A 144,179-nucleotide genomic window follows, 5' to 3' on the forward strand; every position below is an offset into this window, starting at 1 on the left:
TGCAGTGGATTATGGGACTTGCAAGTATTTACTTACTACATTTATACCCCACCCTTCTCCACAGTGGGGACTTATATCATCCTCCTCTCCTCCATTTTTTTCCTCACAACAACCCTGTGAGGTAGAAAAGAGTCCAGTAGCACCTTAGAAGAAGTGTTGGTTTTTATATGCCTATTTTCTCTGTCTTTAAGGAGTCTCAAACCAGCTTACAATCACCTTCCTTTCCTCTCCCCACAACAGACACCTTATGAGGTAGGTGGGGCTGAGAGAGTTCGGAGAGAACTGTGACTAGCCCAAGGTCACCCAGCAGGCTTAGTATGGAGGAGTGGGGAAACCAAACCGATTCACCAGACTAGAGTCCACCGCTCATGTGGAAGAGTGGGGAATAGAACCTGGTTCTCCAGATTAGAGTCCACAGCTCTTAACTTTGGCTCTCAAGTATGGAAGTAAAAAATGTATATCTTATTGTCTCATTGTCAAGCGGCCGTTGCCTTTCTCTGGCAGCAACTTCACATTTCTTGTTCTCTTTGCTGTAGCTGGGTGGTGTGTTTGCAATGACTCAAACTCTGGACTTTTTGGGTCTCTGAGTCCTACAGCCCCTGCCAATGTGTTTTCCTCATGAAGCACCACAATTATACATCTCTTTCCAGGCTTGTCCAAGCCTGTCAAATTTCTGGTTTCAGGCTAGTACAAATGGTTTCTCTCTGGCTTAGTTAGTTTCAGGCCTCCCCCAGTTTAACAACTGCAACAAACACAAAGGACAGAGGGAGAACTCTGTTGTGAGACCGGGAACACACCCTGAATCTAGAAGCTCTGCAAGTGGTAAAATATGTGACAGTGGAATTTTTTTATCTTTTTGCATGAATAATAGAAAGAGCTATGGGCAGGATTGGAAGTGGGGTGTGAAAGCTGTTGATTAAGTGCATTATTTCTTTTTATAATATATGGGATCCCACTTGCCAATGTACTCCACACACAACAGTAGGGCTGTTATCAGTAGTCTGTATCCTGCTAAAGTTCTGGATATACATAAAAAGTGATAGTCCTTGATGTGGATTTGAACCCAATAGGATATGCCAGTTCAACAGGACTTGTATTGTAATAGGGCTTGTACTGCAATAAGTATTTCCATGTGCATCCAGATATAAGAACGTAAGAAAAGCCCTGCTGGATCAGACCAAGGCCCATCAAGTCCAGCAGTCTGTTCACACAGATAGCCGTATCCTCCAGGTGGTAATTCTTTACACAGATCAGCCAATCAGAAAAAAAAACTGTTCCTCCACGCCTTCTCTCTCTCTCTCTCTCTCTCTCTCTCTGTCTCTCTGTCTGCAGAAAATGGGCTGGTTTAAATAAATCCTAGCTTGAACTGTCAGTCATGGGGCATGGTACTGCCTCTGATGCAGAGTTCAGCAAATCAGCAGAGCACGTGTTCTGCTTTCTTGAGATTAAGAGAGCCTTGTCCCTAACCTCCATGTGAAAGCTCAGCATTCTGTAAGTCTCACTCTGCACGTTGCTTGGGGTGAAACCCGCCTTGCAAGGTTGGTTGTTGCTGAAAGGGTTAAAAAACACATTTCCCAATACAGGGGCACAGTTCTAGGGGCCAAAAGTGGTACTGCAGGTCCTCACTGATATAATCTTTGGGACTCCATTCTACATTCTGTAGACTACAAATGGCCTACAAACCTGTCAAAATGAGATAGTGAGTATGTGATGAAATCTATATACACTACGCCTAAGACAGAAGAAGAAGAAGAGTTGGTTTTTACGTGCTGACTTTCTCTACCACTTAAGGAAGAATCAAACCGGCTTACAATCACCTTCCTTTTCCCTCCCCACAACAGACACCCTGTGAGGTAGGTGAGGATGAGAGAGTGTGACTAGGCCAAGGTCACCCAGCTGGCTTCATGTGTAGGAATGGGGAAACAAATCCAGTTCACCCACTCCCTGCCCCCAACCTCCATGTATTAATTAGCTCTGAGAACATACAGTTCTTGCAGATATATATGTACTATATGCACAGTTCTCCATGGTTTAAATTAATTAAAAAAGACCATGTCAGAACCAAATATCTAGTTGATATCTTAACCAAAAGCTCAGAATGGCTTTCACATCTCTATGCTTTCAAACAATGCAAACTGCAATATTGGATGTCCTAAATGCCCCTCGATGTGTTGCTGGCGTTACTCTTCGTTCCGAATTTGGCCAAATGTCACTTGAAGCTAGGGCGTGGTTGGCTGCCTTTAAACTACACCTTAAACTGTGCTTTAGCACTGAGGGGTTCCTAGCTTCTCTGAAGCATGACCCTTTTAAATCCTCATGGCAAAAAATCTTAGATGAGAAACTGGCGTTGTTGGGCTTCTCGCAGGATATGTTATCAGATCTTGGGAAATCTGAAGCTTTTGCCAAAATTAAAAAGCGCATTAAAGAGCTCGATTATAACAGCACTACTTTTCGTGCTCATCGTGTCTGTTCATCCCAGTTCTTCGGAATACCCCCTCCACGTGGTCTGCCTGCCTATACATATTATCTAACAACTCCTCGTCTCTGTAGAGCTTTTTGCTTGGCTAGATTGAATGCAAACCCTTCTATGGTAATGCAGGGCAGAATTCTGAATATACCATACTCAGACAGGATCTGCCCTTGCTCTTCTGGCTCTATTGACTTATTAGCCCATGCCCTTTTGGAATGCCGCTTTTACAAGGAACTTCGATCGCACTATATTTCCCCGCTTTTAATATACAAATCCAATGCCTCTGTGACTGACACAATGCCTTTTTTACTAAGTGATAGGGACCCCAAGGCTACATTGTCAGTGGCAAGATTTGTTTCAGTCCTTATATCCCTCCAACACTAGATATATGCTGCTCAAGATCAATTGATCAAGGAGCTTCTAAGGGATAAAAGGAAAGGCAATATTGGATGGACGATATAATAATGTGCCACTAACATAATGCATTTGTGTTTGTGGTTCTGCTTTAGAGGATTTATCCCATTATATTTTAGCTTACCCTCTTTACGTAATACCTAGGGGAAAATTCCTTTGTATTACTTTTCACTCAAGCAGCTAGAAAGATAAGAGCTAAACTGGGCCCCATAACTCATGACCCCCTACCCCAATCGTCACAAAACATGGGGGTTCTTGCAAGAAGGGTCCCCTCAAGCTACACTGACATTTTGGGACCTCTACCTCCAAAAATGCCCCCCAGAGCTGCGGAAAGGCGCGAATATGTTTTTAATGGCTTTATTCGGCCGAATTTTTCCCCGAACTCCGAACTTAGTGCCGAATTCCACGGATCTGAATCGGGGGAGTTCGGACTTTGGCATTTACTGAATCAAAACTGGCTGAATTTTGCCAAATCCGAATTGTACCAAATTTGTTTTTTCAGCAGCCCTAGTAACGAGCCAGAACTGATGGCCAGCTAGGATATATTTTAATTATATTGTATTTTATCATAATTTATAAGGCATTTTGTATTTTATCTTTATTGTATAATTTTCTTGTTTTATAGTTTTATATACCTTGTAATGGCCTTGGGCTATCTACAAATAAAATATTTATTTACTTACTATATGCACAGTTAATTAAGCAATCATGATCAGGGCAGAGAAAGGGAGTTCCGTCGCCCTCTCCCTCTAAACATGTTATTTGAAAGTCCAGAAAGAGTCCAGGCCATTCTTTCTTGCCTTTTCCTACCATATACATGGCCATCTTGAAATTTGCTTTTTTGCACATCTGTTTAGTTAGGACATTCTTTGTTTCTGCCACATGAATGCCTGAAGCTGCCTTATCCTGACTCAGTCCATTGGTCTACCAAGGCCAGTAGTGTCTACTCAGATGGGCAGTGGTTCTCCAGGTAGACTTGCAACTTGCCTGTCCATGGTGAGTAAGCGCCCTGTCCATGACTAGACAAATTAAGGAGCAGGACCAGAAAATAGCCCCCATAGTGATGCTCTAGGAATTTTTCCATGTCTGTTGGGCCTTTACCTTAGCGATTAGGGGAAATTCCTAAAGTGTCACCCGGAAGTGATGTCATATCATCCCAAAATTTCATCCTCCTCAGGCACTGCCTTGCATTTGCCAAAGTAGTAGAGACAACTTGTCTTCAAGGTCCTCGACAGAGGTCTTTCGTGTCACCTACTGCCTGATCTTTTTAACTTGAGATTTTGGGAATTGAAACTGGGACTGTCTGCATGCAAAGCAGATTCTCCAGTACTGAGCCACAAGCACTCCCCAAAATACTACTTCCTTGATCAAGAACTGAACCTGGGCTGTAGCAATAAGTGTGCCAAATCCACTATACTACTAGGGACAGGGATGTGCACTTTCATTTTTAAAAATCCTAACCTATTTATTTACGGTGATATTATAGATGTACACATCTTAGGGTTGCCAAGCTCCAGGTGGTGCTGGAGATCTCTTGGAATTCATAGAATAGAATCATAGAATCATAGAGTTGGAAGGAACCACCAGGGTAATCTAGTCCAACCCCCTGCACAACCCCCTGCACAACCCCCCCACTCCCCCAGTGACCTCTACATGCCCAGAATATGCCCAAGATGCCCTCCCTTTCATGATCTGCCTAAGGTCATAAAATCAGCATTGTTGACAACTAATTACTACTAATCTCCTGACTTCAGAGGTCAGTTCCTCAGGAGAAAATGGCTGCTTTGGAGGATGGACTGTATGGCATTATACCCTGCTGAGAGACCTCCTCTCCCCAAACTTTCCCCTCCCTAGGCTCCACCCCCCAAATCTGCAGGAATTTTCCAACCCAGAGTTGGCATCCTTAACAAATCTGCACCTTTTAGCTTCTTTTCATTTCCTTAAGTTTTTGGTGAAGTGTTTGCACTTCACCTGTTTTCATTGCTAACTAGGGTTGCCAGCTCAGGGCTGGGAAATACCTAGATATTTTGGGGGTGGAGACTGAAATGGATGGGGTTTGGGGAGGGGAGGGACTTCAGTGGGCCATAGACTCCACCTTCCAAAGCAGCCAATTTCTCCAGGTGAACTGATCTCTGTCACCTGGAGATCAGGTGTAATAGTGAGAGATCTCCAGCCACCCCAACAGTTTGCATCATTGATGACATGTATACATTGTACATGACACTGAACATTGGGTACATTTTTCCTAACAGGAAAGTAATTAACAGAAAGAAGCAGAAACTGGCCTGAAAAGAAAGATTGGTTAGCTTTTTCACAGTGAATGAATGGAAACACAATGGGGATTTTCAAGCTGAAACTGCATGGCTGCAAAATTGGGTAGCGTGCCTAGGAGAAAGAAGGGAAATTACCATCCTACAGTTGCTCAGAAAGAAGCAGCCCTGCTTCTAGGCTCCAGTTCTCCAATCCATGAGGTCAAAGATTCTGGAATGACTGACAAACAGCTGGGAGTTACAATTTATTCTTGAATTTTATTAAAACGAATGACATGAATGACATGTTGAATGACATGAATTTCAAGCACATTAGAATACTGGTATTTCAATTTTTGCTCTTTTGCACAGAGTTATGAATCCCTTCCTTCAGTATATCCTTTGACCGTCTCCCTCACCTGCAAACGTTTGGGCTGCCAGCTCGAATACATGCCGTCTCAGGTAGTGGGCCACATGTGTGAGACCTCAGTGAAAATCAATTTCCATTGACTACAGAACTTATCTCTGTAGTCTGGATAGGATTGCCAGCTCCGGGTTGGGAAATACCTGGAGATTTTGGGGGTGGAGCCTGAGGAGGGTGGGGTTTGGAGAGGGGAGGGAATTCAATGTCATATATATATTGGTTCAAAGGAAAGTAGATAGCTAGAGAGAGAGAGGGGGAGAGAGAGAGAAATATAGAAGTGCCTACTGCTAGATCAAAAGCAATGAAGCCTGCACTATCCTCTGTGAAATAAAATTGACCTCTATTGAACTCCACAGTTTTCTTTCCTGAGGTATTTCACTAACTTCCACAAAACCAGATATTCAGACTTGGAGGCGCAGCACATTTTTCTTGCCTGAAACTGCATAAGGCACCAGAGTGTAGGGTTGCCCACTATGGGTTGTGAAATTTCTAGAGATTTTGGAGTTGGAGTCTTGGAAAAGGCAGGGTTAGCGGAGGGGAGGAACCTGACTGAGGTACAATGCCATACAGTCCATCCTCCAAAGCAGCCATTTTCTCCAGGGGAACTTATCTCTGTAGTCTGGATAGGATTGCCAGCTCCGGGTTGGGAAATATCTGGAGATTTTGGGAGTGGAGCCTGAGGAGGGTGGGGTTTGGAGAGGGGAGGGACTTCAATGCCATAGATTCCAATTGCCAAAGCTGCCATTTTCTCCAGGGGAACTGGTTTCTGTCACCTGGAGCTCAGTTGTAATAGCGGGAGATCTCCGGCCACCACCTGGAGGTTGGTAACCCTAACTCTGGAGATCGGTTGTGATTCCGAGCGACCCCAAACCCCACCTGGAGGTTGACTATCCTGTGTGCGTATAAAGTGCTGTCAAGTTGCAGCCACATTGTGGTGACCCCACAGGGTCTTCAAGAAGGGCTTTCGATTCAGTTCCATCCGACATGAAAAACAGCCGAATTTTCCACAATTCGGCTGTTTCCAGTTCAGATGGAACCGAACTGAAAAAAGGTGGGGAAATAACTCGCTGAATTGGGCGAACACCAAATTTATTTGGATAAATTTGGCATTCCCGAATCACCATTTTCCCGCCTTTCTAAACAAAAACAAAAAAAAGAGCTCAGCAGGAAGTCCCAGGAGGAGGCCGGGGTGGACCTTTAAAAAGATCCGTGCTGCTAAGCCAGGCAGCGCGGGTCGTTTTGAAGATCCACCCAGCTGCCTCCCTCCTCCCCCACCCCCCCAATCTCCCGAGCGATCCTGGCGCCGCGGGGGCCAGGATCACCTTCCCTTCCCCCCCAATCTCTCCCCCCAATCTCCCGGGCGATCCTGGTGCCGGTGGGGGCCAGGATTGCTTTCCCTTCCCCCCGATCTCCCCCCCAATCTCCCGGGCGATCCTGGTACCGGCGGGGGCCAGGATCGCCTTTCCTTCCCCCTAATCTCCCCCCAATCTCCCGGGCGATCCTGGTGCCGGCGGGGGTCAGGATTGCCTTCCCTTCCCCCCAATCTCCACCCAATCTCCCAGGCTATCCTAGTGCCGTGGGGGCCAGGATCGCCTTCCCTTCCTTCCATTCTCCCCACCAATCTACCAGGTGATCCTGGCGCCTGTGGGGGCCAGGATCTTCTTCCCTTCCCCCCCAATCTCCCCCCCAATCTCCCGGGCGATCCTGGCGTCGGCAGGGGCCAGGATCTTCTTCCCTTCCCCCCAATCTCCCCACCAATCTCCTGAGCGATCCTGGAAGCCCCCAAACAAGACTGCAGCAGCACTATCCTGTCTGTGTTTCACAGCACCTAATATAATGGGCATGCTCCTCTGATCCAGGAGAGAATAGCTATGCATCATGACTAATATTCATTTTAACTACCAGCCATGGATAGCCCTGTCCTCCATAAGAACATAAGGAAAGCCGTGCTGGATCAGACCAAGGCCCATCAAGTCCAGCAGTCTGTTCACACAGAGGCCAACCAGGTGCCTCTAGGAAGTCTGCAAACAAGACGACTGCAGCAGCATTATCCTGCCTGTTTTCCACAGCACCTAATATATTCAACATGCTCCTCTGATCCTGGAGAGAGTAGGTATGCATCATGACTTGTATCCATTTTTACTAGTAGACATGAATATTCCTTTCCTCCATGAACATGTCCACTCCCCTCTTAAAGCCTTCCAAGTTGGCAGCCATCACCACATCCTGGGGCAGGGAGTTCCACAATTTAACTGTGCATTGCGGGAAGAAATACTTCATTTTATCAGTTTTGAATCTTTCAGTCTCCAGCTTCAACAGATGACCCCATGTACTAGTTATTATGAGAGAGGGAGAAAAGCTTCTCCCTGTCCACTCTCCCTGCACCATGCACAATTTTATAGGCCTCTATCCAGCTGCTGCTGGCTGCTGTGAGTGCTCCTCTTGGGATCCTGAGCTGACCTGCCTGCTGGAATTGGATCTATCTAACTGGATTATAATTCCCTGCCTGTGCCTGCCTGCTTCCTGGTGGTCCCTGGATGTGGAAGAGAAGAGAAGACATCCACAGCTGACTTCTATTCATCTCTATGGGAGGATGGGGGGACCCCTTCCAGACCCCATAACTCCGGACCCCCTGACTCAATCATCACCAAACTTGGGGGTTCTTGCAAGGAGTGTCCCCCCATGCTACCCTGAAAGGTTGGGACCCCTGCCTCAAAAAATGCCCCCCCAGAGCCACGGAAATCCCCAAAAGGGCTTTAAATGGCTGAATTTGTCCGGGCATGCCGAATTTCCTGCTGAAATCGGCATGCCCAAACAGGGGGGTTTCGGAATTCGGCCGAATCCAACCCAAATTGGGGCAGATTCAGCCGAATCCGAACCAAGCTGAATTTCCCCCCCCCAACAGCCCTATCTTCAAGGCAAGTGAGAAGCAGAAGCGCTTGGCCATTATCTTCCTCTGAAAAGTCTTCCTTGGTGGCCTAGCATCCAAGTACTGATCCTACTTAGCTTCTGGGATCTGACGAGATCAGGCTATACTATACCATTCCACATCCCTTGACTACCCTACCAGGGTCCTACCAAATTCAAGAGCATTCCTTTAAAAAAATATATTTTTATTAATTAACAAGAGGGGGAAAAAGAAAAATTACAAAGACAAACTAGAATACATACATACTCATACATAGAACCATACATAGTATATTAAACCTTCTAAGAAGTGCCATATGTTAACTACTTTCTATAACAGCTAGGTTATTTGAAATATCCAAATTGGAAGACCCTATCATAAAAAACCCTATCATATTTCCCTTAGTTGAAATATTGTATACTACCTAATGGTTTTTAAAATTATTCCTGCTTATTTGGCTCCTCCTCAACACCGATCTACAATTTTCTTTCGGTAACCAACTATTGCTTTAAACTATGTGTTTAACATGACTACATGCCAAATCTTATATTTGTACTGTACTGTATACTGTACTGTATAACCATTTGACATAAACATAAAGCTAATCAAATTATGTGTTACTGATTCCTGCTTCCAATAAAACGCCAGTAAATTCTACACTTTATTGTTCTTAGCTATTCTATTGATGATTATTACTTATTTAGTCTAGTTATTCTGATACAAAGTAAGAAAATTACAGTTGTGCATAATCGTAATAGAATTTCCATTTCTTCTGTAGTTCCCCAACAGGTCTTCTGTTCAACAAGTGTTCAGGTCTTCTGTTCAGCTTTGCCATCACTGCATATTCAGCCATTTTCTCTCTCCATCTTTTTAACTTAGGGATTTCTTCTTGCTTCCACGTTGCTGCCAAAACAACTCTGGCTGCCATTATCATGTAGTTAAAGAGTCTATATATAGTCTATATATGTTGCCCAATGACAGCCCGCCCCCCTTCAGCGGGCTCCGCTGGAGAGGCGCGGGCTGCCCTTTAAACTGACCTGCGCCTCCCAGCTGGGAGGCTCAGATCAGTTTAAAGGGCAGCCCGAGCCTCTCCAGCGGAGCCCGCTGAAGGGGGGCGGGCTGCCCTTTAAACTGATCTGCGCCTCCCAGCTGGGAGGCTCAGATCAGTTTAAAGGGCCCCCGCGCGCCTTCAGGGAATCCCTCTGAAGGCGCACTGGGGCCGAATTTCCCCCCGAACTCCGGATCCCCCCGAATTACCGGGGATCCGAAGCGGGGGAGTTCGGACTTCGGCACGTACCAAACCCACAAGGGTCAAATTCGGCCGAATCCGAACTGTACCGAATTTTTTTTTTTTTGACAGCCCTACTGCTGGACACTGCTTGGAAGTACTGCTGGCTTTCTTTTTTTTTTTTTTTAATTATTTTTATTATTTTCTACAATTCAACTAAAATAAACATATCTCAACAATATATTCAGTTGTAACTGCTTGTAACAAAAAAAGTTCATTGCTATTACTGAGAATATGTTATCTATAATATTCTATGCTATCTACTATATGTGACTTCCCCGCATCTTCTTCAGTCACTAATTCTACTGGTTAACACTTTTGCATTTCAAATTAATTTCTAATCCTTATTTTCTCTCATACAGACTTGCTTTAAGCTATCTATACTACTTCTATAAGCAATTTCAAGTCCTACCTAGTTATAATATTATCATCATTGTCTCTATATAACATTCTATTATTCTAAATTAAAGGGATTAGATCAATACATAAACAAATTTTCCCATTAAAAATTCATCAAAGTAAATCCACCGTGGCTCCCTTACACCCCAAAAATAAGCATCATTTTAGCCATTATCTTGTTTTGGGAGGGGATCTGCCAGTCCTTTTTTATTTCCCAATCCCCACCCCCCGTTTTTCAATATAGTAGCTGCAATTCTGGCCTCTGAAGATGTAAAAGAAGATCCCGGTGATTGTATCCATTGGCTTCTTGTTAAAATTTCCAGCATCTTCTTGGTAAAATCCTTCGTCATGTCTCCCTCCATCGCTGGCTGCCAGGAAGTGTTTTCTTGGGATAATAATGCTCCTCCTGTCAGCAGTAACTCAGACAAGTAAATTGTAGAGGTATTGAGTTCTCTCATGTTGCTCTCTCTCATTGCCAGCTGGTCACTTGCAGCTACCTCTTTAAAATCTTGGGTCTTCATATTGTGGATCTCCTCAATAATTGTGTCCAGTTTTCCATTAATTGATTTAAATAGGATATTCATCACCTCAGCTAGTTGAAATACTTGATGTGAGAGCGCTTGTTGTTTTTCAAAGACTAAATCTTGTTGCACTGCAAACATGTCCATTTGTTTGAGTAACATCTCTTCCATCCTCTTGTTTGACATATCTGCTTGTATTCTTATATAGAAGCAGGCTTTGTAATTTTCAAGATATCCTCAATTATGCTTCAAAGCAGCACAGATAAAGAAAAGAAAATAGACAGGAAACTGCAGTATCATAGACCCTGCGTCGTCTCCTCTCGGTGGTTAAGTAGTAGGAACGATTTGATGGTTACACCAGGGAGATTCACTTCAAGTCTTCCAATCTGCCCTGTCTTTTCGATGGTAACAAAGCCCTTCTTGTTATCTTCCGGTCTTAAGAGGCGACGTGGCTGGACATTGAATCAAAGAGAGCCGGAAGTGGGGGGGGGGAGGTTTTCGTCTCCCTCCCTCCCCTCAAAGCATTTAATTGGTAGTTGTAAAGTCATTCAAAAGTCCCTTTTATTGCGTCTACTCACTGATCAAGTTGATAAGGTCTTAGTTCATTTAATGGCATTTGTTTATTTTAAAAGTCTCGTTACGCTGGGCAGGGAGTCGCCGGTTTTCGTAGGTGTTTTTATCGTCATTCAGGTCTTCTCAATCAAGATAAAGGCAAAAAGTGTCTTTTTACTCACTCTGACTTCCAAAGGTGAGGCTTCTTGTTCTTTTCATAGATTATTTGATGTTAATGTATAGAGGAGGTCAAAGCCTATAATCCAAAGAGTCGTCTGTGGCAATGGTAGCCCCTATGCCGGCGGGGACAACTTCCAACTCTACGGGAGGCTTAAAAAAGCTCTCTCAGAGAATATGGGAGTCCAAACCGCTCTTGAAGGCTGCAGGGGAATTTCCTGCTTCCCGATCCACTATTTAGGACCGAGTTGGAGTGCTTTTTGCACTCCAAATCTAAACGACTCTTGGTGTTTCCTGGGAGCCCCCAGGAAACAATGGCGCTCGGACCAAACACTCTACAGGAAGTCCGGAAGTACTGCTGGCTTTCTAAGGATCACCTTAGAAAGCCAGGTGGCTGGGGTGATCTGGAGTGCTTTTGCCCAGCTTTGGCTGGTGTGGCAGCTGTGTTTGTTCCTGGTTAGGTCAGATCTAGCCACAGTGATAAGTCAGTGGTAAGTCAGTGGTAACTCAGATCTAGCCGAAGTCTTGGTTACATCTAGACTATTGCAATACAATGTACTTGGGGCTACCCTTGAAGTGTGTTCAAAAGTTGCAGCTAGTGCAGAACACATCTGCTAAACCAGTGGTTCCCAAAGTGGGCAGTACCACCCCCTGGGGGGCGGTGGGATTACCTGGGGGCACTAAGAGGCAAGGGGGCACCAGGGGGCGCTAGAGGTGGGCCCTTTCAACTGTGTCGTTCACTAATTTACAATAGATCAAGCATCATGCTGGCATATCTGGTGGAAACTATCAGAATTTTTTCCCAGGCTTTGAAGAGATGGTACCACTGGATCAAGTTCATCAGTTTTGTTGAATAAATTTCAACTAAAATGTTTTAATTTGATTTTGAATAGATGTGCAATTAATTGTTACTGTTTTGAAATTTTATTGTTCTTATCTTCTTTAGTGTGTCATGCAAACCCCTGTTTTGAATATTGCTTTTTAAAGGGTAGGGTAGGGGGTGCTGGGGTTGAGTTTGTAGAACCAAGGGGGCGGTGGCCTGAAAGGTTTGGGGACCACTGGGCTAGACTGCTGGTTGGGGCCAGCTATCAGGAGCATGTGACCCCGATATTACAACAATTACACTGGCTACTGATCTGCTCCTGAGTCCAATTCAAGGTGTTGGTTTTGAACTTTAAAGCCCTACATGGCTCAAGGACAGGGTATCTGAAGGACAGTCTTCTCCCATATGTACCTGCCTGGAAATTAAGAACACAGGGAGAGGCCCTCTTGACTGTCCCATCAATCAAAGAAGCTTGCTTGGTGGGTACATGAGAGAGGGCCTTTTCAGTGGCAGCCCCACAATTATGGAACAACCTCCCTTCAATCTCTAGGAGGCAGCTGAACACTGTTTTACTTAGGACTGCATTTAATTAAAGCAATCCTACATTGTGATTAAAAATTTTGCATTTATGTTTTAAAATATTAAATAAATATGTATTTTATCAATATTGTAAGCTGCCTTGAACTCCATAGGAAGAAAGGCAGCTAATAAATATTTTAAATACATAAATTAAATAAATATATTGGTTTCTTTTAATTGCTCTTAGGTCGTTTTGCCAATACTGCTTAAATTTCATTCTGCGGCAATTCTGGAATGAGGTTTGATATCTGCATTGTGTTTTGATTTTTGACCCCTACAAGAACCTTTGGGCTGAGAGGGAGGATAGATTTAAAAACAACCACAGGTAAATTAATAAAATGCTTCCCTAAGGCTTTTTAATAGTCTAAAATCCTGGCTGCTCACTTCAAACCAGCTGGAACCACATCCTATCTTAATGAGTCATTACCTTCCTCCTGGACCCATCTGGTTCATCATTAGATGTTATCAATGGGGAAGTGCACGGGCCAAGCATACGGGTGGTAGTGCATACATCCTTTTTTTAATGTTTATTACCTTTTATAACATAACATAAAGCAAAAACAAAAAACAAATACAATAAAAATAATATAAAAAAGAAAATTAACATAAGAAAAATACAAAAGAGTATCCATATATGTTAATTAATACATTCGTAGTTACAAATATCATAACCAGAGATACCCCCTCACCCCTCCACCCACCTTAAAACTGACCCATCACTCGACTTCCGAAGAAGTGTCTTAACAGTTTTAAAAACATCTATTAACAGTTAAATATGAAAATATTAAAACTAGTTTCTATAACTCACTAATAAAAGTTGTAAAATCCATTTTTGCCAGTTTATCCCAATATGTGGCTGCCTTTGCCCAAGTTTTTTTTATATTCATCCATATCTTTTCCATGTAGGAATTCGGTTAATTTGGCCATCCTCATACACATCCATAATTTCTCTCTCCAGACATGAATTGAAGGTTTATTCACTTGCTTCCAAACATTAGCTATTACAATCCTTGCAGCAGCAAAACTATATTGACAAATAACCCTATCATTAGACATATTTTTTTTTGTGAAATTCCCAATAAACAGAATGCAGGTTTTCTTTTTACTCTACCATTGATCAAATTATTAGTTTCCCTAATTACTTTTTTCCAAAAACTTTTATTTTTTTTACATATCCACCATACATGCATAAAAGTACTTCTTTCCACATTTCCAACATAAATCCACATCTCCTTTTCTCATTTTAGATATCATCACAGGTGTTATGTACCATCTATAAAACATTTTATATAAGTTTTCTCTAATTTCATTAGTTATTGTAAATTTAAATTCTCTCTTCCATAAAGTTTCCCATATTTGCAAATCAATATTAAATCCTAACTCCTTCATCCATTTCACCATTACTGGCTTATTTCTTTCTTGTCCTAAATTCGTTTCAATTAATAATTTATAAATTCTTCCTATCAATCCTTTGTTTCCCTTTATTGATATTTTTTCCAGTTTGGATTTATTTTTATTAAATCCAACCTGATTATCTTTATTGAATATATCTTTTAATTTATAATACAAAAACCAGTCCTTAATAAGTTCTTCTCTACTTTTTAAAACCCATTCTCCCTCCTTACATTTAATAATTTCTCTATATACATCAATTTCCCTGTCTTCATATAAGCTTCTACTGGATTGATCCATCCTGGGGTCTTATTTTCCAATATCCTTCTATATTTTTTCCAAATTTGAAATAATCCAAATCTAATAATGTGCATATTAAAATCTTTATTTACCTTCTCCTTATCATACCATAAGTATGCATGCCATCCAAAACATAAGTTAAAGCCTTCTAATTCTAACAATTTAATATTCTCTAACAAAATCCAGGTCTTTAACCAAGCAAAACAGGATGCCTCATAATACATTCTTAAATCTGGTAATCCTAAACCTCCTGTTTCCTTTAATTCAATTAAATTATTATATGCTATTCTGTGTCTTTCCTTTCCCCATAGGAAATTTAAAATATCTCTTTTCCACATTTTAAATATTTTAACCCCTTTTATAATTGGTAGATTTTGGAATAAAAAAAGCATTTTTGGTAAAACCATCATTTTAATTACCAAAATTCCACCCCATAATGATAGAGGATTTTTCAAATCTATAATAATTTGCTGCCAAATCTTAATATAATTATTTTTGAATAAATTTAGATTATTTGAGGTTAACCAAATATTTTATTTTATGTTCAATAGAGACGCCTGAACATTGTGATAGTTCTTGCTGCTGCAATAAAGTCTTATTCTTAACCAATATTTTAGTTTTATTTTTATTTATTTTAAAACCAGCAAGCTTTCCATTAACCTTAACCGTTTTGTTCCATTCTCCGATTTGACTAATCGGATTAGTTAAAAAACATACTGAATCATCAACATAAGCTTTAACCTTAAAATGATTTCTCCCAATTTGACAACCTATCATATCTGTATTATTTCTAATTTTCCTCAATAAAATTTCTAAAGTTAAAATAAACAATAAAGGTGAGAGCGGACAACCTTGTCTTGTACATCCTGTGCATACATCCACAAGCTTCAGCTCGTGCCTCTGGCAAGCCGAAGCCTTGGAATTTAAATGCTCACAGCCCCCACCTCTCACACACAAGCTCCAATCACAACAACCCCATTTAACAAGGTAACAATCAAGCTTTCAGGCAGCAATCAACCTTAATCACCCACTGGCACAACAATCACAACCCTCTCCCAGCAAACCTCAATTAAATTCTCAGTTTAGTTAGGCTTCCCAGTGTTTTAAGAAAGGCAAAGTTTAAACTCACCCCTGTCTGTAGTCCCCAGCTCAGCTCAGCTGAATCAAATTGCCATATCAGTGCTATTGCTTAACAGAATCGACACCACTGTCCCAACCCAACATACAATCTAATGAAAAGTAATAAATCATAACTCACACATCAAAGATCAAATATATACCTAATTTCTATAACCCATTACATACCTTTCAATAGAGATGCTGACTAGCAACCTTCCTTTGGCCACAAAGTAAGCCCGTCTCATTAAGGATCTATACAGTGAAAGTGGCATTTAAAGCTACATCTGTAGCTTCAGGTGTTCCTTATCATATCCAAAGCCTACTTAAAGTTACAGAGTTACAAAAAGCATGTTAAATCCATTGTAGAATTCAAACCATTTGGTGCAATGGTATTAAAGAGAAAAATGAACTTAGCTTCCTGTTGATGTAAAATCTTTTTGATGTTTTTTTTGTGTACGGTTTTTCTTGAAAACACCATATGAAGAAGAACTGTAAATCCATATCTGAATGTTTAAGGTGCCTATAATGTTGTACTAGGGGAGATTTGAGTATCCTGTTCCTAATTCTCGATCTGTGTTCCCCAATCCTATATTTGATAGGACGAGTGGTTTTTCCTACATATAACAAATTAAGTTCTTAATATTGCAATTGCTGAATTGCTGCAGTTTAAAATTAAAGCCAGTATTAACACATTTGAACTCTTTGACGGGGAGGGAGAAAGAGCAGAATTGACAGCTGCCACACTTTATGATGACCTTTGAGTTTATTAGATGGAGTAACCTGGACCACATCTGCATTGGCCAATCTATCACGTAACGAAGCTGTCCTTCTGAACCTAAACTTGGGTTGGTGACTGCATCCTGGTATAGAATTAACTGGGTGCCATAGAGTTTTTGGAGGAATATGCTAGATTATCCCCTCACTTTTGGGTTTACCATGGAAGTTGTGCCAATCCCCCCCATAGCCCCACATCAATGAAGCTCCCACCGGTGGCAAGGGGGGGACCTGGCAACCCTTCTTTGAACTGTGACAATGCCCAAATTAGGGTTGCCAGATCCCTCTTCGCCACCAGTGGGAGGTTTTTTTGGTGGAGCCTGAGGAGGACAGGGTTTGGGGAGAGGAGGGACTTCAGTGCCATAGAGTCCAATTGCCAAATCGGCCATTTTCTCCTGGTGAACTGATCTCTATCGGCTGGAGATCAGCTGTAATAGCAGGAGATTTCCAGCTAGTACCTGGAGGTTGGCAACCCTAGCTCAAATGCATTCCTATGTCACATAATATGTGTCTGTGTATTTATTAAGCGTGTGTGTGGGTTCCCAAATGGAATCTTTTTCCAGGGACCCACAGGCCCCTCCAGGTAAATGCCTGATCATGCAGAGACCCCGGTTCATGTAATTTTGCCCTCTCAATGAAAGAGAGGCATTTCTTTTCATCCATGAACTAGGGCTCCTTGTGATTGAGCACTCACGTAGTGGGTCTAGATTGCACTGGAGGCTATGCATATGTAGGAGGAGGGCTTGTGCACCTCCTCCGCCATGGTATTTCAACCGCAGCTTGGCGGAAAATATGAATCGGCCTCTGCACTTGAAGGAATATTTAATAACATCCATGTGTATTTCCTCTACAAAATGAATGTAGTGGGGTGGATCCTACCACTCTACTGAACAACATTTGAAACCTTCCGCCAACCTAAGGAGTCTTCCTCCAACTTAAGTAGGTCTTTTGCTGGTGGAAGAGCCCCTTAAGTTAGAGGAAGTCCCTTTGGAGGATGGTTTGATCCACCTTGGTATGATCAGTATAATAGGAAACCACTTACAAGAAACCTTACAAGAAATTTTTACTAGCAGATGCACTTCCTTCTGTTACTTTTCAAATTGCTACTTTTATGTTTTTGTCTGCTCAAACTAGGAAGAAGTACATATCCTCTATTTAATAAGGTTTTTATTTAAACTGTAGCCTAAATTTTTAAGCTGTGTTGAGTACTGGGCATATTTAAAATAGTGATTGGTTGGGATTTATAGTTTATTCTTGTATTTGATATGTTTTAATGTTATTTACTTATGGTGTGTTCTTGTCTGTGTGTGTGTCTCTGATGTTCATGTTATGTTATGTTGTGTTGTGTTATGGTTACAATATTAAATTTGCTGCACACTGAACATTTATAAACTTCCGCCAATCTAAAGAACCTTCCTCCAACTTAAGTAGGCCTTCCGTTGGTGGAAGAGCCACTTAAGTTGGAGGAATTCTCCTTGGCGGATGGTTTTAGCCACCTCAGTATGATCGGTACAGTAAGAAACCACTTACAAGAAACCTTTTCCAAGAGCCAATTCCTCCCCCCACTTTCCTTGGCACCAGCATCTGACTTATGTACCAATGTTCATTTAATTATCTTTAACAGCACTATCTGAGGCAGGAACAGGTTTGCATTTGAAGTTTACAGCCAGTGGTACCCTTTAATATTTGGCAGGACATGCTGGTCCTATATTCCTCAGCTTGGTTGGAAGTGTAGCTTAATTGCAACATAAATGTTATTTATTGAGAAATATCCAAGTGAGTGCATTTTTGGACTGAAAATTTCCTGAAACGTCCTCACTGCTTACCAAAGTTCAGGGACAGAAACCTCAATCCTGTCTTTATGGGAAATTTGGCATTAGTTCCTAATTATTCGTAATTTTATTAAATACAGGAGGGGAAGCAGAAACACTCGTAATGGGGGGGGGGAGCCCCAGTGAGGTTCATAACATAATTAACAAATCACTAATGTCATATTGAGGAGGTTGAAAATATAGTTCATAGCCAAGACGCTTTTAGACTCTACTGCACAGAGAACTAATTGGCTAAGCAGCTTTTCCGTCCAACATCCGTCCAGAAAGCATATTTATGAGCTGGGTTTATTTTGAATCAAACAAATGTTAATGTTCGTACCTCAAATTAATCTTTTCCAGCAGTTGCAATAAGCATTATGCATCTTTAATGGCTATATGTGCAATATATCCCACATCAGGAACTGCTTTCATAACTTGGGTAGAGAAATTATTTACTAGATTTATCTAGGTATTTCACTCGTTTGCTGTAAAGCTGTCTGAAGCCCTTTCAGGGATTTGATTCAGTGTATTTTTGAGTTTTAGTACAATATAACGGTGAAGTCTTGAAATGATCATCCAGTATTTTTGGAGACAAACAAAATTTTCCAGGGGCATAAGCATTTGTGAGTCAAAGCTCATTTAGTCAAAACTAGTATATGACAAAGTGAGCTTTGGCTAATGAAAACTTATACCCTGGAAATTGTTGTTGGTCTCTACTGCACAATAATCCCCCGACCCAGATGGCCCAGGTTAGCTCAGTCTCATCATATTTTGGAAGCTGAGCAGAGTCAGCCCTGGTTAGTACTTGGATGGCAGACCACCAAGAAAGTCCAGGGTTGCTATGCAGAGGAAGGCAATGGCAGACCACCTCTACTTATCTCTTGCCCTGACCTGGATGGCCCAGGCTATCCTAATCTCATCACATCTAGGAAGTTAAGCAGGTTCAGCCATGGTTATTATTTGGATGGGAGACCATCAAGGAAGGCTGGGGTTGCTATGCAGAAGAAGGCTGTGGCAAACCACTTGTGCCCATCTCTTGCCCATGGGGTCATCATACATCAGCTGTGATATGATGGGACTTTACACCACTACCACTGCAGACTAACATGGCTACCCACCTGAAACTATTCGGAATATTTTTTTCCGGTAGGAAGCTAGATGCCTATACAATTGCATTGGAGTCCATAGCAATCCTGCAAAAAGCCTCCAATCATGCAATGGCGTGCCACTGACTCCCTTTTTTCAGGCAGATGGAGACAGCACACTGGCTGATGCAGGCTTCACATATTGACCCATGACATTGGACAATGCCAGCCACACACCGAGGGAGGGAACAGATACGCTTCACTGACAGGAGAACTATGTGTGACTAGAGTTGCCAGCTCTGGGTTGGAAAATACCTGGAGATTTTGGGGGTGGAGCCTGAGGAGGGTGGGGTTTAGAGAAGGGAGGGACTTCAATGCCATAGAGTCCACCTTCCAAAGCTGCCATTTTCTCCAGGTGATGTCTGTTGCCTGGAGATCACTTGTAATTCTAGGAGATCTCCAGGCATCACTTGGAAACAGGCAACCTTGGGTGTGACTGAGAGGAGCTCCAGAGTGAATATACTTTGGGCAGTTTGGCAGACGTGAATCCCTTCCTGCAACCAAATTCCCTTTTGCCAGTGCACATGCTCTGTAGCTCACATAACAGAGGCAATGCCAATAGGACTTGCATGACCTGTCTAGAACAAGGGTAGAACATACACATGAACACATTAAGCTGCCTTATACTTGCAACCCTTTTTTGTTGTAAAAGGGCCAAGTTAGTGACCACCGGATTTGTAGATGCCCCCATTCAAAACTTGAAACACTTGAACATTTAAACAAGTAACATTTATTTAAAGGGGAGGGGAACAATTAAGTCAGACTGGGAGTGTAAAACTAAACACTGTGAATAACAATTATATTAATCAGTCCCAAATTCAGTGGGGAAAGAGAAGGGAGTCTCTTTTCTCTCTGGGTTCTGACTCTCAAGGTGCAGACAGGTTCCATTCTCCTCACAGTCACTGAGAGAAACCACCACTTTTCCTCACAGTTGCAGTCACAGCAGAAAGTCCCAGTAACACTCAGAACTGAAGGCTCAGTCCAGAAGATGGCCGCTCTTCTGCCAGCTGCCCCTCTCTATGTTCCCGGCTGTTTCTTCCCTGGAGATTCTTCTTAAGTTCCCCACATCAGGAGGAAAAAAACCCCCTCAGCTTCTCCTCTAGCGAAGTCCCCCTCTTAGAGTCCTTCCTGTTGCCAGGCAAAAAGCCTTTATCCTGCCTCCCCTGTAATGAGCACCTCCCTCTTCTTCCACTGCCTGTTGCCAGGCAAAGAAACTCACCCTGTAATAAGCACCTCCCTTCTTTCACTATGCCAGTGAAAGATGTCAATACACTTTTCAACATACGTAATTTTTTCACAAGGCTTACATACTGAAGTAAACCATTGGTCTACTCAGACTGGCATTGGCTCTTTAGGGTCTCAGGCTGAGGTCTTTCACATCCTTTCAGTCAGCAGACTTTCAAGATGAGGTTGAGCCTAATCAAGATAGGGTTAATCCAGTCCTTCAGTCAGCACCTCAAGATACATTACCATCATTGTCATCTCAAAATGCACCATCTACAGTAGTCGTTGAGAAAAGAGATTTAAGCATTAGACCAGGCTTGTCCAAACTGTGGCCCCCAGGCCGCATGCGCCCCAGGATGGCTATGAATGGGGCCCAACACAAAATCGTAAACTTACTTAAAACATTATGAATCAACTATCGTTAGTGTTAGTGTATTTCATGCATGGCCCAAGTTAGTGTTAGTGTATTTTATGTGTGGCTCAAGACAATTCTTCTTCCAATGTGGCACAGGGAAGCCAAAAGATTGGACACCCCTGCATTACCTGTTTGGACTATGGACTATGTTATGTAACAGCGTGTGGTAAATTTATTGCAATTGTTGATTTTGGGGGGGGGTACTTGTATAAGTAAAATGTGTATCTTGTAGAGATATGTAGTGGGTTAAGAGAGGAGGAAATGTGATGTTTAGGTATGTTGCTTGATGAGAATGTGTTGCTGAGAAAGGAGGCAAATATAAATATGTAAGAAGTGGTGATAGCATGCAAAGATAGGGAAATGTTGTTTAAGATGTTTTATCTTGGAGTGTTTTAATAAATAGATCCTTAAACTTGGAATGGAGGCATTGAGTAAGATATAACACCTACTACCTGACCTTTTTAGCTGGAGAGGCTGAGGATTGAAACTGTGACCTTCTGCATGTTAGGCAGGTGCTCTACCACAGAGCCACAGCCCCTCCCAAGGTTGACGTCTTGGGGCAGGGGGAACATCAGACTTGCCAGGAAAGGGGAATGCAAACACTGGGACAGCAATAAGTCACAACAACTTCATGAAAGGCAACCATGTCACCTCTCCCATCGGTCATTGGGGAAAGTCACCCATGTGTCAAACTGAGGCCATGGGTTTGGATCCTACTAAGGGGGAGGTGGACCAGAAGGGAAAGCTCATCTTTTGTCCAGTATAAGCAAAACACTGGACTGGAACACACAACTCACACAATTGGGAGCAGTCCTCTAACCACACACCCAACTGGGCACATGGGAGCACTACATCACAGAGGGTATCAGGAATTGCCCTAGATGCCTTGGCATTAATACCAGCCATAGGTCCCAGGGCAGGGAGTATGGCAGAGAAAGGCATTGTGCAGTGAGGACGCCCTGGCACAGCAATCAGGGATGCCAGCCACCAGGTGGGACCGAGGGATCACCCAGAATTATGGCTCATCTCCAGACTATGGACATCCATTTCCCTGGAGAAAATGGATGCTTGGAGGGTGGACTCTATGGCATTGTATCCCACTGTCCTCCCCAAGGTCCATCTCCAAATCTCCAGGAATTTCCCACCCTGGATCTGGCAACCCTACCCCCCATCCCCTGTTAGTGGTCAGAGGGGACTTGGCAACCCTTCACTGCATCCCCGCTGTATCTGGGAAATCAAGAGGCAGCCCAATGAGTTTTAAACAGATGCAGACTTTAATAGAGGTTCCTTCTCTGCCTAAAGTTACAGCAACAACCAACCTCACAACTTTTGGAACGTTGGTTTTTTGTCCTTCTGATAATTTAGTTGCTTGTAAGTAGAACAGAAAAGAGCCCTATGGCGCAGAGTCCTAAGTTGCAGTACTGCAGTCCAAGCTCTGCTTATGACCTGAATTAGATCCCGACAAAAGTTGGTTTCAGGTAGCAGGCTCAAGGTTGACTCAGCCTTCCAAGGTCGGTAAAATGAGGGAAGATGACTGGGAAAGGCACTGGCAAACCATCCCGTAAACATAGTCTGCCTAGAAAATGCCATGATATGACGTCACCCCATGGGTCAGGAATGACCCGGCGCTTGCACAGGGGACCTTTACCTTTTTAAGTAGAACAGGCGAAATAGTAGCTCTAAACATAGATATGTCACTGGCTTGATTGTGGAAAGTTTACCCTGTTTGATGCTGCAGGGACATTTTCCATAAAGTGTCTTTTGGAGGAAGGTCTGGGGAAAATAACTGTGGAGAGAACATTTTGTACAGCCTTTGACATCTGGCTGGTCAAATCCTCCTCTGATTGTGTAATGTTGATTACACAATCGCAAATGGTACCTGGAAAAATGCTATTCTGCAGGCTGGCTTAGTTCCTCTCCTCCTTAGGGGAAAAAGATTACATTGCCTTGATGGTATGACAGTCAATCAACATTGTGACTTCAAGGCTGGAAGTCATTGTTCCAACTGTCACACGTTCCCCTTTAAGATGTGCAACAATATGCATGCATGTCACATCACACTTCTGTCAATCAAAAAAGTTTTCAAAGGGTGAAATCCATTGAGTTTGGCAGTGCAGACAGAGAGGGATCTGCAAGGCAAATCCCCTCCAAACTCCACAAGGGAATGGGCTCTATGGGAAGGATCACGGAGGAAAAAATAATGTTCTCTGCCACAACAAATCTCTCTGTAGACTCCTCTAGGCTAATCTTCATTAGCAGACATCTGCTCCAGTCCACAAGGGCTATCTGCACACATGGATTAGATCTAGACATAGGAAACAGTTTCATAGAGAGTTTAACCCACCTGCATTCAGAACCCAAATGGGACCTTCAAGTAGGAATAGTCTGAGAGGAACCAATCAAGCTGTGTGTGATCTCATAACAGAACCTCAGGATCTCTTATACTGTTGTAAAGGATTCTGGGGGCACAGCTTTTGAGTGGTGCTTCCCTTTCCTGCCCCTCCCCTTTCAGATCAGGCAGTGCAGATGATGGGGAAGGCAAAATATCTTGGACCAAGTCCAGCACTGAGGATAACAGAAAGTCTACGCACCTTCAACATCTAAATTCTTCCCCTGGAAAATTAAAAATGAAGATGTGAGCATAATCAGAGTGCCACTAATCCCAGACAACCAGGTATGGGCTATCAAACTAGCATTGTGCATATCGATAAACCCAAACCGAAAATAAACCCGAAATTTGCCATTCGAGTCCAGTAGCACCTGATAGAACCTTTTTCCTGCCCAGGGCCATTTGCATATTCATATATTCAGGGGCCATACCAGGTGTAGATCTCATGGTGGGGGGGAGAGGCTAGGGTTGCCAGGTCTCCAGCCACCACCTGGAGGTTGACTAGAAAAAATGCACCGATGCTGTAAGATAAGAGACGTAGGAAAAAACAGCAAGGAACCCAAGGTCTCCCCCGGCATTTCGCTGTGGTCTGCCCACATTTTCAGGGACCTGTTTTATCTTAAATTTGACAACACAGGCAAAATGTGGGGAAAAACAGAGGGAGAGCGAGGCGACCTCTGACATGATTCCACTCCCCTTTTCTTGAATTGAAGGCAAACTATGCTGCTGCCGAATTTTTTTAAAAAAAGAAAGAAAAGCAAAAAAAGATAAAAACAATCTCTGATAGGAAAAAAAGGTTAATTTTTTTTCTGTAGTCATTAGCAGGGCAGATTGAGGGGGGTGATAACAGCTACCCAGTGACTAAAACCTTTCAGAGGAGGAAATCGCTCTGGAACCGCAGAATTATAAAAGAATCAAGCTGGAATTGACCTTTTCCCCATCGCTTTCTCTTGAAAGTAGAGCCATAACTGCCCACTTAAATTTGCTTTTCTTGCGACTGGGCTCCTGGAAGGCACAGGTGCTATTTAGGTTAATCTAACTTGACATGGTTTTGATGTGCCAGTCAGAGGTGCTGAACAACAACCTTCTGGCTAACAAGATTCCAGGGGCTCTAGCCAACATCTTGGAAAAGTGACCAAAATAGCAAGAAAGCAACCATAAGGAAAGGGGTTCCTAACAACTGTAATCAGATCCTATGGAAACAAAACAGGAGAATAATAGGATTGGTGACACCAAACAATAGACTTGGATGGCAAGAAACTTTGCTAATCACGAATACATATTGATGGATTCATGCAAAGTAAAAAGATAAAAGAACTCTTCAATGTTATTACTAAGGATGCTTGTATAAGGCAAAGAAGCTCTTGAACAATCAAGATCCATCAGTCCAGTGCAAAAGCATATCTCTGGAGAGGAGGCATGCACATTCTTTAAATACATTTTCTGAATAAAAGATAACTTTATTCCTGGCACTGAGTGTGTGTGTGTGTGTGTGTGGGGGGGTTGAGTCGGGGGGGTTGGAGGACATGTATGTTAACAGGGGTAATTAAATCATTGACTGGTGTATGCAAATGGGACAGAAACTAAATAGTTAATGCTGGCATGGGTACTGGAGTGGAAGAATATGTAGAATTAGAGGACAAGCAGTGTGGTGTAGTGGTTAATATGTTACATGTTAATATGCTAGTATAGGACTAGGGACTAGACTGATCTAATTAGAGCTCGGAAGCTAAGCAGGGTTGGTACTTGGATGGGAGACCACCAAGAAAGGCTGGAGCTGCTATGCAAAGGAAGGCAATGGCAAACCACATCTGCTCATCTCTTGCCTTGAAAACACACATGAACACACACATGAAACTGCCCAACACTTAATCAGACCATCAGTTCATCAAGGTCAATATTCTCTATTCAAACTGGCAGTGGGTCTCAGGGTCTCAGGTAGAGGTCTTTCACATCACTTACTACCTGGTCTTTTTAACTGGATATGCTGCGGACTGAACCTGGGACCTTCTGCATGCCAAACAGATGCTCTTCCACTGAGCTACAGCCCTTCTCCATGAGGTGGACTTTGGTTCAAATCCACTATTGCCCTGAAACTCGCTGGGTGACTTTGGACCTGTCATTGTGTCTCAGTCTAACCAACCACAGAAGGGTGTTGTGAGGATTTTAAAAAAATATTTAGTTATTTATGTCCCTCATTTCTCCCCAACAGGGATACAAAGTGACTTACAACATTGTTCTCCACTCCTCCATTTTATCCTTTCAGCAACCCCGTAAAGTAGGTTAGGGTAAGAGAGTCTGATTGGCCCAAGGTCAACCAGTGAGCTTCATGTCAGAGTAGGGATCTGAACCCGGGTCTCCTACATACTAATCTGACACTCTAATCACTACAGCATGAAGACAAATCAGAGGAGGAGGAAGAAGGTTTTTATATGCTGACTTTCTCTACCACTTAAGGAAGAATCAAACCATCTTACAATCACCTTCCCTTCCCCTCCCCACAACAGACACCCTGTGAGGTAGGTGGGGCTGAGAGAGAGAGTGACTGTGACTAGCCCAAGAGAGCTGTGACTAGCCCAAGATCACCCAGCTGGCTTCATGTGTAGGAGTGGGGAGACCAACCCAGTTCACCAGATTAGTATCTGCTGCTCATATGGAGGAGTGGGGAATCAAGCCCAGACTAGAAATCCGGATTAGAGTCTACCGCTCTTAACCACTATACTATGCTGGAGAGAAGCAGGTACCCCATCCTGAGCTGCTCAGTGGAAGGGACTCAAAATCAGTGTAACCCTCCCCTTTATCTTCTTCCCTTTTGCCACTGCGGAAATCTTTTTAAAAAGTGATCTCAGTTGGTAATATGGGAATGATGCAATTATGGAAAAGCTCTTTCTTTTCACAGAATTTCACACGTGGGCTTTCCATTTCCTGCAGCGAGCAGTTTGTGGGACTCCCCTGCTGTGTCTCTTCCCTTCGCTGACATCAACCCCATCCCCACCCCGCAAGACAGGGTGGAAGGTATGCTTCTGAAATCTGACAGCTCTTCGTGCTTTTATGTGCTTACAGCTGCCCTTACAGCGAGTGCTTCATCCCAGCTGCTCAGCGGTTTCTCTGTCTGAGCACACTGGACACATTGAACCTGCTTTGAAAAAGAGACCTCTTTCTTATCCATCTCCCCGTTGTCTGTGTTGTGTCTCATACGAGATGTGTTTTGCAGAAAAGCCTCCGCACCAATGAAGACCTCTGCCTGACCTCCGTGACCATTCCATTCAAGTCTAGGTAATGAACATCTCTGTTGCTCCCGGAGACCACAGGTAGCCTTAGAAACAGCAGATTCAGGGAACGGCAAAACTGTCTTGCAAATAATGTTTGCCATTAGAAAGCGAGAGGGTTGTGTTCATGGTTCTGTGCATCCTGGGCTTATAATCAAAATTTATACCCAATGCAACCCAAATTCTATATCATAAAAAGCGGAATTCGACAATGCGTGTGTACGAATTATGCAAATAGGATTCATTGCTCTTAATATGAACAATTTTCCTACCTGATTTCTGTTGTGGGGGAAAAGGAAAATAACCCAGTGACTTCTTTAGGAGTAATATCCCAGCACTGACCAGGTGCAGAATATTCCACCTTTTTAACAGCAGAGTCCCTAAACAGCTAATTCTATGAATGTGGAGGAATTTTGAATAGCACACATATCAAATGTTCAAGAAAAACTGTTTTAATAAATATTTATAAAGTAATTCAAAACAAACATCATTTTTCTTAAGAGGCTTTTGTAACTTTTACCTCATCATAACTAAAACAGTGTAACATCTTGGGAGAGTGAAGCAGAGAGTAGTTAGTAACAACTGTCAAGGGAGGGGCTGATTCCAGAGGAGGAAAGAACCATCTGTCACTCAAATAAGGCTCCAGAGATTTCCCAACAATTTCTACCAATGTTGTATAATCCAGAATGGGGTAGTGTGGGGTAATGGTTAGTGTATTGGACTGAGACCTGGGTTTGAGTCACCACTCAGTCATGAAACTTGATTCTTGCCAGTTACTTGGCATAATCTGCTTCACTGGACTGTTGTGAGGGCAAAGTGTGGGAGAAGGAAGTGGCGGATCTGCCTGGCACGGATCTGAGTTTGTGGTCCCACCGGAGGTGGGGAAGAGGGGGGGCGCTGGGCCCGGCTTACCAGCGGCCGCGGCAGGTCCTCAGGGCAGCGTCCGGTGGCTTGGGCGGATTGGGGGGCCCCCAGATGGACCTGAGGGGGAGGGGGAGACCAGGCCCCTGGGCCGACATGTGTGGGCTGGGGGAAGCAATGGCGGCTACCTGCTCCCAGCCACCCCCACGGCTATCTTCCAGCTCGCTGGCGAGCCTATCCTGGCCCGGCTGGAGGGTCACGTGGCCGGGCCAGATCCAATGGGGTCAGTGCTGGCCGACAGAGGGGGGGATAAATTGGGACCCCTCCCCCATCTCGGTCACTCTTGGTGCTGTTTGCCCCACCCACCCTCCTCTTTTTGCTATGGGAATGTTGGGATTGTTATCTGTCAAAACTGACGGTTGGCGGTTTGGGCATGGGGCCGGGTCCAGCTTGGGGAAAAGACGGCCAGCTTGCCCCCCCTTTCCACTCTGGGGACCCCAATAAGGGGTTTTGGGGGGAGGCTCGGATTAATTAAGCCCAGTTCGGGGGCTGCAGTTTGGCCTCCTCCCAAGTAGCAGTGGACCACGCAGTTGGCTTCCATTCACGTGGGGCCCACCATACTGCCATCTCATGCTGCACCCAGCAGACCGGTTGGGTGCAGGGTGTCATCAGCTGGCAGATGGGCCAGCTGATCCCTGGATCCCGCCCCTCATACATGCCAATGCCTAATTACAATGCTGTAATCAATAAAGTTGTGGCCTTTTCACTCCAGCTACGGTGTACTTGTCATTTTTGGGTATGTGGGTCATTCAATTGGAGTCTGGGATCTCCTGGGGGACATGGCGGGCGCCCACCTTCCCCCCTTTGGGCTGGGGCAGCAAGAGGACTGTGCATGTTGTTCTGATCTCCTGGAAGGACAGGTAAGATAAAAATGTGATAGAGTAACCAGTTAAACTAGGGCCCCTAAACACCATTGTCTACTGGATGCAATATTCATGAAGTCCCTTGGTTTCTGAGGTTTAGGTGGGCAATGAAATGGAAGTACATCTAAAGCATTCAAAAGGACAAGAAACTAGGGTTGTGCATATCGATAAACCCGAACTGAAAATAAACCCAAAATTAGCCATTTCAGTAATTTCCAGGCTTCAGTTTTACCGAATGCCAAAACCTGGGGGGGTCTCCCTGAAGCCGAAAAGGTGATTCCCTGTCAATCGGCTTTTCCCAACAGTCCTCAGCAATGCTGAACTTCTGAACCTGAAAACCAATGGACAGCTCGGCTCACAAATGTCTGGAGGATGGGGTCAACCCCTTTGCTGGCTCAAAAAATTCGACCCCCTGTCCCAAGGTTCACCAAACTTCGGTGGTATCTAAGGAGAGTCCCTTACAGCCACATTGCAAATTTGGATACTCTACCTCCAAAAATGCCCCCCACTGGAGCTTTGAAAAAAAATCCCTATAGACTATAATGGGCCCAAATATTTTGATAAACCCAGTAATAAGATGAATGCTGATATTTACTGGTATTGGTATTTGGCTTATTCCAGATTTGCAAAAAAAAAATTGGGCCCAATAAACCCAAAATTTATTGTTGTTGTTTTTTGCACAACCCTACTAGAAACATTTTAAAACACAAAAACAAGATACTGTGCCCTTGAAATCATAACTTACTCAGAGACCTGGGGATAGTTTAAATAACCAACCTTGTTTATAAACCTTGTTTATAGTGAACTGCATGGTTTTGCCAGTTGGGGGTGAAAAAGGGTCAGGCATGGCCTTTTCAGTAGGGGGGGGAATGCCTCTGTCTCTTTCTGCCCCAGCCATTCTCCCCTTTAAAAAGAGAAGCAAGCAGCTGCATTTGGAAAAGGAAAAGCCCATCTTTTCCCCAAGCTCCACCCCCAAGTATCCAGGAATTTCCCAACCCGGAGCTGGCAACTCTTTCTCTCCTATCCCAGATTCCCAGCCCTGTCCCTATGCCTGTTTTTAATGTCAAAAATCCCACTGGAAGACACAGGAACTCATTTGCATTACATTTAGTTCCATAAACATTTTAAAAGATGGGCTTTTGCTTTTCCAAATGCAGCTGCTTGCTTCTCTTTTTAAAGGGGAGAATGGCTGGGGCAGAAAGAGACAGAGGCATCCCCCCCACTGAAAAGGCCATGCCTGACCCTTTTTCACCCCCATATATATTTATTAAAAATAATTAATACTAACAAAAATATTAATAAATTTCATTAATAGTAAATAGATTAGAACACTAGGTAACATTTATTACCTCCTTTAAAAGTCAATTTGTAAACCCTCCATGTCTCCCAATCACCCATAACTGCAAATTATCTTTCTAGTATATTGAGATAATAGATTGTTCCATTTTCACCAAAACTGAGCCTTTTAACCAGTTCCATTTTTGTTCCAAAAAATCTAAACTCTTTTAACCAGTCCCTTTGTCCGGAATTTCCAGTGTCTTTAACACTAAACGTTGAAAAGCATCCTTGGAGATTGTTGGTAAAATTCCCTCTGCAGACATAGGGTTCTCATAGTAAATCTGCATTGTATTTTCTTCCATCCCAAAGTTGTAGAGAGAGATCCCAGTAACTCCAGCCTTTCCACCCTTCAAGTCCTTCAAGCCAGCATTGAAGAGTTCCTCAGGCAGATTGCAAAGACAGAAATCAAAGTCTCTCACATTCAGATCTATTATGGCCAGCTGATCTATTGCAGTCTCTTCTTGAAGGTATACAGCCTCGGGTTGTTTATCATGGCTTTCCAATTCCTTTATAGGATTTTTTTCTGTTCTTCAGCAGTCTTCTCAGTTAAAAAGTCCACTGCTCCCACATCTGGCTTCATTGTAGTAGCTTGGTTATTTATATCTTTAAGTTCGTCTAAGATGATGTCCAATTTTTGGTTGATAGATTGATGTTGAGAGTTTATCATAGCAAATAGTTGATCCAGCTGATTGATCGCACATTCCATGGTTGCTACTTTTAAAAATTCTGTTAAGGCTTAGTTGGTAAAGTCCAGACAGATACACACACACACACAAAAAAAAGAGTTTGTAAATAGTTGGCAGGGTTCTTGTATTGTGGGTAGTACTTTAATATTGAAATACCATCAAGTTGAAGACACTCTAGCACGGAGATACTGCAGGAAACAGGATACACACAGTAAGTTGCAAGATTGTGGAACTTCCGTTACCTCCTCTTGATATCCAGGAACTTGGGAGATATTTGCCAGTTGCACAAGGGAGACACACTTCCGGTCCCACGATCGATGATACTGCAATGGTATTAGATGCCTTAAAGAGCAGCGAGTTTCTTACTGTCTTCCGGTTCTCCAAGATAAGTTGCTTCCAGGGAAAACGTGGCTGGAGGACCTACTTATGTCGGAAAGACATCACCACTGGGGTGGGGGGGAATCTCCTCCTCCCTCCCCTTTCTGCATTGTAGTGGCTGATTGGTAGTTGCAGCGTCGTTCAAAAGATCCTGTTTGTTATGTCTACCCAACGATCAAATTGATAAGGTTCCTGCCGGTTTATCAGATATTTTCTTGTCTTCAAAGAGTCATTTATACATTAGGTGGTGAGACGCAGATTTAATAGATGTATTTAACAATCCTTCAGAGCTTCCAAATCCAGGTAAAACTAAAGAGTTTTTGTAACTTACTCAGATTTTAGAAGAGTAGGTATTCTTGCTTCCATGTAAGATGGTAATAGATACCATGTTAGATGGTAATAGATAGAGGAGATCTGAGCCTGATGCCAAGGAAACGTTCGCGGCGTTGTATTTCCCCTCAATGCCGGCGGGACCGCATCCAATGTTTCCGAGAGTCTTCCTGAAGTTCTCTCAGAAGAAATGGGGGTCAAACTGCTCTTCAAGGCTGCAGGGGTATTCCTGCTTCCCAGTCCACTGCTTAGGAACCTGGAGGGGTGCAAGGTTGCGCCCCAAATTCGGATGTTTCTGGGGTCCCTCGGGAGCTCCCGAGGAAAGTGGCACTCAGATCAGCATCTCTACCGGAAGTCAATACTGTTAGACCTTTCACCAGCATTTCATGTAGTTGACCACTCCAACCCACCAGTAGGTGTCAAGGAAGAAGCCCTTGGGTGATTTCAGTCTTTTCTATCTGATCCGATACAAAGAGTTTCCACCAGAGAATCAACTGGGGGGATTTGTCCTGTGGAGTGCTGCAGGATTCTATTCTCTCATCCATGCCACTGAATGAGATTGTCTGGAGCTTTGGGTTTGGGTGTCATCAATATGCAGTGCTATATTTCATTACCCAAGCCTCTAGATGCATCTGTTTTGGTTCTGAACCAGTGCCTTGAGGGTGTAGTGAGGTAGCTAAGGCAGAACAAGCTGAAGCGAATCTAGACAAGACAGAGGTAGTGCTGGTCTAGAGGGACTGGATCCCCTTGTCCTGTATAGAGTAGAGTTGGCTTTTTCGAAGGAGGCTTGTGGATTCTCATGGATGCTGTTTGAAGAAGGTTGGTGCAGTGGCCAAGGGTGACTTCTATCAGCTGAATCTGGTTCTCCAAGTTTCTCCTTTCTTATAGTGGTGTGCATTCAGCTAAAGCCTAACCGAGAAAACCCGAAAAATACCTTTTTGGTATTTGTTACAGGTTATTTTTTTAATGGTGGAGATAAAAGGAGATGAAAAAGTGGATCCCGAATAATGCTGATTTTTTGGGTGTCATTCAGGCTGCTTTGGTCCTGCCACCACATGGTACTCTGTGGCAAGCGGCGTGAATTGGAACACTGTGTATTTTTCTGGTTCAGGTTTAATATACTCATTTATTTATTTATTTTTTATTTTTTAAGCCGGATCAATTATATTTGGCATTTTGGATTTTTCAAAAATCTTTGGGTTTATTAAACCTGAACCCGAAAAATACCAGGAAAAAGGTGCACAGCTCTATTTTCTTAGCATCAACTGATCTGGCTGATCCATGCTTCTGTAACTTCATGGTTGCATTACTGTAACATGTTGTATGTTGGGCTGCCTCTGAAGACAACACAAAAACTGCAGCTGCTGGAGAATGTGGCAGCTTAACTACTACCAGGAACTAGCTGACATTTTGCCCATTACAAAACATTTGCTGCCAGTTTGTTTCTGAGTTCAATCCAAGGTCTCACCTTTAAACTGTTTCATGGCCTGGGGCTCACATATCTGAAGGACCATCTCCTCCCATGTGTTCCCATGTGCCAACTACAGACTTCAGGCTGTCACCCTCTGGCTTTTCTTCTACTCAGGGTGGTCAGCCTGGCCTTGAACAGAGCCTGAACCTTTTCCACCATGGTTCGTATTCTGTGGAATGGGCTCCCTGAAAAGGCGAGGGGAGCCTGCTCACTGGAGATCTTCAAAAAGTGCTGCAAGGTGTTTTCCACCTTATATAGCATGGTATAGCCTGATCTCAGAAGCTAAGTAGGGTCAGTACTTGGAAGGAAGATCTCCAAGGAAAACTCTGGAGAGGAAGGAAATGGCAAACCATCTCTGCTTCTCACTTGCCTTGAAAGCCCCTTGCTGGGGTTGCCATGTCAGCTGTGACTTGACAGCACTTTACACACACACACACACACACACACACACACACACACACACACAGAGAGAGAGAGAGAGAGAGAGAGAGAGAGAGAGAGAGAGAGAGAGAGAGAGAGAGAGAGAGAGAGAGAGAGAGAGAGAGAGAGAGAGAGAGAGAGAGAGAGAGAGAGAGAGAGAGAGAGAGAGAGAGAGAGAGAGAGAGAGAGAGAGAGAGAGAGAGAGAGAACTGCAGAATCTCCCTTGCCTTAGAACAGAATGTGGACTGCTCAGAGCACTGTCCTGCTAATACATGTCATGTCTGTGTTTTCCTTCTATCTAACACCTCATGTGCCAGGGGTTCCACAGCTTCTGGCTTAGCCATTTGAATCTGAAATATTTGTAGAAACAGCTGGGTTAAGAAACAGCAGGAGCTGTGGTGGTTGTCCCCTTTGTAAAAGACCGTTCAGTGGTTAGCATTTTCTGTTCCCCAGCCCCAGAGATCCTCCTTTGCTTAATTTGAAACATTAAAACGGGTTGCACCAAGAGCTGTTTCATTCTTCAGCATGCAATTTATATTCTTAACCCTTATTACATCTAAATAGATGACAGCCCATGCAGGAGGAATTCTGTTTCTCCGATGCCTGGCTCAATTACTGTGAACTGTGGCAAGGGAACAGCCATGTAACTCACTGCCATTCTCCCAGACCACAACCCCAAATTCATTCTGACTCGTCCTTTCACATATTAATCACTCAGCAAGGGGGCAGTTCTCTGTTCGACACAAGCTCTCCCCTTTGCTTGATGATAGAATTTCATTGTGCTTTTTCACTGCCGGTCCAGCTTGCCTCTACTGCAATTTCTTCCAAGGCAAAACAGAGCCATTAGTCTGTAAAGCACAGGGAAGAGAGGGAAGGGTAATCAGCAGGAAACAACAGCATCAGAGTCTTATTGCATTTGTACACAAAGAAGGAAGCAGCAAATTTCCCCACAAATGTGTTCAGCGGCCGAACTTACCACAATTGGCTGTGATGATTGGACATGAGCCAGTCACCCAGGCTGTTTGGTTTGGCATCAAACAATTCAGTCCCCCCCCAAACATGTGCAACCAATCCAAATAGTCACTAAAGATGACTAAGATGAATCCCAAATGGTAGGCATTTTTTTTTAAAAAAACAGTATACATTTATGACTGACTTGTATGGTTTGGACTAACTTGACTGTCTGATTAAGGAATTGGTGCACCAAAGATGGAAGGGTGAGTAGAACTCCACTGGGCTGGATGAGAACCTGCATGCAAGAAAAGCTGGTCATGCTGTACTGCATTGTTAGGAAGGTGTAGAGCAATGCAACCTGCCGAACAGCTCCAGCTGATGAAAAGACAAGTAGCCCATTGAAAAACCAGCTCCCTGTTTTCAACTGGCAAACAGGACGATGAACCAAACTGGCACATCTTCAAGCATTCCTAGATGCAAAAAGGAAGGCAGACTTACAGCAAAATATACACTACCTTCCAAGAAAACTGGCCCTGGATCACAGACAGAAAGGAGGAATAAAAATGTTTCAATAAATAAATAAAGTATATTGACAACCCACTAGGATGCCTTCTCTGTCAGTATGTATTTTATCATCTGTGCATGTACATGCACACAAACACACACACTGGATTCTCTCTCTCTGTGTGTTTGCAAGACATTCATTAGGCTCCATTCCAGCAAGGCAAATAATGACTTCTTCAACCCACAGAGAATTTGGCTGAAATCACGAAATGATGAAAGGACTCCCTATGTGCCGTAATCATGCCTGGCTTACGTACCCATTGATTTAGCCTTTGGATGCTGTACCAAGAGGTGACTGGCTAGCTTTACCTTTAGGTAGCTTCAGGCTAGACTTTGGTTCATAATTAGAGAAAAATCTTGGGAGGCAAGGGGAAATCTTCCTGCAGGTAACTGAAACTTATCTCTTGTGTAACAAAGGAAAAGGCAATTACAATTTATCCTGGAGTAAATTATATAATCTGTGGATTCCTTTTGATCCCACTGACAGAAGAGCAGTGTCTAAGACTCAGCCTCGCCAATTCCCTTTATTGCTTACGCTGCTTCTTTGTCTGAGAAGCGGCAATTAGTATGCAGATGTAGACTGGTTTTACTCCAGTCTATTTTACCCATTCGCGTGACATTTTATTCATATTACTAATTTTACAAAATAGCAGATTGTCAATAGTGTATAGGAAGAAGGATGGTGGTCAAATGGCAAGTGTTTTTTGTGAAGTTGCTTGCTGTGTTGTCAAATAACTGGTTGTTGTGTCACTTGAGGGGCCCAGTTCATGTGTGAAAGAGAAAACTCAAGACACTGACAGCCTTAAGGATGAGTGCCAATTTCTCATTCCTGCTGCTCTGACTTAAAAGTCCTCTCCTGTTTGTGAAATTAAATGTGCAACTCTATTTTTTAGTGCTGGGATCCTCCTGTTTTAAAATCTTTTGCTATGTTATTTCTGTATCAATAGGTCAGCATTATATAGTATACATAGGGTTCCCACCTCCGGAGATTTTACCTAAGGTATTATCAGACCATAATGCGGTAACAGTAAAAATTACCATAGGACATAGAAGACAGAAAACTTGGATAATAAATGAAGTTCTTCTAAAAAATACTAAAATAGTGGATAAATTGAAGGCGGATGTACAGAATTATTTTAATGAAAATATAGATAAAGGTATTCGGGAGGATATAGTTTGGGATGCCGGCAAGGCGGTGATTAGAGGCGTATTAATTCAACAGAATACAAGATGGTTCAAGGAAAGGGAGGCAAAGAAAAAAACATATTTTGGATGAAATAAGACAAGGGGAACGACAGCTTAGAAAATCTCAAGATAAAATATCTAATCAGGAACAGCTTGACAAGATTAGAACATGGAAACATCAGTATGAATTTTTATTAGCGGATGAAATTGAACAGAAAATCATCATTAATAAACAAAGATTCTTTGAACATGCTAATAAGCTGGGTAAAATGTTAGCTTGGCAACTCAAGCATAAAGAGAAAAAAGTACCAATAATCCAAATTAAAAGGAAGGGTAAGATAACACGAGATAAAGGTGAGATAATAGAAACTTTTGTGGAATATCATACAAATCTGTATAGAAAGAATCCAGTTTTAGAGAAAGATATGGAATCATATCTCACTAAATTTGATTGGGAAAAAATAACCCAAGAAAATAAAAAATTACTGGATTCTCCAATAAGTAGAGCAGAACTAGAAGAGGTAATAAGTAAAAGTAAACTAAACAAATCACCAGGACCAGATGGATTTACCGCATTTTACTATAAAGTATTTAAAGACCAGCTAATCCCTTATCTATTAGATGTGATGAATTTATGTTTGATAAACGGCATTATTCCTCAAACATGGAAACAAGCAAATATAAAATTAATACCTAAGGTGAACTCGGATATATCGGAAGTCAAAAATTACAGACCGATTTCATTATTAAATAATGATTACAAATTATTTGTCGCAATTTTAGCTATGAGATTGAAAAGGGTATTAAATCATTAAGAATAATACATGAAGATCAATCAGGGTTTTTGCCAGGGAGATTAATCAGTCAGAATGTAAGGGTGGCAATAGATCTTTTAGAATACGTGGAACAAGATACAACCCCAATAGCTATGATATTTTTAGATGCGGAAAAAGCATTTGACAAAGTGAATTGGCAGTTTATGATTAAAATATTAGAATTTATGGATTTTGGTGAGAATTTTAGGACTGCCATTAAAAGTATATATACTCATGAAACCGCTAATTTGCTGATAAATGGAATGCTATCACCGAAGATTGAGATTCAAAGGGGAACAAGACAAGGATGTCCTCTTTCCTGTTTGCTGTTCATTTTGGTATTAGAATTGTTATTGAAAAATTTAAGACAAAACGATGAAGTTGTTGGAGTAAGAATTGGGAGAAATCAATATAAAGTTAAAGCATATGCAGACGACTTAGTATGTTTTTTGATTGATCTGATTGAGCAAATCGATAGTTGGAATAAAATTTTGGAGGTTTATGGACAGCTTTCAGGTTTTAAAGTTAATAAAAACAAAACTAAGATATTGGTTAAAAATATGACTCTTTCACAACAGCAATTACTGACTAAAAAGACAGGATTTAGCATTGAACATAAAGTTAAATATTTAGGTATATGGATATCAAATAATAATCTTAATTTATTTCAAAATAATTATGTAACTCAATGGCAACAGCAAAAGATTTAAAAAGTTGGGAAAAAATACCATTATCATTGTGGGGATGAATTTCAGTAATTAAAATGATGTTATTACCTAAAATGCTTTTTTTGTTTCAAAACCTACCAATAGTGAAAGGCGCATAGATATTTAAAAACTGGAAGAAAGATATTTTAAGTTTTCTCTGGGGTAAAGAAAGACATAGGATAGCGTATAATAATTTAGTGGAATTGAAAGAGACAGGAGGGTTGGGATTACCAGATTTGAGAATGTACTATCAAGCAGCTTGCTTCACCTGGATAAAAAATTGGATTCTATTAGAGAATCCGAAATTATTGGAATTAGAGGGATTTAATTTACGATTTTATATTTATGGTATGAAAAGGAGAAAGCAAATAAAGATTTTAATTCCCATATTATTAGGAAAAGTTTATTGCAAACATGAAACAAATATAAAGGTTTCCTGGAAAACAAAACACCCGGTTGGATTAATCCCATAGAAGCCTATATGAGAAGGGGTGTACATCTAAATCTGGATAGCACTATATGGAGAGAATTGATAGAACGTAGAGAGGGGATATGGAAGTTGAAAACCAGAGAAGAGCTTCAAATTAAAGATTGGTTTATGTATTATATATTAAGGGATATATTCAACAAAGATAATAAGATGGGCTTTAATCCAAATTTGAGATTATATTAACTAAGGGAAATAAAGGATTGATAGGACGGATTTATAAACTATTGATAGAAATAAATCTAGAACAGGAAAGGATTAAACCAGTGATGGTGAAATGGATGAGGGAACTAGGTTATAATATAGATTTGGATATATGGGAAAATTTGTGGAAGAAGGAATTTAAATTTACTATTACTAACGAAATAAGAGAAAATTTATATAAAACGTTTTACAGATGGTATATAACTCCAGTACTATTAAGTAAAATAAAAAAAGAGGAGGAGGTTTTTTGTTGGAAGTGCGGAACTGAGATAGGTACATTTATGAGGGGGTCTCTTTTGTCTTTTGCTGATCGTAGCATTTGTTGTATTTTCTTGGTGGGTTTAAACACTGTTTGTAGGTTATGTTTTTTCAAAAGTTTCTCCATCCTATCAGTGACTCCTTTAATAAATGGCAAGAATACCTTTCCTATGGGAGACAGTTTTTCCTGAGTTTTCTGATTTTTGTTTGGTTTAATGGCCCTTCTGATTTCATTCTTGGAATAGCCGTTTGCTAGCAGTGCGTGATTTAGATGATTAGTTTCTTCCTTGAGAAACTACGATCAGCAAAAGACAAAAGAGACCCCCTCACCTCTGCAGGAGTATATCGTATACCTTGTAGCTGTGGACAAGTTTACATCGGGACAACAAAACGCAGCATACAAACAAGGATAAAAGAACATGAAAGATACTGCAGACTGGGCCAACCTGAGAAATCAGCAGTGGCTGAACATGGACTGACACAAACAGGACACAGGGTCATATTCCAAGATACGGAAATACTGGACAATTCTACCAATTATTTTGTCAGATTGCACAGAGAAGCCATTGAAATTCATAAACATCAGCACAACTTTAACAGAAAAGAAGAGAGTTTAAGAATGAATAAGGCTTGGCTTCCTGTCTTGAAAACCTCCAGACTAACAAAGACTACAGTCAACAATAGCCATGCAGATTAGCTTTGGATTTCACACATTAACAGATCACTTCAGGATACAATGGTTCCATATTAACATACCACACCCTCATTAGCACATTATCTTGATACTTATAGGACAATGGTTAGCACATTACCTTTGTTACTTTTTGCAGGACAATGATTCAGCTCAAACCCAACCCCTTTCTGACTATATATTACTCTTCCTACACACTTGACACTGAGAGACACTGTCCTTCAGTGTTACTCCTCTGAAGATGCCGGCCACAGCTGCTGGCGAAACATCAGGAAAGCAAATACCAAGACCACGGTTACACAGCTTGGATAACTTACAAGAACCAATGAACTCTGACCGTGAAAGCCTTCGACAATAAATCAAGAGATTTTGGTGATTAGTTTTAAAAGAAACTAACAATTTGATTAAGTCAAATATAAAAAAAGATCCTGCCTTTTGCTTATTGGGTAAGAATATAGATTATGCTGATAGAGTCATATGCCAATATAGTTTTGCCATGGCTAGGATTACAATTGCTAAGAAATGAAAGCAAATAAATAAACCTGCAATCAAAGAGTGGAGAGAAAAGCTTTGGATGTATATGCAGATGGCCAAAATTACAGACTCTTTACGTGGTAAAGATATGGATGAATTTAAACAAATATGGTCAAAGGCCACTGCATATTTGGATAAATTGGCAAAAATTGATTTTAAAGGTATAGTTAATGAATTATAGATTTATGTGCTTTTTTAAACAATGATTATAAAAATAAGTTTTTATATACTGTCATAACACCTCTCCGGAAGTCCAAAGGTGGAGGGCACTGAGGTGGGTGGTAGAGGTTTGGGCACTATATACTTTTTAAAAAGATAGTAAACAATGTATTAGTAATAGATGTAACAGTGCTCTATATATATTTTTGTATGTTATATGTTTTATTTTGTATTTTTCTTTTTTTGTTTAATTTTGTGTTTAATTATAAAATCAATAAAAAAATTTTTTTTTTAAAAAAAATAGGTCAACATTATATAGTATACATAGGGTTCCCACCTCTGGGTTGGCAAATACCTGGAGATTTTGGGGGTGGAGTCTGGGGGGGGGGGTTGGAGAAGGGATGGATCTCAATGTCCAATTGCCAAAATGGCCATTTTCTCCAGGGAAAATTATTTCTATCGCCTGGATCAGTTGTAATAGTGGGAGTTCTCCAACCACCACCTGGACGTTGGCAACACTAAGTGTACATGTCTATGATATCTAAATGGCATAGTGTGTATGTATAACAGATTATAAATTGGGTTAGATTCTGTGGCTCTATTCCAACAGACAACAGATCTCCAGCCACCACCTGGACGTTGGCAAAACTAAGTATACATGTCTATGATATCTAAATGGCATAGTGTGTATGTATAACAGATTATAAATTGGGTTGGATTCTGTGGATCTATTCCAACAGACAAGCATTTTCTTCCCAGGGAAGGAAGACACAATAGGGTTGCCAACCTCCAGGTGGTGGCTGTGGCGAAATGGCCCATAGCCCCACAAACGAGACACTCACCCCTCTGGAATCGTTTGGCTCGGTCTTTCACGGGAGCAATCGGTCTCCGTGGAGGCGGAGCGGGTACTTTGGAGGCAGGTCGGTCTTGCCCCATCTCTTTCACCCTGCACCTGGAAAGGGAGAGGAGTTGCTGGCAATTCTCCACTTACTCCGCAAGCAATATCCAGTCTTCGAGGTTAGGCGGGTCTCTTTGTATGAACGCCAAATACAGAATCTCGAGGTTCAGTCCCTCACGGAAGTATTGTATTCGTGAAGCCTCGCTCCAATCTACAATCTTACTGGCAAGTTGTTGGAACTCACTTGCATATTCTCTGACAGACTTAGTGCCTTGGTGCAGTTGAAGAATGGCAGTCTTAGCCTTCTCGCTCCGGAATGGGTCCTCGAAGCGCCTTCGTAGCACTCGCAGTCATAATCCTAGGAGATCTCCAGCCACCATCGAGAGGTTGGCAAGCTTAACTGGTTAGGGCTGTTAAAAATTTTTTTTGGTAAAATTCAGATTCGTCAAAATTTGGCCCATTTTTATTCGGGAAATGCCAAAGTCCGAACTCCCCCAATTCGGATCCATGGAATTCGGCACTAAGTTCGGAGTTTGCAAATAAATTCGGCCATTTAAAGCAATTAAAAACACATTCGCGGATTTCCACGGCTCCAAGCGGGCATTTGTGGAGGTAGAGATCCCAAACTTTCAGTGTAGCTTGAGGGGACCCTTCTTGCAAGAACCCCCAGGTTTTGTAAAGATTGGGTCAGGGGATCTCGAGATATGGGGCCCGGAAGGGGTCCCCCCATAATCACCAATTGGAATAAAGGCATTAAAAACACATTCACAACTTCTTGCAAGAACCCCCAAGTTTTGTAATTATTGGATCAGGGGGTCCCGAGATATGGGGCCCGGAAGAGGTCCCTCCACATCGCCAATTGGAATAAAGCCATTAAAAACACATTCACGGCTTTCCACAGCTCCAGGGGGTCATTTTTGGAGGTAGAGGTCCCAAACTTTCTGTGTAGCTTTAAACAGACATCTACCTCCAAAAATGCCCCCCGGAGCCGTGGAAAGCCGCAAATGTATTTTTAATGCCTTTATTCCAATTGGGGGGGACCGCATAATTTGGGGTGCCCTGACCCAATCTTTAGAAAACCTGGGGGTTCTTGCAAGTAGGGTCCCTCCAAGCTACCCCAAAAGTTTGGGACCTCTACCTCCAAAAATGCCCCCCCCCCTGGAGCCATGGAAAGTCATGAATGTGTTTTTAATGGCTTTATTCCAATTGGTGATTTTGGGGGGGACCCCTTCAGGGTCCCATATCTCGGGACCCCCTGATCCAATCTTTACAAAACTTGGGGGTTCTTGCAAGAAGGGTCCTCTCAAGCTACACTGAACGTTTGGGACCTCTACCTCCAAAAATGTCCCCCGGAGCCGTGGAAAGCCGCGAATGTGTTTTTAATGACTTTTTTCCAATTGGCGACTTTGGGGTAGGGACCCCTTCCTGGCCCCATATCTCGGGACCCCCTGACCCAATGTTTACAAAACTTGGGGGTTCTTGCAAGAAGGGTCTCCTCCAGCTACACTGAAATTTTGGGACCTCTACCTCCAAAAATGCCCCCCCCCGGAGCTGCGGAAAGCTGCAAATGTGCACACGCACCCCCCACCCACATGGATCTCTCTCACACAGAGACACTCTCCCCGGGCCGCACAGCAGCTGGGCTCCTCACTCATCCACAACTGATTGGCCAGAAGAAAACCCAGCTTGGCCACCAATTGGCCGCAGGAGAATGCTGCTTTGGGGGCGCCTAACTTGTATGAATTTATCCGATGTCTGCCCGAACTCACCGAGTTCGGTTTGTCATTTTCTTGTCTTTTTTTAGTTCGGTTCTATCCGAAGTCGAAACCGCCGAATCAGGGAAAATTGGGCTGTTTTTCTTGTCAGATGGAAGCGAATCGACAGCCCTACTGGGCGTGACACAACCCATAAAGATCACATGCTACCTCAGATAGTCTAAAGAAGAACCATTTGTGGTATGGTTCCACCCTCCCTAATTAGGGGTTGCCAACCTCCAGGTACTAGCTGGAGATCTCCTGCTATTACAACTGATCTCCAGTGATAGAGATCAATTCACCTGGAGAAAATGGCCACTTTTTCAACTGGACTCTCTGGCATTGAAGTCCCTCCCCTCCCCAAACCCTGCCCTCCTTTGGTTCCACCCCAAAAACCTCCCACCAGTTGCAAAGAGGGACCTGGCAACCCTATCCCTAAGGGTGCCGTTGGTCTGGCAACTGTATTTGGGGCACGTTCTACTATTTTGGATTATGGTAAATTGATAGCTGTGACCTCATATCATCCACAATTGATATTTCATAAAGCTCAGGACTGAGACTTGGAACTAAAACATCATTCTGAGGCTAAAAGCCCTCATCAAGATACACAGAAGAGTAGAATTTGCAGTATAGGAGATTTTTCCAGAGAATAGTCAATATGTTCCTTGTTCTAGGGAGCTCAGCTTTGACACAGATTTATGTGTTAAACTAAATGTCAGAAGCTTGGTGAATGTGTAGCTAGTTTAGCATAATAAGCAAATTCACTAAACAAATGTTCACAACCTCAAGAGATGCTTTTCAAAGCACTTTCCACACCCTCAATAAAGAAACAAAATTAATTAAAATAAATTATTTTTTAATAAACAGCTCTTATACAGCTTGAGATACAAGCAGTAGATACTACTGCTAAAAGGTACTAAAGACAATCATTACCGATATTAAGAAGTTAATAGGCATTAATTTACAGTGCCATAAACGGGGCTAGAATTGGTGGGGTCCTCTGGGTGGTTTATTGCTGTTCTTGGTGAGACATTTTCTAAATGATTGCATAATTAATTATCTATTGAATAAGGATGGTGTTTGTAATGTCAGAACTGTGGATTAATGTATAGATAATCTCCTTGAAAGGGGGAGAAGGGAGGGGTTTGTCTGACATGATTAGGGATGAGACAAAAAAATGAATCCAAGACTGGCACGCTCTGAGTTTTTGAATGTAAACAATTTAAAAAAAAATAACATTGGCAAGAAAGACTTCAAAAATTCTCAAAGCTTTGGGAAGGGAGACTGGTGATCATTTCAGAGGTTAATTAGTGCAGAGGGAAGAATAGGGCTGTTGAAAAAAAATTCGGTACAGTTCAGCTTCAGCAAAATTCAGCCCTTTTAAATTCGGGCCGTGCCGAAGTCCGAACTGCCCCGCTTCGGATCCCTGAAATTCGGGTGACATCTGGAGTTCGGGGGAAAATTCTCCCCCCCCATGGGCCTTTAGGGGGCTTCAGGAAGGTGCACGGGGGGCCCTTTAAACAGATCTGCACCTCCCAGATGGGAGGCGCAGATTTGTTTAAAGGGCCCCCCGCGCCTTCAGGGAAGCCCCCTGAAGGCTGCAGGGGGGTGGTGGAACAGATCCGGCCGGGAGGCACAGATCTATTTAAAGGGCCCCCCGCACGCCTTCAGGGAAGCCCCCTGAAGGAGCGGGGGGCCCCCCTTTAAACAGATCTGTGCCTAACAGCTATTAGGCGCAGATCTGTTCCCCCCTGCGCGCCTTCAGGCAAGCCCCCTGAAGGCATGTGTGGGGGGGTGGAACAGATCTGTGCCTCCCGGCCGGGAGGCACAGATCTGTTTAAAGGGCCCCCCGCGCTCCTTCAGGGAAGCCTCCTGAAGGCACATGGGGGCCCTTTAAACAGATCTGCACCTAACAGTTTTTGGGGTGCAGGGAGCAGGGGAGCAGTGCAGGCCATCCCACCCCCTGATGGACGCCGCTTGCACTGGGAGGTCGTGGCCTCGAGCTTCCCTGCACCAAAGGTCACCTCCAGCTCCATACAAACGTCCACAAGGATGGCTGGGAGCTGCCAGCCAACCCATGCCCTCTGCAGCTTCTCCTGGGCTCGCCAACCACTGTTGGAGCTGCCCAGGCACTGAACCTCAGCCTCCTTGGAGATCCCTTTGCAGGTGCTTTCCAATGTGCAGTCACCGCCAGAGGACCCCCGTTCATGGCTGCAGCCAGCATTAAGGTGCAGTTCTGCATGGACAGAGTGTTGTGGTGGCCCCCAGCCCTCCCACCACTCCCCTGCCAACAAGGCACCACCGAGAAGATGCGGTCAGACAGAAAAGCTTGTGGATTGGGAGGACTAGGGCCTTTGGGGGACTGGATGCTCACACAGTGAGGGGCATGCCAAGACAGTGGAAGAAGCCACGGGGTGCATGGTGGTTCGATAAGGGCTGTCAGCCACCATGACCTCAGGGCCAACATCCCACTTCTGATGATGCAAAACACCGACCCATGGACCCTCAGCCACTCCGCTCCCCATGGGGAGTCTGCTGGCCCCCTCATGCATGACCACGTGGGGATGGGCTGCGGTGGGGAGTAAGTGGCCATGGGCTCTCAGTGGAAGCACTTTCGGCTCCAAAGCTCAGGAATGTGCGGTTTGTGTGTTCATACTTCTTTCTATTAATATGCCACATATGTGGACTTTTTGGTAGCATGCAAATGTATTTGAAAGGCACAAGATTACTTAGGTAACTATTCTTTAAACATGCTGTGCATATGATTCTACTGTCTGGAAGTTCACTTAATGTAGCTGATAAAGTGGCCTGGAACAAGGGTTACCAACAGGTCTGGAGAAAAATGTCTTGTCCCTTTAATAAAGGAAATAGGCATGAAGAGCTTAATGGCATGGAGTTAAATTACATCCCCAGCAGATATTTCTACAATTTTTAGGAATACCCCTGTTTGCAGAAAAATCTGACAAGTGGGATTTAAAATGGGGGTTGTGCATGTGAGGTTAAAGTGCTGTCAAGTCACAGCCAACTTATGGGGATCCCAGTTAGGAGCTCAGAGCAAGTGAGAAGCAGAGGTGGTTTGCCATTGCCTTCCTCTGCAAAGTCTTTCTTGGTGGTCTGTCATCCAAATACCAACCCTCCTTAGCTTCTGATGAGATCAAATGTCATCTTCCCTCCCAAAAATGGAGGTTACAATCCATCCAAATTAGCCATCAGCGTTTCCACTGTCTGAAATGTTGGGTTGCCTAGCACCTGAAGATCCCCTTGCAAAGGTAAGGATGACCTAAGAGAGGGCTATGGAAAGGACAGGCAAGGAAGGGGAAAACAATACAGGATTTAGTGGGAGTGACAGGCAACAGGGTCTTCTGTGGTGGGTCAGGGCTGAAAGTGCCTCTGAGCATGGTTCCAGTGCCAAGCCCCCCCCCCGCAACTGTCCAGTGGTAGCTTGGGGCTTAAGGCATGGCAACCTAATGATGGTCAACTGACTGGAGGCTACACAGTGCAGAGCCAGGGGTTCTGTGGAAGGGGCGAATGGGAATTTCCCCTCCCCAAGAGTTTTTGCAGGTCCCCCACTTGCACATCAGTCAATTTGTTAAACTTCCAGAAGACCAAGTGCACTATTTAACCAGCTAACAATAAAAAAGAGATGTCATATTAATGTATATAAACAACTGAACAACTGAAACTGCTTTAAGCATTGCTCTCCACAGCCAGTCATGAACACATGAAGCTGCCTTATACTGAATCAGACCCTTGGTCCATCAAAGTCAGTACTGTCTACTCAGACTGGCAGTGGCTCTCCAGGGTCTCAGGCAGAAGTCTCTCACATCACCTACTTGCCTTTAACTGGAGATGCCGGGGATTGAATCTGGGACCTTCTGCATGCCAAGCAGATGCTCTACCACTGAGCTACGGCCCTTCCTCTACTCAGACTGGCAGTAGTTGTCCCAGGTTTTCTAACACAGATATTCTTTAATCCAGCTTGCAGCAATTCTTCTTGAACTGGACATGCCAAAGGTTGAACCTTCTGTAGTATCTTGAACCGAGGGTGCAAGAGGAGGTCCGGCCTACTCATCAGCAAGCCGGTTCCTCTTTGGGTCAAAAGTCACCAAATGTTTTCCTAAGAAAACCCAAAACACCAGTTCCAAAAGGTTTAGCCTTAACAGGGAGGAGCTGAGAACAACTCTTCCCCAGCTAGTTCCCAAAAGACCAAAAAGACCGCGCCAGCCCTGCAGAGTAGAGATTCTGTCAGGGGAGGGTAGCTGTCAGCAAACGTTACAAAAGGTAGGTGGTTTCCACACAGACACACTTAGGCACTTAGATTTAGCCCTGAGGCCCAAAAAGGTTTCACAGACTCCAAAGTAAAGTCAAAGGTTTATTCTAAAGAAATGTGCTCATTACAGAAAGTAAAATATTCGTGGAAGCAAAATAGCATGAAAAACAAGAAAGTCTAACAATTGCTAACTACACATTAATTCTTAAGCAATAGGCGAGGCTTTGCAAGAGGTTCCAACGACAAAAGGATTTGCTTCAAAGTTATTACCAGATTTCCAAACGCAAGGCTTGTTTCCATCTTGCAGAGTATCAGTCCCACAGGGAGTCCCCCTGGGGCAAAGTGATGCAGAATGAGGACACGCCAGTACGTCCCCAAAACTCCATCGTTCTATATCAGAAGAGGTTCATTCTTATACCTTCCGAATTCATCAGCTGGTGATCAGTCAGCCAATGTAGTCGTCAGGAAAACAATAAACCACATTAATATTGGCCATGTCACCGCTAGCTCTTTGAAGACATGAGGTCATCTGCATCCCTGCAGTGAATGCAAATCACCAAGAGTTTCTTAGAGTTAGAGACAACTAAGGTGTGACAGATGTGTCACCTTGGAAACAAATGGGCGGTTATGGCCTACAATCAGTGAGGAAGCTTCAGAGGAAAGGTAGCTGTGAATGAGCTCCTTCCCCCGCTCTCACAGTCTTCAAACAGAAACCAACTTCACTTTGAAATGCATTGCTGGGGGCTGGCCTTTGTCCCTAGCCCTCAAAGGATTGAAATTAAATTCTGCTAGCTAGGCCGAAGCCTGAGCCAATGTTTTTGAGAGCCAGTGTTGTGTAGTATTGCAGTAAAAGGAAACGCAGGCCGCTTTTCCTTTACAGAGGGATTGTAGCCCCTTCTGTAGGGCCACCTAGAATATACTATCTTAATTCAGGCAATGGGTGAGAATGAACGTGAGTGCAATAATAAAGGATGTGCCTTGTGGATGGAAGTGAATAAAAACAGTAATGTAACTGCTGTCTTTGAGTTGGTTAGAAAGCTGCATGAAGCTTTGGTATTTGAAGAGGGATTTGACAAAAGGGACAGCAGGTGCCCAGAGAGATGAATTTGTACGTCTCCTGGGATTTCCCCTGCTTGTCTCTAATTTTTTCCAAATCTGCTTGGCCGCAAATTTGTGAGAAAGATCTCAGCAAACCCTGGGTGGCTGTAATGTGAGTAGAATTTTGCCAGGCCATCCCACACAACAGCCATCTTACCTTCCCCTGTCCCCGGAAGCAGTAGTTCACTCCCTCTGGCACCATGACTCTTTTTATCAGCACATGGACATCGTTATACCAGTCTTATGTTATAACAATGTATCTAGCTGATTCTCTGAAGTTCGAGCTTTCATTTTTAACAAGTAAGTCTCTAGCCCATTTCATTGCAGAGATATAATTGGAAAACATATTTGCAACAAAGGTAGCTAGACACTTTTAAAAAAAGACATCTGGGAATTTGGAGAATCAGAGAGACACACTGTCATATCATAATGATATATTCAACTGCTATTTTAAAAATGAAAGATAAACGTTCTGGGGGCATTTTGGCACAGAAAAAGTTAATAAATGCATACTATTTCTGAGTATTAATTTCAAAATATTGTTCTGGAGGCCTTTCAACACATCCCACGGTTTTTTGTGGTCGTGTTATTTGTTTAAATGTCCGTTCCGGGCAGTTCTGGAGGCATTTTGGCCTGGAAAGGGTTAATGAATGTGGGCTCTCTCCGCATTTTGATTTCTAAAATATTTTTCTGGAGCCCCTGCAAGGCATGCCACTGTTTTTTGCTGTGGTATTATTTGTTTAATGCCCGTTCTGGGCCGTTCTGGGCTGTTTCGGAGGCATTTTGGCCTGGAAAGGGTTAATAAATGCATGTTCTCTCTCTGTTTTGTTTAATGCCCGTTCCGGATCATTCTGGGCCATTCCAGAGGCATTTTGGCCTGGAAAGGGTTAATGAATGCAGACTCTCTCCGTGTTTTGATTTCTAAAATATTCTGGAGCCACTGTTTTTTTCTGTGGTATTAATTGTTTAATGCCTGTTCCGGGCCGTTCTGTCCCGTTCCGGCTTTTACCCTGTCCCAGAAAAATCAATAGTTCCTCCCTAGTGCCTGCTTGCTCTCTCTTTTCAGAGTCTCCTTCTAACTTCCTGTTTCCTGTTAGCTGCCCCTCCCCTGTTCCAATCTCTTAATTAAGATTGCATTTTAATACAGGCGGTGGGCTCTCCTTCTTTAGAGGTTTTTAATTAGAGGTTAGAGGACGATCAGACAGCATTGCTGATACTGTGAACTTAGGCAGGTCATGAGAGGGAAGGCAGGTAGGATTGCATCAGTGCTTGGCTCTTGTGGCTCTTTCTTACATGCTCAGGGTAATGCCAGTCACCACTTTGGGGTCAGGAAGCAATTTCCCTCCAGGCCAGATTGGCCAGGGATCCTGGAGGTTTTTCTTTCCAACTTCTGGGCATGGAGCAGAAGTCACTGGAGGGATGGGGGGAGGTAGTTGTGAATTTCCTGCATTGTGCAGGGGGTTGGACTAGATTACTCTGAAGGTCCCTTCCAACTCTATGTTTCTATGTTCTACATGTAATCTTGCCTTGAAAACCCTATGATATCACCATGAGTTGGCTGCAACTTGACTGGACTTTGCAACACCAATACATATGAATGTGAAATAATACCAATAAAAACACTAGTAATCCATAGCAATACAAAAAAAACAGGACTTTTAGAATTTTCAAAAAAGGACAAAAACCAAAACCAGATATCTCCCCCCTCCTTTCCTCTGGATGCTTACAGAGGAAAGGATTATAGTGGGGGTGTAGATGCAGAGCGAATTCCTGAAGTGAGTTCCGTGCTGGAGGGGGGGGGGAACTCATCGCAACACTGGGCATGAGCAGAGGCTAGAGAGCCCATGTTGCCATACCTATAAAGAAAACACAAATTCCTGAGTAAAAAAAAGAAAGACTCAGAGTGTGTGGGCACACTCTACCAATTTGCACCAGAGTGCATGGACATGGATATAAATAACTGGCAGGATAACTCTTTTCGTTGCTGCATTTGGTTCGATGTGGTCCAACCAGCACGTAGTCTCCACTCTGAGACCGCTTCATTGCATACAATTCAAACCTTCCACCGACCTTCGTATAAAACACAACCTTTCCGGGCTTTTGTTATGGGCTGCAGTCCCAAACATCAGCCATTCCTTCAATTACCACTTTCCAAAAATCCCTTTTTCTCCATACACCACGTCTACATACTGTATCCTTCAATTTCCACCAGAATACAGGCAAAGGATTGGGGGGGGAGTGGAGAGCAGAGCCCATGGATCACTTCCCCGCCCCTTTTGAAGTTCAAAACGGAGAGAGGTGGTGAGGGCCATCACAAATACAATTTATAACACACAATCAACAGTTTTCAAGATACACTAAGAGGAAGCAAACGGAGTAGACATATTACTTTGCAGTAATACACACAAAAAAGTAAATCAATAGCAGAACTTTTATCCTATGCTTAAACCATAATTCAAATAAAACAAAAGACTTTTCTGCCCTCCCAATACCTTGGGGGGTTAGCACACGCCCGCAAGTCTGAAATCCAAGCAGAAATTAACATGAGAGCATGCCCTTGTACTGCTTCAATTTGTTTTCTTCTTGCCAATTGCACGCAAACTGTGTTTTACCTTTTGGAAAACGGAAGGGGGGTTGATTCTGTGAGATTGGCCAGATCAGCACAAAAGCAAGCCCCCTAGACATGTCTGATTAAGATTTGTAAGGGCATGATGACACACACACAAAAGCACTACTTCCTATAAAAGAAACATGTTATACCACGATTCTCAAATAACAACAACGTTAAATCAAAGGTGATCACCACAGGGTACCTGACTATAAGAAATATATCTGCAGATTGCTAGCAACAATGTAAAATAGATAAATGGGTCAAGATGACACAGTCACACTTCCACTCATTCAAGAAAGAAACACAATATGAGAGAAACAAGGTTGCTTGTTTAGAACAGCTCTATAAATCTTGTTTGCTGCAAAATAGTCTTAAAAACATTTTAACCATCAACAATAACTTAGAATAAATTTAAAACTTTAGCCTTAAAGTAAAAGGATAGAAGCAAAATATAACACATGAGATATGAACTTTTTCATCATATCTATATAAGGACAATAAAATCATGACACAAGAACTGTATTCTTAATGAGGTGGCACCTCTGTGCATATACAGAGTTCCTTTTAGAAGACAGGCAGAGGAGCCTGTGTATATCCAAGTGAATTCTGTAAAGCAAGGGTTAAGCAAAATACCAATGCAAGACATTGCCATGTTGGTGGTGGCTTCTCCCACCAGGGCTGTGGCCCTTCCCATATTTTGAGTGAGTCCAGTAAGTAAAAAGGTGTGTTTTGGAAATGTGCTCCCCAGTCTTTCTTTCATACAAGGGGTGAATAGCTCTCCCAGATATGCTGCTTCTGGCTCGGGGGACTCTCAGGCATAATTTTTGCACCAGTCCATGAAGGTTCCGAGTTGCATCTTCTCCCATTCAGATTTGTGAGGTTGGGGAGAGGCGAGGAAGATTGACTTTGGTCAGAATTCTGGTCTGACTGGAACGCTAGGGCTGTCGGGAAAAAAAATTCGGTACAGTTCGGATTCGGCCGAATTTGGCCCTTGTGGGTTCGGTACGTGCCGAAGTCCGAACTCCCCCACTTCGGATCCGTTCAATTCGGCGGGAATTCAAAGTTCGGGGAAAAAATTCGGCCGAATAAAGCCATTAAAAACACAATCGCGCCTTTCCGCGGCTCTGGGGGGGCATTTTTGGGGTTAGAGGTCCCAAACTTTCAGCAGAGCTTCAAAGGACGTTTATTGAAAGACTCCCCAAGTTTTGTAAAGATTGGGTCAGGGGGGGGCTGAGATATGGGCCCTGAAAGGGGTCCCCCCCACCCTTAATGTGCATCTCTCAGCAGAGCTTGCCGCCCACCACAAAGCTCCCAGCCCCGACAACAGCTGAGAAATTTGCAAAACAACTGCAAAACAACACAACCTTGTTAAACAACACCTTTGCAACACACAACTGAAACCTCCCCCCTCAAACCAGGGAGCGAGAGACTCGAGGGGGAACACACACCCCAGGCAGAACCGACGAAAGCCCCCTTTGGCTTCCCCCCCACCCACAGAAACTGCTCCCTCCCCACACACACACAGACTCTGCTTTCCCACACACAGACACACATACACAGGAGAAAAATTATAGATTAAAGCCCCCAAAGGGGTCTTACTGTGGCTGTCTTCTGTTCCATCAAGAGGGGCTGAAGAAGACTTGTAATCCAAGATGATTCCAATTAGGCACGGAACATTTTGCTCTGGAGATGCACAGGATCGGCTGATCCATTCATCCCAATAGGGAAAAGGGGAAAGGGGAAAGGGGAAAGGGGAAAGCCCATATCTCGGGACCCCCTGACCCAATGTTCACAAAACTTGGGGGGTATCTTAAGAACACTGGTCTGAAACTCCGCTCAAAGTTTGGGATCTGCACCCCCAAAAATGCGCCCCCTGCAGCCATGGAAAGAGAAAAGGGGGGAGGCGATATTTCTGCCCCCACTGAACCCATCTTTACAAAACTTGGGTAGTATCTTAAGAATAATTGACTGAAGCTATGCTAAAAGTTTGGAGGCTATATCCCCCAAAAAGCGCCCCCTGCAGCCACATAAATGGAAAAAGGGGGGGCGGGAAAAGGGGGAGCGCCCATATCTCGAGACCCCCTGACCCAATGTTTACAAAACTTGGGGGGTATCTTAAGAACACTGGTCTGAAACTCTGCTCAAAGTTTGGGATCTGTACCCCCAAAAATGCACCCCCTGCAGCCATGGAAAGAAAAAGGGGGGAGCCCATATCTCGGGACCCCCTGACCCAATGTTTACAAAACTTGGGGGGTATCTTAAGAAGCTTCATCTGAAGCTCCAGTGAAAGTTTTGTGTCTGTACTCCAAAAAATACGCCCCCTGCAGCCACAGAAAGGAGCAAATGTGCACAAGCACCCCCCCCCACACACACACACGAGGATTTTGCTCTCTCTCTCTCTCTCTCTCCCTGGCCGGGCCGCACATCAACTGATTCCTCCAGTACTCAATCCTGACTGATTGGCCAGAAGAAGACCCAGCTTGCCCACCGATTGGCCGGGGGAGGAGAATGCTGCTTACTGACCGTTATGCTGCTTACTGACGGCCGAATTTGCTGAATTTATTCGCGAACTCCCGAACTTGCTGAATTCGGCCCCCCCGGTTGCCCGCCAGTTTTGAGTTCGGTTCCTCCCGAACTAAAAACCACTGAATCAGGGGGAATTCGGCTGATTTTCAGTTTGGGCCAAACCGAATTGACAGCCCTATGGAAGGCTGGTTTGGGCTGAGCTTTTTTTCCCAATGCAATTGGGGACAGAGAGCCTGCCTGAGATTTGCCAGGTGGTCCTGTTTCTTTCATGACTACCCCTGCCACTGGAAATCCTGTCTGTACTTTGCAACCTTGTAACATCCTTGGCTCCATGTTTAGGTAGGATTCCTCTAGAGTTAATCTGGCTTCTGTGTTTCTATGATACTCCGGAACACTTTGCAGTTGTGCTTTTAAACTGTCATTGTCCACTCTGTTCCTTTCTAGTTGGATATTCATTTTGCCAATGGCAGTCTGGATTGGCTCTGTGTCTTTAAGAGCATCTGATCCCTGATTTTTCTTGGTGAGACTCTTAGTCTCCAACCCTTGTTCTTTGTTAAATTTTGTTAATTCCTGGATTTTATTTTCCCTATTGGCTAGTTCCAATTTCAGTGCCTTGTTTGCATCCATTAAAGTTTTTATCTGGTTCTGGGTTTGAATAAGTCTTAGGATCCTCCCATTCCCTTAAGGAGGATATCTTTAGTGGCGGGGGCAATGGTTGGAGCAGGGTTCTCTAGGTCTGTGAGAGCGCAGAGTGAGACCACTGTGGGTAGCATGTGGAAACCATGTTTGCCTCTCTGCTTCGCAAGCAACCCCATGTCATTAATTGAAGGGGGTCCTGACCTGCAGTGGAAAAGGACTTATATACATATGGGAATTCTGCTTTGTGCCCTGCCTCTGCAGGTAAGGAGGGGGCGCTTGGAAGGGAGTTGGCTTGGCAAGAGTTGCCCGTGGGGCAGGGTTTCCGAAAACGGAAAGAAGGCTGTGAGTGTTTGAAATGACAGCCTCTCTCTCCCCAGCCTCAGCTTGCCCCTTTCCCTTGATCTCGGTTCCAGCCTCTCCTTTGTGAACCCTGCAGAGCCTGATCTGGGCTGAATCGAGAGTGGGTGCTGTTATTGGAATATATGGTGGCCTGGATAGGTTCTGGAGGGTGCCCTCCTTCCTTGGTGGTTTGGGCTTGTTTCATTCTTTGAAGCCCGGCCGCGCCCCTAATTTTCCATTCTAATCCTTCCCAGGTCACATCACCCACAGATGATGGGTGGTTTCCAGCCATGATTCTGGTGTCGGGGTCCAAATTGTCCACTAATGGCACTGTGAAGTTTTTATCATTGTAGTCGGGCTCCCAATGTTGATCGTTAATGACTATTTTAGCTAAGCGTGCCAGCAGCTGTTTGCATATTACATATGCTTCGGGGTCCTCTCCTGGGGCTTGGCGCCCATACCAAAAGAGGGCTGGGAGTGGTTCTCCGGGTTCCATGAATTCTAGCACCTCCTTCATCCAGTCCAGCGCTGGGTTATTGCGCAACCCATGGAAGTCCATGAATGAGCAGAGCTCATTGAGGGGTGTGCATTGTAGGGCTAACACAGCTAAGTCAGCCCCGTCAGCCTTGGAGTAGGAGGCGGAAACTGTCGCGAGCCAGGAGACTGCTGTGTCACGGTTGAAGGGGCCCACGTAGGAGGCTATGGTTTCCAGCTCCTCCACAGTCCAACGTCTAGTTTCCTTAACTTGCTTTTGGACGGGGGCTTCCTTTCCTGCAGTAACTTGTATCTTTTGGGACTGGACTGGATTAACAGGGAGGGGACCCTCTATGGCGGCTCCCTTTGGGGGGTGCGATAGATTTTCCTGTGTCCCTGCCTCATGGAGGATCGAGTGCATGGGGAGAGCCTCCACTATTTGGGGTTGCATCGTGTTAATCAGAGCTTGGAGGAGACTCAGTTGTTGCTTCAGAGTCTCATTTTCTCACTAGCACGCTATATGGGAGGCTGCCTCATATTTTTGCTGGGTTCCTTGCTGGCTGCGAGGAAGTTGGCAGCTTTGGTTGCTTCATCTGACTTGGATTGGGCGCTCTCGAGTTGCTGGGAGAGCTGTTTGACCTGGAGAGCTAGAGCGTCCTTTTCCTGTCCCATTTCAATAAGGGACGAGATCAGCCTTTGCTCTCTGAGCTCTAAACTCCCGTTCTCAGCATTTACCTGCTGGACCCGATCTGAGAGTTGCTCTGCTTCATCAAATGCACCTTTTACCTCTTGTAGCATGGCAGCACAATCTTGGAATGCGGTGAAAACTCCCCAAGCTATGTATCTGTCCTTTTTGGAAGAGGACGGCTTGTAAGCCTTCAAGGTGGCTATAGGATCGAGGCCCTGGAAGGTTCCTGCTTTCCATGGGCATTCGTCTTTCTTGGCAAGCCATTTCTCTAGTTTGCCAGGTTCTGGGGCATGTTTAAACAGGGTGCTCATTTTTAGTGCGAACGGGTTTTAAACTCTCTAAAAGGTCTCAGCAGAGGGATGAGCACTTGTACCTGACAAGATCACTAACTTGTGCTGCTGTCTCAGTGGACACACAGGAAAGTTCACCTCCCTGGTAAGACTTATTCTCTCTGGGGGAGCCTCACCAAGACCGCTAGGATTGTTTTACCTGCGATCTGGCAAGACTGTTTTAGTCTGCAAAGTCTCAGCAAAAGCGGGGAATTTTTCCTCCACTTTGGAAAAGACAGGCCACTCTGGCACTTTAAAGCCTCGGCAGGGCTTGGGTTAGTTACTTTGCCCAGTCCTGAAAAGACTATACTCACACTCTCTGGAAAGTCTTGCCACCCACCAGGATTCCTACCTGTGTTGGGCAAGGCTATTTTAATCTGGGGGGGGGCATAAGCTATATCTGCAAAGTCTCTGCAAGGGGGATCTGAGTCATATCCTTGGCTCAGCCCTAGAGACTATTTCCTTGGCACTTGGCCAGCACAAAACAGAACAACTACTCAGGCTTTCTGGCCATTTGAAATGGACTCCTGCTTTATTTTACTAAGCAGGCTTCCACTGGGCAAGTTCTGCACTATTTAGAACCTTGGCTCTCCTGGCTGCTTAAAAGAAACTGGGGGCGGGTATTTTAACCCTAGCAAAATGGGGGGGAAGAGTTTCCTATGAAGGGGGATTTTATATATGCCTATGAGTAGGTGCAAGATGTCTACATGCGGTCCCTACACTGCAGAACCCAACCATACAGTTTGGAATAGGGAGTCCCGTTTCCGAGAGTTGATTCCCAGGGCTTCACTGAAACGACCCACTTGCGATGTCAGAGAGATCTCTGACGGGTGTCTTGATCATCCAGTTGAAGGTGGTGAAACGGGAAAAGCCACCCACAAAGATTGTGCTCGCTAGAGCCACTCACACAGAAACACACACACACACACACGCTCCCTCGCCAAATTTAAAGGTCACAGACTTTCTCCTACGTCTGCACTCCTGAAATGCCCGTGTGTCAACTAGCATTGCATTCAGACTTGCAGGGTTCTCCACCAATCTGTTAGCCAAAATGCCTGGTTACGAATTATTATATGGGGGAATTAGCATTCAATAACCGGCACTGGACATAACTTAAGCAGGATGCAACCTTTGTCTACCAGAGTCCATACCATGACCAGAAAATGAGGCAGAAGCAATGGAATTAGGTTTAAAAGAATTTTACTCAAACTATATGTTCACACACACACATACAAAATTACACATACACATCACACAACATACAGAGTCTAGGAATCAAAGGTGTTAGAGTAGGGACATTTGCCAATGTGGCAGGCCCTCTGAAGACGGGCAATACTGCACCTGATCCAGAAGCAGATTTCCGAGGTTCCATGCGAGTAAAGGAGGGGGAAGGGGTAGGGATTCCCATGGCTTACCCAGCAAAGATGGAGAGCTGGGTGGTCTGTCATTGCTACCCAGACCAACAGAGTAACAGCAAGTATGCAAGGGTAAGGTATGGTACCTTACCCAAGGTAAGATATGGACTAAGGAGACCCAAATTATACCTTTTCCTGGGGGCGGGGTGATGAGATTACCCCTTCGTGGTTCCTGTTGTGAAACAAAAGGTGAGAATAATACCAATGGTCGGCTGCCGGGGTGGGGCAAAAGGGCAATTGAGACAAATGTTTTACTCCTACTGATTTCTGCAATTCTGGGAGAACCGGGAGTCCTTCATAGATGGGATTAATGAGCTGGAACAAAGACATGTACAGCTGGGTCCGGGGCGGGTTGCTTTGCATAGCCGAGAAAGCGATCCTCCATTACTGCTATTGTAATGCCCAGATATAAGGGCTGGTTTAGAACACTATGTATTCATACGCACACACATGGAAGCTTTGGGAACGTTGGCATCATCAACTATAAGAGGCCAAGAGATTACATTGCTTGCCTGGTATGGCCTTTCACCAGTAGAGAAAACAATGTCTTTAATGGCAGAAGTGTGGCGTTCAGATACTTTTAATGTTGCAGTTTATTGCAGGGTCTTCATCAAAGACAATGACCCCTTTGCAAATATGTTTTTCCCGAGTCAGAAAACGTGGTTTCCAGTGCCTGACCCTCTTTCCAGCCTCTTCATCATTACTCTGGCTCTTATCCAACACTCACAAAGACGGACTCCTTTTTAAAAGTAAGGCTTGGATTTCTTACTGCAGCAAAAGATGTTTGTTTTGACTATCTTTCTTAATACAGGTCAAGTAATTAAAACGCTTAAAAACTCCTGAGGGCCTGTGCCAGTTATAATGTCATTCCAGGCAAATGGGTACTGATCCAGGGACTCTGTGGAGCTGATGGCCTACAACTGAGGTAGAGCAAATGTTCCAGGTACTGCTCAAATACCTTTTACAGCGGTCAGTCGCAGAAAAGACAGCGTGGGAACATGCTAGTCATGTGGAAAAGGTATCCCAAATGCCTGATGCTGAATCAACAATAAAAATCTCAGGCCCTAAACCCTCACTTTGTTTCTGCAGAGAGGGAACACAACGTTTACTAACTTAGTCACCCCTCTGGACAATGGGGACCCTTCCTGAGTGTTTCCAATGTGATTTCTGGAGGCGATTGACACTGACAGTTACAAAAGGCCTAAGTTTTGTTGTTTAAAAAGTTTGTGGAAACACTAAAATTGTGTATGATTTTAATACGGACTTTGGCTACACATCTCCATCTTTCAGACTATACATAAAGAGACTAATTATATGGACCTTGCCCACATCTACAAGGTCATGTGTCTGTCAGCCCTGTGTTATCAAAAAGTGATAAGGGAGTTCTTATTTATAAAGATATTGAACAACACAGGGCTCAGGACAGATCCCTGAGGCACTCCACTAGTCACTCCTCTCCAAGTGGATGAGGAACCAACAACAAGCACTCTTTGAGTGCGATCTGTCAACCAATTACAGATCCACCTAACAGTAACAGAATCTAAATCACATTTTCTCAATTTGTCAACAAGAATGTTATGGAGAACCTTATCAAAAGCCTTACTGAAATCTAGATAAACGATGTCTACAGCATTCCCCTGATCCAGCAAGGTAGTTACTTTCTCAAAAAAGGAGATGATTAGTCTGACATGACTTGTTCTTGAGAAACCCATGCTAGCTCTTAGATCCATCCCTTATAAATGCTCAAGGACTGACTGATGATTTGTTCAAAAACTTTTCCCGGTATAGAAGTCAAGCTGATGGGTCGGTAGTTACCTGGATCCTCCTTTTTCCCCTTCTTGAAGATGGGGACAACATTTTCCTGCCTCCAGTCTTTTGGCATCTCACCTCCAAGACTTCTCAAAAATATTGGTAAGAGGCTCAGAAATTACATCTGCAAGTTTCTTACATCCAAGTTTCTTGGATGCAATTCATCTGGCCCTGAGGACTTTGCTTCATTCAAAGAAACTAGGTGTTTCTGCACTACCCCAATGCCAATCCTAGGCTGCAAGTCCCTTCCCTCATCATGTGTTCTATTTATGCTATGTTAAGCACCATTTCCCTTGCAAGAAAATATTGAGGAAAAGTAGGAATTGAGGAGTTCTGCTCTCTCTTCATCTCCTGTTACAATTTCACTTTCCGGTCCCCACAATCTTGTCCTACCTATATATCTGACTATGTACAGTTTTTCCTTTCCCCAAGATTGTAAATTCCAAGATTACATGGTCACTACTACCCAGGGTTCCTACTATGTTAACATCAACCATTCATCCCTGTTGGTGAGAATCAAGTCTAAGATACCCTTGTTAAGATACCCAAGTCTAAGAAACCCTTGTTTCCCTGTCCACTTGCTGGAAGTTGTCAGCAAGACAAGTCAGGTATTTATTGGATCTTGCATTTTTAGCAGCGTTGGACTTCCAACAGATATCAGGGTAATTAAAATCTCCCATGACCACCATGTCCTGTCTCTTTGAGAACTTTGTGATCTGGTCTAGGAGTGTCCCATCCATCCTCTGCCTGGTTTGGTGGTTGATAGCAGACCCCCACCAGAATATCACGATTATTTCTTACTCCTTTTATTTTCACCCATAGACTCTCGACTGCATTACCATGCTCAGATTCATGCACTTCTTCACAAGTGTACACATCTTTGACATATAAAGCTACTCCTCCACTGTCTATCCCTTTTAAACAAGTTGTACCCCTCAGTCTTAATATTCCAATCGTGATATCCCACCATGTTTCAGTAATACCAATTAGGTCAAAATCCCCTTCCTGTATTAGGGCTTTGAGTTCTTCCTGCTTGTTTCCCATACTCTGCGCATTAGTGTACAGACATCAGAATCTGTGGGTTATGTGCCCCGTGGTTTTCATTTCTGTACTTACCTGTGAGTTTATGTTTCCTTGCCTACATGCCACTCCCTGCAAATCTTTATTGTTCTCATCTCCAGTTATTGTCAGCATACTAGGCTTTGTCTCGCAGCCCCTTAGGATTTAATTTAAAGCCCTCCTGATCAGTTTGCAAGGCTCACACCAAACACATTTTTCCTACCCATCTGAGCCATCCTTGTGTCTGTGTGATATCTTGGAGTTGGAAGTAGGAGTTGATCACCTTGCATTTTCTCCCAACCCCGAGGTGTGAAAGTCTGGCAGACAATGGGAATGACTAAGCTTTCCCTCACACATTAAATTAAGTGCTCCTGGCAGTCACCTGGCAAACACTGAGAACTTTAAATCTCATCAACTAGGTAATCAAGGGTATTTAGAAAAAGGTCTAGCTATTTTCCTGCATAGCTGATACCCATCAAGACAGTCATTAGGCATTCAGAGGAGATTGAGCTGACTCACATCCATCCTGAGAACCTCCAAAGTCATCCGCTCACATTCAAGTATATATACCAAGCAATCGCCAGCCATTAATCAAGCAATCACACAAACACTCTCTTCTTTCCTGAAAGACATTAAACCTCTCCCCTCTTTTGTTCGGACCCTGGAGAAACAAACAAAGTTCTTTGTCCCTGATAAAGTTTCCTTTGCCAGTTACCTCATACCACCTCAGGATCCATTTAGGGGTATAAATATTACTTCTGTGGCCATTCATAGGGTGTGTGCGCCCTGGATCCAACACTCACCTCCTACTTGCATACAGGGTTACTCTCTTTCACTCTCAGAAACATTGGTTCATTTCTCCCTTATAGCTGTTTTCATCAGATGCTGCTCTTTGAGATCAGTAAATATCACCCAAAAACCTAAAACTATGTCTCACGTCTCCACCCTTTAATTTGTATGAATTGTGCATGCATGTTTTTTGTGTGCTTGAAATAATTTATAATAGACCCCAATTTTATTTGGAACAAACAGTTTTTTGGGGGGAGTTTCCAAACAGAATTATCCCTGTATACACAGGCTACAAAGAGGTTACCCAACCTCTCGCAAGGCTTAGTCTCCAATGTTAATTCCCCCAACCAAAGCAGAGACTATCTAATTCAGGTAACAAAGCAGGATCGGTATTTGGAAGGGAGACCTCCAAGGAAGACCGTGCAGAGGCAGGCAATGGCAAACCACCTCTGTTTAATCACTTGCCTTTAAACCCCCACCAGGGGTTGCTATAAGTTGGCTGCAACTTGATGGCATGTTATACACACATGGTATAATGGTGAGTGTAAGACTAGGATCTGGAGACAATATCGCCATCTTTAAACCTTGGTTTCTATCAGTAAATGGCAGGGGGAGGGGCAGGGTGCTTTCCAAGGCTATTTTGGCCTTTCAGTCCACCACTGCTCCCCTCCCTCCTGCCTCATCAGGGGCAGGCCCAGCAGCAATCTCGAATTGCCAACCTCGAGGTGGGGGCTGGAGATCTCTCAGAATTACAGTCCACCTCCAGAAGACATAGATCAGTTCCCTTGGAGGTCTGGCTGCTTCTGAGGGTGGACTCTATGGCATTGTACCCCACTAAGGGCTTCTCCCTGCCCAAATCCTGCCCTCTCTGGGTTCCACCCCCCAAATCTCCAGGAATTTCCCACCCAGAGTTGGGAAGCCTACAGAAACCACTGGGCAACTTGCTACCATGCAATTTGCACAACTCACCCAAGTTCAGCGATGGATACAGCGATGTATCTGATGCCACACCACCCAGTGTGGGATGCCATGTTGATGAGGGGACTAGCTTGTTCTTTGTTGCTCCAGAGACTAGGACACAGAGTAATGGATTTAAACGAATAGAAAAGCGATTCCACCTAACCATTAGGAAGAAATTTCTGACGATGAGGGCAGTTCGACGGTGGAATGTGCTGCCTCAGAGGGTGGTGGAGTCCCCGTATTTGGAGGTCTTTAAGCAGAGGCTAGAAGGCCATCTGTTGGGAGAGCTTTGATTGTGGAATTCTGCATGGCAGGGGGAGGGTTGGGGTCACTGGGGATGTGGGGAAAGGTAGTTGTTAATTTTCTGCATTGTGCAGGGGGTTGGACTAGATGCCCCTGGTGGTCCCTTCCAACTCTATGATTCTATGAAAGAACCATAGGCCTTTTGCCAAGAATCTTGCCCCCTCCTTCTGAAATGGCACACTGATTTGCAAATTTTTAAAATGTAAATGGTCCATTAAGAAGTACCATTTTGCTGATTATGGAGGTCTGGTGTACCTGGCAATGGCAACAACCTCACAAATATGATTACAGTGGTGATTTGCATACAATACAGTTGGGGGGAAGTTTATTTTGTGTGAAAGATAGGACAGTAAGTTTGTCTTCCCTTGGCGAGCATGAATTTCTTTCTTTTACATTTAATTAAGTTAGTGAAATGAAGATGTGTTGGCTTCATGAAAGAAACAAAGGTTTGAAGGAGAAGATAGGCTCTACTTTGACAATGTGCTTCTCTGCTTGCTTTTCAGTCAAACTGGTATATGAATGTATAACGCTATGATTTAAATGTGTCAGAATTGTAACTAAAAGTGCAGTCAGCATTGAACAACTGTGGTACCTGCCACAGACCTTCATGCATTTCGATGGGGGCATAGCTATGCTGCATGGAGTGCATAGCTATGCTGCATGGATTTGGTGCCCCAAATCATTTTGTGTTGTCCCTAAAGTAGCACAAATCATGAAAGTGGAAGAAAAGGGAGCAATTGGAAAATTTGAAGGCATAGCAGCTGTTCCAGTCCCTGGATTTTTGTGGACTTACTCGCTTATACAGCTGTTTACAGCAGTGCCGTTTAAACCAAATTCAAGGCATAATTCTCTGTGTAAATCTGAAGAAGCTTCTAGTCTCACTGGGGAACAGGGCTTACATATGTTTACATTCATTTGAAAAGAAGCTGCCCTGTTTGTTCCAAAGGAAGAAGAGCTGCATCCCACCAGCTGAAGAGAGTTTTTAAAAAATCCCTCACTACTTGTACACTGACAGCAATGGAACCCTTGAAAGCAGATGGAGGCTGACGGCACAGAAGTTTCTCCACTTCTGAAAAAAAACAAGCAGAGCTCCATATTGACTTTGCTGTCAACTTGAGTTGAATTTGAACATGCCAGTTAGAGTTGCCAGGCAGGAAAATTTCTGGAGACTTGGGGGCAGAGTGTGGAGCGGGTGGGTTTGAGGTGAGAGAAGGGACCTCAGCAGGGTTTCATGCCACAAAGTCTAGCCTCAAAAACAGCCATTTTCTCCAAGGGAACTGATTTGTGTAGTCTGGCAATGATTTGTAATTCCAGGCCCCAGTTGGAGGTTGCTTGAGGGAGTATTCCTGGGGCAAAAGGCTTTAAAGTAGCTTTAAGAGGGGAGTCCGTTCTGGATGCACACCTTAACGTGGTTAGGGGGTTTGTGTGTGTCAGGGAAGCTGAGAGCAATACAGTAAGGGGTCTAGACTCTATCAAGAGACTAAACTCCTAGCAGAGTCACTCAAGACACCAGCTGAGACACCAGATGAAGATGCATCTAGCCCGTTAAGGGATCAATGGCCACATCCGCAGAAGAGAACAGGCAGTTCCAATGGGGATGGGGGCAGAGGAATCCCTGAAGGTTAGCTACTGGGCAGCAGCAGTAGTGGAAGGTGACACTGGCAGAGGATCTTTCGTAGACAACGGCAGTGCCACTGCAGCTAACCCTGGTTAGTACTGCGCAGTAGGGCTATCGATTCGGTTCATCCCGAACCAAAAAACAGCTGAATTTCCCCTGATTCGGCAATTTTTAGTTCGGATGGAACCGAACTCAAAAAAGGCAGGGAAACGGGGAGCCGAATTCAGCAAGTTCGGGGTGTTACGCGAATAAATTCAGCAAATTCGGGGATCAGCGCAGCAGCATAACCATCAGTTAGTAAGCAGCATTCTCCCGTGGCCAATCAGTGGCCAAGCTGGGTCTTCTTCTGGCCAATCAGTCACGATTGAGTGCATGAGCCCAGCTGCTGCGCGGCCTGGGGAGAGAAAGAGAGAGTATCTGTTTGTGTGTGAGAGAGATCCCCCTTGGGGGGGGCATGTGCACATTCGAGCCATTCTGTGGCTGCAGGGGTCGTATTTTTGGGGGTAGAGCCCCTAAACTTTCAGCATAGCTTCAGAGGACCCTTCTTGCAAGAACCCCCAAGTTTTGTAAATATTGGGTAAGGGGGGGCTGAGATATGGGCCCCGAAAGGGGTCCCCCCTCCTTAATGTGCATCTCTGACAATGTGTCATGGGTTGAGGACTCGGAGGACTCTGAAGCTGAAGTGGAGGAACAGGTTGCCTCTGGGCCCTTAGTACCTCTATTGCAGTCAGTAGCACAGGAGCCTGAAACAACTCAGCAGGAATCACAGCTAGGCAGAGAGATGGAACAAGGGCAGACAGAAGCTACTCTTCCCCCAACCCCTGCAGTGGAAGCTGAGAATGGCAGCCCTCCAAGCTCACCTGAACCTGATAGGCGTATCAGGACTCGGCAGCATGTGGTTCTGCAAGGTAGAAGGAGAAGTGCTCGCTTGGAGAGGCTAAGCAGACAGAGAACTGGTGCTCACTGATAAAGGCAGTGCAGGCGTTCTTTCACCTTGCGGAAGCAACCGTGCAGTTTCTCTGTGTTCCTGCTACCGCTCATGATTGATAGCATAATCTTTGTCGCCTGCTCCGAAAGGGGCTAGATACCTCCCGCACGCCGGCACACAATGGGGGTTTGCAATTAGCAGAGCTTGCCGCCCACGCCCAAAGCTCCCAGCCCCGACAAACAGCTGAGCTGCGGGGAGTAAGGGCGGGGCAGGTGCAAAAAAGATGGAACAGAAGACATCCACAGCAAGACCCATTTTGGGGCTTTTCTCTATAATTTTTCTCCTGTGTGTGTGTGTGGGGGAAGCAGAGTCTGTGTGGTGTGGGGAGGGAGCAGTTTCTGTGGGTGGGGGGGAGCCAAAGGGGGCTTTTTCCCATTCTGCCTGGGGTGTGTGTGCCCCCTTGAGTCTTTCTCACCCTGGTTTGAGGGGGGGGGGCTTCAGTTGTGTGTCCTCAGGTTTTCCCTCATTCATAAAATTGGTTAGGTCTATTTTGATGCTTGCTCAAAACTGGTTTTCAAATTGTGACTTAAAGAATGTATTTGCCTGGTCCCGAGTCCGATGCAAAAGGGGAAATTCCACCCCCTCCTGGTCCTTTTGCGTGCCTCTGTCCCTTTCCATGGTTTGCAAACTCCCAGGCGTCACGTGTTGCTTTGCATGGTTGCAAAGGTGTTGCTTTGCATGGTTTGCAAACTTCTTCGCACCTGCCCCACCCTTGCTCCCCCCAGCTCAGCTGTTTGTCAGGGCTGGGAGCTTCGGGAGTGGGCGGCAAGCTCTGCTAATTGCAAACCCCCATTGTCAGAGATGCACATTAAGGAGGGGGCACCCCTTTCGGGGCCCATATCTCAGCCCCCCCCTACCCAATCTTCACAAAGCTTGGGGGTTCTTGCAAGAAGGGTCCCCTCAAGCTACGCTGAAAGTTTGGGACCTCTACCCCCAAAAATGCCCCCCCGGAGCAGCGGAAAGGCACGATTGTGTTTTTAATGGCTTTATTTGGCTGAATTTTTCCCCGAACTCCAGATCTCATGCCGAATTGCACAGACCCGAAGTGGGGGAGTTCAGACTTCAGCATTTCCCAAATAAAAACGGGCCAAATTTTGCCAAATCCGAATTTTACCGAATTTTTTTTCAACAGCCCTACTGCGCATAAGAAGGCACTTGTAAACCACTTCTGACCAACCTTTACCTTGAAAACCCTATGATGAGACAATCCAAAATGAAAAAAAAGATATAGTGCTGGAAGATGGGATCGCCAGGTCGGATGGCACTCAATCTGCTACTGGGGTAGAGCAGAGGACAAGTACGAGTAGCGCTGTTCTTAATGATGCGATTCGACTAAAGCCGAAAGGACGTTCAGTGGTTGACATGAATAGATGCAAAAGGAAAGTCTGAAGCTGTTCGACGCATATAATAGGAACATGTAAGTAAGCTTGAAATCGTTAAACAAGAAATGGAATGTATGGACATTTCAGTCCTGGGAGTAAGTGAATTAAAGTGGACTGGATTAGAACATTTTCAATCAGAAAATTACAAAGTGTTTTATTCAGGGAATGACAAAAAGAGAAGAAACGGAGTTGCTTTAATAGTGAGACAAGATGTAGCAAAGGCAGTTAGGAGCTATAATGCAAAGTGACCGAATAATATCAATCAGACTTCAGGGAGAGCCTATCAACATAAGCATAACTACTGATGCTGATGAGGAAGAAATTGAAAGTTTTTATGCCAGTGTTCAGGAAGAACTTGATCACACACCTAAACAAGATAATCATATCAACACTGGAACGCAAAAGTAGGAAACAAAGCAGAATCAAGTGCTGTTGGCAGATTTGGGCTAGGAGCGTGGAATGAAGCAGGAGAATGCCTCATAGAATTCTGTGAAGACAACAATCTGTTCATTGCAAACACGTTTCAGGCAACCAAATAGATGATCGTATACATGGACGGCCAGTATAGAAATCAAATAGATTATATAATTGGAAGCAGAAGATGGAGAAGCTCTAGTCTCTTGGCCAAAACAAGACCAGGAGCCGACTGCAGTACAGATCATGAATTGTTAATATCGAAAATCAAGATAAAGCTTAAGAAAAACACCAAAACATTCATAGCACCAAAATACAATCTAAGCAATATTCCGGAAGAGTTTAAAGACCATGTAAGGAACAGATTTGCATTACTGAGTTCAAGTGAATGTAAAACCTGAAGAACTATGGGTGGAAACTACAGATATTATCAAGGAAGCATGTGCAAAGACTATTCCTGTAGCCAAAAGAAAAGAAAAACCTTGATGGAAAACCTCGATGGAGGAAACTCTTAAAATTGCCAGAGATAAACAAGAAGCAAAAGTAGAAGGTGACAGAAACAGAATCAAAAGTTCTGCCGGGACGGCAGAAGTGGCTGTTGTCCTGGGTTATACAGGCACTTATACAGGCACGGGGGGCTGTATAAGTGTCTTCTTCTTCTTCTTCTTCTTCTTCTTCTTCTTCTTCTTCTTCTTGTACCTGGCCAAGGTAAATGGTGCTCAAACTGTTCATCTCTTGCCTTAAAAAACCATGAGAGGTCACCACCAATGGTTTCCCCACCCCCGACCACTGGTTTGAAAACCAGTGGTCGGGGGTGGGGGGACCATTGGTGGTGACCTCTCATGGTTGCTGAAGCAAAATACAGCATCACATCTAGAGAAGGAGAAGGAGAAGAAGAGTTGGTTTTTATATGCCAACTTTCTCTACCACTTAAGGCACACTCAAACCGGCTTACAATCTCCTTCCCTTCCCCTCCCTTAACAGATACCCTGTGAGATAGGTGGGGCTGAGAGAGCTCTTAATAGAACTGTGAGATAGTCACCAAGGTCACCCAGCAGGCTTCATGTGGAGGAGTGGGGAAACCAATCTGGTTCACCAGATTAGCCTCTACCGCTCATGTGGAGGAGTGGGGGAGTGGGGAATTGAACCTGGTTCTCCAGATCAGAGTCCACTGCTCCATACCACCACTCCTAACCACTACACCGGCTCTCGCTATAGTATTAGTGTACTGTCAAGAAAGATTTTTTAAAACTGCTTATTCTTATCTTGTTTGTTGTAAGGATAAGCCATCCCTAGACTCTATTTCCCCACAGAAACTTAATTTAGTCAAGCAGGATAATACTCGGCTTGCAGGTGGCATTCCTTTCAAACAACGGCAAATAAAAATCAGACGGATATAGTCAATTTAGACTCAGGAACTGACAGTGTTTTGGTATCTCCTGTGCAAAGGAGTATGAAAGCATGTTTTTTGTTTTATGGAAATGGAAAATTAAAAGCTAATATCAAAGTAGCGTCTCACTTGAAATGGAAAGCAGCTGAAGGCAAACAGAAGCCTTTGTCCACCACCTCTGTGTTTGGTTTTGGAATTCTTCTTCCAGGAGGATTTGTCCTGTGTGAAAGAGCAGACGGAAATCATTTGATGTGATGGGTAGATGAGCTTCTGGAGACCAGAAAAACATCAGAAGGGATCTATCCAGATTAAAGGATACTGTGAAGAAGAGATTAAAACCGAATGATTTTGAACGAGTGCAAAACATGTCACAGTTTAAAGTTTTCTAACCAGAGTTAGAAATCCAAAGATTACATGGAATTCTTAAACTATTGACCAGTCAAGGGATATTTTTCTGTCTTATTCTTCAAGAATAATTTGGGACAAATGTTTGATGAAGCTGGATAAATGACCAGTGGTACAGTTAGGTAATTTTAGATTCTGGACATAATAGTCTTATGGAGATGGCAATAAAAATCAAGTGTACCCTGTACAAGTGTATCCTGTACAAGTGTGTTCGCTGTAACTTGTGAATAGGGCTTGAGCCTCAAGGCAGAGTACAACTAAAAACCATGCAGTAAGAATACTGAAGTACATTGAACCAATAATCTAGACAATGAACAAGATTAGAGAACAATACAGAGAAATATTATCACACAACCAACAGTAATAACGCTGGATGACAATTTAAGAGGATAATGTAAAAAAACAACATTGAAAATGACATTAAATTTAACATCACCTACATTAACTATTTAACTTTATTAACTGTATACAAATGTCCTCCTCAATGGTTCTGTCCTACATCCTGCAGACCAACCTCATGCTCTGTGCACACCAGATTTGCTTTCCATAGTTCCATGTGTGCATCTCATCAGTTGCTCAAAGAGTGCCAGTAGCGGTGCTGATCTCAACTTTCTCAGACTTAGCATTGTGTTTGGGGTCGATGGCAGCTATCACTCCAAGTGAGAGAATGGGAGAATGATATCATTAGGAACTGGGGGAATGATGTCATTGGGAATACTAGATTACCCACGAGTTCAGATCATGTCCTGTTTGCCAGTAGCACACGGACTCGATTTTTCAACCGATTATTCTTCTGTTCGTGATTATTCTTCTGTTCCCTTTGTGATTGTTTGTCAGGCTGCTTGAAGTATTCCTTCCAAACATTATGGTACAGTTCAATTGGCTTTTTGCACATGCATGTTCTCACACAGCCCAGTATTGTTCTATTCTCTGTGCTGCTGCTTCATTTGGCAGGCAGTGCTTAAATAGTTCAATCAGTCACAAATTATTTAAATCAGTACTAAATACATTATGTGTATAAGAAAAAAAATCCCACTGTAGGCCTTAGCAACATTATTGTGTCTGGATGAGCAGCATTTTCACGCATGTGCAGTTGTGCAAAAACGTGATGCCAACTTGTTGGGCAGGCATTTGAATCATTTGGTGCCAAACTGAAACAGTCTCAATGATCAACTCATGTCTGATTGACACAGAGGGTTGCCAGCCTCCAGGTGGTGGCTGGAGATCTCCCACTATTACAACTGATCTCCAGGTGACAAATATCAGTTCCTCTGGAGAATATGGCTGCTTTGGAAGGTGGACTATGGGACTATACCCCATTGAAGTCCCACCCCTTCCCAAATCCCACCCCCCTCAGGCTCCTCCCTCCAAATCTCCAGGTATTTCTCAACCCAGAGCTGGCAACCCTATTGACACAGCTGATAAATTCAACCATCAAGTATATTCTTCTGAAATTTGCAGCAGTTTAAATAGTGGAGAGAGATCAAGACAGTGGAGATACCTAAGCTTTACCAGTCCTCATGCTAACTCTTCTCGGGGACAGAAATTTTGTTTTCATATCCCAATCAGGAAACGAGATCAAAGTTGTGGGTTTGTCATGTGCCTGGCTTTGAACTCTGGTTAACAACTTCCAAACGAGCGAAGTCCTTCTGTCGGAATGAACTTCCTCCTGGTTAATGAGTCCTACTGCATTGAGGGGGTCAGGCAAAGCTGTCGTGATGACTCTTGTCTAAAATTCTCAAGGGAGTCTGACATTTCTCCAAGATGGTACAAGTTCTGCATTGTAATAACGGGTTACATTTGTGGCCTCACATGAGGTTGACAGTGTAAATATGGAGAGCAGGGATAATGTAGAGAGTGGGAAGACTTAACAGTCAGAGATTTTTTAAATACTCTAAACATATTTAATAAAAGCTGCGTTAAACAAGCATGGGATGGAGCAAATATACCGTTCAGTCGAAATGGAAATAGCAGTCCAGAAGGCGTCTGACCTACCAAAAACTTCCATAGTTTATCAGTTCTTGTTCATTAGGGACTTCTGCAGAGTGTCTGAGTCAAAAAAAAGAGAGGGTGGTGCCCATTACAACAAACCGCAGGCACATTGATGTGAAGAAGGGATGTTCATTTATAAAATTATTGAAAAGTTCTGGGCCCAGAACCGAACGCTGTGGCATCCCACTAGACACCTCCCTCCATTCAGATGAAATGCCATTGACAACTACTCTTTGAGTGTGGTTCTCCTATCCACCTATCCTAGGGTCCAGTCCACAGTCCTCTAGTTTACCCATCAGAACATCATGGAGAACCCTGTCAAAAGCCTCACTGAAATCTAGGTAAACAACATCAACTGCATTCCCTCAATCCAGTAAGCTTGTAACTCGATCAAAGAACCTTCCATGAGATGATGGACAAAGGCTCTGCAAGCTCTCTAGAAAGTTCTTTGAGCACTCTCTTAATTCGGATTTTTCTGGATTTTTCAAAAATTCAGGTTAACCCAAACCTGAAAAATAAGGGATGCAGAGCTGAAGGGAACTCCCACCCATCCCTGCCTGCAGTTTGCTTTGGCATGGCAGGAGATCTCCAGCTGGGCCTCCAGATGTAGTTCTGCTGCCTGTACAGGTAAGGGAGGAGGCAAAATAATATGTTGGCGGCACTAAATTCTGCATTATTCGGGGTCCACTTTTTGGGCCCCCATTTATTGCTGGCATTTTTTGCTGGTAATTTCCAAGTTTTTTTAAAATTTGGGATATCAATATGCACACCCCTATTCCCATGTGCTTCTGATGGCAAACTTATTGCTGCCAGCTCTAGATTGGGAAATGCCTGGAGATTTTGTGGGTGGAGCCTGATAAGGGTGGGGTTTGGGGAGGGGAAGGACTTCAGTGGGGTATAATGCCATAGAATCTATCTTCCAAAATGGCCCTTTTCTTCAGGTGGAATGATCTCTGACACCTGGAGATCGGGTGTAATCCCAGGAGATTTCCAGCCACCACCAAAGGCTAGCAACCCTGTGGCAGACTGAAATAGTCCAGTCTACACACAGGCTTACTCCCTCAGTGAGAATTAGGTTCAATCACCTACAGTTCTACTGGTGCCTCAGCAATTCATTTTAAAATAATTAATTCACAAGACCAGTTTAAAATAAGGCTCAGCACTCATACAGTTTCATCAAGTGAACTGATCAACAGTTTTTTGCTGGGGAAACATAAATGAGGGGCGATGCTAGGAGTCATGGGATCTGTATGTGCAAAAGTCATGTGGGATAAGAACTATAGTAGTGAAGGAAATGGGGTGAGATTCAGTGAAAAATATTTTTAAAGGAAATGTTTTAACAGGGCAGGAGAATTTGGGCCTCTCACATTGCTGATTTTTGAGAAAAATAATATATAAATAATTCTTGGTACCTTTAGTATAACAATTCATCACATGGAGAACAAAAGATCATGTTCATCCATGTGGAAAGATAGATATTGGAGGTGACTTCGTTGAAAGCTGCCCTCCTTGAGCAAGAGTCTGCAGCTACTGTCTTAAATGTTTTTTTCAGACTAATTGATTTATTTAAACCTTTATTTACTAAAGAAATCACCTCAAGCTTGCACGCTTTATACAAACGAAATTCTTGGTTTAACCGCGAGTGTAGACTACTCAAACGAGCAATAACCAGGAAACATAGAGAATTCAGAAGGAACAATACTATTTCAGTATTGAAGGAATTGTTAACTATTAAAAAGAACTACAAGGACTTGGTAAACTGGAGGAAAAAAGAGGCCCTATATAAAAATTGGAGGAGCTTGATTACAGCTTTAAACAACAATGATAATTCAACTTTCTGGCTGTGAATTCTTTAAGTAATGGCTATGCCAGAGTCCCCGCATGTATCCCGTCTTTGGTCTGGGTAGCTTACTTCAAGAGCCTCTTCTCCTACTCTGTGGAAAACCAGGGTCTTATACCTGTAGCACCTTCTATTTTGTTGAATTCCTGGCCTGATGTGTCTCCTAAGGAAATTAAACAGCTCATTGATCGCCTACACTCAGGTAAAGGCCCAGGTCCTGATCTAATTCCCTACGAACTTTTTAAAGTCAACAGCAAATGGTGGGGCAACATTCTTGCTCCTGTATTCACACAAATTAATGCCTCAGGAGCTATTCCAAAATCTTGGAGACATACTATTATCGTCCCAATCTTTTAAAAGGTCAGCGCTCTGACCCAAGCTGTTATCGTCCAATCAGCCTTTTGTCTTGCTTAGGCAAATTGTATTCCTCCTACTTATTAAAGAGGCTGTTGGACTGGGTTGAGAGTAATGACATCCTTGGCTGGGAACAGATTGGCTTTAGAAGGGGTTGGTCTGTCACGGACCACTGTTTAGTGCTCTCCCATCTAGCCGAGAAATATTCCTCCCCCAGAAATGGCACCCTTTATGCGGGTTTTATGGATCTTAAGGGAGCTTTTGATACCATCCCGAGGGAGAGGCTATGGTTGAAACTATCACATTCTACTATGGATAGGAGGTTACTATGGCTTATTCAGCAATTTCATACCGACCTCACAGCTCAGGTTCGCTGTGGCAACCAAGGAGAACTAACCGAGCCCTTTGAGCTGGTCAAGGGAGTTAGACAAGGTTGCCTCCTTGCTCCTCTCTTGTTTAATCTATACCTGAATGATATGGCAACCAATTTCTCAGAGTTTTGCCACCCCCCAAAGCTTGCAAGTCATCCCACCCCGATTCTACTCTATGCTGACGATGCAGTTCTCCTGTCCCGCACAAGAATTGGTTCGAAAAGATCTTTGCAAACTTTTTCTGAGTACTGCTCTAGGGAAGGTCTTAAAATAAACCATCATAAATCTAAGATTATGATCTTCACTAAGAGGAGAAAAATGCCTCTTTTTCGCTGGGTATTAGATGGCTTTGAGGTTGACCAAGTCAAGGAGTTTGTTTACCTTGGCATTCTTTTTTCCCGTAACCTAAATTGGAATGCCCATCAAAAAGCAGTGTCCAACAAAATTAAACCTGGGGTTGGTGCTATTGTCAATTTTTTTCACACCAAAGGTGGCAAATATATTCCAGGGGCTATTCAGGTTTTTAACCTGAAAATTACCCCAATTATCCTCTTTGGTGTTGCCATCTGGATTACAGTCATCAATGAATCTATAGATCATCCACTGCTTCAGTTCTTATGAAAACTCCTAAATGCCCCTCAATGTGTTGCTGGTGTTACTCTTCGTTCCGAGTTTGGCCAAATGTCACTTGAAGCTAGGGCGTGGTTGGCCGCCTTTAAACTACACCTTAAACTGTGCATTAGCACTGAGGGGTTCCTAGCTTCTCTGAAGCATGACCCTTTTAAATCCTCATGGCAAAAAATCTTAGATGAGAAACTGGCGTTGTTGGGCTTCTCGCAGGAAAAGTTATCAGATCTTGGGAAAGCTGAAGCTTTTGCCAAAATTAAAAAGCACATTAAAGAGCTCGATTATAACAGCACTACTTTTCGTGCTCGTTGTGTCTGTTCATCCCAGTTCTTCGGAATACCCCCTCACGTGGTCTGCCTGCCTATACATATTATCTTACAACTCCTCGTCTCTGTAGAGCTTTTTGCTTGGCTAGATTGAATGCTAACCCTTCTATGTTAATGCAGGGCAGAATTCTGAATATACCATACTCAGACAGGATCTGCCCTTGCTCTTCTGGCTCTATTGACTCATTAGCCCATGCCCTTTTGGAATGCCGCTTTTACGAGGAACTTCGATCGCACTATATTTTCCCCCTTTTAATATAAAATCCAATGCCTCTGTGACTAACATAATGCCTTTTTTACTAAGTGATAGGGACCCCAAGGTTACATTGTCAGTGGCAAGATTTGTTTCAGTCCTTATATCCCTCCAACACTAGATATATGCTGCTCAAGATCAATTGATCAAGGAGCTTCTAAGGGATAAAAGGATAAAGGAAAGGAAAGGAAAGATAGATATTATCTTACCAGTTATTTTTTTAAATCCCATTAATGAGTAGTAAACTGCAGGCTCTATTTAAAAAAAAATAGGGAAGGGAGGAAGTCTTGAAGCTCTGAGTGTTCAACTTACAAGATGCTTTATTTAGCTTGTTTGTATCCTCTGGCTCTGGGATACAAACAAAGCAAACAGACACCTCTAAAGAACCAGCATCTCATGAGCCTCATTTTCCAAGCTAATTTTTGAATAACACCATCTTTTGAGGGAGAATCTCCTCCAGCTCGATGTTTTACTGTCTTGACTACCTCTGAGATCAGCATGCAACCCACCACTCCGCCAGTGGAATTACATCTTGTAGTCGCTTTGCAGGCATTGCTTGAATTCCATTTACGTAGCTAAGTGAATGGATGAAGATACCGTTTCTTGAACAGAACTGCTGCCTTCCATTACATTTAATTTATGCAAAGGAACGCGCTGGGAAGTAGTTGATATTAGGTGATCGACACAGCCCTAATCTACAGATAACAAACAGTAACCAGGGAAAAGCAGTGGCCCCAGAGAGTTTATGAAGATGTGTGTGTGTGTAAAGTGCCTTCAAGTTGCAGCCGACTTATGGCAATCCCTTTTGGGGTTTTCATGGCAAGAGACTAACAGAGGTAGTTTGCCAGGGCCTTCCTCTGCCCAGCAACCCTGGTATTCCTTGGTGGTCTCCCATCCAAATACTAACAAGGGCTGACCCTGCTTAGCTTCTGAGATCTGATGAGATCAGGCTAGCCTGGGCCATCCAGATCAGGGCACATTTATGAAGATACACATTATGATTCATATGAAGAGATAAATGCATCTTTATTCACACTGAGCAGGAGCAACAGGGAACATGTATTCTCCTCCCATAAACTTGTAGACTCATTTACTGGCACATTGAGGCATCATAAGACCATAAGAAGAGCCATAATTTTGAGGATGGGGAGTTGATGCTGCCACAAAATGGCTTCTACACAATCACAAAATAGTAATCACAAAATAGCTGCCATGAGACCTGAGGAGGTTGCAAGCCAAAGGGCTGCCATACCTGGCTTCTTCTCAGAGAGAAATATTCACAGGACAAGTGACAGTCAAACAATTCCTCTAAACCTTGCTAACCTGTGTAAGCCAACAGGAAAGCATGGAGTGGGTATGGTTCATATACACAAGGGACAATCTCAAAAGAAATCCTGCTGAGACGTCCTTAGCTGGTCTCTCTGCAGGTTATTCAACATATAAATATCACATGTTCAAAAAGGATGCAAGACAATCTATTGTCTTTTGATCAAAAGCTCTTGTTCAGGGGGATAACCTGAACATTTTTAACAAACAAGACAGGTCTTTAGGCATGTGGATTTTAGGGATGCCAGCATCTAGGTGGAACCTGGAGATACCCCAGAATTTCACCTCATCTCCAGACTACAGAGATCGGTTTCCCTGGAGAAAACAGATGCTTTAGAGGGTAGACCCTATGGCATTGTACACTACTGTACAATGTATGCCATTGTACCCTGTCCTTCCCAGGCTCCATCCCCAAATCTCCAGGTGTTTCCCTGCTGGTGGCTTGGGGGATTTGGCAATTCTAGGGTTGTAATAAAGTAATTCTCTACACTAAATTGCTTTCAGGGATGTCCCAAGTCAACACAATTCACAGCTCACTGTGAACGTAAATCCTGAAAACAATGACAGTGGATTCTTAGTGAAGGTGACTGGTCTGAGGTCAGCTTCCTGGGTGACAGAGAACTTGGACCTGGATTTCCATACTCCCAGTCTGACCCTCTGACCATTATACTGCTCTGCAATAGGTTTTCGTAATGTGTATATATGCTTCTTATGCTTATGCTTCTGCATGCAACCAGGGCCCTGCTTTTTATAGGCTTTCCAGGTTGCATGCAGAAGCATAAGCAAGCTAAAATGACTAAACAGGCTATCGTACTTGGGACACATCATGAGAAGACAAGAGTCACTGGAAAAGACAGTCATGATAGGAAAAGTTGAGGGCAGCAGGAGAAGAGGAAGACCCAACAAGAGATGGATTGACTCAATAAAGGAAGCCACAGTCCTCAATTTGCAAGATCTGAACAAGGCTGTCAAAGATAGGACATTTTGGAGGACATTGATTCATAGGATCACCATGTCGGAAGTGACTTGACGGCACTTAACACACACAACATAACACACACACACACATATATATTTACATGCATACATTCAATTCTGAGTTTTAACTGCAATCACGTAACCCCCCACGTAACCACTTCTCTTTCTCTCTCTTTCTGTATGTATATACATACAGGTACACACAGACACCCTTTATTTCATTTGTACAAAAATATTGGCCCTGCAAATTTGTTTGAGGTATTTTTATCTCTTCCTTCAAGTTTTTCAGATTGTTTTTAGAGAGAACTGGAGGGTAAGCAACTTAGCAGGAGCCGAGATTTGGCTGTCCCAGCTGTGCTTTCTCCACTTCAGAAATGTAACAAAATGGACTGGGTTATTTTTTATGGGTTTTTTTTTTTTTTTTTTTGCTATCTAATGGCTTGCTCTGGCCAGCTTGTCAAGTGGAATGATTTCCCATTGAAATCAATGGGACCCAAGGAGGTTAGTTGCCTGTTAGGATAGATGTATCACTGGATGTGAAATGGCTATAGGAAGAAAGGGAAAAAAGGTAGGCCTTAAAGCCATACAATCTGATATAGGTGAACCAGAAATAATTTGGCCAGCCCTGACCTTTATTCAACTTTGTGTTTTCAGCTTTTGAGAACAAGGTCGACCTGACCTGGATGGTCCATAGGGCTGCCAACCTCCAGGTGGTGGCTGGAAATCTCCCGCTATTACAACTGACAGAGATCAGTTCACCTGAAAAAAAGAAGGCTTGGTTTTTAAATGTTGACTTTCTCTACCACTTAAGGAAGAATCAAACCTTCTCTTTCCCTCCCCACATCAGACACCCTTTGAGGTAGGTGGGGCTGAGAGAGCTCTAAGAGAGCTGTGTGTAACCCAAGTTCACCCAGCTGGCTTCTTGTATAGGAGTGGGGAAACAAATCCCGTTCACCAGATTAGTGTCCACCACTCCAAACCACTGCTCTTAACCACTACTCCAAGCTGACCAAAATGGTCACTTTAGCAATTGGACTTAATGGCATTAAAGTCCTTTCCCTCTCCAAATCCTGCCCTCCACCCCCAAAATCTCCAGGTATTTCCCAAACTGGAGCTGGCAATCCTAATGGTCCAAGCTAGCCCAATCTTGTCAGATCTTGGAAGCTAAGCAGCATCAGCCCTGGTTAGTACTTGGGTGGGAGACAACTTAAGAATCAAGGGTTGCTACACAGAGGCAGACGATGGCAAACCAACTCTGAATGTCTTTTGCCTTGAAAACATCTTGAAGGGTGGTCATAGGTCAGCTGTAATTTGATGGCACTTTCCACCACCAGGACAAGATCCCTTTCTGTTCAAAAATGCAGCCAAAGAGAGCCCTTTGTTGTAGAAATGGCTGTTTTGCCATCTTATGTGTATAAAGGTAGGCAAGTAAAAGCTATTGTAAATAATTTATTTTTTACAGCCCAGTACAGTATACATGAAAAGTAACTGGGCTGTTGAATCTTGACAACTAACTTTCTGGTACTTGGCCAGGGTCAGACAGCACAGACCAGGTGGAACAAGGGGCTTCTCTCAAGATGGTGGTGTGGTGAGTGTGTAGCATGGGAAGGAGGGGCTGTGACTCAGTGGTAGAGCCTCTGCTTGACATACAGAAGGTCCCAGGTTCAATCCCCGACATCAATCCCCTAGTCTCCAGACTAAGCAAGTAGTTGATGTGAAAGGCCTCTGCCTGAGACCCTAGGGAGCCACTGCCAGTCTCAGTAGATAGTACTGACTTTGATGGACTAAGGGGCTGATTCAGTATAGGGCAGCTTCATGTGTTCATGTGTTCTCCTGTGTCGATGAAAGAATCGTGCAAATGCCCCTTCTTCCCGGGCTGCTGGTTGGATCCCGTTTGAAACAGGAAGCCGTGGCTTTGTGAAAAAGCCTCTGCTTTGCATGCAGATGATCTGAAGTTCGATCACTGGCACTTCCAGTTAAAAAGACCGGGCAGTAGGTGAGGGGTTTGGGGAGGGACTTCAATACCATAGAGTCCAGTTGGCAAAGCAGCCATTTTCTCCCGGTGAACTGATCACTATCGGCTGGAGATCAGTTGTAATAGCAGGAGAGGTTGGAAATACCCTAAGGTGGGGAGACCCTCCAGAACTAAAATTGATCTCCAGACTGCAGAGAGCTTTAGAGAGTGCTCTATGACATCACATCCCTGCATAGCTCCCTCCCCTCTCCAAATCCTGCCCTTTGCAGTCTCCACCCCCAAAGTCGCCAGGAATTTCCTAACCCAGATTTGGCAACTCTGTTACCATTACAATTGGGGAGGGAGTCACTGACAGCCTGGAGGGCTATGGGATTTCTAGTTTTCTTTGCCTCCTGATTCAGTTTGGAAAGCTGAGAAATCTACATCTGTGGTAGGAAATGCTGGTTTGAAAAGGTAGGATTTGTAATTGTAAAAAACACAGGCCCCTGCAAGAGACAGCTCATCTATGTGTAAACGTAGGGCTGCCAGGTCCCCCCTGGCCACTAGAGGGGGTTGGGGGCGGAAGGGTTGTCAGATCCTGGTTAGGATCTTCAGATTTGGGGGTGGAGCCAGGAGAGGACAGGGACCTCAGTGGGATACAATGCCACAGAGTCCACCCTCCAACACACCCATTTCCTCCAGGGGACTGATCTCTGTAGTCTGTAGAGTTGTAATTCCGGGGGATCCCCAGGTGCCACCTGGAGGCTGGCATCCCTAGTTTAAGCTCCCCCCTCAAGTTGCTAGTTTCTTGTTGCCCTTTGGCAAAGCTATTTATGAATGGTGGGGATGAGCAAAGGCGAAGAGGTGCTGATTTTGGGGAGGAGGGGCTGGAAGGATTGCTGCAGGATAGACTTCACGCTGAAGGCAGAATGGCTCCATCTTTTTTAGAGCTCAGGAGCAAGCATAAAGATAGAGTAGTCCTTTGAGTGCAATGAAATACATCATACAATTGATGTAGAGCCCTAGTGTTTGGATGGCTGCGCTGATTTTAAAGTGCTATTGTCTATTGTCGACTTGTTCTAAATTGATTTGAGCTTTCAGGAAAAGCAGCATAAAATATTGCATATAAGCAAATACAGGAAAGAGAACAATGATGAAATGGCATTATCTTATAAGGCAGGCCATTCCAAAGAACGTTAATGTTTTCTGGCAGGTTCACTTCTTTCTAGATAGTCTTCATGTTTCATTCTTGGAGGGAAAGCCGCATGGTATAGCCTAATCGTATCAGCTCTCAGAAGCTAACCAAGGTCAGTACTTGAAAGGGAGTTCACCAAGGAGGACTCTGCAGAGGAAGGCAATGGCAAACCACCTCTACTCATTTGCCTTGAAATCCCCTTGCTGGAGTTGCCATAAGTTGGCTGTGACTTGACAGCACTTTATACACACACAATTTCCTTAGGGGTGGACCACAAATATGCGCTCAGCACTCTTGAAATTATGACTCTAAGTCATTGAAGTCCATGTTGTTTTTTTGTGTGTGCCATCAAGTCACAGCTGACTTACGGCGACCCCAAAGGGTTTTCAAGGCAAGACACATTCTTCAAAACCCTGCGGGACCACCATGAGTTGGCTGCAATTTGACGGCACTTGCCACCACCATAGTTGGACTCACTGCATAAGCTACCCCACAAGATTTAGAACCTGCTCAAAGATGTGGCCTTGTATTTTTCTTTTTGTTCATTTAAAATCAACAGTTTGTTTAAATTACATTTAAATTACATTTCGGTGTTTTCGTAAACTGCTTTGGGTACCCATCGATGAGAAACATGGGCCTTGTCTAAACAAACAAATCATTACTAAGAAAATTATTGTCTGAAGAAGTTACTCAGTTGTCTACAGTTTTTTTTTCCTTTTTTTTTTTAAAAGAAGGCATTTAAAGTGGCAGATGTGATTTAAAAAAAAAAATCCACAGGTGAAAAATTAAAGATGATCTGTGCCTTCAAACAATGTAATCTGCTTCTGCTATCAAAGGGAAACCGACATTAACAAGGCAAATGAGATTCCAGCAAGTAAAGCCCATTTAAATCTCATGCGCAACAGCGGCAAACATTAATAATGGCATTCTTATTCTGCAGGGGTGCTACTTCTTCAGGCTGCGGCAGCTTTGTGTGGTGGAGGATGATAAATTCGGCTGGAAATGCCAAGACATCCCAAGGTCTTTCTGACAAACGGGCTATTGATGCAAGGCCGGGGTGCCAAGCAAAACAGACGCAGCTTAATTAGCGCCTTTGACAAGGACTGTACAAAACTATGGCTGAATTCAATTTCCAGTGAACTGAATGGGAATTTGGCACAAATGTTTCCTTGGGCATCTAATGAGGACGATTGAGCGGCATCCGCTTTGGAAAAAAAACTGGATTCTGCTCTGTTCCGCCATGCGGAACCTTTTTGACACACAGGTATTTTTGAAGAGATGACCGTTTAGCATAACACTGAATAAATACATTTCTAATAGTCTCTGGGTGAGCCGGGAACACTTATGGCTCATTCTGACTCTGTTGTGCAATAAAGTTTCCTTGACCTGGCTGTCTATGCTTAGCAGTGTAATGCAAAGCAAACTGAATGGGCCTGGTACACTGCTGATGTAATTAACGGCTCATTACAAAACATTACTGCTTTAATAAACACTTAGTGGAATTATTACCATAAATTGCGAAGTATCAAAAAAGGTGCCTTTCAGATGTGGGCCAGCGGTGTTCCCATGACAACCACGACTTTACTTCAGAGCTGCACCTCGGAACGCCGACCCACAGTTGTATTTATTTGTTCCTGCCACCATATTGAAAATATGACAATCAGGTGACTATTTCTTTTTGCCATCTGGGGACTATTTCAAACACATTATTTTATTGCTGTGAGGCAGTAGGATGTTGAGGTTAGACTAGCATTAAGAAGAAGAGTTGGTTTTTATATCCTGATTTTCTCTGTCTTTAATGAGTCTCAAAGAGGCTCTCAATGGTTTTCCCTTCCTCTACCCACAACAGTCAACCTGTGAGGTAGGTGGGGCTGAGAGAGCTCGAAGAGAGCTGTGACTAGGGTTGCCAGGTCCCTCTTCACCACTGGCAGGGTTTTTTTGGGTGGAGCCTGAGGAGGGCGGGGTTTGGGGAGGGGAGGGACTTCAATGCATAGAGTTCAAAGTGGCCATTTTCTCCAGGTGATCTCTATTGGCTGGAGATCAGTTGTAATGTATTGCCTGAAATCACTATATGCTATGGGAAATGTATTGGAAATGTATTCTTTGATTTGAAATACATTCTTTGTACTCAATAAAGTATATCTGCACTTATAAACATGCCACACTCAGTATATAAGAGGTGGCATCCCTTACTATAGTTACACCAAGCACTTGCATATGGTACAGGCCTCAAGTATAAGAGGCCCAGTGTTGCTCCTTAGTTAGAAGCTAATTAAAGAATCCATAGATGGCCTTAGTATGTTTTCATAAGCTGGCTTCCCACTCATAAGGACCAGCTAGGAACCTTCTTAGTTAGCCTTGGCAGGCACCAAGGTCCAAGATAAGAATAGCAATGATTTAGGATCAAACAGAAAAGCACCTGACACTGGTGGGTCTTCTCTGCTCATTAGAGAGCATTAGATCACCACTTTCTTTGCAAGGCCTCCGATTCTCTAATAGGGTATGCTAATTCTGGGGTCCCTAGTATTGGGTATTTGGGTCCTTACGTGATGTATTACGTCTCTGTACCACCCATTACCAAAGACTATATTCGTGCTTGCAATCCTTTGATGTGTGTGTGAATTGTCCTGTGCTTTGGGCAATTTTCACCCATTTGTGTATTGGGCCAATAAACAAACTGCTTTGAAATCTTCAACCTCCTGCTCTTTTATTGTCATTGGGTATTGATTCAATAATACAGGCATTTCAGTAATAATAGGAAATCTCCAGCAAGTACCTGGAGGTTGGCAATCCTAGCTGACTAGCCCAAGGTCATTCAGCAGACATCATGTGGAGGAGTGGGGACTCAAACCCTGTTCTCCAGATTAGAGTCCACCACTCTTAACGACTACGCCACACTGGCTCTCAAATTGAGAAGAGCCACAGTCGAATCCCCTGTGCTGGTCATCATTGTCTCAACCCCCCCCCCCAATCTTCAAGAATTCCCCAACCTGGAGTTGACAATGGTTGAAGGGCTGCTGGGAGAGCAATACTCCTTCACAGTGTCCAAAGGGAGGAAGCTTTTTGCAAGGGTGGGGCCAGAAGCACAAGGAATGGGGACAGCCCATGATGGACAACTCACAGAGAGTTGCATTAGTTGCTATCTGCCACTAATGCACTGGGTTGGTGCTTATGCTGGTGCAAGTGTGATGCCCCCCTGACATAGATCCCCAATATCAGCACATCTTCAAATTTCACTTGAGCAAGCAACCTAGTTAGTATACTATCCTTATCCAGCTGACTGCATGATAAAGCTAGCAAACTTTAAACAAAGCACACTTCGGATTTAATTGCATTTGTTCCAGGAGATTAGGGAAGACAGGACAGACATATATTTGTATATTTGTGTGTGTGTAAAATGCCTTCAAGTCGCAGCCGACTTATGGCGACCCCTTTTGGGGTTTTCATGGCAAGAGACTTAACAGAGGTGGTTTGCCAGTGCCTTCCTCTGCACAGCAACCCTGGTATTCCTTGGTGGTCTCCCATCCAAATACTAACCAGGGCTGACCCTGCTTAGCTTCTGAGATCTGACAAGATCAGGCTAGCCTGGGCCATCCAGGTCAGGGCATATTTGTATATTTACTGCACAGCTATTAAAAAAATAGTTTAAAAACTATTTGGGTCCATTCTTTGCTTCATTGCTTGCACAGTCAGTTTGACAGAGGACACTTGTAGCTGGGCATTTGTATATTTACTGCACAGCTATTATGGCTACAAGTGTCCTCTGTCAAACTGTGCAAGCAATGAAGCAAAGAATGGACCCAAATAGTTTTTAAATTAATAAGGCTCACAATTCAAGAGGAAGCTTAATGTGCAGACAGGTCCATTTCTCATTCCCAGACCTTTATAACTTTGGCCTTCCAGTAATTGACCTTTTTACCTCTGAGTCAAATTGGGTCATAATAGCTATATAACAAAGACAGCATTCAAGGCTTTTAAAAAATTAGCCATTGTAAATGTAACATAAGAGATGGGGTCTGGATTTATTAATTGATCCCCTCCTGCTAATCTAACAGTAGGCAATTATAGGGGTTCTTGTGTGTGCTTGTTGTAACTTTAATAGGCATGAAGATCACTTCTGGGAGTGACTCACTGGGCAGAAGGGTTAGGAAATCCATTAAAGTGGAAATAGTTGTGTATAAAATAATAATTCAAAGAGCCATTGATTACAACAAAGCTTTCCTGCCATGAGTGTGCCAAAAATATTCTTTTTTTCAATGGGTCAAAAGTAGTGTTAGGAAGATAAGTACTCCTGAAAAATGAGAATATTCATCATGTCTCGATTCTGTTCATTGCTGTTGCCCTTTGGTGCCATCTTTTTTTTTTAATTATTTGGAAATATTATTGTTGATGCTTCTTCCTGGATGAGTCACATGGGCAAACCTAGGTAAACGGGGATCACAAGGGTTGCCAACTCTGGGTTCAGAAATACCTGGAGATCTGAGGTTGGATCCTGGGAGGTAAGCATTAGGGAGGGAAGAGACCTCAGCAGGGGTCATGCCATATAGTCCTCCTTCCAAATAAGCCATTTTCTCCAGGAGAAGTGGAACAAATGTTTTAAGTAAATAAATAAGATATAGATGTAGTCTGGAGATCAGCTGTAATTCCGGGGGATCTCCAGCCCCCACCTAGAGGTTGGCAACCCTATGTGTGTGTTAAGTGCTGTCAAGTCACTTCCAACTCATGGAGGCCCTATGAATGAATGTCCTCCAAAATGTCCTATCATTAACAGCCTTGCTCAGATCTTGCAAACTGAGGGCTGTGGCTTCCTTTATAGAGTCAATCCATATCTTGTAGGGTCTTCCTGTTTTTTCTCTTTTTCTCCTTTTCCCCATGCACTTCCCTCCCCGTAATGGTTGATTTGATATTATAACACTTTATATGCCGGACATAAAGTGGTGTAATATCTACTTGGAAGTTGTTCTCTCTGTCCTGCAAGCAATTCCTCTTCATCTGGAGATGTCTAGCTTTGCTCTGCATTAAGTGGGGGGCGGGGGGGACTATGCACAAGCTGAAAGGATACATCCAACAGGAAATTGTCACGCATCTCCCATGCTACTGACTGGGAGCTCTGCTTTCATGAGGGAGAACTTCCCTGGGTAGTGTGCTGTATTCACAACTTGCACTGAAACTAAGGCTGAGGGCTTGAATCCTAGCTCAGATTCATCCCTAGTTCCATCCGTAGATGGGCTCCCCCAAGACTACAGAGTTTACTGGCCATTTGAATGTCCTTGTTTTGTGCTGTGCTTTCTTGACTCAGCATCTCGTCTTCTTGGCCCTCATTTCACAGGACGTGCTCTGGTACATTTCCTATGGGACTCCACTCATTCCTATTGACCTTTAGAACTTGAGTTGGCTCCTTTTCAGCAGTATGAAAAGTCTAAGTGGTCTTATCAGAAGTGGCTCTTTGGATGACAATTGTATTGTATTGTATTCCCAGGCAGCATACAATCTTTGAGTTAAGAAAGGCAACAATAGGAAGTGGAAATAGGGATAAACAAAGGAAGAGTGTCTTGGATCCAGCAAAGCATCTCCATAGATGGAAGGATTTCCACCTAAGAAGCATGACTTTCTTGCTCCCTCCTTCTGCTGCAGCCCAAAATGCCCCTCAAAATTCTGTTGATGAGGGGCAGGGGACATCCCCCCTTGTAGGAACAATATTTCAGGGGACAGAAGAAGAAGAGTTGGTTTTTATACCCCAGTTTTGTCTACCTTTAAGAAGCCTCTGACCAGATTACAATCACCTTCCTTTCCTCTCCCCACAACAGACACCTTGTGAGGTAGGTGGGGCTGAGAGCAGAGAGAACTCTGACTACCCCAAGATCACCCAGCTGGATTCATGTATAGGAGTGGGGAAACCAACCCAGTTCACCAGATTAGAGTCTACCGCTCATGTGAAGGAGTGGTGAATCAAACCCGGTTCTCCAGATTAGAATACCCAGCTCTTAACCACAACACCACGCTGGCGCTCATGCAGTAGTGGGAAGGGTATGCTTCCCATCAGCTAAGGCAACATGCTGCCATTATCCACACCATAAGGAGCGCTAATACAGACCAATTGGGACCAGCAGTAGCACAAGACCCTGCCCCAGAGCCTCAGTCATATGGAGGGGAAATTCCTAGGTCCAAGGTCTCAGAATCAGATCCTTTTAGAACCCATGCAGAAAACACTTGCTGAATTAAACCCCCCCTCCTGGGGGAGGGAGTTATAAGGATGGCAGATGGGTGTCTTAATGTGGGTTACAAGCATCAAAAGGTTGATCAAAAGAGACAGAAAACAGGCTTAAAGGAATTTGTCAGAAATGAGGATGTCATAACATTCAGGTACCAAAAAGTATAGAGGTTGTAAAAAGGGCCAAAGGTTTTTTTTTTTTTACAACCAGCAATGATAGCTGCCTAAGATGGCTCCGCCCCTAGTTCAGGCCCCAGGAGATGCTGGGAAAGGGACCAGTCATTTGGGAAGAGCCCATCTTTTCTGCCAGTCTTTTCTCATAGGAATACCAATATACCTGAAGGGAAGCTTGTAGCGTTTGATCACCTGCTCCTCTTTGTCATGTATTCATATATTTGCCATTCATTCATATTTTATCTTATATTTCAGTCCTGGGGGATCAGACTTTCATGGACCAAGACTGATGGAAAAGCTAATACAAACTTGTCAAACTCCAGCATCCAATAAGCCTCGTCTGTCAATCAAAGCAAGCTTATTGTCTACATAATGGACATTTACCTTTGTTGGTGATACTGTTTGCTAAAGAGAATATCCAAGCTGGTTTTTGCAGATGTGTTTGTAGAGAAACCAAAATATTTCCCTTAGAATGGATCAAATGTGGGGGTTTTCTTCTGGCAAAATGACATCATTTTATTTTATCCATATTTTGGTATATGTGTGTGTGAGATAAGTGGGGCTGAGAGAGTTCAGTGAAAACTAGATCACCAGCTGGATTCATATATAGGTGTGGGGAAACCAACCCAGTTCACCAGATTGGAGTCTACCGCTCGTGTGAAGGAGTGGTGAATCAAACCTGGTTCTCCAGATTCGAATACCCAGCTCTTAACCACTACACCACGCTGGCTCTCATGCGGTAGTGGGAAGGGGCAGGCAAGAAAGTAAGGCAACATGCTGCCATTATCCACCATCAGACTCAGGTGGCGATCTGGGACCAGGCAGTCCAGGAATTAAGACACGTGTCAGTAACAATGGCTGATGATAGTGAGGGGTCTGGAGCTGCTGGCCAGCAAAGGTGCAACACCAGTTCATGTGCCAAAGATGGGGTGTGGCATGCCCTTGGTGCCAGGGCATCCAATTCCCTCCCAATGAGAATTGGGATGGGGTGGGGGTTTTGTAAGAGAGGGTTGACCAGGCTGCAGGAGGATAAAAGGGAGGAAGTGAAGCAGGCCAAGGAGGAATGCAGCTGTAAAGGTCGAGGCAGCTTGCTAGACCATGTGGATGTTCTCTGCTGGAAAGGGAGACCAACCCATTCTGAGGCCAAGCTGTTTCCTCCACCCAACGGGAGAGGGCGTCGGCGCCAGAGCTGGACATGGGGCTAGTGGATGATCCTGGGCATTTTAGCTACAACAGACGTTTTCCAGGAATCACAGCAGCTAGACAGCATTTGCACCAGAGTATATGGCTTCCTTTGCCAGTGTGCATCAGGGCACCCATAGAAGCTACAGCTCACGGCTTATGCCAGTTCACTATACAGCACTGGGGGAGAGCCAGGATTGCATTTTGCTGGCATTCATCATAGACATGTACCATTGCCTGGTGGGGCCACGGAGAGGCATAGCTCCAAGGCAACCCAAGTACCTAGATTGCAAGAGTCATAGCTGCTCTTCCTTTGGACTTCCTCTAGCCTAAAAATGGCTACATATAAATAGGCTTGCAAAGTGCCCAGTATGGGTGGGCAAATGCCCGCCAATTGACAGGGCTGCCTGCTGACCCTCAGCTGGTTGGTGGGAGGAAAAGGGCCAGCTGAAGGGGGGAGCAATTCTAGAGCAGCCCCATCATTTCTGGGATTACCCAGAAGTGATGCAGATGCAGATGGAAACAATAGAGGGTTTTTTTTTTGAATTTTTAAAATTATTTTCCTCTAATATCTTAATCCAGCTTTTCAACAATTTAAAAATTTCTATTAACATTTTTATTTAAAAAGTAGATAATATTGTTGATAATAAATTGTACATTAAAATCGGACAATTGACCTCCCCTCACCCCTTCCATCTAATAATAAATTTATTGCTCTTTTGCATATCAATACTAATCCCGATATCATATTATATAGCATTACTATCTCTTCATAAACTCATCATACCCTATAGTAGATAATCTCAGGCTATATTTATTTTCCTCTAACACACATAATTCATTGTTATAGATTTACAGTACCTATATATTTTAATAAAAAGTTTATAAACAAAAGGATTAGATCAGCGAGTAACCTTTAAACATCCCCATTTGAAATTCATTTTCACAGTAAGTTTTCCATGCCACCCATTCCTCCAAAAACTGCACATTCTCTTTTTGATTTATTAATGCTGTAAGTTTTGCCATTTCCATCAGTTCCAGCATCTTCTGTATCCAGTCTTTTTTATCTGGTGTTCCCACCATTTCCCATTTGGCTGCATATACCAATCTTGCTGCAGTGGTGGCATATATCAAAAATGTTCTTTGAGTTAATATAGTATTCGGTACAATAGATAGTAGCATCATTTCAGGTGTTTTAGGGACGTTGTTCCGTAGAATCAGTCTTATTTCATTATATATCATGTCCCAGAATTTTTTGGCTTTTTCACAAGTCCGCCACATATGATGAAATGAACCAATTTCCTGGTTACACTTCCAACATTTTGATGACATGGATTTATAAAACTTTGCAAGTTTTTTCGGTGTTAAGTACCAGTGATACATCATTTTATAAATATTCTCTCTTAGCGATTGAGAAAGTATGGATTTCATATCTCGAGACCAAAACCTTTCCCATTTATGTAACATTATATCATAGCCCAACATCTGAGCCCAACTGAGCCCAAGGTTTTATTTGTTCTTGCTCACAATAAAGTTCCAATAACATCTTGTACATCTTGGATATCAAGTGATCATTTGTATCCAATATAAGTTTTTGAAACTTAGATTTACTTTTAGAAAATCTGATCTTGAAGGAAAACCGATTTTATCTGATAGTATTGAAACCAGGTTAAAAGAGCCTTAACATCATCATATTCTTTTAGTGAATATTTTGTACCTTCCCATTTTAAAAGGTTTTGATAGGTGATAAATTGGGCTGGTCTTAGTGGTCACAGTATTAACATTTCTTGTGATGAGATCCATAGTGGGGTCTTCGTTTCCAATGTGTTTGTATCTGGTTCATATTCTATATAGATTTAACCAAGTGTTGCTGGAATGATGCATGCGTCTTAATTTTATCATACCATAGATATCCATGCCAACCACTCCTATTATCAAAACCCTCCAAGTCTACTAAACGCGTATTAATTCCATCCAATCTTTTAGCCACACTAAAGCAGCCGCCTCAGCATAGTTTAAAGTTAGGAAGTGCAAAACCTCCCGTCTTTTGAGTCCACCAAGTATTTATAGGCAATTCTTGGTTTTTTCCCTTGCCAAATGAAATTCAATAGGTCTTTTTTCCAAGCATTGAAATACTTTACTTGGGATATAATAGGAAGATTTTGAAATAAAAACAACAGTCTCGGTAGTATGTTCATTTGTGTTATCGAAATGCGACCAAGTAAGGAAATCTTTTTATTTGTCCATATCAACATATCTTTCTTTATTGCTTCCCATAATTTAATATAGTTATTGGTAATCAAATCCTTGTTCTTAATAGAAATCCAAATTCCCAAGTATTTCACTTTTCTTGTTTTCTCCCATCCTGTCACATCTATAAATTCATGTTGCTCTGCTGTGGAGAGATTTTTAAAAATTGTTTTTGTTTTCTCTTGGTTAATCTTAAATCCTGAAACCTCACTGTAACAATCCAAAATTTCCTTCAGATTTTTTGCAGACATATTGGGGTCATCCAAAATCAACAAAAGGTCATCTGCAAATGCTCTCAATTTAAATTCATGTTTATTTATTTTTAATCCATGAACATCCCCTGATTCGCGGATTTTACAACATAGGGTTTCCAAGACTAATATAAACAATAGAGGATAAAGTGGCCATCCTTTCTTGTCCCTTTTTGTATACTATAATCTTCTGACATCAATTCATTGACCAATATTTTAGCTTGTTGTTTTGTATAGGTCAATGCCTCTTCTAAATCTTTCACCAAAATTCATTTTGTTCAGGATTTTTTTCATGAAGTCCCAAGAAACCATATCAAAGGCTTTCTCAGCATCAAGAAAAACAAAAGCAGCTTTATGTTGAATGCTATGATCATAGTACTCCAAAGCATTTAGGTATCCTAAGATTGTCTTTAATTTGTCTTCCTGGAACAAAGCCCGCTTGGTCTTCATGAATCAAGTCCTTAATCAGTTTCTAGTTGATAAAACAGAGGCATATATCTTGTAATCAACATTTAAAAGTGAAATTGGCCTATAATTGGTTACTTTTTCCGGTTCTCTCCTAGTTTTGTGGATCAGTGAGATAAAAGCATGTGTCCATGTTTCAGGAGATAAGCCTGTATCCAATATCGCATTACAAACCATCAAAAATGGATTCAGCAGATGTGATTTAAATGTTCGATAAAACAAAGCAGTTATTCCATCTGGTCCAGGGGTTTTAACTATTTTTTGTTTGACAAAGGCCTCTTCTAATTCTTCTAAGGAAATTGGTGCATCTATAAATTCTTGTTGGGCTGATGATAATTTTTTAAAACTTATAGAGCATAAAAAGTTTTCCATCTTCTTATTTGATATGTCATCCTTGTGGTAGAGTTTGGTATAAAAAGATACAAATTCCTTCTGTACATCTGTCGTAGTGTATACTGGTCCCCTTGGAGTTTGTATTTTGGCTATAATTCTTTTTTGAAAGGAATCTCTCAGTTGACGTGCCAGAATTTTCCCGGTTGACTTGCATCTTCAAAGTGTTTTTGTTTGGCATATTTTAAATTTCTGTTCATCTCTTCTGAATACCAAATTTAACTGATGTTTAAGAGCACTTGTTTTCCATAATATAGTGTCTGTCTGGGTCTCTTGAATTTCCATAAGAAGGTCTTGTTCTAACTTTTGTAGATCCCACAGTATATTGTTAATTAATTGCATCTGCTGTTTTTTCCATGCCGTATTTTTCTGGATCATAAAACCTCTAATCACTGCTTTAAAGGCATCCCAGACTGTATTTAAGGTAGTTTCTCCATTCATATTTATTTCAAAAAAGTCTTTAATAGGAGTAGATAATTCCGTTTGAATTTTCTCTCAAGATTCCATCATTCAGTTTCCATCTAAATGCTTGTCTAATGTTCCATTCAAAAGAAATCGGGTTATGGTCGGAAAAAGTCTTTGGTATTATATGTACTTTACGCAACTGTGTAAAAATTGATTTACTTGCCCAAATCATATCTATTCTGGAGTGTGAATCATGTCTTGCTGAGTAGAAGGTAAATTCTTTAGCCGTGGTGTTCATTGTTCTCCAAATGTCTTGAAGTTCAAATTCTTCCATCAGTTGAAAAAAATGTTTTTGGAAGGCTTCCTTCTTTGTCATCCTTAGCTTTAGTTTTCTTGTCCAAAACGGGGAAGGTAACTCCATTAAAATCTCCCATCAGCAGGATTTGTTCTTGAGCATATTGGAGTAAGATGTCATGCCATTGTTTATAAAACTTCACCTTTCCTTCATTTGGTGCATAAATCCCAGCAATCAGAACTTTTTTTAAAATAAATTTTATGGGTTTTTTAAAACTATAAATTCTTCATAATTTTAACAACAATGTAAAAATAATGTCAAAATCACAATTACATCAATTGTTGTCTTAATTTCCAATAAACATAAAAAATAAATCGACTTCCCCATCACCTCCATCTATCTCTTAATAAAGTGTTGCTATCCTTCGTTAACATATTCTGATCCTAATATTAATCTCATTCTAAAGTTTCATGTTATATAAAATTTTACATTCTGGATCAGAGTAAAAAGTAACCTTCAATTTTTCCCAGATCTTATACATTGTCACAATGATTCATCCAAGCCTCCCATTTTCCATAATTTCTCCAACTCCACCAGTTCTAACATTTAAATGATTTAATCCCTTTATTCTGAAACATTTGTCCCTTTCCATTTGGCTGCATAAGATGATCTTGCAGCCATTATAACATGAATTTAATCATGCTAAGTAACATCATCTCCAATATTTTAGGGATATTTTTCTGTTTAATCAATCTTATTTCATTGTAAATCATATCCCAAATCCATATCACAAATCCACCCCTTATAAAAAAGGAAAAGAAAAAACCAATATCCTTACTACATTCCAACATTTTCCTTGAAATGATAATCACATTAATATTGATAATTCCAATATACATTTATATCACATCGGTAGTCTATATAAGGAGGACTTGTTTACATAATCCCTAAATGATGTCTAAATCTTAATTCCACTACACCGTAAATAGCCATGCCACCCACCCACACTGTCAAAGCCTTCCAATCCAGCAATCATATTTAAATCAGTCCTTTAACCATGGTCTAATACTTCCTTCTGCAACTGAAATAAGTCAGTCAGGTATGGGAACAGGATCTCTTTATTCTCTCTCATTTCCTCAGGCAGGTTGTGTAACCAAAAATAATTCTTTCTGGCCTTCATCTCCGTCATGGCTTCAATCTGTTTTCCTTGATCTGCTCTCTTCTTCCTTATATCCACACGTCCTTCCATAACTTTTTTAGATGAAAAGTCCATTTCTTGCATGTCTGTTCTCATTGTCACAAGCTGGTTACCTTCTTGGACTTCTGTCTTCTTCTTTGTATCCTTGTATTCTTCCATAACTTTTTTGACAGAAGAATCCATTACTTGCATGTCTGTATTGGTAGCCATCATTTGAACCTTCATATCTTTTATGTCTTCTGTAACCAGATCCAACTTCTGATTACATATCTGTAATGATTGGTCAAGAGTCGTCATCGTTGAAATCAGTTGAGCCATCTGTGTTGATATCTGTTTTAATTGTTTAATTGTCGCCTCAGAATGTGTAGCAAGCATGTCCTGCACTTTTTTTTCTATGGTTAAATTCTGTAGTTTCCTTTAATTTCGTAAAGGCAGGGCTATGAATTAAGCCAGATCAGGGAGAGGTTCCAGACATTTACATAAGTAACTTAGTTAAGAAATTGATGGTCATCTAGCAGGAGTCCATTGCATGTAGTTAATAAAGAATATTTCATTGACCAGCTTAGTATCTTTTTCGGGTTGAAGAAATAAGTATTTAGGCTTAAAATAACTTTTTAAAGTTGAAATTACCAACGAGTTTTACCAGACGCTCTAGATCGGCAGAACCAGGAAGTATTCCAGGAATTACCTTATCACGGACCTTCTATCATCTCTTCTCTATGGTTGTTACCTTCAGGAATGGTTTTAGTGTAACACGAGTAAGACGAATTTCCAGTCCTATGATCTGCTTCCTGTTGATTTGCTTGCAGAACAATAGAGAGGGATATTGAATGAAGCACAGAGTCTTCCGGTCCAAGATATCCTCTTTGTTGTAAAACGTGGCTGGAGGACCTTTTTTACACCGGACAAATTCTCACAGGTTTCTCCCTCCCCTTCCTTTAAGGACGCGTCGGATTGGCAGATCTTAAGTCAATCATTCAAGCTCGTTGTTTTAGTTTAAGCTGATCAGTTTGATAAGGCTCCTGCTGCTTTGTCTGATGGATCTCATGCAGCAAAATCATCCAGTTCAATTAAGGGAGGAACACGGTTACCAGGAATGTTTTCTTCTACCCCCTGTTATTCGATAACGCCAGTGAAGAACGAAAGATTCTTATCTACTCACTTGGGCGTCTGGAGGTGAGGTTCTAATCTTAATGTAGTCCTTATGATGTTTATAAGGTGCTGGAGGGTAGAATCTAATGCCGAAGTTGCGCTCTGGCGATTTCAATCCCTTCGTGCCCACGGGATCGTCTGAATCTCTGGGGGACTTAATAAAGCTCTCTCGGAGTATTCAGGAGATCAAACCGTATAGATGGTTGCAGGGAGTTCCTGCTTCCCAGCCCACTTGCAAGGGCTGGATTGGGGTGCGGTAAATCACCCCAAATTACACGCAAACTTGGATTCCCCCCAGGAGCCCCTGGGAGGACGTGGCACTCAGCCCAGCGTCAGCACCGGAAGCAGCAATCAGAACTTTTTTGACCCAGTATTTTTATTCTAATTATCACAATTCTGCCTTCCTCATCTTTATAAACAAGTTCAGGGTTCAAGTTGGGTTGTGCATATAGGGCCACTCCTTTAGTCTTTGTTTTAGATGATGAAATGAACACTTGTTCCAACATTTTTCTTTCCAAATATTTTCTGACTTTATTGGAAATGTGAGTTTCTTACATATTAACGTATATTTTTGTTTTTGCAAAACTTGAAAATTCTTTCTCTTTTAATTTTTTCATTCAGTCCATTTACATTCCATGTTCATGGACCTTCCGTTGTCGCCTCTCTATGGTCTTGTATGGGAGCAATTTAGTTGCTTCACAGAGGTGATGCACTTCCGGTCCTATGAAATCCATCTCTTCCTGTTTCTCTGATCTGGTGCTTCATATTGGAACGCCTCGCAGAGCAGTGAGGTATGTTCCTAGAGGTTTCCGGTACCCCAAAATCAACCTTTTTCAGTAAACGTGGCTGGAGGACTCAAACAAGCTGGAAAAGGACTGCAGCCATAAGGTAGGCGGCATGTATTTCTTTTTCCTCCCCCAACGTCACAGCATGTAATTGGTGGTTGCCACGTCTTTCAAAAATTCCAGTTGTTTAGTCTACCCACAGATTGATTTGATAAGATCCCTGTCATTTTATCTGATGGATTGTTTGATAATAAAAGTACTTATATGGTGGACAGGGAGGCGCGGATTTCAAAGATGTTGTTATCAATCGTTCAAAGCTTCTAGCAGAAGGTGAGTTCAAAAGAGTTCATGCCACTTACTCAGATTTCCGGTGGTGAGGTTTTCTTTCCGTTAATGTAGATCATTGATTGGTAATAGGTAGAGGAGATCCAAGCCTAATGCCAAAGAAGCGCTCACGGCGATGCTTTCTCCCCTCGATGCCAGCGGGACAGCATCCACACCTCCAGGGGACTTATAAAAGCTCCCTCGGAGAGTATGGGAGTCACACCACTTTCTTCAGGCTGCAGGGGTGTTCCTGCTTCCCGGTCCATTATTTAGAACCGGGTTGGAAACAATAGAGTTTTTGAAGGCGATTGCTAGAGTGTCTGCGTCACTTCCAGGTCTCATCGCCCCAGCCCTAGAAAGCTCCTGTTGGTTTCTAGGGGGGACCTGGCAACCTTGCACATCAATGTAGTGTTTCTTTCCCCCTTACTGCAGCCCTCATAAGAGTACATCACCTTTGCTGACAGCCAATGAGGAAAGGTGAGCAAATTAAGATAGAACTATCAGGCTTTTTAAGGTCCTCGAGCAAAGCATCTACAGTGAGTGTAGATTGGCAATTGGCAAGGCTTAAGTAGAAGGAGAATTCCCTCATATTGGCTGTGACTTCTTTGGTTACTGCATACAATATGAGAATGGTGGCAATGTTGAAATGTCGGGCTCCTTTTCCACTCTTGCGGGTCTGACCAGTGCCTGACTGTGTCATCCTCTGAAGCCAACCCTGGAAGCATTTAACACAGAGGGAGGCAAAAAATTAGAAGAAAGGAAGAACAAGATGGGATGAACTTAGTCTTTATCCATTGACCAAAGAGGTCAGGGATGATGAAGTGAGAGCAAAGCCTTTTTCTGTTATCTATTTGGGGGAGGGAGGGAAGAGATGAATGAGGCACATTTTGTCCCAAATGGCAGAACAACAAATACTAGAATAAACAGTTATCTGTGCCTGATGAGTACGGTGACCTTAAACTGGACAAGATAAAGTGTACCAGCCCTATCTGTTTTCTTTTTCCTGCTTTTATTCTCTATAAGCGCTTGAAACCATTGAGGAAGAAGAAAAGCCAGATTGTGTGTCCAACAGTGGGGAGTACAACTTGCTTCTACAAAAGAATAAAAGTAGCATTGTTTTGCTTGCAGCACATAGATTGAATTCCCTGAAGCATTTGGATATGGCTACTGTCACCAATCATTATCAGGGCCTCTATCTGAACTGGTGGGGTGAGTCTGAGAGCTAGACATCCTAGTTACTTAAGGTTGCCAGCCTCATCACTGGCTACCACTCAGAGCAGTAGTGGGGGAAAAAATCATACACTGGCATTGTGTGACCCATTATGTCACTTTTTTGGGGGGGAATGGAACTGTAGGGTACTTCTAGGAATTGCTGCAAACTCTATAGTTTTACTATAGAATTTCTGGCAATAACTAGAGCTACCCTACATCACTTCCATTTTTCTCTGGAAGAGACATCATGACACACACCACACCAACCCCCATGTCCCCATCCCCAAAGCTTACACCGGTTGCCAGGCAACCCTATAGCTACTGTGTATACTCAGGCCTCAGAGCTCTCCCTGAACATGAAAGAAAATAGGAACAGGATAGGTATACTGACTGTAAAATTTTCTCAGGAATAAACTGAGGACCATAGAGTCTAATTGCCAAAGCGGCCATTTTCTCCAGATGAACTGATCTCTATCGGCTGGAGATCAGTTGTAATAGCGGGAGATCTCCAGCTAGTACCTGGAAGTTAACAATAAAAGAAATCACCAATACTATATAGTTTAAGTCAGCAGAAATACCAGTACTAGGTTCTATGAAACAGGTATATTGGAAAAGACAATACAAGTATATACTATGGCAAAGCAAAATTCACAAAGACTACATACAACAAATATACAAAACATTATACAAAAACCTTAACCCCACATGATCAACATATTACAATGGTGCAACAATAATAATACATAATATCCACAATGGATCTATCAAAGAGTCTCCATAGGACTTCTCCAAACAGTAAGTGTAAAGGTAAGTTCTTATAATAATAAGTTCTTTGAAATTCTAGTTCACTGAAGTCGACAAACGAAAGGTGTCTTCACAAGGAAAGCCAGACAGAGCGGACAGGAGTGAATGGTAACGTTTCTCCGGATTAGTAATCATGTTTTCACCACTAGGTGGCTTCATCAGCCTTGAATAATCTTAGCTCAGAAAGCTCAATGCGCCATTACAGCTGCCTCCAATGAGTTATGTAATTGTTTCTATTCTGTTATTATCTGCTGACTGAGTACCTGGAGATTGGCAACCTTATGTGCCTGGGATATAAAGACTCAAGGATTTCCATTCCTACTCATAGCTGATGAAGGAAGCTTTGAGTCTTGAGAGCTATACAGTTTAGTCTCCATCTGATGTAATATTTTCTGGATGTTTTGTGTGTCATGAAGCCGACCCCGAAATTGCCATAGAACACAAAAGGATAAATCCCTATCACTGTTCCCTTTATCCAGGAAGTGCGCTGTGAGAGGAGCTTCTAAATTCTTTAAGCGTATCCTAGAACAATGTTCTGCAATTCTAGTCCTCACAGTTCTTATAGTGCTACCAATATATTTTAAGCCACATTTGCATATTACACAATATGCTTGGATATTATGCCGGCAGTCCTAGCCCAATCCTAAGAAAAGGTGTTTTTTTGGTAAGACCTTTAACTTGTCTCTAGCTGGATCTTTATATGCTTTTATTAAAAGCTAGTATCCATAATTAATAGCCAGGGTCTAAAGTGCTGTGTTAAATGTGGCTAATGGCTTCAGCATTCCCAATGGGATTGTTAACTTTCTAGGGTATTCTGATACTTGCTGGGGGCAGGGGATCCCCCACTTTGGGTTCCCCCCAGCACCATCCAGCAGGCCGACAGGGGTCTTACCAGGCTTACAATGAAGCCAATGCCTCGATGTCACCGGCATGATGATGTCACTTCCGGAAGTCGAATGCATCTGTTCCATGCCATCACACCACGTTCTCACATAGTTAAGCAACCCTGTACACTTGTCATTCAGCTACCACCTCCAATTTTAAAAGGTAAGTAAAAGAAAAATATTTGAATTGAGACTTAATATTTAGATATCTGAGTGCCTTCCATGTCTACTCATTTCATAGCAGTAAAAAACATAACATACGAGGTGATGAGAGGCAAAATAGCAGTTTTATTTGGGCTGTTATCTCTCTCTGATGACCTCATTCATACATGAAAGTTGCCACATGAACGCGTGGCAGTAATTGCATGTGTGAACCAGTCCCTAATTGCATGTGTGAACCAGTCCCTAGATGGCTATGGAGACATTGGTTCTAGATCCTTTGTTCTAGATCCAGATGTTCACAAGACCTGACATCACTCCCCATGTTTTTGCAGCAGATTGACAAGGCACTTGATTCTTGCTTTTGGGCAGAGGAACACCTTAAGAAATGGACAGTTGCCAGCAGTCTTTTTCTGGACCTGTGTATCTGGCTCATCATCAATGGGAATTTCATTAACACTGCTAACAATGCTTGTTCATTTGATCTAGCGGTTGGATCATATAAAATGGATTTTGCTATTAATTATGGATGAATGTTGTATTAATATTTGGAAAGTGATGTCTGAGAACAATGCCAACTACAGATGATGTCAGAAAGATAATCTCTGTGGTTTGACAAAGGATGACAAGCCCTTCTGTTACCCTAAGTAGGTAGTCTCCACCTTAATTGGGGGAATTAGCTGGGGAGACAGTGCAAGAAGAGATAACAGATCTATAATCTATGTACACCAGGGGAAAACTCTCAAATGAACAGGCAGTTGTACAATTAAAATGGGCTTTATTAAATAATAAAATAATAAGGAATATACTTTCAACTAATGGTCACACGTACAATTCATACAAGAGCTATGAGAAAAAAGGGTGGGATAGGGTTTCAGGGATGGGTGATATTTACCAGTCTCGAAGGGACGTCCAGAGAAAGCAGTGGTGAAGAGAGGAAACGGCCAGCATTTCTGGGAGTGAAGAAATGAGCCCATGTACAAGTGGGGGTCCAACACACACACCTACGCTATGAATGGCCAAAGGACCGATATTTATACCTCAAAATGGGTCCTGAGGCAGTATAAGGTAAGCTGGTAGGAAAGACAAAGAACTGGGGTCCAAGAAAAGACAGGTTTGATGAGTCATTAGGTTCCAAAAGAATACCTTGGCTATTCTCCTTACACTTCATTCTTCTATTGCAAGATGGATCAGTTCAGTTCATATACTGATGACTAATTCATGCATATGTACAATCCATTTACCTGGTGATCAATGGCTTTTTTAATGGGTTCACTTTGTCTTTTCTTTCTCTAATTTTATATGAGGAATGGATGTCAGGCTTAACCTATCAAAATAAAAGTTGCCTCTTCTCTGGGGGCAATCCAAAGTAGGTCTTATTGGAAATTATTCCCATCGTATTCCCTTGGATTTACTCTCAGGAATATATCCATAGGATTGAAGCAATAGTCTCTCAGCTACCACAGCTAGACTAGTACTGCCACGTTCCATTGAAGGAACAGCCACTTCAGTTGGAGAAAGGCTACTTAGAGAAGAGGTGGATCCACCCCAGTATATCCAAAGTGCCTGTGATTAAATGGAAAAATAAATATATGGCAATGACAATTGTGCATTGCACTTGCATGGATTAAGATGTTTTGCTTCCCCTGATCTTATGCTGTCTTACGTCAGAGACTGGTCTGGCTAGGCTGTGCTTTCAGGTTCAAAAGTTACCAAAAAAGACTCTTGTGATAATAGCGCCACTTTATTAAAAGATTATTATTAAAAGGTGTTCCAAGCAAGGTGATACATGGAAGAAAAGCAAAGCAAAAGAAGGTTTACAACATCCCTTCAGCTGCTGCAGACATCAGCAGTTGAACTCCTAGGCTGTATGATCTGGGACACCCCCATACAACCAGAGAAGTCCAAGAAGCTAAAGGCGGGTGCAGAACAGCTACGAAGCAAGGGGCTAGTCAGTTAGGCACCTGTCTGTTAAAGAGTCACACTCTCAACAGTTACAGCACTCCCTATTGGAACGATGCACTGATTGCGAGGTGATGAGAGGCAAAATAGCAGTTTTATTTGGGCTGTTATCTCTCTCTGATGACCTCATTCATACATGAAAGTTGCCACATGAAAGTGTGGGAGTAATTGCATGTGTGAACCAGTCCCTAATTGCATGTGTAATTAGCTGAGGATTTGTCTTGCTTCACACCCACCAGGCTGTAGCCTGTGTGCATTCATGAGGTCATGAAAAGGACAAGACATATCAGTCATGGAATCTGTGAACGATTCACTCTACTGCCTTGCCATGACAATGGTCTTCTGCATCTGTCCTTTCTATAGATGAGAGAGGAGGAGGAGGAAGAAGTTGTTTTTTATATGCTGATTTTCTCTATCACTTAAGGGGGATCAAACCGGCTTACAATCACCTTCCCTTCCCCTCCCCACAACAGACACCATAAGCTAGGCGGGGCTGAGAGATTATGAGTAGCCCAAGGTCACCCAGCTGGCTTCATCTGTAGGAGTGGGGAAACAAACCCAGTGTAAGCTCTAGCCCTGTGATCATTCCATGAATAAAGTCCATGATATGCAAAGTCCAGTAAATCAGGTTTATTCAGAAAATTCAACAGGTTACAGAAGCCTAACAGTCCAATGGACTCTAATGCAGGCAATAGGCAGTTACAGAACATAAGTAGCTAAACGGAGATAAACGGTCAGGGCAACCACCTCCCCCCACACGGAGACCGAAGGAGATCAAAAGGGGCATTCGGTGCTTCGCACGGTGTGAAGCCTAAACAGAGAACGAGGCAAGAGACCTTGAATGGGGAACAACTGCAGCTGCTCCCAACCACAACATACCATTCTCAGAACCTGTTCCTGACACCCAGTTCACCAGATTAGCATCCGCCGCTCATGTGGAGTGGGGAATCAAACCCGGTTTTCCAGATCAGAGGCCACTGCTCGAAACCAGCACTCTTAACCACTACACCACGCTGGCTCCCTTGTGGAACAGGAAGCACCTTTCCCTTTCTATTTCTAATCTTTCATATTGTTATTGGAACATGTTGCAATCCTTTTGAGTTGGATCCAAGGTGGCTTTTGTGCTGGAAAAAAAGGAAGAATGGGTTCTGTTTGGTGACAAAAAAAAAAGACTGTTGTGGATCATGGGACCTGCATGTGCAGAAGCCATATTGGACAATGGCTGTAGTATGGAGAGGAAATAGGGTGAGATTGGGTGGGAAAGGCGGCTGGACCCATTCTATTTCACAAAGATATGAAATCACCCCTAGCCTAGATGGAACACAGGATGTCCAGTCCTGGTGACCAGGCCAATGATACCTACAGTGCAACTTGCCTAACTATCTACATCTACATTTTCTGTGAGGCTGTGCTGAACTCTAAGAGAAATTTCATTAGTCTTGTCTTCCTTCCCTGAGAAGTTTCACTCGAACAGGCACCTCCAAATTCTGCTTCTTAACATTTGCTTTTGATGAAATTCAGAAATGATTAAGGTTGACAACTCTGGTTAGGGAAATTCCTTGTAATTTGGGGGTGAAGCTTAGAAAGTGTGGGGTTTGGAGAGGGGTTAGACCTCAGTGGGGTATCATGCCATAGAGGCCACCCTCCAAATTAGCCATTTTCTCCAGGGGTGTGGAGATCAGTTGTAATTCTGGAAGATATCCAGGTCCCAGCTGGACTTTAGGGCAACCCTAGCTACGACTAAGTGAAATACATTCCTAAGTACTGTAAGTAATGCTGATGGTCATGGCATAAAACTATTGACCTTTCCCTCAAGGGGAAAGTTAGCTTCCTCACCTACCTATGAGGCACATGATGGCCTGGGGAGATTCACATTAAAGGAAAATACCATTAAATTTTGAGTCTGATGGGGTTATTAACACTGTGTCAATACATCAAAGCCTTACATCTGTTTGTTCTTCAGAAACATTACACACTCTACAGCGAGCTCGAGACAGAAAACCAATACTAAGTGAAAGAGACCACTAGAACATCTGTGAAGTCTGGCACTTCTCTCATTTTCACTTAAATGAGGCCAACTTCACTGCATTTTCACCAGAATACCCTGAGAAGATGCTGTGAAAGGATAATCTGAAAAGATGTATTTGTCCTTGTCTGGACAAAACTAACCGCATTGGAAAAAAAAATTCTTCAACTAATTTATGATGTGCATGAACATTGTGCTGGCAAAAACTGAACTATTTTATTAATTGGTTACCTAGCTACGATAATTGCCTACCTTATGTATTTATTTATTTTATGCCAATAAAGGTTTTGATATTGATATTGATATTGAATTGCCTACCTTTCCCCAAGAGATCATGGAGGTGGTGTCGGAAAGTGTGATCAAGTTGCAGCTGACTTGTGGTGACCCTGTGGTGTTTTCAAGGCAAGAGAAGAACAGAGGTGGTTTGCCATCACTTGCCTCTGCATTGCAACCTTGGATGTTCTTTGTGGTCTCCCATCCAAGTAGTGACCAGAGCTTAGCTTTTGAGATCTGACAAGCTTTTGAGACCTGGTTAGCTTTTGACATCTGACAAGATTGGGTAGCTTGGGCTATCCAGGTCAGGGCTCTGGCACATTAACTGTTGCCTTATCCCATCTGAAGCCATTCTACTTGGACTAGATCAGGGGTGTTGAAAATTGTTACGAGAGCTGGATACAACATAAATGTCCCTTGGTCAGCCTGAGCCATGTCTTACCAACCCAGATTGAGAGTGTGTGTGGGGGTGGCTGCCTCAGCTGGCTTGTGGGCTCCAGAAGAGCTCTCAAGGAGCCAAAGTTGGCCCGCAGGCCTTATGTTTGACACTCCTGGACTAGATAATTCTGCAAGTTTTGCTACTTCTGCCTTCATTGAGTGAAGAGTCTTGTAAGGCCAATTTAGAAGAAAAAGTGTTACTTTGAATTCTGTCCTTAGGTTGCCAACCTCCAGGTAGTTAGTAAATCCCTAAGGAAATAATTTCAGTACACAGCCACTGATCGTTTAAACTTATGCAAATTTACTTATATATTTTTTCCCAATATGCACATGTATATGCGTAGCACTCTTCTCACTAAAGTTCTGAGCTGCAAATAGCCTAAACGTGTTGAAATTTATAGGCTTAAAACTCTATGTACATAAACCATTTTCTTCAAATAATACATTCATCTCAGAACATACAAACCCCCGGGGGAATCAATCTTACAACCAGCAGTCGGGTCGCAAAGTCTTATTGGATGTGTTTCCGTTCGCCACAACTCAGGCAGTATAAATCAAGATTGTTTCCAATCACGGTCAGCTGATCCCGCGTAAACCAATCCGGTGGCTCCAATTCCGTTCCTGCTGGTAAGCCGGTTTCAAACGCTAGCTTCAGTAACTTCGCGTTGTTGTTATTATGGTAAATATGGCACAAAATATGGTTACACATATTTGCACAGGAAACCTTTACTTTTTTAAATAATAGAAACACCACCTTTATGTTTAAGCAATGAATGCCCTCTGAGCTTTTAGTGGCCATTTGGGGGGTTTCTAGGCAACCACAACAATATTTCCATCCTTCTAACCTTGGTTTCTGTCAGTAAAAGGCAGGGGCAGGTTGCTTTCCAGGGCTATTTTGGCCTTCCAGCCATCCCCTGCTCCCCTCCCTCCTGCCCTGGAGGGAAGACCCATCAGGGCCAGGCCCAACAGCAACTACCAGGCAACCTGCTACCATGTAATTTGCTACAACTCATCCAGGATCAGTGGTGGATAAAACCTGATGCCCCACAACTCGTAGGGGATCCAACAGCAGCTTCCTCACAACTTGTGTGAGTTGGTTGGGCCCAGAAGTAACCATCAAACAACTAACTTGTGCAACTTGACACCACACAACTTGCAGCCTGGCCAGACTTTTCTCATGGCCAAACTTTTTCTCATGCCAGAGGAGGGGAAAGAGAGAAAGCTGAGAACCCGTGGTTAGAGTGTCAGACTAGAATCTGGAAGACCCAGGTTCTAATCTCCAATCTGCCATAGCAGCTCACTGAGAGAAAGAGGAAATAGCACAGGGAAGGTGATACAGGGGGAAATAATGCGACCCCCCCCCCACAAGTCTGGGGTTCCCTGCTTGTTAGCTTATCATTTCAAACACTAAACAAAGTTATCTGTATCCACGTTTACTTAAAATATATAAAGGCCATGTTAATTAATTCTTGTTACTTTTATCATAACCAAGAATATCAAAAATAGGGATTACAAGTTTCTTATACACATGCTTATCTGTTGGATTCAGTATAAGACGGCTTAATGTGCTATGTGTTAATTGCTGTATGGCTTGGGGGGTGTTGGTGGGCCTCTCAGCACAATTCTTTTCAGAAGATATATGAATAAAGCACCCCAAGTGGGGAGCCAGCATGGTGTAGTGGTTAAGAGTGGTGGACTCTAATCTGGAGAACCGGGTTTGATTCCCCACTCCTCCACATGAGCAGCAGACCTTAATCTGGTGAACCAGGTTGGTTTCCCCACTCCTCCACATGAAGCTAGCTGGGTGACTTTGGGCTAGTCACAGTTCTCTCCAAATTCTCTCAGCCTCACAAGGTGTCTGTTGTGGGGAGGGGAAGGGAAGGAGATTGTAAGCCAGTTTGATTCTTCCTTAAGTGGTAGAGAAAGTCAGCATATAAAAACTAACTCTCCTCCTCCTCTTCTTCTTCTTCTTGTCACTCTCATTTGGTTAAAAAAAGAACAATGTACATGAAACAATTTCCTTTTTAAAAAAAGCTTAGGAAGGGAGTAGCCCTGACCTGGATAGCCCTAGGCTTGCCTGATCTCATCAGATCTCAGAAGCTAAGCGAGGCTGCCCCTGGTTAGTATTTGGATGGGTGACCTCCATGGAATACCAGGGTTGTGATGTGGAGGCATGCAATGGCTAACAGCCTCTGAACATCTCTTGCCTTGAAAACCCTACAGGGTTGACATAAGTCAGCTGTGACTTGATGGCACACACAAAAAAGGAAGGGAATGTTAGATGAAGAAGTAGCCCTGGGAGAAGAGTTAGGAGCCAGGGAGGGAGAGACAGAGTTAAAAGAGAGGAGAGATACAGACACACACAGAGGAAACCCGAACCTCACCTTGAGATTTGAAATTACCAGCTGAATCTTAGGTTGCTGGTTTCTAGTTGGGGTTAATGGAGCCAGAGAAATGTCCTTAACCTTGGGGCATCCATGATTTGAGCCTTCTTCTAGTGGATATGTTTGTTATCTCTTTCTTTGAACAGATGGTGTCTGCATTTAATGTATTGGGACTTGGATGGTGTTCAAAGTCAGAAGAAATACCAAGTTTTATTTGGCTGCCTTGCCCATGAGCACTATACAGAGGTACACCTTTCCTGAAATGGGATTTAGTGGTGCCATCTCATGGTGAGCAAGTTCAGGAGAAGGAGGCAATATATTCAGGTGCCATTTTATGTCAGATGCTTTTATTTCAAGATGCAAAGCCTTTACCTGGAGGCGCTCCTAAAGCTGTGCGGCAGAATCGGCTTTGTCTGTCACCTAATCGGCAACATCATGACCCTCACGGTGACCGGTAGTTTAATAGCCTTTGAAAAGCAGGCTGAGTTTCTGTAAAGTTCAAGCCCCAGACAGAGCAAGTGGCCGACTTCTACAGGCCCTGGAGCTGAGGTTGTGTGGGATATGTTGAGGAGAATATGGAGAACCTTGTCTGGGAACAGGCATATGGTTACCAACTTACTGGTGGGAGCTGGGATTCTCCTTGATTTACAGCTGATTCCCATAGTACAGAGAATGGCCCACTGACAAGCAAGCCGATATCTAATAACCTGCATGTCAGAGCCAGAGCAAGCGGCTTCAGAAGTTGACGGAAAAAGTTTCCTCGGAAATAGCAGTGTGCTCTCATTACGTTGGGTGGGGGGGAAGAGAGGAACAAAGCAGGTGTCTCAAAAAAAAAGAAGAGTAAAGAACACCACCAGCATGTTTTTGATTGTGCTCTGAATCACATCTTTTTTTAAAAGCATGCCAGCTTTCATCGTTTTGAGGATGCGGCATAAAGCTTTCAAACAGAATCTTTCTAAAAACCCATCCTGAATAGCTGGCACTTAGAGCTCTCCGGCTTGTAGAGCTTTCCTGGATGCTTGCCAAGGTCAGTGGAAGAGGGAAATAATTTTGAAGCTCACACAGCTCCTTAGAGGTAAGGAAATGTCTGCCTGAGATTGGGGAGGGGTTGTTCAGAACCGTTTCTTGGTTTTTTTTTTTAAATGGGGGTTTTCATTCTTTGGCGATCTTGCATTTCTGGCACTGGGAGAAATTGATAACAGCATGGTACGTTATAACAGTATTTCAGCCTCAGAATACTGTGTACAGTTCTAGTTGCCGTATCTCAAAAAGAATATTGCAGAGCCGGGGAAGGACCGAAGAGGGCAACCAAGATGATCAAAGGGTTGGAGAACCTTTCCTGTGAGGAAAGGCTGGAGTGTCTGGGACTTTTTAGTGTGGAAAGAAGGAAGCTGGGGTGGTGGGGGAAGGGGGTGGGAGAAGAATGAGAAAAGTGTATAAAATTATGCACGAGGTAAAGGTAATAAAGGGAGTCCCCCCCCCATAATACTAGAACATGGGGGCACCCAATGAAATGGTTGAGAGGTTCAGGACAGGCAAAAGGAAATACTCCTTTACTCAATGGGTGCTTTCACACAAGCCGAATAATGCACTTCCAGTCCACTTTCAATGCAGGTTATGTATCGTTTGCAAGTGGATGTTGCCATTTCACACAATAAAATCCAGCTGCCAAGTGCATTGAAAGTGGATTGAAAGTGCATTATTCGGCTTGTGGATTGAAAGTGCATTATTCGGCTTGTGTGAACGTGCCCAGCGAGTAACTAACAGTGCAATCCTAGGCAGAGTTATGGGCTTAGACTGGAGTACTTTGCCTAGGGTTGCACTGTAAATTGGGAAGTTGCCTGCCGGTGAAGGTGGTGATGGCCTTGAGCCCAGATGGCTTTAAAGGGGGATTAGACAGTCTCATGGAGAAGTCCATCAGTGGCTGCTGGCCACTATGACTAAAGGGAATCTCTGAATCCCAGTGTTGGGAGGCAACATCCGGGAAGGCCTTGGTCTCAGTGTCCCCTTTGTTGGCCCTCAAGGCAACTAGTTGGCTGCTGTGTGAGACAGGATGCTGGACTAGCTGGACCACTGGTCTGATCCAACAGGGCTCTTCTCAGATTCTTATCCAGTCAGTTTACATGCTTGCTGTGTGTTGAGGGGGCATGAGTACTCATAGACGCTACCATGCCCATAGAGAGCCAGCGTGGCATAGTGGTTAAGAGTGGTGGACTCTAATCTGGAGGACTGGGTTCAATTCCCCACTCCTCCACATGAGCGACAGATGTTAACCTGGTGGACCAGGTTGGTTTCCCCACTCCTCCACATGAAGCCAGCTGGGTGACCTTAGGCTACTCACAGTTCTCTCCGAACTCTCTCAGCCCCACCTACTTTACAAGGTGTCTGCTGTGATGAGGGGGAGGGAGGGAGATTGTAAACTGCTTTGAGCCTCCTTAAAGGTAGAGAAAATCGAAGTATAGAAACCAACTCTTCTTCTTCTCCTAAAGCAACATAGACCATTTGAGGTTTGCCATTACCATTCCTCAGGTAAAAAATGGGAGATGTCATGAGAATGTTCACATGCAGCTGGCATGTGAACCACATTTTATGTCTGTGTGGTGAAGTGTGATTACTCCAGTCACAGCTGACTTATGGTGACCCCATCGGGTTTTCAAGGAAAGAAACATTGAAAAGGGGTTTGCCATTGCCTGCCTCCACATGGGCTGAGAGCTCTGAGAGAACTGTGACTGGCCCAAGGTCACTCAGCAGGCTTCATGTGCAGGAATGCGGAATTGAACCCGGTTCACCAGGTTAGAGTCAGCCGCTCTTAACCACTATGCCATAGTCCAAGTGCCAAAGCGGCCATTCTCTCCAGGTGAACTGATCTCTGTCAGCTGGAGGTCAGTTGTAATAGCGGGAGATCTCCAGCTACTACTTGGAGGCTGGCAACCCTACTGATGAAGCTGTGCCAACAAATGAAACCCAGTTGCCCGAGCTGGGCAGGAAAACAGCAGGGAGGTGCATGGCTGCATGCTACCCGGCTGTGGATTCCCCGCAGTCATCCCTCCGCATCCTGTTCCTCCTTCTGTAGCTGAGGCAAGTTGAAAGGTTTGCCCAGTGAGAGGGGGAGGGGAGGGGGAGGGGAGAGGGGAGGAAGAGAGGGGAAAGCGGGGAGGGGAAGGGGGAGAGGCTAAATAGCAAGGGGGCTGCAGCCACAAAACTCACCCAGATTAAACAATAAGCTGCATGGTCAGAGTGTCTCCATTTCAACCCAAATCTCTTCCTGTGCATGCACTGAACCGGCTGCATATACACATTTTAAAATCAGTTTTAAAAAAATGCAAATCTTAAGCAGAATCTGGAACAACTTAAGCTTATCTGTATCAGAGGAGAAACCATGGCAGTCCCAACTAGCCTGTTGGAAGGTAGGCAGCCGCTGCTCCAATCTTGGCATATCACAGACCCACAGTAAGCACACAGGCACACAACAAGCTAATATTCCCCCCCCCCACCTAACCATAGTACTTGTCAACCTGTCACCAGTTCAGGATGTTTCACCACAAGAACAAATACGCTTTTTTAGGAATACTCAGTGCATGCATTACTATGGTTCAGTGGTGTACAACTTCTCATTTGAGGTGGAAAATAGGCTCCTCAGTAAATACATGCAGTGAAGCCAGCCACGATCTGTGGCATGTGAAAATCTCAGGTAATTGAAACCCTCTCACATCTGTTCTTTGCACTCACCTGTCAATGTGTACTGCTGATTATTCATTTCAAACTGAATCAGTTTGAACTCATAAATAACGAATGCCGAATGCTCCATTCAACAATCAGATTAAACCTATTAATGGGTAATGACTGCACTGCTGCCTCTGTACAAATTTGTCTTCCCAATTTCGACAAGAGGTACAGTGAGGCGTAAAACACTGCCATGACATCCGCTGCTTATGCTGCCATCAATTGCGGTGAGGCATCGTCACATAAACAGTCCAAACAGGAGTTAATAAAACTCATGCTATACCTCTTATGGGACATCTATTGCATAAATATGGCTGTAGTCTGTATTGTTCTTGTGAAGGAAGAGGGTGACGTTGTCATGGCAGAGGAGGCCATAAGGAATGTTAATGACCCCGGGCATGAAAGTTCTTTGTGTTGTCATTGTATTTACAGCCCATCATGGCTGAGACAGATCCATAGCAGATCCATAGTAGGGACTAGGGACAGATCACCCAATAGGCATACTGAGGACTTGCCTAGGGACTCAAACATGTAAGGACCTCAGAAGAAGGACAGGCATGATGCAAATAAAAAAATGCCAAACTCACAGAAGAAAAAGGTGAATAGAGAGGCTTACAAAAATAGAAGACATTGTTAGACAAAGATAGGATTGCCAGGTCCCTCTTTGCCACTAGCGGGACGTTTTTGGGGCAGAGCCTGAGGAGGGTGGGGTTTGGGGAGGGACTTCAATGCCATAGAGTCCAATGCCATAGAGTCCAAAGCGGCCATTTCCTCCAGGTGAACTGATCTCAATCGGCTGGAGATCAGTTGTAATAGCAGGAGATGCCCAGCTAGTACCTGGAGGTTGGCAACCCTAGGCAAAGACGATAATATACTTCACCACATATTGTATTTTTCATGCACAGCAAAGGAAAAAGAAACGAGGTCAGAAAATCTGAGTTTGATCGTGCACTGGGCCACAAAAATCACTTTTATTATTTGTAAGATTTGGAGGGGACAGTCTCAGAATCCAAATCTTCTCCAGCAGATTAAAATAAGGCTCCGAGTTACAGAAAAATGATGTAAACAAAATTGCCTCACTAACAGATACTGGGAGTGTGTACGCAGGCTACAACCAGAGTAGATTTAGGATAGGGCAGTTTTTCTTTATTATACCGTGTTTAAACATTCAGTGGCTAGAGATGATATTTTATTGCAGGGACATTTTATATGGCACACATAAAACAGCACGGCCCTTTGTAGCATGTATCTGCACGTTAAGGAGAATTTAATCACGGCTCTGATACTCATCCATGGAAGCTGGATGATGGTCAAATCCTCCTAGAACCTGGGCTGGTGTGACAGATGACCCACTCTACATGCATGCACTGTGATAGTTCTGGCCTGTTTATGTATTTTATGTATTTTTTAAATTTCTAACCTCCCCCCACTAGGGCTGTTGATTCGGTTTGGTCCGAACCGAAAAACAGCCGAATTTCCCGCAATTCGGCGGTTTCTCGGTTCGGACGAACCGAACTCAAAAAGGGGGGGAAACCGGGGAGCCGAATTCGTAGAGTTCGGGGTGTTCCTGAATAAATTCGGTGAATTTGGCCCCTTTAAACAGATCAGCGCCTTCCAGCTGGAAGGCGCAGATCTGTTTCCCCACCGCCCCGTGCGCCTCCAGGGAGCTTCCCTGGAGGCGCGCGGCGGGCCCTTTAAATAGATCTGTGCCTCCCAGCCGGGAGGCACAAATCTATTCAAAGCCTCCCCCCCAGCCCTGCCGGGACTTGACAACCCCCCCACCCCCTTCCCCAGAGTCCCGGCGGATGAGGCGGGGGGTCTGGAAACCCCTGTGCCCAGCCAGCGTTGGCTGGGCACAGGGGTTTCCAGACCCCCCGCCCCATCTACCGGGACTCTGGGGAAGAGGGTGGGGGGTGGCCAATCCCCTCTGCCCAGCCAACGCTGAAAACCCTCTGCGCAAAGGGTCCTGCCAGCCCCCCGCCAGCCCTGCCGGGAGTCCCAGCTAGGCTGGGGGGGTGTCTCCTGGCAGGGCTGGGGAAGGCTTCAAATAGATCTGTGCCTCCCAGCCGGGAGGCGCAGATCTGTTTGAAGACCCGCTGGGCGCCTCCAGGGTGGTTCCCTGGAGGCGCTCGGCGGGCCCTTTAAATAGATCCGTGCCTCCCGGCCGGGAGGCACACATCAATTTAAATCCCCCCCCCAGTCCTGCCGGGTGTCCCGGCAGGGCTGGGGGGTATGCAAACACTCTGCGCTGCCTGCGCAGACAGCGCAGAGGGGCTTGTTTAAAGGGCCCCCCGCGTGCCTTCAGGTGGCTTCCCTGAAGGCGCGTGGGGAGCCCTTTAAACACATTTGCGCCTTCCGGCCGGGAGGCACAGATCTATTTAAAGCCCCCCCCAGCCCTGCCGGGAGTTCCAGCAGGGCTGGGGGGGGGGCTTCAAATAGATCTGTGCCTCCCGGCCAGGAAGCACAGATCTGTTTAAAGACCCGCCGCGCGCCTCCTGGGAGCTTCCCTGGAGGCGCGCGGCGGGCCCTTTAAATAGATCTGCGCCTCCCGCCCGGGAGGCGCACATCTATTTAAAGCCCCCCCCCAGCCCTGCCGGGTGTCCCGGCAGGGCTGGGGGGGTATGCAAACCCTCTGCGCTGCCTGCGCAGACAGCGCAGAGGGGCTTGTTTAAAGGGCCCCCCGCGCGCCTTCAGGTGGCTTCCCTGAAGGCGCATGGGGAGCCCTTTAAACACATTTGTGCCTTCTGGCCGGGAGGCACAGATCTATTTAAAGCCTCCCCCAGCCCTGCCGGGAGTCCCGGCAGGGCTGGGGGGGTATGCAAACCCTCTGCGCTGCCTGCGCAGACAGCGCAGAGGGGCTTGTTTAAAGGGCCCCCCGCATGCCTTCAGGGGGCTTCCCTGAAGGCGCGTGGGGAGCCCTTTAAACAGATCTGTGCCTCCCGGCTGGGAGGCACAGATCTATTTAAAGCTTCCTCCCAGCCCTGCCGGGAGGCGCAGATCTGTTTAAAGGGCCCCCACGCGCCTTCAGGTAATCCCCCTGAAGGCGCGCAGGGGTCGAATTTTCCCCCAAACTCCGGATCCCCCTGAATTTCCGGGGATCCGAAGCGGGAAAGTTCGGACTTCAGCACGGCCCGAATAAAAACAGGCCGAATTTTGCCGAAGCCGAACTATACCGAATTTTTTTTTTCAACAGCCCTACCCCCCACCCCTGGCCAAGGCCAGTCTCAGGGCGGGTAACAACAGTAAAATTCCAATCCCATATGCATGTCATTCAAACATTCGAACAATAAAATATAACAGATTCACAGAACAATAAAAGCTAGGGTGCCAACCTCCAGGTATTGTATAAAGTAATAGTATGAGGCTCTCAATACTTATCAAAATGCTATATTATACTTGTTACAAACATGTGGTGAATACATACAGTGTCCAAATTTATACAATTCTATACAGTGTGACAACTAAGACAATACAAAACATAAAGACAGAGAAATGAAGTAGCTATATCTCTTTGCTACAATAGCAATAGGGAGGTTTTTGGGGCAGAGCCTAAGGAGGGCGGGGTTTGGGGAGGGGCTTCAATGCCATAGAGTTCAATTGCCAAAGTGGTCGTTTTCCTCCAGGTGATCTGATCTCTATCGGCTGGAGATCTGTTGAATTACCAGGAGATCTCCTGCTACTATCTGGCAGTTGAAGAAAAATTGCAAGCACTGATGGCTACTGGAAACATCAATATTTTTTATATAATTCAATCATATAAATCAAACCTTATACAGTAGAACAGAAAGCAAACAAAGTCCCGTAGTCAATGTAAATTCCGCCGGGTAAGATCTCCCGATCGGATACATGTAGCTGACGAAGCCATATGTAGCTGACGAAGCCATATGCGAAACGTGATTATGATCTAGACAACACATCCTGTCATCCTTTTATTGAGGCTTTGCATTCATTGTTTGATCTCCAGCGAATTGAGACACAGACTGAAGAGACATACAACAAATTTTTATAAAAAAATATTATTTCTTCTGTGTAACTACTGGACTTACCTTTGAATGGATTTAAGAGTTTTTCCCAAGTTCCTATGATGCTGGATTGATATATTACTTACTTGTATCTTGTACTGCATTTGTATATATTTATTGTCACTTGCTGCACTTTATTCACTTATATAAATTTAGCATTTTTTCCTGTATTGTATTTTGTGCTGTTTTGGTTGCTCCAATTATCTTTACAGCACTGAGCCTTTGTCTTCCACGGTTTACCGATATGGCTCATAAGCTTGAGATGTTTATGTTTAGCAATACTGAGAAAGAGAATATTTTGAAAACTATGCCCTCATTAGGCAATTTGACTTCTTATACTCATGATGCCGATTTTTCAGCTCTTTGGAATCTCACCAAGAAAAAAACGAGACTTGACCTACATGCTGCCTCTTTAGCAGATTACTGTAAAGCAGAAATCATTCCGAGAGGTCTGAGAATTCAGAAAGCGCTTGCTTTATTTCTTGACAGTCCTGCCTTTAAAGAATGGTGGGCTGCCATTTTGAACAGATGTTCTATGGATCTGATGTTATTGATTATTCAACAAGCTTCTGTAGATTCTAGTAATGTTGAGGATGAAATTAAAAAAACAAGAGATGAGTTACGTTTAAAAACTTCCTCAGAGGAATATAAAAAACATCTTGAAAATTTGTAAAAGGATCTTCTGGAGTATACAAATAATATTAAATCTTTAAAAATGAAGAAATTTTCCAGAGATGGAAATGACTATGCTCAAAAGAAAATATACCACTGGGAATACAAACTAGTCCTTCGCACTCTTTCTCTAGAGGAAGACCTTTCCAGCAACCCTCATCTAACTTGGAATGGGATTTTGATTCACATAGTTCATCCAGTGCAGGGTCTAATTTTTCCAACTCTTCTTATAATAGGAAGCCTTATTTTTTGCGGACTGATGGATGTCCAAAAAATTACAGACCCCTGGGCTCCCGCCCTCGAGGAGGAGGAATAAAGATGGGAGAACCTAATGCTCAACTTATCTGATATAATTTTTTCTGATGCTGAGCTTGAAGTACTTAATCTAGGTCTTGGCTTTGCCCCCACACCTAAATATTCAGCCTTTCATACCCGTGTTGACCTGTTTAAACTTTTTCGTCAGGTTAAGTTGAAAGAATTTTTTCAAGGTTCCTCCTATGTCAGATCACCATTTCGATGTGCGTCTTCCTTTGTTCCCGCTAACCCCAACCATCTTATTCAGACGTTTCAACACCTAGTTTTGAGAGATGTTGCCATCATGGAAAAGAAACATATTCCTGCTCATGCCAATTTTACCTCAGAGCACAATCTATATTAGAACAGTTGAATAAGGATAGATCTATTATTATTAAAGAGGCAGACAAGGGCGGATCTTAGTCATTTTGAATTCTACCGATTATGATAATGAAAATTTATGCCAACTTTCCGATTCCAGGTTTTACCGTTCACTTCCAGCTAATCCCGTTAAAGCAATAGATTTAGTTATTAGAACATCCGTTTATGAGGCTCTTTCAGCGGGACATATCAATCAACACACTGCAGATTTTTTAATTAACAAGTATCCTAGAACTCCCATTTTTTACACCCTCCCTAAAGTGCACAAATCTATCCGCCCCCCTATTGGACGTCCCATTATCTCAGGTTCGGGTTCCTTAATTGAACCCATTGCACAATATTTAGATCATTATTTAAAACCATTTGCTTCAGCCACCCCCTCCTTTATTTTAGACTTGAGGGATTTTGTTTCCCAGGTAGAAGGTAGCATTATTCCATCTAACAGTGTCTTTGCTACATTAGACGTGACTTCATTGTACACCAACATACCTTTGCATGAGGCTTGTAGTATCATCCATGACTTGTTGGACACTAGGACAGATCTCCCCGCCCCCCACACACACACTGATTTTTTGTTGCAGCTTCTGGACATTTTGTTTGAGCACAATTTTTTTAGGTACAAAAATCAATTCTATTTACAAATAAATGGTGTTTCTATGGGGGTTGCCTGTGCCCCTACAATAGCTAATATTTTCATGATTCACTTTGAAAACAATTTTTTATTTCATAATAATCCCTTTTCTAAAGAAATTTTCATTTACAGACGTTTTATGGATGATTTATTTTTTAATTTTAAAACTGCAGACTCCTTTGAACAGTTTCATGAATGGATCAATTCCCTTCATCCTCATCTTTCCTTCACAGGTAATTCCAGTGGGACTTCTATTCCATTTTTTGATCTGGAGGTCTTCGTTTCCATACACTCTACCCTAGCAGTTAGATCTTATACTAAGCCCTTAACTAAACATGCTGGGCTTGACTTCTCTTCTTTCCATCCTCCCCATTTAAGAATTTACCCTATAGCCATTTTTTAAGAGTCAAACGTAATTCTACTCTTCATTCTGATTATCTACATACTGCTTCTCAATTGAGTACTGCTCTCGCTAACAAAGGATATCCATTCCAGGTTTTACAGGCAGCCAAACTCAGGGCTGATTATGCAGATAGACAAGATCTTCTCGCTTCAAAAAATTCTTCTCAACCCTTGAATTCTGTGACCTGGTCTTTACAGTACAGCTCCAAATCAAATATGATTAATAACATAGTAAAAAAGCACTGGCATCTATTACAATCTATTGCGGGTTGTCAAACTCCCCCGCTATGCGGCTTGCGCCGCCCCAGAGCTATCCGGGATTATTTAACACATACAGACACGCCGGTACTAACTACTTCCATTTCTTCTTCTTCTCTCCTTTTACCTCCGCCCATTGGCCATTATCAATATGGCTCATGTTCGGTTTGCAATTTGTGTCTGCCAGTAAAAGAAATTACATCTACAACTACTGGTTTTAAATATTCTCTTAGACACTTCTCAAATTGTGCTTCCAAACAGGTCGTGTACTGCATCTTATGCAAATGTCGTCTGATGTACATAGCCTCCACAATTAGATCAGTACGTACAAGAATTTCTGAACATCGATCCAGAATACGCGCAAAGAATTTAGAAGCGCCGCTCACCGCACATTTTCTAGAGAAAGGACATAGCGATAGTGATATGTCCTTTTGCGTTCTGTGGCAGTATCGGGGGCGACCCTTTGATACACAAAATATTCAAAAACTTCTGCACCAGATGGAAACTAGACTCATTTTCCTTCTGAGAACCTTATCCCCAAATGGTCTAAATAATAAAATTGATTATTCCTGTTTTTTATGATTTGCCAATTGTATGTTATGAAAATTAAGCAGTTCCCCTTTAAGAGTCCCATCTGACCATACAGTAGTTTGTTCAGCTGCAGCTAATTAAGGGTCTCTTTAATCCTTTTAGTAATGTCCTAGCTTATTTAATTTCATTCTATCTTAACGGAGACCCATATAGACACTGTTGTGGTCCGTAAGGAGATGTTACCTACTATGGTTTTTTGAAATTGTGCTTTTGGGTAAGATATATATTTATAATTATTTATATATATTTTTCTATGACGTTCTATAATATGAATTTTCTATGAAAATCAATATTTGATGGCATAGTTCTTATTAATTGTTTATTCGATTAATTATTATATTGGGAATATTATTGTATGGATTTTATTGTACACAGATACATGTAGCTGACGAAGCCATATGCGAAAAGTGATTATGATCTAGACAACACATCCTGTCATCCTTTTATTGTGGCTTTGCATTCATTGTTTGATCTCCAGCGAATTGAGACACAGACTGAAGAGACATACAACAAATTTTTATAAAAAAAAAATATTATTTCTTCTGTGTAACTACTGGACTTACCTTTGAATGGATTTAAGAGTTTTTCCCAAATTCCTATGATGCTGGATTGATATATTACTTACTTGTATCTTGTTGTACTGCATGTGTATATATTTATTGTCACTTTCTGCACTTTATTCACTTATATAAATTTAGCATTTTTTCCTATATTGTATTTTGTGCTGTTTTGGTTGCTCCAATTATCTTTACAGCACTGAGCCTTTGTTTTCCATGGTTTACCACCTGGAAGTTGGCAACCATCCTTAGTGGGGAACAATGCCATAGAATCCACCCTCCAGAACAGTCATTTTCTCTTGGGAACTGATCTCTATAGTCTGGAGATCAGGTATAATTCCAGGAGATCTCCAGGTTCCACTCGGAGTTGGCAGCCCTACATGCAACATCAAAGTCTCCTTGATGCAGATCCTGCCAGTCATAATGACAGCCATCCAGAGAGTTCTTAATCATAGATGCACTAAGGTCTTTGGGTTAATTTTTGCTACCCTCTGCACTAGCACAGTTGTGACCCGTGCAGAACAGCAAGCTGCTACCTGCAAGATGACTGCCAGCTTCGTTTCCTTTTTTCCTGAAATGGGAAGGAGGCCAGGAGCTTCTCCCGGCTCCACGGGAACTTCAGACTTTGCAGATGAATGCTTTGTACACAATTAGATTCCAATATGGAAAGTCATGCTCAAGGTCTCGGTGGCGAACTTAAATGCTGCTGATTTGCATCGGCATGCAATCACACCTCCCCCTGAAGGGTTACTTCATGTGAAAAATATATACTGCTGATACAGGAGCTGAGGATACCAGCTGTATTATGCGTGAATATCTTCTGTCAGATAAGAACCACCATACTACACAATTGGTTGCCCAGTTTTGCACCCTGGTCTGTAATCATTAAAAAAAGTGTGAAGGGCCTCCAACACTGAAGAGTGGCAGTGATTTCAGTCACTGAAATGACCTAATTTTTAGTATTTGCCCAGAAGAAGAAGAGTTGTTGTTTTTTATGCCGACTTTCTCTGCCACTTAAGGGAGAATCAAACCGGCTTACAATCACCTTCCCTTCCCCTCCCCACAACAGACACCCTGTGAGGTAGGTGAGGCTGAGAGAGAATGACTTGCCCAAGGTCACCCAGCTGGCTTCATGTGTAGCAGTGGGGAAACCAACCCAGTTCACCAGATTAGCCTGCGCCGCTCATGTGGAGGAGAGGGGAATCAAACCCAGTTCTCCAGATCAGACTCCACCGCTCCAAACCACTGTTCTTAACCACTACACCACCAGGAAAGTGTCCGTGTGCTAATTTGCGGTCAGACATGTGTAGTTTTAGCTGGTTAGGACTATCTTGTGTTCATTAATGAATTTTGTATATTACTTTTATTCCTTTTGTAATTAAAGTTTTCTTTATTTATATACTGGTCGTGGACTGTAATAATAAAAAACTTGATACCAGCTGTCTCGCTGCATGCCTAGTCGTCACAACAAATCCAGGGGCTGAGGCTGAGATAGCACATCCTGAATTGCAAGACGGTTTTCTTCCAGCTGTTTGGCTGAATGAGGACCTTTCAAGCCTCTTAAAAACATAGCATTGATTAAGGAATGCTGCTGGGTTTCACAACCCCCTTTGATCATCTTGAAAATCCCTATTTCAAGCCTCCCTTTGGAAAACAGAACCTGTGATCTTTGCACGATTTCCATTTTTTTTCCTGTTTACAGTTACACAATTTTTAATACCTGCAGAAGATGCGGAGATCTAGGTTGGGAAGCTCCTGGAGGTTTCGGCATGGAACCTGGGGAGGACAGGGATCTCAGTGGGGTAGAATGCCATAGGGTCCACCCTCAAAAGCAGCCATTATCTCGAGGGGAACTGATCTCTGTAGTCTGGAGATGAACTGTAATTCCAGGGGATCCCCTGGTCCCACTTGGAGGCTGGCATCCCTACCTTGAGTAGATGCAGGATTATGCACCTGACAGCCTGAAGCCATTCTTCCCTTGTAGAAGCAGGGAACTACAATGATGAGTTTTGACAGGATCTGGGCCTCACTGCTCCTCAGGAGGAGGAAGAATGACTCAGCTAAGAGCACTGATCCTAATGAATGGACCCAGCTGCCCCTGGAAGGGAAAATTGCTACTTAAGCTTGCTGTGAAGACAAGGTCAATGAGGTTCAATGAGTTGGTTTGTTAGTAGATGATCCTGCCTTGGATAAGGTTGTCAAACTCCAAGTGGTGGCCAGAGATCTCCTGCTATTACTAGGGTTGCCAACTGCCTGGTGGTAGCAGGAAATCTCCTGCTAATTCAACTGATCTCCAGTCAATAGAGATCAGACCGCCTGGAGAAAAATGGCTGCTTTGGCAATTGGACTCTATGGCATTGAAGTCCCTCTCCTCCCCAAACTCCGCCCTCCTCAGGCTCTGTCCCAAAAACCTCCTGCTGGTGGCGAAGAGGGACCTGGCAACCCTAGCTATTACAACTAGGGCTGTTGAAAAATTTTTTTTGGTATAGTTCTGTTTCGGCAAAATTCGGCCCGTTTTTATTCGGGCCGTGCCGAAGTCCGAACTCCCCCGCTTCGGATCCCCGGAAATTCGGGGGGATCCAGAGTTCGGGGGAAAATTCGCCCCCCCGCACGCCTTCAGGGGGCTTCCCTGAAGGTGTGCGGGGGACCCTTTAAACAGATCTGCGCAAAGACAGCGCAGAGGATCTTGCCAGCCCCCCGCCAGCCCTGCCGGGAGTCCTGGCAGGGCTGGGGGGGTGTCTTTAAATAGATCTGCGCCTCCCGGCCGGCGGGCCCTTTAAATAGATCAGTACTTTGCTATAATTTTCAGCTCAACTTTTAGGTTCTTTAGTTAAGAATGAGAATGTGGACCTGGGTCTCCCAGATCCTAGTTGGATACTAGGATAACCCAGGAGTGTCGAACTCATTTGTTACATAACTCATTTGTTACATAATGGATATTACATAAATATCACTTGGTCAGGCTGGATCATGCCTCGCCAGCCCACATTGGGACTGGGGTGGTGGCTGCTTTGGCTGTGTTATGGGTCAGATAAGAGCTCTCAAGGGGCCAGATCTTGCCCTTGGGATATATGTTTGACACCCATGCTCTAACCACTGTACCACACTTGCCCTCTAGATTAGAGAAGGAATTTTGATGTATGAAATTAAAATGTACAGTAATTTCAAGTGGATTTTTCTCAAAATGGAACCACAATAATAAACTTAGGTCTGAGCTTTTGAATGGGGATCATAAACACAAGAACATAAGAAAAACCATGCTGGATCAGAGCAAGGCCCATCAAATCCAGCAGTCTGTTCACACAGTGGCCAACAGCAGCATCATGCCTGTTCCACAACATCTAATATAACAGGCATGCTTTTCTGATACTGAAGAGAATAGGTAAGCATCCTGACTAGTATTCATTTTGACCATTAGCCATGGATAGCCCTCTCCTCCATGAACATGTGCACTCCCCTCTTAAAGCCTTCCAAGTTGGCAGCCATCACCATATCCTGGGGCAGGGAGTTCCACAGTTTAACTATGTGAGAGGCACAGTTTTTCCAATTGTGCATGTAAGTGATCAAATCACTACAAGAAGCAAATTAATAATAAAGAATATACCGCAAACATGACATGAATGTGAAATTTGCACATGTACATTCATGGATAAATATCCCACACAAACAATGCAAGTGTTTGTAAATGTAAAAATGTCCCTGAAAAAAAATAAAAAGGAATGTTTCACACATCCCTGCATAATAGAAACCCCACAATAGGTTTCACGCATGGCATAGCATTCTGTTCACGCTATGTACCAACATTGTGCAAAGTATATCTAGACTGGGGAAACTATTCCCTTTGGCTTTCTGTGTTAGTGACTCACATCAGTTGCTGCGAAGTTGTAGTACGCTGAGCCAATGTTCCCCGCAATTTAGGAGAAACGTGCCATGTGCTGCCTTGACAGCTTTAACTAGACTTCCAGAATTAATGAAACCGAATGGTTCGGTGTGCGTACTAATGTCCTCTGTCAGAGAAACAAAGGCCCAGAGTGGAATGTTCAACTTCGCCTCTCCAAATTAGAGAGGAAATTTTGACATACCTGATTAAAATGTCTATTCCAATTATGCAAGATCCCTGCAGAGCAAAGTCTAAGCCTTCTTAACTTGGCTTAACTTGGCTATGTCTCCAAACAAAGATGAAATTGCTTTCCTTCTGCCGTGCATTTTTATCCATGGAAGAGAGGATCAGCTGCAAGAATGCAGACTGGGAAGGATAATTGGAGGTATGTGAGGACACACACTTCACATGCCATAAAATGAACTTTTGTGGTTATTCCCCCTTTATATGAACGTCTGTTGCCTTAGTCCATGTACTAAATGTGGGGGAATGTGCTCACCTGCTATAAGTGCTGATGTCTGGGGGTTCCAGGGGTGACTCCAACAAGGCTGAGCCCTCAAGGGTTCCTTTCTCTCACCTGGTCTCCTGGCAGGCCTCAGAAATGCAAAAAAGGGGGGTTGCCTCACCCAGTTCCCTCTCTTGATTACTCCAGGGCTGCCAGATATTAGGTAATGGTGGACAATTGCCTACCTACCAATTAAAAAGGCTGCCCATTGCCCCTCAGCTGGCCCATGGGCAGAAGCAGGCCAGCTGGGTGATGAACATCACTTCCAGGTAGGGTTGCCAGGTTCCTCTTCACCACCGGTGGGAGGTTTTGGGGGCGGAGCCTGGGAAGGGTGGGTTTGGGGAGGGAAGGGACTTCAATGCCATGGAGTCCAATTGCCAAAGTGGCCATTTTCTCCAGGGGAACTGATCTCTATCGGCTGGAGATCAATTGTAATAGCAGGAGATCTCCAGCTACAACCTGGAGGTTGGTAACACTACTTCCAGGGTAAACCATTCCCTTCCTGGGCTACATGTGTATTGTCTGAGAGCCAGTGTGGTGTAATGGTTAGGAGCAGTGGATTCTAATCTGAAGAACCAAGTTTGATTCCCCACTCCTACACATGAAGCAAAACCACTACACACTGGCTCTCAGACAATACACATGTAGCCCAGGAACCCAATGTATGTATGGCATGCTAATTTCTAGGGCTGTCAAAAAAAAAAAATTCGGTACAGTTCGGATTCGGCCGAATTTGGCTCTTGTGGGTTCGGTACGTGCAGAAGTCCGAACTCCCCCACTTCGGATCCGTTCAATTCGGCGGGAATTCAAAGTTCGGAAAAAAAATTCGGCCGAATAAAGCCATTAAAAACACAACCGCGCCTTTCCGCAGCTCTGGGGGGGCATTTTTGGGCTTAGAGGTCCCAAACTTTCAGCAGAGCTTCAAAGGACATATATTGAAAGACTCCCCAAGTTTTGTAAAGATTGGGTCAGGGGGAGCTGAGATATGGGCCCTGAAAGGGGTCCCCCCCACCCTTAATGTGTATCTCTCAGCAGAGCTTGCCGCCCACGCACAAAGCTCCCGGCCCGACAAACAGGGGGCAGGTGCTAAGAACTTTGCAAAGCAACACAACTGAAAAGCAACACCTTTGCAAACATGCAAAGGGCGGGGCAGGTGTGAAGAATTTTGCAAAACAATACAACTGCAAAGCAACACAAGCACGCAATGCAACACCTTTGCAACAGTGCAAAGCAACACCTGACACCTGGGAGTTTGCATACCATGCAAAGGGACAGCGGCAGCTAGCTATGCATAATGAGCAGGAGGGGGTGGAATTTCTCCTTTTGCATTGGACTTGGGACCAGGCAGATGCATTCTTTAAGTCACCATTTGAAAACCAGTTTTGAGCAAGCATCAAAATAACCTAACTGATCTTATGAATGAGGAAAAACCTGAAGAATAAAAATGAAGCCCCCCCTCAAACCAGGGAGAGAGAGACTGGAGGGGGAACACACACCCCAGGCAGAACCGGCAAAAGCCCCCTTTGGCTTCCCCCCCCACCCACAGAAACTGCTCCCTCCCCACACACACACACAGACTCTGCTTTCCCCCCCCCACACACACAGAAAAGAAAAAATATAGATTAAAGCCCCCAAAGGGGTCTTACTGTGGCTGTCTTCTGTTCCAGCAGGAGGGGCTGGGAGGCTGGGTAATCCAATATGATTCCATTTGTATCCAATATAAGATCCATATGTATGCATCTCTCGAGGGTGATCCATTCATCCCAATAGGGGAAAGGGGAAAGCCCATATCTCGGGGGGCCCTGACCCAATGTTTACAAAACTTGGGTGGTCTCTTAAAAAGCCTTGACTGAAGCTCCGCCGAAAGTCTGGGGTCGGCACACCCAAAAATGCGCCCCCTGCAGCCACGGAAAGAGAAAAGGGGGGAGCCGATATTTCAGCCCCCACTGAACCCATCTTTACAAAACTTGGGTGGTCTCTTAAGAGGGATTCTCTGAAGCTATGATAAAAGTTTGGGGGCTGCACCCCCAAAAAAGCGCCCCCTGCAGCCACGAAAATGGAAAAGGGGGGAGAGGAAAAAGGGGTGGAGCCCATATCTCGGGGGGCCCTGACCCAATGTTTACAAAACTTGGGGGTATCTTAAGAAGCCTTGTCTGATGCTCCACTGAAAGTTTGGGGTCGGCACACCCAAAAATGCGCCCTCTGCAGCCATGGAAAGAAAAAGGGGGGGGAGCCCATATCTCGGGACCCCCTGACCCAATGTTTACAAAACTTGGGTGGTCTCTTAAGAAAACCTGTCTGAATATCCCCTGAAAGTTTGGGGTCGGTACCCCAAAAAATGCACCCCCTGCAGCCACGGAAAGGAGCGAATGTGCACAAGCACCCCCTCACACACACATGAGGATTTCCCTCTCTCTCTCTCTTTCCCCCGCTGGCCGCACATCAGCTGATTCCTCCAGTACTCAATCCTGACTGATTGGCCAGAAGAAGACCCAGCTTGGCCACCGATTGGCCGGGGGAGGAGAATGCTACTTACTGAAGGTTATGCTGCTTACTGACGGCCCCGAATTGGCCGAATTTATTTGCGAACTCCCGAACTCGCTGAATTCGCCCCCCCCTTGGTTGCCCGCCAGTTTTGAGTTCGGTTTCTCCCGAACTAAAAACCGCCGAATCAAGGGAAATTCGGCTGATTTTCAGTTCGGGCCAAACCGAATTGACAGCCCTACTAATTTCTACCCAGAAGGTAGAAACACAAATCACCACATAAATCAAAATGTGAAGACCTATAGAACTATTTTCTTGAAGTTTATATTGGGACCGGATATTATGCCAGTCATGATGTTGCTATCAACTCCATGTCATTTTGTCTCCATGTTTCACAGTGTGAAATTATGGAAACGCATAATATGTCAGTTGCTGCCATGTGTTCCACATGGTAACAACCCTGCTTCACATTAGTGGTTGCCACTAGGGATGCTATGAATTTCACATGGAACATGTTCGGCAATTGACTGTGATGTTCAGACTCAAGCCAATCACCACATCTGTTCAGTTCAACTCCTGATGAATGCCTGCCAGACTGGTTTGCATTGGGTTTTGCAAAAACAGCATCCAAAAAAAAAAAAAAAAAAAAAAAACTGTTGATCCAATCACACTAGCAGCCATTAATGCTGTTAAGGGCACTGACCTGGATGGCCCAGGCTAGCATGATCTCGTCAGATCTCAGAAGCTAAGCAGGGTCAGCCCTGGTTAGGATTTGGATGGGAGACCACCAAGGAATACCAGGGTTGCTGTGCAGAGGAAGGCACTGGCAAACCACCTCTGTTAGATCCTTGCCATGAAAACCCCAAAAGGGGTCGCCATAAGTCAGCTGCGACTTGAAGGCACTTTACACACACACCATGCTGTTAAGGACTATTTAGACAAACACCTAATGGCAGGGTTTTTATTAATTATTATTTTATTTACCTTTATTTATTGTCCACCTTTCTCACTGGGACTCAAGGCAGATTACACAGAGTAAACCAATACAATCAACAGGATGGGACATCCAATAAACAATGCGGTGAGATTTGGACTGCAGAAATCTGGAACCAACTAGAAATCTGGAACCAACTAGAAATCTGAAAATGGAACTGAGGCAAAGCATAAATATTAACAGAACACATTTAATCATGCAAGAATTATGTAATAGGATTCTACTTACAGCGACAGGCAGTATGACTAGTCTAGATCACAATCCCTTAACCCTTTATATAATTAGCTTTCTTAAACCACAACAGTACAAGCTTATTAACTGTGTAGAAAAGCACTCTTGAACAATTTAGTTTGGCATAGTTTACAGAAAGCCAGGAGAGTGGGTGCTTTTCTAATCTCATCAGGCAGGCCATCCCATAATCGGGGGTGGGGGGGGGAACAAAGGATTTATTTATGACTGACTTGTTTAAATGTCTATAGAAACACTTGCCTACCAAACACAACTGTATTGGGCTGCGGGGGGGAAAGCACACAAATCTGATTGGGTTGTACTATACTGTTAGAAAGGAGTAGGTAGAAGCAACCTGCCACAGATAGCTCAACCAACAAATGCACAGTCCATTGAAAAATTGCCTGGCAAACAGGATATGAGCCAAACAGGCCACTGGGGGGGGGGAGATAGGCAGGAGGGGGGGAGATAGGCATACATCACTGTAACTGTCCATTACAGGGAATGCAGAAGAACTCAAGATGGACTTGCACAGTTCAGTTTGGTGAACTCAAACTCCAGGCATGGTGGCCCCGATTCTGCCCTGAAAAACCTAATGCTCTTTTACAGACGTAGGGTCACACCCAGCCAATTTTTTTCAATGAAACTCACCCAATTCCTCTCCTTACTACAGCCCCTGTCCCATGTGGTATGGGTACTTGTAGGTCCTGTGATTCTCAGCATAGTCTTTTCTGGAGATCAAAGGGGACCCCTCCTTTCTTTTTCACCAGTCAGAAAAGCCGGAGCCATGTGATTGAATCCCATTCGCCTGCAGCTTGCCATGCAATCCTAAACACAGTCACACTCTCCTAAACCCTTTGAAGACCATGGATGTACACTGGTCTAACTCTGCTTAGGATTGCATTGTTAGATGTTCTGCTGGCATATATGCATTTGTAAAATATATGGATCAAAATATAATTTCAAATGAACTACTGAAAATGTCAAACTCTCCCTTTGTCCCCCATAATGTGTAGAAACATTTTACTCATCATTATCCCAATCACCCTTTTGGTCCTCTGCCGCCCTGCGCCAAGATTTACCAAAGTTTCTTATGTTTAAAAACCGTTTCTTTCCCAATCCTCTTTTTACCTTTTTATCAGAGGTTACCTTGCTCTCCCCTGTGCATTTCTGCATATTTGCCCCACATTTTCTCGATGCTGGCTAAACACAAATCCAGAAAACACAGGCAAAAAGCATGGAAACATGCGGGGAGAGCAAGGCGACCTCTGACGGTGGGAAAATGCAAGCATAATCGCCCAACTCCACAGACATGTGTGTGTGTGTGATTCCAAGGGCACATTTGCTCCTTTTAAAACAGTGATGTCATCCTGTTGGGCATTTCTGCACCACTGCCTGAGAGGCTAATGATGTTTATGTATATACAATGTTTATGCTTTCGAACATTAAGGGTGGAAAAGATGTTGGTGACATCCACCTCTTCCACTAAGAATATCTTGAGGGCCAGTGTGGTGTACCATTTAAGAGTGTTGGACTAGAATGTGGGTGACCTGAGTTCAAATCCCCACCTTGTCTCAAAGTATGCTGGGTGACCTTGGCCAAGTTATACAGTCTCAGCTTAATCTACATAAGGTTATTGTGAGGATAAAATGGGGAAAGGATGATGGTGCATACTCCATAGATAAAAATATACCATACAGATACTCTGTCCCTAGCAGTGTCAAAATAGGAGAAGAGTTGGTTTTTATACCCCCATTTTCTCTGCCTTTTAAGGAGACTCAAACCGGCTTACAATTGTTTTCCCATCTTCTCCCCACAACAGTCACTTTGTGAGGTAGGTGGGGCTGAGAGAGTTTGGAGAGAACTGTGATTGGCCCAAGGTCACCCAGCTGGCTTCATGTGTAGGAGTGGGGAAACCAACCCAGTTCACCAGATTAGTGTCCGCCGCTCATTTGGAAGAGTGAGGAATCAAACCCGGTTCTCCAGATTAGAGTCCGACGCTGTTAACCACCACACCACGCTGGCTCTGATACCACATCTTTTTTTTTAAGCAGCCCAATCCCTAACCGTGTTTGCTCAGAAGTAAGTACTCTTGGATCCGAGTAAGCAGGCACAGCACTGCAGCTATAATTGGGAAGAATAGAGGCTTTTCTTGAATGGAGAAGAACAAGTTATCTGAAGCTCCATCAAAGGTCACTGTGATTTGTGAATAAAAATAGAATACTTGACTTCTTGTTCAGAGATTTTCCTGGAGTGCTCAGCTGAGTTGAGAATGAAGGCAGATTGATCCTCCTCTCGGAGAAAACAAAAGAGGCAGATTTGAGATTATAAACAAGGGACTCTTTTCCGATTATCTTTTCCATTCTATCTAGCCGGTGCTAATTTTAGGTCTGTGTCCTCCATATCTGTATCCTGGGGTAGATTTATCCCCCCCCATTCAGCTCTAATTTCTCATTACTCTCGGTCCTTTTCGCATGCATTTTGCACTCGGAGTGCATCTGCTCTCATTTTGCTTCTACGTCTGTGCTAGAGAGCAACTTTAAAGAGAAACCACTAAGGGAGGGCTTCAGAACAGGTGCAGAATGAGACCAGGAATTATATTGGGAGACAGAATAGAGACTCAGCAATTCACACAGACACAGTCAGGTACTAAAACTAGCCATCGCTCATCTTTTCGGAGCGTTTCCTTTATGCTGTCTGAAAAATCTTTTGGTCTAACAATGCTATGGAGCACCAGCTGTTAACAAGATTTGTTTTCACAAACTGATTGTCAAAACTCAATAGGCCTACTTGGAAAAATCTGGATAAAAGAATTTGTCGTTGTAGTGTGTTTATGGTTTTTTTTTTTTGCTTGAGCGCATCCACCTATACGTATTATACCAAAGCACAGCACAATCCAGTTTTAACCTGTACATTTGGCCAACAGGGCACATTTCAGTGTGGTGCAGTGGTTAGAGGGCTGGATTCGAATCTGAGAAACCTCGGTTCAAATCCCCACTCTTCCCTGGAAGCTCACTGGGTGACGTTGGGCAAGGCATGGACTCTCAGCCTAAACCATCTCACAGGGTTATTGGGGGGTGGGAATGAAAGAGAACAACGTAAGCCACTTTGGGTCCCCATTGGGGAGAAAAGTGGGGTATAAATGAAATTAATCAATAAATTTCATATAAGGAAAACAGTGCAGGGGGGGCTTAACCCCCTCTCCCCTTGCACCATGGTCCCAATCAGAATCAGGCCCCTGTGTGCCTGCTTTTTAGAGAAAATAATCACATGGAAGCTACATTCACAGACCATCTGCTATCTCCTTCTTTGAGATTGCAACAGTAAAGTAAGTGCACCCTTGCTTTCCTCTAGGGTTGCCAGCTCCAGGTTGGGAAATATCTACAGATTTTTTGGGCGGAGCCTGAGGAGGGTGGGGTTTGTGGATGGGAAGGACTTCAATGCCATAGAGTCTAATTGCCAAGCGGCTATTTTCTCCAGGTGAAATGCTCTATTGGCTGGAAATCAGTTGTAAAAGCTAGTACCTGGAGATAGGCAACCCTACCTACACACACAAAGCCAGCTGGGTAACTTTGGGCTAGTCACACTCTCTCAGTCCCACATACCTCACAGGGTGTCTGTTGAGGGGAGGGGAAGGGAAGGCGATTGTAAGCTGGTTTGATTCTTCCTTAAGTGATAGAGAAAATCGGCATATAAAAACCAACTCTTCTTCTTCGTCAGGCATCCACCTCCCCACACAGAATGAACCTTAGATGGGGCTGAGAGGGCATCATCCTCCCCATGTGGGTCTTGATTGCGACTGTCTAGCTTGGAAAGAAGGCAGGTAAGGGGAGACATGATAGAGGTCTATACAATTATGCATGGTATGGTGAAAGTGATCAGGGAGAAGGTTTTCTCCCTCTCTCATAATACCAGAACGCGGGGAAAATCTGCTGAAGCTGGAGGGTGAGTGATTCAAAACTGAAAAATGGAAGTATTTCTTCACACAACACATAGTTAAATTGTGTAACTCCCTGCCCTAGGATGTGGTAATGGCTGCCAACCTGGAAGGCTTTGAGAGGGGAGTGGACATGTTCATGGAGGAGAGGGCTGTTCATGGCTACTAGTCAAAAAGGATTGATGCATACCTATTCTCTCCAGGATCAGAGGAGCATACCTATTATATTAGGTGCTGTGGAACACAGTAGGGCTGTTGGGAAAAAAAATTCGGTGAAATTCGGATTCGGCAAAATTTGGCCTGTTTTTATTTGGGAAATGCTGAAGTCCGAACTCCCCCTATTCGGATCCGTGGAGTTCGGCATGAAATTCTGCGTTCCTGAATAAATTCGGCCAAATAAAGCTGGCAGCGCGGATCAGTTTAAACACCCGCCTGCCTTCTCAGCGCTCCCGAGAAGGGTGGTGGATGGGTCTTTAAATTGATCCGTGCTGCCAGCCCCAGTGGTAGACTTTAGGTCAAAGAAAGATCCTTCCATCAGAAATAATCACAGGCAGTGGGAGCAAAATTGGTTCCAGGATTTCTGAGTCTAATTATCCCTCCCTCATTAGGATAAGAGGGGAGGGCTGAGCCAATGGCAGAGCCACTTGCTTCTCCTACCTGCCCGCCCCCCCACCCAGGAAGAAACTTATTCTTCCCTCTTCATTCTCTGGGTGTCTTGATATAAAGCATGGCAAGTCACTCATGCACAACAGAGGTTCTCAAATTCTCATATCTCATGAGACTTGGGGAATCCCTATTACACATTTGTGGCTTAGCACATTATGTTTCAAGACACTTGGGGAGCAAGGAGGGAAGGAACATTACCTGCCCTGGGTTCTGAGTGACAGGGGCAGGTGGGGGAGGCAGTGGAGGAGGGGGAAGATGTACACCCCCCCAAAATCTAGCACATTTTCATTTGTTAAAGGGTGCCTCACCCTGATTAGTTGTTCATAGTGAGTGGATTATCAGTTGCCTGGGTATACAGGAAAGACATGACCCAAACAGCAGCCTCCAGAAGTGATCTTGGCAATCCACCCATCACCTCAACTTCATTACATTAGTCAGCAACTATTATTGGGATAGGACAGTATTCGTTTTTAGAACATTCTAATGGAAAAAATCAGAATTCCTCTATGGTGGGTTCAAATGTACACTACTAGCATAAAATGTAGTGAGGACAGCAAGTATCTTAAAATGGCTAGTGCTTCATGCTAACTTTAATGGTTCTCACATGCTTCGCTTAAGTTTGTGGACAACATATCAGGCATCTTCTATATCCAATAAACTTCAATTCTTTATGTCAAACTCTGACAATTAAAATACAGGGAAGAACCTCTGCTGGACATCCATGTCACAAAGAAGAAACTGAGAAGCAGAAGCTTTTAATCTACAAAGTATGACATTACATAGGGTTGACACATAGCACATTTCACTTTAAAGACCCACCCCCACCCCTTCTTGGGAGCCCGGAGAAGGGGAGCGGGTGGGTCTTTAAACAGATCCACGCTGCCAGGGCTGGCAGCGTGGATCAGTTTAACGACCCACCCCCACCCCTTCTAGGGAGCACAGACTGCTGGGTTTGATGGCCCTTGGTCTGATCCAGCATGGCTTTTCTTATGTTTTCATGTTTTTATGTGTTGGGTGGTTCTAGGGATGCCTGCCTCCAGGTGGGACCTGAAATCCCAGAATTTCAGCTCATCTCCAGACTACAGAGATTAGTTCCCCTGGAGAAAATGGATGCTCTGGAGTGTGGACTCTGTGGCTGAGATCTCTGTCCTCCCCAGGCTATCCCATGAGTTTCCCAACCTGGAACTGGCAAACCTACCCTCACCCCCTGCCAGTAGCCATGGGAGGACCTGGCAACCGTAGGTGGCCCCCTTCCCACATGGGACTTGGCTGGTTGGGGTGGGGACAGACACCGACCTCCCTTGCAGAGCTTGGCTGGGTTGGGCATCCTCCTCCCTGCTTGACGTGGTGGTGGTGGTGAGTGCATGTCTCCCTGGGGCCTGCCAGGCCTGCTGACTTGGTGAGGTTACAGGGCAGTGGGAGGACAACCCCTCAAATCTGCAAAAGCCTGTTGGTGGCACAGTGGATAAAAAAATGCAGGGGAAATAGTGGCACTCTGTTCAGATGCCACCATAGATAATTAACTCATTCCAAAATTCTATAAATAAATGCTGTATTTTTTTTTAAAGAAATCCTACTATACAAGTCTCACAAAAATAGTCCTTCATTAATGGCTGCCAGTCTGGTTGGTTCAGCTGGGCAGTTTTGAAAAAACAAAGAAACAACAACTGGAAACCTATTCGCCATGTAGGGTTGCCAACCTCCACGAGGTGGCTGGAGATCTCCCACTATTAGCACTGATCTGCAGGTGACAGAGATCAGTTCCCCTGGAGAAAACGGCCACTTTGACAATGGGGCTTTATGTGGAATTGAAGTCCCTCCCCTCTCCAAACCCCACCCTCCTCGGGCTCCACCCCTACAATCTCTAGGTATTTCCCAACCTGGAGTGGGCAACCCTATCAACAGGTGTTCGAGTCTTTGCTGCCCATCGAGCAGACTGGGTGAATGGCTCACATCTCACCTCATTCGAACCTGCTACGTTAGACTGTCAAACACCTTCAGCATGAAATTTGCAGCATCGCTACCGGCTGCAACCCAGCGCATGGCTGTTCTACAAGTGGAGTCAAAGGGCTAGAATAATATGTCAATTATCCAACCTCAGAGCAGCCTGGGGCGAAATGATGACTACAACCCTTGCTTTTCTATCTTTGCCTGGGGCTGTTTCTTCTCTCCACATTTGGCCCTCGGGCATGGATACCCTTAGTACAAAATGCATGCATCTTGTATCAGTTCAGAACAGTGCACAGATTTTTTTTTAATCACTTTTATTCCTGGCAGAATGCACCAAAAATATCAGGAAAGGATCAGGCACCTGATTAGCTAGGCGCTACTATGTCTGTGGAGAGCCATTTTGATAGATTTGCACAATTCCCAATTGACGTAAAGTGTATATACCTGGTATTTGAGTTGGTGATATTCAGTTCTCCATATAATGCCCTATGGATGGGGCAATGCTCTAGCACAAACTCTCAGTTCAAGGGAAGAAACAGGGTGGATATTGGCTGCGTAACCAAGAAAGAACCTGCAGGGGGTCTACCCAGTCTGAAGAACAGGGTAGATTCTGCCTGGGGACAGCTATGGAGGACTCTAGTTAGGGTCATAGCTGGTATGGATCCTGTGGTTCTGAAGGTGGATACTGCACAGTCAGGAGGACCTTGGTGGAAATGAACCTACCAGATCATGAGGAAAGCTAGAGTGGAGCCCTCCAAGTTGGGCACAGAGTAGATGAAATGGAAGAGTGTATGTAAAACTTCTGTAGATCTTGGGATCTGACCCCCCCACACACATGCCTGGTGGTAGGAAGCACCTCACAGAAGTAAGGAAAGGATTATTCAGGAACTAGTTCCCAGGATTTTGTTTATTGGATTTTGCTGTCAAGTCACAGCTGACCTATGGCGACCTAGTAGGATTTTCAAGGTAAGAGTTGTTCAGAGGCGCTTTGCCAGTGCCTGCCTCTATGCAGAGACCCTGGTATTTCTTGGTGGTCTGCCATCCACATACTGACCAGGGGCTTCTGAGATCTGATGAGATTGGGCTAGCCTGGGCAATCCAGGGCAGGGTTCCAGGTAGGGATTCTCAAACGCCTATCACTTTGGCTTATGGTATGTTTGCCCATCACAGACAAGTAGCGGATTGCTTTTCAAGCAGTTCAGCAGTTCATGTACAGTTTTAGTTTGCTTGTTGGGTTTCTTTATACTTATTCAAGCACTACGGCATGGTGTAATGGTTAAGAGCGGCGGACTCTAACCTGGAGGACTGGGTTTGATTCCCCACTTCTCCACATGAAGCCTGCTGGGTGACCTTGGGCCAATCACCATTCTCTCCAAACTCTCTCAGCCCACATGGAGGCAGGCAATGGAAAACCACCTTCGAACGTCTCTTGCCTTGAAAACCCTACGGGGTCGCCATAAATCTGTGACTTGACGCCCTTTCCACTACCACACCAGACAGTGTCATACTGTCCTTCTCCCACCCAGATCTGCTGTTATGCATGCTTCTCAACCGCTAACCATTTAAGCTACCATCTCCCGTATAGTTTTGAATGTCCCACATAAGACAGAAAGCAGGACCACATAAACAAATTTTGAAAGCCAAAAAATGGTCAATTCTGATCTATGTTTCTTTCTTTTTTTTAAATTAAACGTATGCCGCAAAATAAAAAAGATAAATCTTTGGGAGGGGAAAAAATAAAGCATGCTTTGATTGAGATCATACAGGCAGAGGGGGGGGGGAATCTGCTCATTTGATGGGAGCGCTGCAGATTGTAGGCAAAAAAGATGAATTTTCTAACAGCCCAATTAAGAAGCACTTGTGAAGGGAAACCGGTGACAGGCAAAGTCCAACAGATTAACTACTGCGAAGGAGTTGCAGAGCGTCAGCTGCTACAGGATGCATTCAGGAAGCTTTGATCTCTCCCTTGCCTTACTTCCTTTTGCTAGCTCTCAGCGCTTTAAAGAAGCATCATTCTACATATCCCCTGGCTGATGAGTCTAGATGCCTTTTTTGTAGAAAGAGAAAAGGGAATCCTACTTTGCATCTCAAAAATCTGGTAGTTCTAAGGACAGTTCTTCTGAATTGCTTCAAAAAACTGAGGTTATACCTTGTGTTTCATGTGGAAGCCAAACTAGAGCATAGCCATTTGGAACAGATTGCCAGAGGTCCCTCTACAAAGCTAAAATATAGAATTTGAGTGAGGAGAAGGAAATCTTTAAAAGACCCCCATTCAAATCGATATCCATGAAAATTCAGGAACATGGTATAAAAGTATTGCGGAAATGGTACTTTACCCCACAAAAAATTACATCTTATAAATAAGGTAGTAGATAGGCATTGTTGGAGAGGATGTGTGGAAATTGGTATATTTATTGACATGTGGTGGGACTGTCCATTTATACAAAAATTTTGGAAGGAAATTTTTAAGGAAATTGAGGGGATTGCCAGAGAAAAAATAGAACCCTCAGCGCAGATAGTTCTCCTGAACCTATTTTTGAACAAAAACAGGAATTGAACACAGAAAACATTAGTAATTTTTTTTAAATTATAGCAGCGAGGTTGGTAATCGCTGCGAATTGGAAAATGGCAGAAGATATTACGTTGGACAGCTGGCGACAGAAAATAAAAATGTTCATGATTTTGGAAAAAAATACTTTTAATACCAGAGTAATTCAAGGATATAAGGTGGGGGAAGAATTTAATAAGGTGTGGGGTAATTTGTTACTTTATTTCGGAAAAACCTCTGACTGTAATATAATAATTTAATTAGGTAAACCAATATTTTATGTCTTAATGAGCAGAGAATTAGTGGAATGTATTGTTGCTCCCATTGGGGTTTGCAAATGAAGTTCAAGAATGGTTTTTTCCTTTGGTCTATGTAATTTTTGTGATCGTTTTTTTATTTTGGTATTTGTGTCTATGCAGTGTTTTTCCCCTTAATTTCTGATGTCCCTGTGTTGTTGTTTTTTGCACTTTCTAAAAATAAAACTTTAATTAAAAAACAACAACACTAGAAGGCACTTAATACATTGAAGTGGGTTTTCAAGCTAGATGTGGTGACCTCATTCTTTTTCATCACATCTATGTTCATCTACCACCCTTCAACACATTCATGGCCCGGTGTATGCATTCCACTTACACCTGTACCATTATACATGCAGAAAACTGACCTTTTCTAATGAGATTAACTGCCACAGAATTTATTTTATTGCTCTTCAATTATACCCTGTCTTTTTCCCCAGTTGGGATCCAAAACACCTTAAACCATTCTTCTCCATTTTATCTCAACATCACTGTGAGGTAGGTTAGGCTGAGAGTGTGTGACTGGCCCAAGTCCACTCAGCAAGTTGCCATGGTAGAGGGGGGATTTGAAGCTGGATCTTCTGGATCCCAAACTACTTAATTATATATGGGATTAGGTGATGCTTAATATAATTTTGTGGTTAATATTAATGAAAAGGATTTTGAATGAGGACACATTATGACCCCCCCCAAGGGGCTTTAGTTGAATCCCTCTCACCATGATAAGTAGTGTTTCCAACCTCCAGGTGCTGACTAGAGATCTCCTGCTATTACATCTGATATCCAGGCAACAGAGAGCAGTTCACCTGGAGAAAATGGCTGCATTGGAACATGAACTCTATGGCATTATGCCCTGTTGAAGTCCCTCCCCTCCCCAACCCCACCCTCCACAGGCTCCACCCCCAAAATCACCAGATATTTCCCAACTCGAAGCTGGCAACCCTAGTGATAAGAAGTGTGCAGCTCACTACTTGGATAATAGAGGTTAACCTTTTTTTCTTATTATTTCATTGCAGCGTTGATACTGGAAATTAACTTTCTGATATATCTTATCCTTCATACTTTCTCAACTGGCTAACATGACCCTTAGTTAAATACCTCTTTGAAGATTTGTAATTATTGCTGATTTTGACCAAACACTTGTCTGTTAAAAATATTGTTGAAGGCTTTCACAATCAGAGTTCATTGGTTCTTGTAGGTTATCCGGGCTGTGTAACCGTGGTCTTGGTATTTTCTTTCCTGATGTTTCGCCCGCAGCTGTGGCAGGCATCTTCAGAGGAGTAACACTTGTCTGTTAATTTTTTTCTGTTCCATGTTTATCATTTGTTTAACATCTCCATTCCTGGTTCATTCTTTAGGGAACCTACTGAGACGGTGGAGTAGGGTTGCCAACCTCCCAGTGGTGATTGCCGATCTCCCGCTATTACAACTGATCTCCAGGCAACAGAGATCAGTTCCCCTGGAAAAAATGGCTGCTTTGACAATTGGACTCTATGGCATTGAAGTCCCTCTCCTCTCCAAACCCTGCCCTCCTCAGGCTCCACCCCCAAAATCTCCAGGTATTTTCCAACCTGGAGCTGGCAACCCTGGTGGAAGGTAATTTTGGGAAGATGGTCCAAAGCCTGAACACTGGAAACCTAGCCCCAAGCCAACATTAATTTCTAAAATTTGAAATCTTGCCCTGAGCCCTTGAGGCTCATGAATGTGAACAGGTTGAATGTGAACAGGAATGTGAACAACATGAATGTGAACAGGTTGGCATTTCTTCTCGATTTCATATTTGCACGGAGAAAATGAATATCATAGCATTTTGGATCTTCATGAAATTGAATTACCTCCTATTAAGCACACATGATACTGCCTTAAACTTAATAAGACCATTGGTCCATCAATAAGGTTGCCACCTCCAGGTTGGGAAATACCTACAGATTTTTGGAGAGGAGCCTGAAGAAGGCAGGGATTGGGATGGGGAGGGACCAATGCCATAGAGTCCAACTGCCAAAGCACCCATTTTCTTCAGGTTATCTCTATCGGCTGGAGATCAGTTGTAATAGCAGATCTCCAGCTAGTACCTGGAGGTTACAATCCAAAAAAACACACTGGTTTAAATATAAACCCCAATATACAAGGTGACAACTATATTGCTACAATCTCCACACATGTAGAAAAAACATGTAGAAAAAACAACAATAATGAGAGACTACTATTTCCTATAACAGGTAAGTATAGTGTAACATACAATATTTCAACAAAGTAATGATCTCAAATATGTCCAAAGTATGTCTTTTGTTTTCTTTCAGGTGTCATGCAGAATAGGAAGACGATAGTTTCAGTTCTTCTTCAGTTCCTCCTCTGACACCTATCATATGCAATAACACCATCGCCCATCTGCCCATTAGCCTAAAATTAAATTATTCATTTTTAACTTTTTTACAAATTGCTTTTATATTTATTAACCTCTGACTGGCAGAGCCCTCCACGGGAATTATAACCTGTCACCTACTACCTGATCCTTTTAATTGCAGATGCCAAGGATTGAACCTGGGACCTTCTGCATACAAAGCAGAGGCTCTTCCACTGAGTCACCATCCCTTTGATTGCTCCTGTTCCTGTGCCAATGCCAAGAAAGTCATTAAGTTCCTCCCCAACCAGAATCCAGGCCAGAATTTCAGTTGGGAAGAATTTATTTCTGGACTGGAAAGATGACTTATCAGATGCCCACTTGATCCATTCCTGCTCCAAATGCCACTAGGCCTACTGCACAGGAAGAAGAAGAGTTGGTTTTTATATGCCAACTTTCTCTACCACTTAAAGGAGAATCAAACTAGCTTACAATCGCCTTCCCTTCCCCTCCCCACAACAGACACCCTGTGAGATAGGTGAGGCTGAGAGAGTGTGACTAGCCCAAGGTCACCCAGCTGGCTTCGTATGTAGGAGTGGGGAAACAAATCCAGTTCACCAGATTTGCCTCCGCCACTCAAGTGGAGGAGTGAGGAATCAAACCCGGTTCTCCAGATCAGACTCCACCACTCCAAACCACCGCTCTTAACCACTACACCACGCTGGAAGGTAGCTATGGCCATAAGGAATGACAACATGATGACAACATATATGAACCCAGGCCTGTTGCTTAAATATGTCATGTTGTCAGTCAAATGTTGGTAATCCCTGACTTCACTGGCACTTGCTGCCTGTGTCCAGAGGCCTCCAGCTTGTCATCAAGTTGATGATACCCTGCCATCTTGATAGACATCGTCACACATACTTAGAAGTGTCCCGAGAGAGACTCCCACCCCCATCTCCCGGGCCTGGGCTCGGCCCCCTCACTCACCCCCGTTCCCTCCAGGGCCGATCCGACGGGTCTGTCTCGCTCTCCAGCGGCCCAGAGAGCCGGACGGGAAGGGGAGAACCCGACTGCCGCCGCCGCTGGAGCAGCACGCCACCGACCCGCAAGAGTTGCCGCGGGCGCGGCACGGCCCCGCGCCGCTGCCGGCGGGCGTCGGCTGTAGTGTCCCGCCCCACTCCCCAGCTGATGTGCGGGCGAGCCAGGGCCAGGAACAGACACGGACCGCGCCCGGCATCTTGGGGCTGGGAGGGGCCATCTTCCGGCCCTTATATGGACTTCCGGGGGGAGGGCTAGGGGTGGAGTTGGGAGAGGAACTTCTCTGGCCTGGAGGGTATATAAGGCCAGAGAAGTCTGACTGCCGGGGAGGAGAGAAGCCAGGAGCTGCCTGCAAGGTGTGTCCTGCGGCACCCTGGCGACGTCTGAGGGAGAGTCGAGCTCTGACTCCCCCTCGGACTGGTCTGAGGCGGAAGAGACTGTCTCAGCCCCAACATCCTCCAGGGCAGAGACCTTGCATTCATGAATAATAAAGACCTTGCATTCATGGCCCATTACCAATGCTGATTACTCCACACCCATCTCTCCCCTGGACATCACAGACTCTTCTGCATATCACACCTAATCCCATCAAGTCTGCTATTCACATTTACATACTGTTCCTCTACTTAAAGACCGATGGATTCATTTTCTAGCTGTATCTGAATAAGTGAGCTGTGGCTCACGAAAGCTCATACCCTACCAGAAAATATTTTTGTTAGTCTTTAAGGTGCTACTGGACTCTTGCCCTTTTTGACTAATGTTATTTTAATGCTTCTATAGACTATTTGCTTTTTGTGATCTTGTTTTTTAACTATGGTGTGGTAAATGCCTAATAAAAGGGATGATGATGAGAGGGAACATGCTGCCTGTGGTAGGAAAGAACTGCAGCATATTTCTATAAGTACTAGGTACAGGTGAGTAACAGATGTCAGGCAAGTTGTTGAATGATACTAATATAGTGCTACTGTTTAACAGAGCGAAGACACATGCACAGATTTTTTTTCTAAAAAATGGGCAACGTCACTGCAAGATCAAGTTAATTCATGCCATAGTATGCCCTATCACTGTGTATGGGTGTAAACATTGAACAATGAAGAAGGCTGACAGGAAGAAAGTTGATTCCTTTGAAATGTGGTGGGGGAGGAGAGTTTTGCAGATACCATGGACTGCCAAAAAGACAAATCAGTGGGTTCTAGATCAAATCAAGCATGAACCCAGAAGCTAAAATGACTACACTGAGGCTATCATACTTTTGTCACATTATGAGAAGATGAGAGGCACTGGAAAAGACAGTCATGCTAGGAAAAGCTGAAGGCAGCAGGAAAAGAGGAAGACCCAACATGAGATGCTCTGTAAAGTAGGGCTGTCAATTCGGTTCGGTCCGAACTGAAAATCAACCGAATTTCCCCTGATTCGGTGATTTTCAGTTCGGACGGATCCGAACTCAAATCTGGCGGGCAACCAGGGGGCCCCGAATTCAGCGAGTTCGGGAGTTCGCGAATAAATTCGGCCAATTCGGCCCCCCCTTCAGGGGAGCCCGCTGAAAGGCGCGGGCTGCCCTTTAAACTGATCTGCGCCTCCCAGCTGGGAGGCTCAGATCAGTTTAAAGGGCAGCCCGCCTCCCATCAGCGGGCTCCCCTGAAGGGAGGCGGGCTGTCATTTAAACTCATCTGCGCCTCCCGGCCGGGAGGCGCAGATGAGTTTAAATGACAGCCCGCCCCCCTTCAGGGGAGCCCGCTGAAGGGAGGCGGGCTGCCCTTTAAACTGATCTGCGCCTCCCAGCTGGGAGGCTCAGATCAGTTTAAAGGGCCCCCACGCGCCTTCAGGGAATCCCTGAAGGAGCGCTTCGGCCGAATTTTCCCCTGAACTCCAGATCCCCCCGAATTACCGGGGATCCGAAGCGGGGGAGTTCGGACTTCGGCACGTACTGACCCCACAAGGGTCAAATTCAGCCGAATCCGAACTGTACCGAATTTTTTTTTTTGACAGCCCTACTGTAAAGGAAGCCACAGACCTCAGCTGGAAAGACCTGAGGAAGGCTGTTAATGATAGGATGTTTTGTAGGACATTGATTCCTAGGGTCACCATGAGTTGGAGGCGACAATGGCACTTAACACACACACACCACAAGTCACTGCATCACCTGTGATGGAAATATGGAAAGCTCCACATGTAGATGTTCCATTGGTAATGTGAAAGGACCCACATTCACAGTGACAGCAGAAGCCGTATAGAAAAACCTTTGCACATGGAAACATCTCAGGAGGAGGAAAGAAGTCCAGCTCAGGAACTGCAATACTATCAATTCAAGAACGCAATCTCCTTTAAAAACCTCAGGTGACATTTAGGAAATGAGATGAGCTATTGTCGTGGCCAGAAATGACAGAAACTCACAAGAGGGAGGAGCAGGTAGTGTGTGTTTGCTTTGAGGAAGCTTGCCCATAATAACAGTAAATTCATCTCCTCTGCAGTGGTTCTGAGGTCCATCATAATGATATGCATACAACTGGCCGGATGGTCATAGAAAGCGCACATTAAAATATCGGCATTGTGTGTGCAGGAGTTTTAAGACATGGCTCACCCATGATTGTAACTAGCATGAGGGTGGATCAGTTTCTTTCTTAGACCATGATACTATACAGAGATTATCCTAGCAAGAGGTTGCAGGCAACCACAGTGGTTGAAAGCAACAGTGAAAACTGAAAAGCCACATAATATGAAGCTCTGACATGATCTCTTTTAAACTGTTTAAACCATGCGGAGAATTTGGACTGGGAAATTAATTGCCTGTCTGATGCAGCGTCACACTTAAAAACCCAATCAATAATGTTGGCACCTGCTATGGGGACAGCCTGGGTGTCATCCGATATGGAGTAGCAATGCAGAATGTTGTTCTAGCTGGCTAACTGGGCAGCATCATTTGGCATCATCATGTTAAAACCCAGTCCACACAAGCATTTTGAAAAGTATGACCCATTTGGCAAACATCTACTTTCTTCTTGTTGAATTATGAATCTTGAAGCTGCTAACAACCTTTGACTCATATCTTAAGAAGATTTGGCAGAACCATCTAAGAGTTGCCTTTTTTTAAAAAAATCCCTTGTTTAATTAACATTTCCATTTTCCATATTATGCTTTTTTTGGGATGTGTTCAAGAATGTCCTCTCCAGTCTGTACATAAAATTGTATTGTGTGTGTATATGTATAATTTCATTGTTTTTGTTGTTGGGTCTTCCTTTTTTTCACGTATTCTTAGTAATACTGGGGTACCTTCTTCTCCCCCTGTTTTTGGTATATAGCTCTATGTAAACTCTACAACTGTTGAATATATTTATGAAGAATTTAAGTTTGGCTCCATTTTACCCTGAACACATGGGATAGCATCTTCATGGCAGATTTCAGACAGCCAATTTCATGAACCTTGGCTAGTTTCCTTACCCTTGCTGGTAGACATCAGTAACAGGAAAGGAGAGAAGGCTATATTATGGCTAGGATTCACATGATAATGCACCATCAAGTTGCAACTGACTCATACAATCATAGAACCATAGAGTTGGAAGGGACCACCAGGGTCCAACCTCCTGCACAATGCAGGAAATTCCAAACTACCTCCCACAAACCCAGTTCCCCCACCCACACTCCCACAAGATGGCCAAGAAGAAGAGTTGGTTTTTATATGCCGACTTTCTCTACCACTTAAGGGAGACTCAACCCAGCTTATAATCACTTTTCCTTCCCCTCCCCACAACCAACACTGTGAGATAGGTGGGCGCCCTCCCTCTCATGATCTGCCTAAGGTCATAGAATCAGCATTGCTGACAGATGGTCATCTAGCCTCTTCTTAAAAATATCCCGGGAAGGAGAGCTTACCACCTCTCGAGGAAGCCTGTTCCACTGAGGAACCACTCTGTTAGAATGCCGTCCACAGGGTGTTCCACTGTCCCACTGAAGAGATGAGTGGAGATGGTTTGCCATTGCCTTCCTCTGCAGCGCAACCCCTTTTTTCCCCTAGTAGTCTCCCATCCAAGTACTAACTTTGGCCAATCTTGCTTAGCTTCCCAGCTCTTACAAACTCAGGCTAAGCTGGGCTATTCAGGCTGATATTCATATAATAAGCTGTGCTAAACTGCTAAACCAACTGGTATTGGTTGTGGGAAACTCATTCCTAGGATGCCAGTTTCTGTGGTGAGTGGGGTTTTCAGCTCTGGGTTGGGAAATACCTGGAGATTTGGGGGGGGGTGGAGCCTGAGAAAGGTGAGGTTTGGAGAGGGAGGGACTTCAATGCCATAAAGTCCAATTGCCAACATGGCCATTTTCTCCTGGGGTCACCACCTGGAGGTTGGCAACCTTAGTGGTATGTGTGGCATGACAAGCCAAGATGAGACCCTCCATATTCAGATTAAAGGGCAACGGGGAGAAATCAAAATTTCTGTTAAGCAAGCAATTCTTCTTTTCTATTTTGAAGCCATACTCATATCCACAGCTGTTTTTGCTATCTTTAGCCATTTGTTACTCAATTGTAAAGACTAGGACATCAACAATGAGGCCTACCGTGGAAAGTTGATCTTGAGTGATTGTCCTCTTAGAAAGTCTCAACATGGAAAGTAAATTTACAACCTTACTTCTTTGGCCTTTGGTTACATTGCAAGATATGAAACCAGGGTCATTTATGCTTGGTAATTAGCAGCGCATTCCAGGCTGAATTGCCCTGCATATTTTTTCTTTAGTTTTTCATGGTGAACTTTCATTCAGGAATTGACTGCGAAACCAGCGCATACCTGCTTCGCATTACTTAAGAGCCCCTTTAAGAACCTCCACATGAGCGGCAGACTTAGGGTTGCCAGGTCCCCCCTCTCCACTGGCAGGAGGTTTTTGGGGCAGAGCCTGAGGAGGATGGGGTTTGTGGAGGGGAGGGACTTCAGTGCCATATCCAACTGGCAAAGCAGCCATTTTCTCCAGGAGAATTGATCTCTATTGGCTAGTATCTGGTCAGTTGTAATAGCAGGAGATCTCCAGCTAGTATCTGGTGTTTAGGAAACTAGATCAGCAATAAAGCTCCAATATTAAATCTGCATGTAACAAATCAAACATGCTATACAAAAAGTAATGTCAATTAAGCTAAGGCATATAAACCACAAGAAAATATAGAATAAAAAGAATTTACTGTGTACTAGTGTTGAAATCACACATATACATCCAATAACATTCAGAAAATACCTCCAGCCAAAAACAAAGCACAATGTGTTACCTCACACAAAACACAAACAGAAGTGATGCAAAACACCTCCTATATTAACAAATAAAGCGCATAACCCCAGAGGTCTGGTAAAGTCTCTCTGTAACTGGGATTTGTTTCAAAAGGGGAAAAAATTGCCAAAATCCCAATCCCTCGGTGCCGCAAACTGTGGAAGGCTGGAGAATGTCAGAAGGCTTGGGAACGCACAAATGAAAAAAACACGCTGAATAGTAAACCTCCCGGAGGTCGGGACAAAATCAAAATCATGACTGGAGAAACGGAGAGGAAACAAACAAAGGAAAGAAGTCCAACCAGGACGTCACCTCTCGGTTGGTGATTGTTTCGAGGCTTCTTCAGCTGGTCGGTCTTCAATGAAAATTATTTGTATATTAATTGTGAGTGTACTACCCACGAAGTGATACTGCGATTTATCGTTGGGCATGTAGCCTCTAAAGTCAAATAAATATAATACATGATACAGTCATTTATAACTTCTCCTCCCTAGGTCAAAGACTGTTGTAAATTAAATAAGAAATAGAAATAGAATGTGAACTCATGCTTACTATCGTGTAGAAGGGAATGTACCCTAATGAATTTCTTCTGTAAATTTCATGTATTGAACACAAAGGTTTTTCTACAAGTCCGGTTGGCTGTAATTACGCTCAGCTGTGTGAGACTGCGTGCTAGTTTATGAAATCTCTTAAAGGGACAGTACCCACAATGGATACTTACTCTGTAAGTAGTAGGAGTTCAAAGAAAACAGGACAGGTCGAAATCCGTGTTAAGACCTGTTGACATTAGTGTTTTAAATAAGAAGATAAAGCACATTTCTTGGCATAATAAAATCTTCTGGATGTTTTGTGTGACATAGGGGCGAAATCGATATTGCCAAATGTCTGAGTGCCCTTTATTAATATAGTGTACCACGAGAGGTGCTTCTTTGATTTTAGCACGGATCCGAGCCCGGTGCTTCCCAATCCGTAATCTCACGGGTTGGGAGGTGGATCCTATGTACATCAAAGAACATGGACATAGAATCCCATAAATAACATTCTGGGATGAACTATTACTGAATCCATTAAGTGTGAACTTGAAGTTAGAAGCAGAGGAACTGATTTCCTTGATCCGAAGGCTATAGACACAAGAGGAACATGTCCCACATTTATGGTGTCCCTTGATATTAATGCCTGTGTCTTTGGCTAAGAGATCAGGTTTTAGGATGTAGTTGCCCAAAGATTCAGTTTTCCGGAGTCCCAAAATAGGGGGTTCTTTATAATCAGGAATCTCCTGCAAGATATGCCAGTGTCTATTAATGATTTTCTTGATATCGTAAGTAAGATGGGTGTATTGTAACGAAGCAAAAACCCGTTTCTCGTGTGAAGTCTTATTTACATTGGGTATCAGTAACAGATGCCTGTCTTTGGCTTTAGCCTTAGTAAGTGCAGAATGAAGAACTGAATCGGGGTAACCTCTTGTCCTCAAGGTCTGAGATCAACTGCAGCTTGTGCAAAATCAGTGTCGTGGGTTGCATTGCGCTTAAGTCTGAGAAGATGGCTATATGGCAAGTTATTGCAAAGTAGCGGATGGTGAGACAGGTTTTGGAGACCAGCCCCCCTGTCTGTACTTTTTTTATATGGCTTAACAGCAACTTTTTGTTGGCCTGTTCTATATACTGTGATGTCAAAAAACGGAATACAAACTGCATTGTAGTTGCCTGTGAATTTAAGATGTTCATTGATAGTATTGAGCCATCTGAAGAGAGTGTGATAGTGGTCTACTGAATCAATGAGAAAGAAAAGATTATCAATAAAACGACGGTAGAACAAAACGTGAGACTGGAAAATTTCATGTTGGAATAGAAAATTCTCTTCAAAGTGGATCATGAATAAATTCACCACTGAGGGTACACAGGCAGCCCCCATGGCTACCCCTTTGACCTGCAGGTAAAATTGATCACGATCTCTAAAGTAATTCGGACAGTTGTCTTTGAAGGTTTAGCTCTCAATTTCATAGACAAAAAAAGCTGACTTTTTGATGGTCTTATACCCTAAAGTTCCCATCTTCTATAACTTCCCAAAGTACATGTCCCTTACTAATCCTCCTGGTAGACCAATTATTGCAGCTATTGGAAGCCTTACTGAACCTATTTCCCAATATATAGATTCCTTCCTACAACCCTTTGTACAACCAACTCTTACATCTTGGATACGAAAGATTTCATTTCACAAGTGGAGAATATGCCTATTCCCTCCACAGCAGTCTTTGCTACCCTAGATGTGTCAGCCCTTTACACGAACATCCCTCTTGAAGATGTTTGCAACATCATTGAAGACAGAT

The sequence above is a fragment of the Euleptes europaea genome, chromosome 11 (genome assembly GCF_029931775.1).
Source record: "Euleptes europaea isolate rEulEur1 chromosome 11, rEulEur1.hap1, whole genome shotgun sequence".
NCBI lineage: Eukaryota > Metazoa > Chordata > Lepidosauria > Squamata > Sphaerodactylidae > Euleptes > Euleptes europaea.